General features: G+C 35.4%; 2 protein-coding genes across 2 annotated transcripts; both read right to left on the reverse strand.

Moving 5' to 3' along the window:
• Window positions 1-35337: 35337 nt before the first annotated feature.
• On the reverse strand, window positions 35338-70263 carry TMPRSS11A (transmembrane serine protease 11A; the record flags this gene model as incomplete). The annotated part of the gene is made up of 10 exons (XM_081052289.1): window positions 35338-35499; window positions 37218-37360; window positions 40694-40953; window positions 44336-44507; window positions 47188-47226; window positions 50825-50985; window positions 52947-53014; window positions 65378-65496; window positions 67659-67780; window positions 70202-70263. The coding sequence occupies 10 exons, from the start codon at window positions 70261-70263 to the stop codon at window positions 35338-35340; spliced, it is 1308 nt and encodes a 435-aa protein (XP_080908415.1).
• Window positions 70264-96498: 26235 nt separating this feature from the next.
• On the reverse strand, window positions 96499-118787 carry LOC308499237 (transmembrane protease serine 11G-like; the record flags this gene model as incomplete). Its single annotated transcript, XM_081052290.1, has 9 exons — window positions 96499-96660; window positions 100137-100279; window positions 103390-103649; window positions 104641-104812; window positions 105559-105597; window positions 114144-114304; window positions 114891-114958; window positions 117984-118102; window positions 118673-118787. The coding sequence occupies 9 exons, from the start codon at window positions 118785-118787 to the stop codon at window positions 96499-96501; spliced, it is 1239 nt and encodes a 412-aa protein (XP_080908416.1).
• Window positions 118788-125236: the final 6449 nt, after the last annotated feature.

Consider the following 125236-nt stretch of genomic DNA (forward strand, 5'->3'; position numbering starts at 1 on the left):
ACTAATCAGGTAACTCAAGAGACTTTTGTTGGGCACCTCCAATGTTGTAGGCACTGGGAATACAATGAAAATAAATAGATGAAGATGGCAGTACTAATGGTGGGAGAAGACAGAAATGAATTAGATAAGTAAATTGAGGGGAAAAAGGAGGAAGGTGGGAAAGGGAGTGTGTATGGGTGTTGAAAGTTTAGATAGAGTGGCCAGGAAAGGCTGTGCTGAGAGGGGGACATCTGAGTAAAGACAAGAAGCAGGTGAGTGAACAAGTCATGACCATACAAGGGGCAGAATGATCCAGGCAGAGGGAACAGCAGGCCCTGTGCCAGGAGCTCACCTGGTACATTTGCTGGACTGAAGTGGAGTGAGCAAGTTAGGGGTGGGGGCGCATTAGAGCTGATAAGGTTAGAAAGATAGCAGTCGGGAGTCAGCGGGTGGGGGCAGATCATTTTGGGCTGTGTATGTAAGGGTTTTCATCTTTACTCTAAATAAGATAGAAAGTCTTTGAGGGTTTTGAGCCAAAGAGTGACATCAGATCTACTTTAATGGGATCACTCTGGGCCCTATGTGGGGAGTAGTGGGCTGGGGATAGAGTAGGAGATAACTCAGGAGATCAATCAATAATTGAGGTGAGAGACGATGGGAGTTTAGACAGGCTGGCTGCAGTGGAGGTGGTGAGAAGTGGTCAGAGTCTGGGTATATTTTAAATTTAGATCCTAGAGGATAAGCTGATGAATCAGGGTGGCATCCAAACCTTCCACATGGCATTTACGGCCCATCACAATCACCACTGCTGCTTTATTTTCTGTCACATCCTCACCTGTTGACTTATCCTCAGCCACAGGTCCAGCGAATTCCCATTTGATTCTTAAGATAATTCAGGCATCTTTCTTTTTCCTTCTTGTGCCCTAGCTGCCCCTTATCTGATCTTTTAATGCTCAATGGATTTTTCTATTCTAGTCCTTATCCCTTCACGTGATAAACAATGATTTTCTTGCTTGCACCCACTTCCAGACTATAACTCATGAAAGGCAAAAATGCATCTTGTCTGTCAGGATATGCCCCATCCCTAGCACAATACCCATTACAAAGTCCACGTCAGACCTTGTGGAAAAATTTATGGAAAAATTAAGGAATGAGACTGCAGAGAAGGATTTAAAAATTGTACTGTAGTTTCAATTTTTATATAGGATTATATAGGATTGTGTGCTGCTGTGCATTCTTGTTTTAATGCTGACAAAATATAGATCGGAGAATAATCTATTGAGTGTTTACCGTGTATTTGGTACTGTGTTGAGTTTTTGTACATCATTTAGTTTAATCCTTGTAAATAACTTGTTTACAGATGATGAAATAGAGACTTAGTTACTCAGTAAGTGACAGAGCTGGAATGTGAATCCAGGTCTGTCAAGCTCAAACTCAAATGTCCATATCAGATGGGAGGAGATTTTCTGTTAATCGTCACATTATTAATAATTTCTATCACATTTACTACCTTATTGTTGATGCTCAGAGATGGAAATTCAAAAATAATTCTACAGACCTTATACTACTGCATAGGGAATATAAGCACATCCTTTTGAATATGTTTCTGTGTCTACATTGTATATTGAAGTTAAGAGTATGAGAAATGGTTCCAAAGTAAACAGTTTACTCTATTTTAGTCAGTTTCCTTAATTCTTAATGGTTACCACTATGCAGGCAGTAGAGACTAATTCAATGGTTTAATCTTAATTTTTTTTTAAGCTGAGGAAGTCTTTGTTCAAACAAGATCTTGTTTGGAAGCTCAATAATGGAAAACATGAAAATTTGAATTTGGGGTGCGAGAAAATGATCTGTTTCCTGCAGATCAGTGATCTAGTGCAACACTTTTATTTCTCTTTTTTGTTGTTGATAAACTTGATATCAAGTTTATTGATACCAACTTTATCAACTTGATAAGTTTAGGTACACTGTACAAAGAAAGAGAGATACAGAGTCGGTGCCACAGTTTTTCGACTTCTTGAATATATTTGTTTTACTAAATCATACTTTCCGGACACTAGATTTATATGACAGAATTCTATCCTTTGTAAAGTATTACATAGGGAATATAGTTTATAATATGGTAATAACTATGTATGGTGCCAGAGGGGTACTAGACTTAGTGGGGTGACCACTTTGTAAGTTATATAAATGTCTAATCACTATGTTGTACACCTGAAACTAATATAATGTATGTCAACTGTAATTGTTCAAAAAGAGAATCCTGTCCTTGAATCACAAATACGCAACACTCTATGTGTGTGTACCTTTAGAATGCACTACATGACTTTCTTTTAATTCAATAATTTACTTTCCAGGTTATTTTTTTATCTTGGGTAGCATTTAAATAAGTTTATATTCCTTGAGACTATAAATCATTTTATACTTCCTGAGAATACAGAGGCTGGGCAAGTGGTGAAGGACCTGAGCTAGCCTATATAATACTTTTGTGAGATTTAGGAAAAGACAACTTCTTTGAGAGGCAGAAAATTATAAAAAGCTGCTCCTTGAGACACAAGCTGCTCCACCCTGGGACAGATAGGTTGGCAGGGAGCATAGGCGCTGTATCTGCCCCCAATCTTTCCCTGAGCCATGCATTTCTGTGTATTGCACAAACTGCACAGTTGTATATAGTAGACTTGAAATGATGTGTGAAAATTCTGGAATCTGCTACTTGTAGAGAAAGCCAATCTAGGATTGAAGTTCCTCTTACAAAGTTTGTAAGTTGATAGAGACAAATGACTAACAGGTATTACGTGTGTGTGTGTATAATGTATGTATATTGTATGTAGTAGTTAAGAAATTGAGAATTGATGATGGTTCATGAGAACCTGCTGCCAATGAAGCTAAGAGTGTGGACTCAATTGTTTCACAGGATAGTTAAGGTTTTCCTTTCCTAGGACTTAGGCTGTATTCTGGAACTCAGGGTTTTTTAAAGAGGTAGAAGTCGTAGAGTGAGCGCCAAGAGAAGATGTGGCCACAATAGGGAAAATCCACATTTACTGCTGGGAGAAAAATAAATGCCTTCCCTAATGATGCTCTGTTCATTTTTTTGTCTAATTGGTTTTAAACTTGAAGGAATCATTTTCATATTGGGAAGTCCATGAACATTCCTTCTCCAGTTTATTTTTATAGCATTGAAATGTATTTCAAGTTGATTCACAGCAATTATTAGCTGATTTTTAAAAAATTTCACTAAGTTCTAAGACTTAAGGCTTTATTAACAATTATTAGAGAAAGAAAATATTGTAGGTTAGGCTTTATCACAGTGTATCAAATCATAATTTATTTGGACCATGCTAAATTGAAAAATGGTTTCAGTTTTGTTCTTTGTTAATAATGTTCACTTTATGTTTCTACAATAAGTAAGGAGGGTGCTGAATTTTTTTCAATTAAAAAAGATGATTTCTTTCTGAGTATAGGGTTTAATTTTTGCATTGTAAAAGACATCTAAGGGGATGTGAAAAGAGAACTGGAGTTAGAAGATTTACATTGTAGAGACAGACCTGAGTAATTATTCATAGAAGATGTCTGAAAACTGCTGACTGACAGAGTCAGTTAAAGACTTACATGCATATTCTGATTATTGCTCTGCTACACTTAAGGTATACTTGCTTTTAGAAGGAAGGCAAACTTTGCTGGAACTGTATAGCTTCCCAAAGAGTGGGTTCTTGCTTACATAATTGAGATTACATAGGCTTTTTAGTGTACAAATGGGCACAGTGAGTGACGGTAGACGGTGTTATTGTCTATACAGATGAGCCTATCTAGGTGATTTGAAAACAACAGAACAGATGGAAATATTTCTTCTGGAACTTCATGATTTTGATATTTTAAGTATATTTCTCTAGGAGCCACCAAATCCGTAAAGTGATATGTGCAATACTTTGTTGACTCTACCATTGTAAAGAACATGTTCCTAGTGTTTCAATACCAACACCTGTAACAGAGGAAGTCCTGGCACAGGTTACTGACCTCCTGGCTGTTTAACATGGGAGAGGCTAGCATGTACTCTAGAGGCCACTGCTGTTCAATGTTAGTTTCCTTCTGAGTTCTAAAAAGTGTAGCTATTGACAAAGCCATTGAAACCAGAATAGTTTCAAAGAAGAAACAAGTCGATTTGCTTCCTTGTCTATTTTCTTCCAAATAGCAGTTCCCCACCTTGATTTAGTTACCAAAAACTATGTCTTCTTTCTCCTTTGCTTTCTCTTCTTCCCATTCATTTCTTTTCCTTTTTTCCCCTTTATTTTTAACTAAAGATGATCTTCAACTTTTATTAGCACCAACATTATTTTTCCAGCTTTCTAAAAATTACAAAAAAATTAGTCATGACAGTAATATGTGATATTTTATTGTCAAATGCTCTTTGGGAAATAATTGAAATTAATTGAAATTAATTTTAAAAATTAAATGTATCTATTGGGATGATGAAAATGTTCTGAAATTGTATTTTGGTCATAGTTGCACTCTTAAATCGGTGAACTTTATGGTGTGTAATTACATTTCAATAATGCTGCTAAAAATTTATCTTTTAATGATTGTTAACCTACTGCAACAACAAAATTACCAAGCTTTCAGCAAAAATTGACAATGAGGGTGGGTTTGAATTCACAGAAATAAAAAAGGACTCAATAACCCATTCAGTCAAAGTTTCAACACCACTTCCTAGAAAGCAATTCTCAGTCAGGTCATTGGAATGTGGAGTGTTATTGTTGATGGCAAGCAATTTGTTACAAATAATAGTCAAAGCATCAGAGTTTTGAAATGATTTACTTGTTACACAATTTCGAGTAGATAATTTTAACATAACATTCCTCTTGCTCATTTTCATTTTCTTAATTTTTTTTTAGGGGGTATGCTGGAGTTACAAGTAGGGCACTGAGAATTACTTATAAGTCTGGTTAGATTCATGGGGGTGTGTCACACATATTACTGTCACCTGTCATATGTCAGGATGGGGGGAAAAAAGGTTGAAAAATCCTAGAGAAAAACCTTTATTTAAATTCAAACTGCCAAATGACAAAAAGCCATTTACTTGTTCTTCGCACATTCCCCAATTCTGTTTCTTCCTTCTCTTAGGCAGCCTGAACTGACTAGGTAGCAGTGTTTCGCAAATTTATTTAAGTACAGAAATATTTATTTCTGATATCCCTAACATTTTGAGGAGCACTGTTCCCAGAACTCAGTTAAAAAAATGTTGCTCTGTGAGTTCTAACTTATCCAAGACATTAAGTGTTTCTGCTGGAGAGAAATGAGAAGTCTATTGCATGCCCAGCTTAGGGAGTGGGTTTATTCATATTTAAATACATGGGAATACTTCTTGCTGTATCCCTCTCTCCATTTTGGAGACTACCTTATAGCTCTTTTGTAGTTGTAATTGTTGTTTAGTACTTCTTAAAATTTAATGTATATATAAAAAGCCTGTTAAAATGCAATTTTTTTAACTTCAAAGTCCATTTAATGAAATGCATTGGTACTTTCTTGTCATTTTTTTAAAATTAAAGTTTATTGGGGTGACAATTGTTAGTACAGTTACATAGATTTCAGGTGTACAATTCTGTATTACATCATCTATATCTCATATTGTGTGTTTGCCACCCAGAGTCAATTCTCCTTCCATGACCATATATTATAAAATGTAAATTTTAATTTAATGTATCTGAGGCTGGACCCAAGGTTCTCATTTCCAACAAGCTCCCTAGAGATGCCAATGTTATTGTTCCAAGAACCACACTTTGTGTCACAAGAGTTTTGGATACAATTCAGTCAGAGTGGCTCTAAGACAAAAGAGTGATTTTTATAGAAACCATACTAGTTTCTTCTCCGTTTCCTAAAGTCCAATTAATCCTCTTCTGCTATAAGATCATTACAAAGTGTTCAAAACCTTATCACTTTGTCAAAATATATTGACCAAATACAGAGCTAGATACATGTTTGCTTTATACTGGAAATAAATGAGTAAAGGATTTAGGAACCCTTACTTGATTTGTAATACTAATGTGCAAGTGTCAGGATATTTCTCTGTTTCTACAAAGTGTGTCCCAATCAGGTGAGTTATATGGTACATCACACTCCAGAGAAGCATAAGGCAGCTTTTTTTTCCCCAAATGTGTTCATCCTCCAATGTTGATTTGATTGTGATATACAAGTCCAAATATAAAATGATTCTGACAATTACCAAGGGAGCAATCCTGCTTAATTTATATGGAAGGCTATATGCCAGATTTTTAACGTTGTTTATGTAGGTAGGGAAGCAGAGAGGTGGGAGAAGAGGTATTGTGCATGGTGGGGTAGAAGAAAGAAAAAATATAATTAAATGTATAAGTTTAAAAAGTAGAAATCTATTAGTAAATGGTCTAAAGAAAGGAAGACATTTTAGTACAAACTAAAAGTTAGCAGGCATGATAGAGAATCCAGAAATTTCTTGGAACTTATAAGTGCAACTAGTTGAGGGTTTTTACTAGTAAGTTAGAGGGTAGGAGTGGAGACTGGAATCAGAATCCCGTATGAATTCATTATGGTTAGTTCTATTTAAATATATCCAGTAAATGATAATTGTTGTCATGGGAAAAAAGGGATTTTAATGAATCATGGACCAAACCCAAGGTTACTTGTTTTAAATGCTCTTGAGTAATATTTAGTTGCATTAATATATTTTTAAAAACAAAATCTTGCACTCAACCACTTCTGAATTTAATCCTAGTGGCTTCTTGCCCAGATTGTCTACGAAGCAGAGGAAAGATATGAGATTCTCAGTATCATTATTTTCCAGCATGATTTTGCGTCCCAATGAAATGAGCAGAGTTCCAAGGTCTCTGATACTAATATTTTTGAGATCTATAACAATAGAATGTATTCCTCAGAGCTCAGGAAAAATGCTGCAGACATATCTCTTATCTTGGGAAGCGGTATGCATAGTGGGGGTAAAACTGTTGAAGTAATCAGAAAAGCTGTTTGACACAGGAGAAATCACTTCTCTGAACCTTAGTTTTCTCCTTTGTCATTAAATAAAGAACCAGTGAATTTGCTTATAACCATCACACTGTTCTTTTCTCCTGTCTCTGTCACAAGGATGATGGCTCCTTCTCACTTCCAGGACTACCCTGTTAGGAAGATTCTCTCACCTCTACTCCATACTCTCAATTTGCGCAAACCCATTGCTCCTTAAGAGGGTCTGTCTGCTTCCACGTTCCTTATTTGTCTCCCCATCCCCGCATCCCTCCTCTCTGCAGTAGACTATAAACTCCATGAGAGAGGCAGCAGTTGAGAGCACAGACTCTGAAGCTGGACTAAACTGGGTTGGAATTCCACTTTTGCCATTTACCTCGGAAATCACCTAACCTATCAATTTTCTTATCAGCAAAATGGTGGTAACAATAGGACCTACCTCCAAGTTATTATGAGGATAAATGAGTTCAAAATTTAATAAAACAACTAGAATAATGTCTGGCACGGGGCCCTATGTCATTGCTTGATCAGTCAGAGAAATGAAGGCAGGGACTGACTGTAATTAGCTCTCTACTGCACCGAAAATTTTCAATGGTCTGTTCTTTAAGTGAATCTGTATGTGAGAGATTGGATTAAGTGATGGAAGTAAGGTCCTGTCTACTCTGAACATTACAATGGCTTCTACCATGGGCACAAATACCCATGCACAAAACGGATCCCATTTTGTCTCCTGAATAAATGTATCTGTTTACTCAATTTCTTCCATTTTTATAAAAATATTCCCATGACATACTTGTCCTATATTTCATGCCTGACTTCAAATCTTCAAATAACTTTCTTACTAGGGGCTAACGCAGCTGGTGACTTTAAGTTGAAGCTCGTTTACATTTTGAAAATCCCAGGGCCCTTAAGACTTATGTGAAATCTACTCTCCCTGTGCTCTATGAATGGAAAAACAAAGGATTGATGACAATACATCTGTTTAAAAATGATTTACTGAAAATTTTAAGCCCACTGTTGATAACTGCTCAGAAAAAAAAATTCCTTTCAAAATATTACTGTTCATTGACAATGTATGGTAGTGATATCTCTAATTGATCGGGGCAAAGTAAATTGAAAACTTCTGGAAAGAATTCACCATTCTAGATGCTATTAAGAATGCTCATAAGTCATGGAAAGAGGTTAAAATATCAACATTAACAGGAGTTTGGAAGAAGTTGATTCCACCCCTCATGGATGACTTTGAGGGGTTCAAGACTTCAGTGGAGGAACTAACTGCAGATGTGATGGAAATAGCAAGATCTGTAGAATTAGAAGTAGAGCCTGGATATGTGACTGAATTGCTACAATCTCATAAAAAAACTTTAATGGGTGAGGAGTTGCTTCTTATAGATGAGCAGAGAAAGTGGTTTCTTGAGATGGAAACTACTCCTAGTGACGATCCTATGAAGATCGTCATGTTGAAATGACAATGAAGGATTTAGAATATGACATATGAGTTCTGATGATTGAGTTCACGACCTCATTCTAGAAAAAGTGCTACATACCTCATTGATGAATATCACTACAGTCAACTTTGAAGTACTCCCCTGGGGAAGCTGTGCAATGACACCAGTGCCTAGTCTGCCCTTCAAAGCAATTTTGAAACTCTTTTTTTGAAATGGCCATCAGAACTGTCATCGTATTACCCCTGATGTCTTGAATGTCATCAGAATATCTCCTTTAAATATTTCCTTTATCTTTGGGTAAAGAAAGAAGTCATTGGGGGCCAGATCAGGTGAGTAGGGAGAGTGTTCCAATAGTTATTTGTTTGCTGGCTAAAAACTCCCTCGTAGACAGTGCCATGTGAGCTGGTGCATTGTTGTGATGCAAGACCTATGAATTGTTGGTGAAATGTTCAGGTCGTTTTCATCTTTTTCATGCAGCCTTTTCAGTACTTCCAAATAGTAAACTTGGTTAACTGTTTGTCCAGTTGGTACAAATTCATAACAAATAATCCCTCTACTTTTAAAAATGGTTAGCAACATTGTTTTGACTCTTGATTTGTACTGATGGAAATTTTTTGGTCTTGGAGAATTGGCAGACTTCCATTGTGCAGTTTGTTTCAGGGTTGTATTGGTATACCCATGGTTCATCACCAGTGATAACATGGCCCAAAACACCATGTTGCCTCTCAAAAAGGTCTTGCCAAATTTCAACTCTCCTTTGCTTTTATTCATCGGTGAGCTCCTTCGGGACCATTTTTGCACACACCTTTTTCATGCCAAGATTTTCATTTCAGATTTTCCTGTTTCTCTATTGATGTTTAATTGGTCTGCTATGCTTCTCACAGTCAGTCAATGATTTTGACTCACAATTTGAGGATTTTTTTGCAATGTTTTCATCAGTTCTGCTCATTATTAGCCACCCTGACCTCTCTACATAAGTGATACATTCTCTCGCCTCAGAAAAATGTTTAATCCATTTGTACATTGCCATTTTCTTCATGGTATTATTCCCATAAACTTGGACTAACATGTCCCTGATAGCACTTCCACTCTTGCCAAGTTTAACAAGAAATTTAATGTTTGATCGTTGCTCTAATTCAAGCTCACATTCTTGCAGTGGCACACAAAACACGCAACAACAATAATTAACGCCACTCAGCAAGACACAACCACACATCAACAGGAACACAGCTGTGAAACACTGATATACCAAGGTTATGAAACGTTACTGAACTGTTTGTACAGTGCTACCAATTTAAGCGCACAGTGGCAAGTTCACAGACTTAATTTTCAGACCTTGTATATTACATTGTTATAAAAAGTTTATGAATAATGAGAAAAATATAATCATAAGCTCACCACTTAAATTAAATACAACAAAAATAATGCATGTGTTTTAGTCCTCATTACACTTTTACACATGTACAGCTTTTCAAAGTGATAGTTGATGAGTAAATACATTTTTGTGATTTGTTTTTTACATAAAATGAGAACAGACACAGTATATAAATTACTTCACAGATTTTAACTTATTTAAATGAATTTGTCATATCCATTGCATGAATATGAAATAATATTATTTTCTTTATGTTACTGTTAATTGCTTATTATTATTACTGTTAATTGCTTATTAAGTTTATTATTGGAAACTTAGACAGCTATTCATTTTTTACTCATATATATATTCAAATGCACATTATTGTACATTTATCTTTAAAATTATCTTTAGATTATATATGACAACAATATTATATTAGCTTCATGTGTACAACATGGTGACTAGACATTTGTATACGTTAGGAAGTGATCATCATGATAAGTCTGATACCCATTTGGCACCATGCCTAGTTATTACAATCTTATTGACTATATTCCCTTTGCTCTACTTTACATCGCTGTGACTATTTCTATGACTGGCAGTTTGTAGTTCTTAATCCCCTCTACATATATTTTATTATTAAAGTGATTTGAGTTTTGATGTGATTTTAAATGTTCCAAACTTTAGAAAACTCATATACTTAACATAGTCAACACAATGTCTATGCTTTTATTTATTCCCCTTTTAAAATGACTTATCAGACTCATATTTTTCTGTGTCATGGAAAAACAAAATGAGCAATACGTGTACTTACGATGCACACACAAACTCATCAAATTATGTAATGATTTTGAGATTGTACTATCAGAATCCAGATTACGCTACAACTTGGTATTTTTATGTGAAAGTACAAGAAAATAAATATTTGTTAACTTAGAACAAAACTAGACAAATACTATTTTTTCTTAAGTATCAATAAAATTTACTTGAAAATAATGATATAATAAGTATATAAAAAGTAGACAAATAATGTCTTTTTACTTTCTTAAAGAGAACTTCAGGATTCATTGCATATTTAATAGCTAGCAATGATAACCTGATGGGAGTTAAAATACAGAATTCTAAAAAACAATTTAAAACAACAGAATAATTTTTTTACTGATTTCATTTTTAAAGTCCACATATCACTTTTTGAAAAGTTAAACATGAGGAAACAAAAACACTTCCTTATTTAAAGATACATTGTCATAACGCTAAGCCATCTCTGTAGGTTTTTTCATTTTGTAAAAAATTCAGTCAAGCAGCCAGGCACCTTAGTTAAACAATATCAAGCATATTATCTAAAAATATCTAAGAGTTTTAATGATGTTTTCAGAAAAGCAGCTTGACACAGCCAAAATTTCTTAAGCTTCTGTATGTATTTCACAAGTTCTAAGATATAGTAAAACTTCCAAAACTACAGAAGCAAAAATAACACTTACCTATACATTTTGGTCCTGAATAATGAAAAGATTCTTTTTCTCTCCTGCTCTGAGATTTCCACTCAAATGAATGACGCTCGTGTATTATGTGTGACCCATGAAAGAGCTAAAGACAGAGGAGGAAATCCCATGTGATTATTATCTAACTTGTTAAACAAGTCTGAAGGAATCGGCTTGAACCCACAGTATGATTTGTGGAACATAATCCAAAATAGACAAGGTGATTTCACTTTATTTTGGTAAACTGTGGTTAAACACAATAACAGGTGACAGGTATTCTGTGAAAGCTTGCAACTACTCCACATGATGTGGACTCATTATTTTTCATTTAAAGAAGATGTGACACTTGCCCGTATTATTATGTTTTCACACACCTCATTCTTTGCTACAGCAAGCCAAGGACTATCAGAAAATACTTATCATACATTAATGAGTAGTCCTACCTTTGAGTTGTTCCTTCTCTGTGGTAAAATATTGTTATTCTTTATAGCATATGAAACACAGATTCAGAGAAGTAATTGAGTAGGTGTACAAAGTTGTAGGATAAGCAAGCAGAATAGTTGGAACTAAAATTCACTTTGTATTTTTCTAAGTATGTTTTTAAAAAAATATTCTAACTCACTATTAGTAGATGAGTGGACAGTAGAGCATAGTAGAGTATGAAAAGTGTGAGGATAAGGATGGAGTGTCTGGTGGTGTTTTCAAGAAAGGAGCAGAGTCTAAGAAATTATAAAGGCTACAGTAGTGTGGAAGTGAGAAAAAACATTCTTGTCTAATGTGTTGGAAGGAAGTAGGAGATAAATTTGGAAGGTTATGCTGGGGTTACTATGTGAGAAATAATGAAGACTGAAAATTGCAATGTGTAATGGAATTAGACTGTGTGTTAAAATTTGAGTTCTAATCTCAGCTTTTTCAGCAACTAATTGGGCAACCTAAGGAAAAAAATCACTTTTCCCTCTATGAGTCTCATTTATCAACTGAGAAAACAAGAAGCTGAATCAGGTAGCCTTAGAGAACATTTTCAACTCTAAAATTCTATGACTTTATTTTGTAAATCATTGAAAGCTGATGGCTAATAAATTCACTCCAGACTGAAACTTGAGAAGTGTTTACTTCTACATTTTTAAAATGTAAAATGCAAACCAGGCAATAGGGGCATGAATGAATGGGCTCCTCTCTGCCTTTCCATTATACTATTTTCATCAGATCCTATATCTCATGCCTGATATTATGGTGCTTTTCTGTGTTGTTTTGTTTTGTTTTGTTTGTATTTTTTTGTAAAAAGAATAAAATATTATTTTTAAAACTTTTGAACACAGTTAACTAAATCATTTTCATTTCATGTGTAACATTTGAGTACTTCTCACATGTATAGATCTTCTTCACAGTTATACCATAATGTATAACTTTGTACTATGCTTTTTATACTTAATGTTATATTATAAACATGTTCATGTGTTACTAATTTTAATTTCTAGTAGATGTATGTATTATTTCTAATAGCTACATGTGTATCCAGTAGCTGCATAAAAAGTATCTTATAACTTTTATTTTGATATAATGTCAAATTTACAGAAAATTTGCAAATATAGTACCTACATTCATAAATTAGTAACAATTTTAATGGTTGCATTTTAAAGAGTGAATCATGTTACTCTGGATAGATTCGTCATAAAATACTGAAATCATCTCCTAATATGAAAGTGTTTTTTTTTTTTTTATTGTTGATGATTCTTTCAATGACGACCTTCAGAAATATAGTTTCTCAGCCCAATGCTCAATTTTTCCTTGAAATGAATGAAAATAAAAAAATAATTTCTTGGACCAAATTACTTAAATATTTTAATGACTTTTTAAAAATGTACTTTTGGTAGTCATCAAAATGGCAGCTTGAGGTGAGCCTCTGTAAAGCTCCCCTGGAATTTACAACTAATTGAACAAAAATAACTCCACAAAGGACTCTCTGCACAGCAGACAGGCAAGACGAAGAGGCCCACTACTGAATTCACCTAAAGGTGGAAGAATCTCGCGAGCAGGGGAGGAGGGAAAGGAGAAGTGTGAGACGGAGCCGTGCGGGTGCAGGACACAGACCTAGCTCAGTGCTCCGAGCTCACTGCATCCCGGAACTACAGCAGCTGCTGGAGAGGGAAGAACTCGGACTGCTATGGCTCCGCTTATGGCCCACAGGGCTGAGGGGGCAGCATATAACACGGCTGAACCCACCGCTCACAGCAGAGACCTCAGAGAAAAGACTGAGGGAAGAAGGCTGAAAACGTTGGTTTAAGCCCTCACTGCCAAGCAGAGAATGGAAGTCTTAGCCACTGAGACTAGCAGCCCCCTCCCTACCCTCCCAGAATTCGCCCCGCCCCCACCTGCCCGGCGCTAGAAACGGAGCAGTACCAGTGTCAGATCAAAAGAAAAGAATACTTGCTGTTCTGAGAACTGTGGACCACAGACACAGATTCGCAGCCCAACTAGTTATGGCAAAGGGGAGGGAGATGTGGAAGCAGGATTGGCTGTGGTGATCGCTGCCATTTTTCTGGGCCACCTCTCACAACTCACCCCGCCTCTGGCCCCACCTATCTGGGTGGATCCCTGCAGGAGTAAACAGAACTGCTGAAACATACGGACTCTGAATCTGGTACATGAAGAGCTTTGGAACTTCAAAAGCTATCCGCATACCCACACGGGCACTGCGCCCTGTGACACAGGCCAACTATTAACAGAGGAGAAGCCCGTCTCCCAGGGAATCCCCCCAATGTGTGAGAAGCTGGAATAGTGCAGAGAAAACATAGCACGACCATGTGAGAGAGAAAAAAAAGGACTGTAGTCGGAGAGAAAATAAAACATTCTACCAACAAGTACTAGAAAACAAAAGAAAGACCTCTTCCTATCAACCTGTTGCAGAAGCCACTCCTGTAGATGTCTAGGAAGAGAAATAATAAATCAGTAATTGCCATGAATAACCAGGCAACAAGACACCTCAGAAAGAAAGTGAAAAGTCTCCAGAAAAGGAACTTAAAGATATGGAAATATGTGACTTAAATGGCAGAGAATTCAAGATTGCTGTTCTGAAAAAACTCAACGAGCTACAAGAAAACACAGAAAGGCAGTTTAATGAACTCAGAAACAGAATCAAAGAAAAACATGAGCATTTTACAAAAGAGATTGAAATTTTAAAAAAGAACCAAATAGAATTTCTGGAGATTAAGAACTCAGAAGAAATTAAGAATGAAATAACCAGCTTAGGTAATAGAGTTGAAAAGATAGAGGAAAAAATCAGTGACATCGAAGATAGAAACCTGCAAATGACATACATGGAAGAAGAAAGAGACTTGAGACTTAAAAGAAATGAAAGAACTCTACAAGAACATTTTGACTCTATCAGAAAGAGCAATATAAGAATAATGGGCATACCAGAAGGAGAAGAAAGAGAGAAGAGCACAGAGAATATGTTCAAACAAATTGTTGATGAGAACTTCCCAAACTTGTGGACAGAACTCGATCCTCGAATCCAAAAAGCAAAGAGAACACCTAATTACCTCAATCCCAACAGGCCTTCTACAAGGCACATTGTATTCAATCTGTCTAAAATCAACGACAAAGAAAGAATCCTCAAGGCAGCCAGGGAAAAGAAGACGGTAACCTACAAAGGAGAGCCCATTAGATTCTCATCAGATTTTTCAGCAGAAACTCTACAAGCCAGGAGGGAGTGGAACCAAATATTCAAACTATTGAAAGAGAGAAATCATGAGCCAAGTATAATATATCCAGCAAAGATCTCCTTTAGATATGAAGGAGGAATAAAGACCTTTCCAGACATACAGAAGCTGAGGGAATTTTCTAATATACCACCTGCAAGACAAGAAATACTAAAGGACGCTATTCGACCACCATCAACAGGGACAATTTGTGGCAACCGAAACATAAAAAGGGGGAGAGTAAAGGCCTGAACCAGAATATGGGAATGGAGAAAGTAAGCGTGCTGAAGAAAATAGAATACTCTAAATATCAAACTTTCTTTTACATGAACTTAAGGGTAACCACTCAAAAAAATCCAGAACTGAAATATATACTATAATAAAAGAAGAAACAGAGGGAAACATCATAGAATACCACCACACAGAAATAATAGACAACAACAAAAAGGCAAAGAAACAATGGAGACACAGCTTTACCAGAAAACTAAAGATAGAATGAGACAAAATCCTCACATATCAATTCAATAATCACTCTAAATGTAAATGGACTGAACTCAACAATAAAAAAAGTTACAGAGTAGCAGATTGGATCAAAACACTAAACCCAACCATATGCTGTCTCCAAGAGACACATCTCAGCTACAAGGACAAGCATAGACTCAAAGTGAAAGGGTAAAAATTGACACTCCAAGCAAATGGTACCCAGAGAAAATCAGGTGTAGTCATAATGATTTCCGATGAAACAGACTTCAGGGTGAAAAAGATAACAAGAGACAAAGATGGACATTTCATAATGTTAAAGGGGACTATACAACAAGAAGACCTAATAGTCATCTATATTTATGCCCCCAAGTCAGGGAGCACCGAAATATACCAAGCAACTACTAACAGAACTAAAGGGAGAAATTGACCAAAACCCAATTATACTAGGGGACTTAAATACATTATTGACAGCTTTGGATACATCATCCAAACAGAAAATAAATAACGAAATAGCCCTAAATGATACATTAGATGAAATGGACCTAATTGACATATATAGAGCACTTCATCCTAAAACCAGACTATACATTCTTTTCTAGTGTGCATGGAACATTTCAAGGATAGACCATATATTGGGACATGACATTAGCCTCAGCAAATTTAAGAAGATTGAAATCATACTAAGCATATTCTCTGATCACAAGGCTTTGAAATCAGGTATCAATTGCAAAAAGAAAGCAGAAAAACACACAAATACATGGAGATTAAACAACATACTTTTAAAGAACGACTGGGTCAAAGAAGAAATTAGAGGAGAGATCAAAAGATACATAGAAATAAATGACAATGAAAGTACATCCTACCAAAATTATTGGGATGCAGCGAAAACAGTTTTAAGAGGGAAATTTATATCATTACAGGCCTATCTCAAGAAACAAGAAAAATCCCAAATACATAACCTCATGTTACACCTTAAAGAACTAGAATAAGAAGAACAAGTGAAACCGAAGGTCAGCAGAAGAAAGGAAATAACAGAAATCAGAGCAGAACTAAATGAAATAGAGAACAAAAAGACAGCAGAAAAAAATTAATGTGACAAAGAGCTGGTTCTTTGAAAAGATTAACAAAATTGACAAACCCTTGACTAGACTCACTAAGATAAAAAGAGAGAAGACACTAATTAACAAAATCAGAAATGAAAAAGGGGAAGTTATCATGGACACCACAGAAATACAAAGGATCATTCAAGAAACCTATGAAGGACTATATGCCACCAAATTCAATATCCCAGAAGAAATGGACAAGTTCTTAGAAACATATAGCATTCCAAGGCTGAACCATGAAGAACTGAAAAATCTAAACAGACCAAACACCAGTAACGAAATTAAATCAGTCATCCAAAACCTTCCGAAAAGCAAAACTCTGGAACCAGATGGCTTCACTAGTGAATTCTACCAAACCTTCAAACAGGATCTACTACCAATCCTCCTCAAACTCTTCCAAAAAATTGAAGAAGAGACAGTACTCCCTAACTCATTTTATGAGGCCAACATTACCCTGATACCAAAACCTGGTAAGGACAACACAAAAAAAGAAAACTACAGACCAATATCTCTGGTGAATACAGATGCAAAAATCCTTAAAAAAAATTCTAGCAAATCGAATAAAACAATGCATTAAAAAGATTATTCATCACAACCAAATGCGGTTCATCCCAGGGGCACAAGGATGGTTCAACATACGCAAATCCATCAATGTGATACATCACATAAACAAAATAAAGGACAAAAATCATATGATTATATCAATTGATGCAGAAAAAGCATTTGACAAGATACAACATCCATTTATGATTAAAACACTTAATAAAATAGGTATAGAAAGAAAATACATTAACATAATAAAGGTCATATATGACAAGCCCTCAGCTAATCTCATAATTAATGGTGAAAAACTGAAGCCCTTTGCTCTACGTTCAGGAACACGACAGGACTGTCCCCTATCACCTCTGCTTTTCAACATTGTGTTGGAAGTCCTCGCCAGAGCTATCAGGCAAGAGAAAGAAATAAAAGGCATCCAAATTGGGGATGAAGAAATTAAATTATCACTCTTTGCAGATGACATGATGCTATATATAGAAAACCCTAAAGACTTTACCAAAAGCTATTAGAAACAATCAAAGAATACAGTAAAGTTGCTGGTTACAAAATCAGCGTACAAAAGTCCATTGCATTCCTATATACTAACAATGAAATCTCAGAAAAAGAAATACAAAAAACAATTCCCTTTGCAATTGCAGCAAAAATAATAAAATACCTAGGAATAAACTTAACCAAGAATGTGAAGGAATTATATGCTGAAAACTATAAGACATTTTTGAAAGAAATTGAAGAAGACACAAAGAAATGGAAAGACATTCTGTGCTCATGGATTGGAAGAATCAACATAGTTAAAATGGCCATATTACCCAAAGCAATATACAGACATAATGCAATCCCCATCAAAATCCCAATGGCATTTTTTAAAGAAATAGAACAAAAAATCATCAGATTTGTTTGGAACGACAAAAGACCCTGAATAGCCAAAGCAATCTTAAGAAAAAGAACAATACTGGAGGTATCACACTCCCTGATTTTTCCTTGTACTACAGGGCTACAATAATCAAAACAGCTTGGTATTGGCGGAAAAACAGACACATAGACCAATGTAATAGAATTGAGAACCCAGAAATAAAACCACATAAATATGGACAGATAATTTTTGACAAAGAAGCTAAAAACATACAATGGAGGAAAGACAGCCTCTTCAATAAATGGTGCTGGCAGAATTGGGTAGCCACGTGAAAAGAATGAAACTGGACTGCTATCTGTCACCATGTACCAAAATTAATTAAAAATAGATCAAAAACTTAAGCATAAGACCTGAAGCAATAAACTGCATAGAAGAAAACATAGGTACTAAACTTATGGACCTTGGGTTCAAAAAGCATTCTATGAATTTGACTCCAAAGGCAATGGAAGTAAAAGCTAAAATAAACAAATGGGACTATATGAAACTTAAAAGCTTCTGCACAGCAAAAGAAACCATCGACAAAATAAGGAGGCAGTCAACTGAATGGGAGAAGGTGTTTGCAAACTGTGCCTCCGATAAAGGGCTAACATCCAAAATATACAAGGAACTCCTGAAACTCACCAGCAAAAAAACAAACAACCCAATTGTAAAATGGGTAGAGGATCTGAAGAGACATTTCTCCAAAGAGGATATATAAATGGCAGATATACATACGAAAAAATGCTCAGCATCACTAATCATCAGAGAAATGCAAATAAAAACCACAATGAGATATCACCTTACCCCTGTCTGAATGGCTATCATCAACAAGACAAATAGTAACAAGTGTTAGAGAGTCTGTGGAGAAAAAGGAACCCTCATGCACTGTTGGTAAAAATGCAGATCGGTGCAGCCGTTATGGAAGGCAGTTTGGAGGTTCCTCAAAAAATTATGAATAGAATTACCACATGACACAGCAATCCCTCTCCTGGGTTTCTACCCAAAAAATCTGAAATCATTTATCCATAAAGACACATGTGCTCCAATGTTCATTGCAGCTTTGTTTACTGTGGTCAAGACATGGAAACAACCAAAATGTCCTTCGATAGATGAATGGATAAAGAATTTGTGGTATATATACACAATGGAATACTATTCGGCAGTAAGAAAAGATGATATAGAAACATTTGTGACAACATTGATGGATCTTGAGAGTATAATGCTAAGAGAAATAAATCAGACAGAAAAAGCAGAGAACCAAATGATTTCACTGATATGTGGTATATAAACCAAAAACAACAAAGGAACAAGACAAACAAATGAGAAACAAAAACCCATAGACACAGACAATAGTTTAGTGATTACCAGAGGGTAAGGGGGTTGGGAATGAGGGTAAGGGGGATCAAATATATGGTGATGGAAGGAGAACTGACTCTGGGTGGTGAATACACAATGGGATTTATAGATGATGTATTACAGAATTATACATCTGAAATCTATGTAATTTTACTAACAATTGTCACCACAATAAATTATTAAAAATGTACTTTTGTTTTAGTAATTTTTTAAAGGATATGCAGTATTGTCTTCTGGTTTTTGTTGACAGCACTTTCCCCCAACTACAGATTCTCCTATACACAACTACTCTTTGTCCTCCATCTTTGTGTTTCCTGGAGTACTCAACAAAGGCCTTTTTCATGACTCGGTACTTAGTCAACACATATTGTTTGTATGTCTAATAAGTGAATGTATTAATGTAAATCCCAGTACGCCATCATTATTCACAACAGAACTTGGGAATTAGTCAGGGGAGTGGCATGGGGAAAACTGCATTCAGTCTGAGAGTGACTTCCTGCTCATCTGTGATGAGCTCCACACAGAGAGAGAGGTGGGGCATGAAATTATGGTTTTTGAGGCAAAGGACTTGCTTGAAGCAGGGACTAGTTCAAAAGATGTTGATTCTTTAAAAAAAATCTTAAAGTTTATCGGGGTTACAATTGTTAGTAAAGTTACATAGGTGTACAATTGTTCAGGTGTACAATTCTGCAATACAAGATGTATTTTTGAATTACAATTGACATTCAATATTATATTAGTTTCAGGTGTACAACATAGTGATTAGACATTTATATAACTTAGAAAGTGATCGCCATGGTTAGTCTAGTACCAATTTAACACCATACATAGCTATTACAATCTTCTTGACTACATTCCTTGTGCTGTACTTTACATCCCCATGACCATCTTTATAACTGAGAATGTATACTTCTTAACCTCACCTTCTTTACTCATCCTTCAGCACCCCTCCTATCTGACAAATATCAATTTGTTCTCTGTATCTATGAGTTTGTTTCTGTGTTGTTTATTCATTTATTTATTTTTTTTAGTTCCACATATAAATGAAATCACATTGTATTTATATTTTTCTGTCTGACTTATTTCACTTAGCATAATACCCTCTAGGTCATCCATGTTGTCACAAATGACAAGGTTTCATATTTTTATGACTGAGTAATATTCCGTTGTATATATGTACCACAACTTCTTTATCCATTAGTCTATCAATGGACAGTTAAGTTGTTTCCATATCTTGACATTGTAAATAATGCTGTAATGAACATAGGAGTGCATATATGTTTTCAAATTAGTGTTTTGTATTTCTTTGGACAAATACCCAGAAGTGGAATTGCTGGGTCACATGATAGTTCTATTTTTAATTTCTTGAGGAAACTCTATACTGTTTTGCATAGTGGCTGCACTAATTACAATCCCACCCACAGTTTATGAGAGTTCCCTTTTCTCTGCATCCTAGCCAACACCAAAGATGTTGACTGAATCTTCAGATCCTGAGAGAGTGGCAGGATAGGCCTTGACCTTTTCTATTCTTAAGGGACAGCCATTGCGAGAATAAGGAACATAGAATAACATACAAAAAGTATCAGACTCCTCTTCCTCCCTGTCATAGGCTTGATTTTATTCCTCCTGTTGTACATTCACAAAACTAAGGCAACCTGACCTCGAAGGAACAGGCTTCAAGAAAATAAAAGGGAAAATTTATTTTGATAAAGTATAAACCATGCAGTGTCTAGCTATTGAGACTGTTTTTTTGCCTGCCTAGGCTGAGGGGGAGAGAGCATGGTAATGAGAATATCTCCAATTACACAAATGTCTATTAATAGATGTAGCTTTGAAAGGAATATGAATCATTCAGTGGAGTCTGTCATAATAATATGAGCAGGAAAAAAACAACCAAAACGCAGATGATCTAAAAGGGTGTTGGCCAGTAGTGTTTTCTTTGAATTTAGAGTTTGTTTAGTCATCAGTTTCAGGGCAGTATAGTCATATGGCTATGGTTGATGATGAATTTCTTGTGACCTCTATCAGAGTTACTATAATAATTTAAAAGCAAAGATATGCCTGACATTTGATATAAAATATTATTTAAATACAAGTTTTATATTTATTGTAAATGTACATTTTAAAATTGAGTAATAATTGGATTTTGTAAGTGTGGCCAAATTTAATTTTGTGGACCATTATGTGTAGGTAATTGGGGTTAAGGAAATAAGTATATTCCACTGTTTCAAAGGATATTGTCTATTCAGAAGGAATTGTTGTAATGCAAACAGTATGCTCTTTGGAGTTGGAGTATACCTAGAATCAAATCTTGGCTCTTCTATTTACTACCCATCAAGTTTCTTAAATGTTATTCATTTTTAAAATTATTATTCATTTCTAAAAGCCTCAGTTTTGTTGCATGTACAAATTGAGTTAAAATACCATTCTCATAATGCTATGAAGATTAAATTCAATCAAATAAAATGAAATGAACTTAAGAATACAGCAGCTGGCATGTTCAACAATATGTAATGTAGTCATTCCTTCAGCAGTAATTCCCAAGGCACTTTGTATGTGTATCAGGTAGTGGTTACAATGGCGAGAGGGGGAAAGCAGGCACAGTTTGAAAATGGCGCCAGATATTTCTGAACTACCCTCCTCCCTAGATTCACACATGCGATTTGGCTTCTCCAAACCAAACGTTCATTCAAACATGGTTTAATAAATCCAAAGCTCATCAAAACCTGTGATGGCTTTAATGTTGACAACCAGTTATTTTCTTATGATTTTTACATGTCATTTTAAAAAACCAGTTTCAATAGTAAGAAGAATCTTGGCCATAGGTACCTTTATAACTTGTTAAAGGAAGAAGTATGTGTTCTTTACGCCTCCCCTAAGCCCTCCACATCAGTCTTCCTTGGGCTGCATAGAGCCATTTTCTTCTATGGAGGGTAATTCCCACCTTCTTGCATACATACACACATCTGACTTCTGCACTTTTCCTCCACATTCAGAGAAGCAATCACAGCAAATAGAATATATATTAGTATACAACTCCCTAAATCATTTTACTAACTGAAATGTCTGGCTGATAAACTCAATTAAAAGTTTCCTATATATCTACAAAAGGCTTTTAAGTGATTTTTTATTTGGTTGATAACAACAGTAGTATGAATATATATAACTGCTATAAGTTGTATCTATTTTAATTTTGATCTTATAAATGTATGACTGTTGGTCTTCGCTGGCTCTTCAGTACTGCCCAGCAATGCAGATAGATTTCCCTGGTCAGTGTTCCCTAGTTAGTGTTTACAAAACTATTTCAGATCTTCTCTACCCCTCCCCAACTATTTGTCTTTTATGACTTACTACCTGCCCTTGCTTTCAACAGATAACTTACAGTTCTACAATTGTAGAAAAAATAGAACATCCTTAGATGAACACTTTACTTCCTGTCCATCTTAGATGGCCTTTGCTTCCTGTTATCATGTCTATAAATCTTACACGAAGTCTGACAATTAAGTTCACGAACTCATCCTAGAAAAAGTGCTACATACCTCCCTGTTGAATGTCACTATGGTCACTTTTGAAGTACTGATGCCAGCAAGGATGGATGCCTAGTCCATCCTTTAAAGCAATTTTGGAACTCTCTTTCTGGAATGGCCATAAGAGCTGTCATCCTATTACCCTTGATGTCCTGAATGTCATCAAAATGTCTTCCTTTCAATATTTCCCTTATCTTTGGGTAAAGGAAGAAGTCATTGGGGGCTAGATCAGGTGAGTAGGGAGGGTGTTCCAATACAGTTTTTTGTTTATTGGCTAAAAACTCCGTCACAGACAGTTCCTTGTGAGTTGGTCCATTGTCATGATGCAAGATACATAAATTGTTGGCAAAAAGTTCAGGTCGTCTAACTTTTTCACACAGCCTTTTCAACACTTCCAAATAGTAAACTTGGTTAACTGTACAGTTGGTAAAAACTCATAATGAATAATCCCTCTGATATCAAAAAAGGTTAGCAACATCATTGCCACAAGTTAGCAACCTTAAATGTCAGGCCGTGAACAGTGGGAGAGATGGAGGCCATGTATGGCTTTGACAGCTTGGCCTCTCACTTCTCAATGCCAATTGAACCATCCTCTCCTCTCAATGTCCAACCTATCATCATCAGGGGCGAACACTGAACACACAGAACGGCACTATTCCTCAAGTGGCCACTTGGTGGCAAGTCGACTACATTGAATCTCCCATCCTGGAAGAGCCAGCCAGTTTTTCTCAGAAATAGATATTTATGTCAGATATGGGTTTATCTTGCCTACCCAGAGGACCTCAGCCAGCAGCACTTTTCAGATTGTTGGGAACATTGTAAATGAGTAGATTCTTTATAATCAAGAGTAGGATTTTTTTTTCTCTGGAGATACTTCTTTAGTAATTGATTTCATTGTGATTATTACAAGTCTTTAAAAGTATCTTATATTGTCTTGTTCATTTGGAAGTGGAATGAGAATGTTTGGCACTACTAACTGCCAGTTATCTTCACTTTTTTTAAATTTGTAGAGAAAAAAATGCAGTGAAGTCACAGGTTTTTATTTTTCTTTTTTTATTCCTATACACTGTGTTCTTTTTAGATTATGATTAAGGGTAATTTAGGTGTGACATGGGTTTTTTTCTCAGTCTCATATCTTTTATATCTCTGTTTTCATTTTAAAAGTATTCTTGAGCAATAATAGACCATACATTAGTATTTAAAAATGATAGTAAAGTTGTATCAAAGACAGTATAAAAACCTCACAAGCATTTGGACATGGTTCTTGCTGAGTAGTAAGGAAGTAATATTTAGAAAATTATTTGTAACATCATTAATATCATGAAAGATAGCAGATGGTACAATAAAAGTAATTTAATTATAACATTAAAGTTACAGATAATGCCTTATATGTTGACTTGAACATATGGTAATATTTTTAAAGTAATTTCTGAAAAATGTATCTATAGCTATGCAATGTTATATTTCAGATGCCTTAGAACCCATTAAATTATGGGTATTAAATTATGGGTATGGATTCCCATGTAGAGTGTTCTTTTTAATACCCTATTTGGAACCACCATGGTGTCCTGCCACAGCACAAGCCAGGTCTCCAGAAAAGAGGGATTCACTGGAAAGGAGGGACAAGTGGACTCGTTGTGGGAGATAAAATTACATTAAATATTAGCATAAAAACTCTTCTTCACTTTTGTTTTTAGATGCTTTAAAAGAAACAACCTTTGTATGTTTAAAAGACAGTGATTAGACCATTGTGTAGAATACCTCTCCCTAGGAGAGGAAGGATCTAGGAATATTTACTGAGGTCTCTGTTGATCTGGGAATCAGTGTGTGTTTGGGGAATAAAATATCAATAATTAATAAAATAGCAAAAAAACATAAACAAATGGTAGAAAGGTGACACAAGTTATACCAAATATAAAAATGATGCCAATATACATGAATGTATAACAGATATAGTTAAAAAACACAGACTCTTCTGATGGTATTTTTGTTGTTTGTTTAAATTTTATTGGGGAACAGTGTGTTTCTCCAGGGCCCACCAGCTCCAACTCATTGTCAATCTAGTTGTGGAGGGTACAGCTCAACTCCAAGTCCAGTCATCATTTTCAATCTTTAGTTGCAGGGGCACAGACCACCATCCCATGCGGGAATTGAACTGGCAACCTTGTTGTTGAGAGCTTGCACTCTGACCAACTGAGCCATCCAGCCGCCCCTCTGCTGATGGTTTTAAAAAAAACATCCAGTTATCAGGAACCTAAACATTACCATACACATAACTAAAAGAGAAAGAAAGTCAAAGAGAAGAAGAACAAAGATAATAGGCAATTAGGCAGAGATGGTTTGTTGCTTTGCTTAGAGGTCCAAAGCAACAGACAGGAAAAAGAAAGCAATTTGTAATGATAAAAAGTACACAAATACACAATTTTAGAAATGAGAACAATAATGTAATAACAAATGTAGAAGAGATAAGAAATGATAATATGTAAAACTATACTAAAAATACTTCGTCTCAAAATAAATTTGTAAAAAAGAAGCAAATTATTAAAATTGATTCAAGAACTAGGAAACTTGAATAGAAAAAGAACCATGGAAGAAATGGAAAATATATTTTAAATTTTTCCTAAAAGCATCTGGACTCATAGTATTTCCAGAAACAGTTATTTTCTATGCCATCTTAACTGTTCCCAAGTATATAACATGCTGAAATCTTTTCAGTGAATTGTGTAATGCTGACTTTAACTTGGTTAATAACAATTTTGATAAAGCACTAAGAAATATACCAATCTAGCCCTGAGGAATTATTAACTATATTTGAATAAATAAATCCCTGTCTCTATCTTTTCCAGAATAAGCTACATAGTAGGGTTGCCTATTTGGACTTCAAATCAAACCCTTGTAATTTAGAGTATTTGCCCTTATGATCTGCACTTTCAGGTTGGTATCTGAAAATGCTGTTTTTCTTTTACTTATAACATGCATAAAATGTCCTACTAGATCTGTAGTCATATAGACCTTTCATTGAACTTGGGTTTTTCCTACTTTGGCTGTGAGGATTGTAAAAGTAAATTTCTTAATTTTGTTTTCTTGCATTTGTTGTTGTTGTTTTGAATAGGTTCATTTTTCAATTTCTTTTTCTAGGTGTTTATTGCTAAATTCAAAACAATCCACTTATTTATTTATTTATTTATTTATTTATTTATTTATTTATTTATTTTTTAAGGATTTTATTGGGGAAAGAGAACAGGATTTTATTGGGGAACAGTGTGTACTTCCAGGACTTTTTTTTTTCCAAGTCAAGTTATTGTCCTTTCAATCTTAGTTCAGCTTCAAGTTGTTGTCCTTTCAGTCTTAGTTGTGGAGGGCGCAGCTCAGCTCCAGGTCCAGTTCCGTTGCTAGTTGCAGGGGGCACAGCCCACCATCCCTTGCGGGAGTCGAACTGGCAACCTTGCAGTTGAGCGCCCACTGGCCCATGTGGGAATTGAACCGGCAGCCTTCGGAGTTAGGAGCACGGAGCTCTAACCGCCTGAGTCACTGGGGCGGCCCAATCTACTTATTTTTTACCCATCTTTATTGAGATATAATTGACATGTAATATTGTGTAAGTTTAACATGTATGATGTGGTGATTTGATACACATATACGAGTATATTACACAATGTTCCACAATAAGGTTAGTTAACACATCCTTCACTGTACATAATTACAATTTTATTGTTATGAGAAATTAAAGCTCTGCTCTGGTAGCAACCTTCAAGTACATAATACAGTATTATTAACTATAGTCATCATGTTGTATATTAGGTCTTGGAACTTACTTATCTTATAACTGAAAGTTTGTACCCTTTAATCACCATCTCCCCATTTCTCCCTCCCCCCCCCCGTCCCTGGCAAACTAATGTACAGTATAGTGGCTATAGTTAATAATAATGAATTGTAAAGGTAACTATGTAAGGTAATGGATGTGTTAATTAACTTAATGTGGTAACCGTTTCACAACGTATAGGTATTATCAAATCATCTACTGTACACTTTAAATACGTACAATTTAATTTGTCAAATTATATATCAATAAAGCTGGGAAAATGTTAATAGCATTTAAAACATCTTCACAGAAACATCCAGGATAATGTTTGACCATTTATCATTTGTCTCTATGTTATACTGCCCACCATCTAGCAAATGTGTGATTCCATAGTGTAATCGCTTACAGATATTTTAAAAGATTATTTGAACCTATAATCAATAATCCAATTGGTTCAAATGGGCATTAATGGCTAGTTTCATATTAGTGTTTTACTCTTTTACCAAACTATGAAATATGTGACTGTAGCTAGACACTTGAACAGGGTTTGAGGTCATTTGGAACCATGAAAATGTATCATAACACCTTCTGACACAAGATAACAATTTTCAAGGTTAGAAGAGCATTTGCTTGCATGCTTTTCTTTTTGTCCTTGTTTTTTAGTAATACTGGTGCATTTCCACCAATTCATCCTTATTTGTTTTCCAAGGTGTTTGAACAGGAACATTTAATACTGTGATAGTTGTCTGGGATTAGGAATAGTCTGCAGTCACAGAACAGGGAGAAGTTATTCAGCTCACCTTGGAATCCAGTCTGTGTTGTTTGTCCTGTGTTATAATCTGTTGATCTGATTTTTTTTTCCAGAGGTATTGAAATGGAAAGGAAATAAGGAATTTGGATCAAATAGGAGATTGTGTAACCAGAGTATGTTGACAGATTCTCAAAATGGCCTAGTGAAAAGCAATGTGAGGGCTTGGATGTTTTCAGAGTGGTTTTCATGAAAAGCCAGGAGTAATGTTTGTGCTTTGTACCGGGAATAGGGTGCCTTGCCTCAGACATAGTGGGGGAGAGGAAACAGAGCTCTGGTCAGTTGTGAGCATGACTCCTGACCTAAAAGGGGTTCGTCAATGCTCCATCCTATTTCCTAGTTGTCCATTTAGATTCCTAGGAAAGCTGGAGGAGCTTTCAGTGTTGGAGGAACAGGGAAAGCCTTGTGCTGGACTACCATTATGTGGCATATGATAGAGTCAGATTCCATTACCACTTTTAGTACAGTTTCAGGAAGAACACTGACAGGTAACCTAATGCTCCATCTAGGCCATGATTCCAGCAAGATCACTGACAACAGTTTTTTAAGAAGGAATCTTCAAGGTTGATTAAAAACTTTTAAGTTTCACCAGTGACTCATTTCATACTTTTCTAAAACACACACACTCACTCACACACACCTCCAAACCTTTATGTGGGAGGTAGTTTTTCTGGAACCTCAGAGATAACTGTAGCTCCTGTATATAATGTCATGGATTACTCTAATTTCCTCACCTACACTAACCCTGTTCCATCACTGACACTATCTTCTCTCAGGGACCTCCACTCATACCAAATTCTCCAGAAAAGCATTCCCACAAATATTTTTTAAAAAGAAAAAAAACCTTATTTCTTCAATATCAAGCATACTTTTAAGATTTAGAACTATTTCTTTCAGGGGAACCAGCATCATGGAATCAGGTGCCACGACAACCATGGTACTACCACAATTACGGCCACCATTTCTTCTGGTGTGTTGCTTTCCCTGGAGTAGACAGTCAAAACTGCCAGACAGCTCCTAAATCCTGGAAGCCAGGTTACCAGGTTTTGTCTTACATCTGTCAAGCTGCTTGTTCCCTTGTGCTTTCCCAGCATTTCACAAGGGAGTGCCTCAGCAAACTGAGGCCCAATGGAGAGATATCGGAAAAGCTCCTTTGAGGGGAATTCTCAGCAAACTGAGACCCAATGGAATTATATTGGTCCGTCCCCTTCAATGGATTCCTTGGAGATGTGTGTGTGTGTGTGAGAAGGCAAAGTTCAGGCTGGAACACATTGGGAACTTTCGGAAAGACAGCCAACAGGCTACGTAACACACAGATCTTGAGATTAACAATCATTACCTTTTTAGAAGTTGACCAATAAAAACTACACCTTGGCTCAATTCGGGGTTCAGTCCATTGAGACTGTTCCCCTTGGCCTGTGCTTATACTCTGTTTGTGACTAATGTCTTTTCTTAACCCTGCACCGTCATTCTCCTTCCCCCCAACCCACGTCATGCTATGCAACAACCGGGCATAGGGAAAGGAAACTTTTCCTAGGGAAATCTAATGAACTTGACAATTTGGAAATCATCTAGCCCCCAGCTTCCAACTAAAGCAGATGGTTCCTCAAAAAGTAGCAGGAGAATTCCTGTGGGTAATAGTGCCTAGCTAAATGCCAGAGTCTGCTGGCAGGCCCAGAGTGCAGTTTACTCTATGAAGGCAGTGACCATATGACTCATTCAGGGACATGCTCAGCCCAATGCTTTTCTGGACCACGGTGCTTCCCTAGCTGATCCTTATAGCCCATGTGAAATATTCAGCAGGTTTGTGTGTGCGTGTGTGTGTGTGTGTGTGTGTGTGTGTTTATTTCAAAATATTTATAGGGATTTACAGTGACCCAGAATACTACATAACACCATCTAGTATGTCTAAACCCAGGACATCTATTTCAAGACTAAGGACAGGTTAGGGGAACCTGAGGAACGGCTGTTTGTTAGTTTTTTGGTGTTATTGTTTGTTTTCTTTTTTCTGACTCCTGGAGCCTCCCCATTAACATGGATGTAACACTACCCTGGAGGGCTCCAATACCTTCCTGGAGTTGTTAGTCCCTGCCCTGGCCCTTTATCCACACCATCACCATCACTTTCCACAGAATGTTAAGCTACATGACATTCAGCTATTTATTTCGGGAAAATACTTTTAGTTCTGTTTTCTGCCTATACCCATTGATAAAAAGAGTTTCAGCCTGGTAATTAGAAAACTCTCCTATTTTATATTTTCTGCCAACAACGTAATTCAGTCACAGAAGGACTCTTCTGCTACAGAAGAATTCCCTATACTAACTGCTTGTACTTCTTCATCCAGAGCTCAGTGTTCCTCTATATTACACTGCTTCTCTGAAGCTCTGGCAGCTCTTTTGTTTGTTTAAATAGACTTTATGTTTAGGTCAATTTTATGTTCACAGCAAAACTAAGTACAAAGTACAGAGCGCTCCCGTACATTCCCTGCCAACACACACGTGCTGCTTCCCCAACTCTCAGCGTCGCTCAACGGAGGGGTGCATGTGTTACAGTTGATGGATTTATGAGTGCACTGACACATTATTATCACCCATAGGCCACAGTTTACATCAGGATTCACTCTTGGTTTTGACATTCTGTGGGTTTTGACAACCAAATAGTATCATACAGAATAGTTTTACTATCTAAACATCCTCAGTACTCTACCTAGTCATCCCTCTCTCCCCTAAATCCCTGATAACCACTGATCTTAGTGTCTCCTTAGTTTTGCCTTTTCCAGAATGTCATGTAGTTGGAATGATACAGTATGGAGCCCTTTTAGATTGACTTCTTTTACTTAGTAATATATATTTAAGTCACTCTATGCCAGGGTCTAGAGGTCGGTTAGACCCCTTTGAGGGGATGGGAATTATTAATATTAATCTGTTAACTCTCAACTTCAATTGCCCCATTCATCAACAAACCTCTTTTCTTCCTCAGCTCTTCCTGTGCTAGTTAACCAAAACCCCGCTTTAGCTTATATCTACACATCCCAACAACGTTAACCTAAGGAAAAAAACCCAAGTCTGTGAAGAGTTTCCCAGCTAACTCCTATTTTTGTCTACTGAGAAGTGTACAAGCTAGAGGAAGATGTTGTTAGAACCCACCTCCCACCTTAGAAATATAGCAAGCACATTTGGGTCTTTCAATGGAGAAACCTGAGAGAATAACTTTATCTCCTTCATCCTTATTTTTGCAAATAATATTTTTATATATTACTCTATTAAAATCTGACTCATTTTACCACTAGTTTGTCTAAGAATTAGGTTCTAAATTTCCAAACTTTCCTTTGAACTTATTATTCTCTTTCAGACTTTCCTTGTTTCTATATAAGTTGATTTGTATTTAGATTCCTCTTCCTACTGGCTAAAATCTGCAGATTAACAATTTGTAAAATGGCTTTTGGTTTAGCTTTTCTCCAAAACGTGATTTTAGTAATTCCAACTTTAGCTGAAATACCACAGTCTACGAACAGGTGAGTTTTTAGTCACTGAGCCTAAAACATAGCATCTTTATCCAAGCTTGGATGTTGCAGGCCCATCCTTACATGTGGAGAACCTTAACGTTCTCACTGCTTCTCCATCCTTTATTAGCCTAGCCCATGGGCCCCAGATCATTTCCAGTAGTATGTTTTTGGATTTCAGTGCGACATTTAGGATTTTTCCCTCTTTATTTAATTTAGTGACTTCTGGTGTGGGAGGAGTCCCCTGAACTTGGAATACAGCAAAACAGTTTTAAAAAGTTAGTTTACCAGTTAAATCTTGGTTACTAATAGAAAATAAAAGACATCTTATATGGATAATTAAAACTGATGAACCAAATATCATGTTTTCCCCTGAAATCCAAATTCTTTTATTTCTGTGAGCTTTTAAAAAGTAGATAATGTATATGATTTTTAGATTTATCTCTGTTGTCTCCCATTTGGCAAATTCAACAAGGAAGGGCTTCAATCGGAAGAATATATTAATAATTATGTATAGCTAACATGGCCATTGGAAGTACTCAGAGTTTTGAAGTCCATGGGAAAAAGAGGGGAAAAAAGACAGTCTTGGTAGATTATATAAAAACAAAACAATAAAGGGAATGGGAGGTTTGCTTTTTGGCTTTATTTTCAGCTTTCCCTATGTATTTTGGATGTGCTCATTTAAAGGAATATGGGGAAGAGTTTCTGAGTTAGAGGGGCTCTGAAAGTTCACTGTCATGCATGAAGGGCCTGTATTTTGGTTACTTCTGGTGTAGGCAGAGAGCAGGAGGTTTTTAAGAACATTCAAAGATATGCAAAGTAGGAGCAGTACAGGTCAGAAAGCAGTGGAAAGGAGAGTGACATAGAGGAAGCAGTTAACAACTAAGAACTGAGGTTTCTTTCCTTCATAGGAATTATAATTTGCCTCTGTTAATTTATTCCCTCACTAAACATAGCATATACAGAATATTGTCTTACATACTGTGGGAGATACAAAAATGAATAAAGCAGTCTTTAGCCTTATGAAACTTAAAATATTTTTAGAGGTAATACATGAACATAAACACGATAATACAGGGTAAAGTATGTGAAATGCTTTAGAGGAGGAACAAAAAAATCAGAAAGGTTTTGGATAGACAGTAATTTTGTCCAGGATAATGGATAGCTGTAGGGTGAAGAGAACATTGTGAGAGCAGAGGGGAGAATGTGTTCAGGAAATAGATAGTATTATAAATAGATAGTATAAATAGATAGTATTATACTCAGGAGCCCTGAGTATAAGCAAAACAAAACTCTATTGGTTGTTGGAAGATTGTAAAGGTCCTTAAAAGCTATGGTGACATGGATTTAGACTCTATTTGTCAGGCAAAGCAGTGAAGATTTGAGAACACGGAAAGAGCATTATTGAATAGTATCACATTTAGTTGCAATTTGCTAAATGGGTGAAGTAGGAAGGTGGAAGAATGGCGGGAGTAGGTGAGATAATAACAATATGGCTTTAATAAGAATGGATGTGTATTCCAGAATGTATTATAGATATTGCAGGTCATGACCTGTAGATTGTGACATCAGTTTTGTTGACCAGGCAAGCATTTTTAAAACATGAAATAGTAAAGAATAGAAAATATTGGATTTTATTGCATTTAGTAAGGTATTGTTTTATGAAACTTCTGTTTCCGTTTTTAACATACATATATTTTGTTATGTATTTGTGGAAAGGTAAAGTAAAAAAATAAAATACGTTTTTGTGATGTGGTCAAGATAGAGAAACTCTACTAAAGGGTATATTTATAAAAACTCATCTTCATGGTATTGGTTAATGGTGCTTTCTGAGTATACTCCAGTCTTGGCAGAGGTATGAGAGAAATCTTCCAAGCACACTGTGTGGGGAGATCAGTTTGTATTATAATTAGCCACTGGCTGAAATATCAGTCATTTATTCTGCTGTTTCTTTTAGAAACATGATAGTGAATGTTCGGTTTGATCATGAGACTATAGTTTTTGAATACTCAATGCATTCAAAATTTTTGAATACTCCAAACTCAAAATTTGAGGTATCTCTCACATTTCTGAAAAATGTTTTCAGAATAGTAGTTCACAACAGGGGACAAGTTTACCCCTTAGGGGACACTTGCTAATATCTGGAGATATTTTCGCTTATCACAGTGTGGGGGGAAGGAGTATATTATAGACATCCAGTAGGCAGAGGTGAGGGTGCTGCTAAATATTCTACAATGCACAGGACAGCCTTTAACAACAACTATCTGGGCCAAAAAGTCAAAACCACCAAGGTTGAGAAATTCTGCTTCAGAGTGATCCAAACAAGTTATTTAAAAGAAATGAACAGCAGTTGAAAGAAAGATTCATGCTTTGGCCTAACACAAATTCAGTAATATTATTTATAGAATGCTCTGACCACCAACTTTATTATTAAAATGATAGATCAATGTGCTTACATGTGACCTAGAATGAAATGCTGCACCAAACAGTTAGAAATACAAAGTTTATAACTCTAAGATAATTTCTTAAGTATTAACATTAAAAGTCAGAATTATATATACCAAAAAATGGAATAATTTATATGCCTACATATATTTTTATATATGAAGAAGCAACTCTGTCTTGAAGTGAGTTCAGAGAATTGGCAGCCAGCTGCCTAAGTGAATCTCATCATTTAAAATTCTTCTCTTAAGACTATCCTAATTTAAAACAGATTCCATAGCACTTGCTGAAATTTTTATAGATCCGATGATCCAATAAATATAGGCCCCCAGAAAGATACTTGGCAAGGAAAAGGGCATGTGAAATTGGTACCTGGGTTCTTGACCCAGTGGAGACACAAACTACCCAGTTCTGCCAAGTCATTGATGCTTTCTGGCTTCAGTTCTCCAGACTATAAGTGTCTTGGCCTGCATGACTCGGACAGTCTTTCCTAAATTTTAAAATCCTATAAGTTATGGATCAATTTCTTTTGGTGAGTAAATTGTAAATCTCCTTTCCATTATTTTGGGATTATTTTCATGCCTTCTTAATAACACATGGGGGGAGATTATTATAAAGTAATTGAGTTTTCCAATAATTTGGCTTATATTTCTACTACATAAGTAAATGACATCCCACCTGCAAACCTGAAGTTTAGCGGGTGTTGTCATGCAGAGTAACAATTTCCAGAAAGCCTTCATATAATTGTACCATAGAATACGTGAGTTCGGCTTTCCTAATATCTTCACTTTGCTTAGAGGGTACGTTTGCGCTTTCAGATTCCTTTGTTCATGCATTCTGTGTGATAGGTCCTCAAAATTTATATTTATTTTAAAAAGCATTGTTTTTTAAAATTAGAGTTTCATGGTTGTAATAGACTACTGCCACAAGCCTTAGTGGGTATTCAGCTGCAGCAATACAAAGGAATAAACTTTCTATATAGAAATACAATACTCTGATTATTCAGTGTAGTAGAAACCTCAATTTTTTTCTAGGCATTTAACCTTACAATAATAAAGTACAAAGCCACCTCCTAGTGGTCCAAATATGCAAACGCATCTATAAAATGTCAAATTTTTGTGCCATTGTTTAGGACTGCTTGAGAAGTTACCATCACCTTCCCAAAAATGTATAACAAAAATGTACTTTTGATTAGCAAATTACTATATACACTCATTCATTAATTAGGCTTTCTCTGGGTATATCTGTAAGATAGGGATGTGTGTGTGTGTGTGTGTGTGTGTGTGTGTGTGTGTGTGTTAAAAATCACCAAAAAATAAGGGATGGTTCACCACAGAAAAAAGTTAGAAGATCTCTGGCTTAATTTATCGCCGTACGTTGTTTTCTAGATAAAACTTTCTTTTACAACAAAATTAATAGAACATTCATTCCTCATGGTGGAAAATCCTTTTGGAAAACCTGGAATAGGGAAATAGGAAAAAAAGTATTTGTGAGCTCTGAAGAAATCATAGGAACTTCTATGATGGTTTCCTGAACTCGTTGAGAGTTTAAAATTTTCCTCACTTAAGGAACACCCCTGACAAAGACATTCTAATAATCTCATGGATTATCCTCAAAAAATTGCATCGTTCCTCTTTTATACTCTAGTTTGCATGATTTAAACAGTTGAGTATTTCTGCTGTATTTTTCAAGCCAGGCTACACTGACCCACTGCTTTACAAATTTAAATCCCTTATAAATTGGCTATGAGATATTGATTGATTAAAGTGATTCTAAAATAAATCATGTCATGTGTCTTGTGTTGTTAGGTCCAGTCATTTAATCTTGCTTCATTAAACTACATCCACTGAATATTTTGATTCTCATACATGTATGGCCTGCATACAGCTCTCTATGTTTAAATTTCATAGTGAATTAGAGGCCCGTTTTTGAAGTAATCCAGTTTCGGTAAAGAGCCACCTTTGTGTAGACTCCAGGTTTGTTCTTTTGACCACAGTTATCTCCCCAGCTCACAATTCCAATGAGATACCAGGTATCTTTAAGATCCTTTATGACTAAAGGTCCCCCAGAATCACCCTGAAAAAAAAATTTTAAAAGAAATAAAATTAGCTAATTATAAAGCTTATTATTTAAGATTCTCTGATGAACCACATATTTTATTATTAGAAATCTACATGAATTACCAATTATAGGATAATTAATTGAAACATGGATTTCAAAAGTTATAAAAGCCTTACAGTTCAATTCCACATTTTAATTTTTTTTATTTTCAGCTTTATTGATGTATAATTGAGTAATACAATTGTATTTATTTAAATTGTACATGATGATTTGACATACTGTACTTTGTGAAATGATTACCACCATCAGGTTAATTAACATATCTATCCCTCACATAGTTACCGTGTGTGTGTGTGTGTGTGTGTGTGTGTGTGTGTGTGTGTGTGTGTTGAGAATCCTAAGGTCTACTATTAGCACATTTCAAGTATACAATACAGAAAGTCAAGCTCATGTTGGTTTTCTTCTGACTCTAAGTAGGGTGCTTGGACTTCTGTTTTCTCAGACAAAGCCCCACACCATGTATACCTGTTACAGTTGCTTTATTCCTGTCTTGTTCCCCTGTGCCTGAGTCCCTCGATAACTTCCCCACTTTTTCTGTGACTCCAGCTTTGTCTTATTACTCGCTTGCACACTTGTGGGGTAAGAATCTTGCCTTTGCGACCAATCCAGTGAAGTCTCTTCATGACCACCAGTCCTTCTTGAGGCTTGTCACTAATCTCACCATTTGCCTAGATTCACGTATCATGTCTTCTCCTAGACTCCTGTTGCCATCTTCCACGTGTCTGTCGTGGCGTGGACCTCTCCTTGGATTCCCTGAATTCTAGCTGTCTTCCTCCACGTTCATGACAACTGAGGCTAAATGTGTGTCAGATCCTGCTCTTGCCCAGCCTGCATGCTATGTGTCTTTTGTAACAGGTTGCCCATGTTGTGTAATTTATGGGACTCTGGGCAGGGCTTGCTGCCACCATTCCTATCACTTCACCATGTAGAATCACCTCAAAGTTTTCAGGATCTCACATTATAAGGTAAGTGCCACCAGAGAGAAGCACGCTTTTATACCTTTGTCAGAAAATATGCATGCAGGGCAGATATTGGACAACAGAGGAGGGATGTGGAAAGGGTACTAGATATTCACAGCATGGACTTTTCCACCTTCTCAGCGCTAACTCCTTCTAACCTCTCATGCTGAGCCCGAGCAGATTACCTGGGGTTCCCTCAAATACAAACTGTAATTTCACACTTTCATAGTTGTGTCTATGCTCTTTCTCTTTTCTGTTATTTCCTGATTCTATAACTGGGTAAGTGCTGTTTATCATTCACGCCTCATTTACATATGATTTCTCTGATATTTGCTCTAAACAGTTCCCTTCAAGCTAAACATAAACATATTTATTCCTCATTGTATCATCACATCATAGATCATTGTTCATGATTGTTTTCTTTTGAGATGTGAGCCCATGAAGGAAAGGGAGTTTTATGAACCTTTGAACTTCTGTTATTAAGCAAATTTAATTCTATTGGTTGGTTTGTTTGATAGTATCAAAGAAACTCTTTGCTTCTTTCATTTTGCTTTAAAAATCATTATAAATATGTTTATGTTGTGAAATTTGCGCTTAGAAATTTTTGAACTGACAAGCTATTTGTATTTTGTACTAGTATAAAGAACATAGAATATTTCTTAAGCCAGATAAAAATGTTTTGAGTTAATATCAAAATAACCTCTTTCCACCTACCCTGCAGGCGTCATAAATGCCTTCTAGATATCCAGCGCAAAACATTCCATATTTTATATCACTGCCGTACACATGTGGCTGCTTGCACACATCGTCACTTATGATCTTGAGTCTGGCTTCTCGAAGATCGTTTTGAGATTCCCCTTAAGGAAAAACAAAGGAATTTTAGTGTTTACAATCAGCATTCTTAGCTAGAATGAAGTGAGCAGACTTTTTTCCAAACTTTATCACTATAGAATGAGGTTAATGTAAGCAGTTTCCAGAGAAAAAAGTTTCTGTGTAAAATCAGAAACATTTAAATAATTTTTATGCTTATCGCATTTTTATAACTACTTATATTAACAAGCAAAACATTTTGTTTCTTTTTCTGGAAAATTTTTGTATGTTTATTTTTAAAAACAATCAGTTTATGTATTTAGGAAGGCATTCTTTTTCTTTTAATACAGTTTGTATTTGTAGACTCTAAATTGTTTCCAGAAACTTTGGAGGTCTAGTTTTTCTCCCTTGGCTTGATAAAATAACTGTAATACTATGTACATTTATTTTATCCTTTACATTTTATGAAGCATTGTCACCCATAAAATGACATTTAAAGTCAACAATTTCATTTCTTATGTATTGTGATTTTGGGACTCCAGATTATAAACTAGATCCTGAGTTGCAGAAACCAATATTATGACAGGAAGACAACTGCCTACAGTGGAAACTAAGAATATCACAAGCATTCACGTATTTTTGCTATCAAACCGTACACTCATTGGGAAACTGACACTGTAGTAGAGAGAATTCTGTGATAATCCCTAGGATTTCTTAGTGATCTCCTCTTCCCCAAGTATGGGTGGGCTCTATGAATATGATGGATGTAATTCTTATGATTAAAGTATATTATTAGGTGTAGGTGATGGAATTTTGCAGATGTAATTAAGATGCAGTTGGTTTGACACTGAGTTCATCAAAAAGGAGATTATCCAAAGTGGGCCTGACCTAATCAGGTGACTCCTTTTAAAAAGGGCTTAGGCCTTCCCTGAGTTCAGAGACTTTTTCCTTGTATCATTGAAGAAGCAAGTTGTCTTGAGTTCTATAGCGGCAAGAAACAGAATTCCACCAACAACCAATGAGCTTGGGAGAGAACCCAGAGTTGAAGATGAGACCACAGCCTCAGTTGATGACTTGATTGCTGTTTTCAATAAATCTTGGATATCCCTGAACTATTTCTCAACTATTGGTAGAATACTTAATGACATTTCTCACAAAATACTGATTTTTTCCAAGTAGCTTTTTATTTCATTAATTTTCTCTATTATTTTCTTGCTTTCCATTTTATTAATTTCTACTCTTTATTAATTTCTTATTTTATCAATTCTAATTAATTCTAATTATAATTTTATTAATTCTAATTAATTCTAATTCTAATTAATGGAATTATTTAATTAATTCCATTTTATTAATTCTATTCTCTTTATTAATTTCTTCCTTCTGCTTGATTTAGGTTTATTTTACTCTTTTCTAGTTTCTTAAAGTGGAAACTTGGATTATTGATTTGAGACCTTTTCTAACGTACACATTTTCTATACATTTCCCGTTCTGCACTGTTTTATTTGCTATCCATATTGATAGGTTTTTGTTTTGTTTTGTTTTTCATTTTCATTCATATGTACTCAAAATTTTCTTTAAGGCTTCCTCTTTGACCTATGGATTATTTAGAAGTGTGTTGTTTAACTTCTAAGTATTTGGAGACTTTCCTCTTTCTGTTAATGGTTTTTAGTTTGAGTCTATTATGACTGGAGAGAATACTATCTTTGATTTCAATTCTTTTAAATTTGTTCAGGATTGTTTTATAAACCTAGGTACGGTCAATGTTGGTGAATGTTCCATGGGTGCTTGGAAAAAGTGAGTATTCTGTTGTTTAGGATACTGTTCTATCCATGTCAGTTATATTCTGTTACTACTCAAAAAGTATCATGGCAGGCACGTTTCTGTACCAACCTCAAAGTCCAGGTCAGAAACATTTCTTCCCACCAAGCCAAAGGGAATCTGAGATGTCCCTCTCATCATCATGAAGCAGAGAATGCAAACTTTATCTGAGGAGAAAACCCATCAGAGAGAGTGCTGGCATAGAAACCATATGTGACATTTGGAGAAAATCTACAAACCATCAAGCCTATTCCTGGTCACATTAGTGCAAGGTGTTCTTGAGTTCCTTAGTGGAGACTGAAAATTAAGAGTTTATTCCTTAAAGTTTATTGTACATAAACAAGTTGTATAGAGCTCTGTGAATGGATCAGAAACCACTTTTTTATCTTCTCAAGCCAGAGTTAAAGAAACCCCCTTTCTGTTGTATATGGATGTACCTGGACCAGATTTTAGAATCCAGAGTGTGTCTGGCTAAGTATACCCCAAAAAACATTAAAAAATAAAATATTTTTTACTTTTAGGAGATTAAGTTATTATATCAATTAAATCATCTTAGAGAAGGCAATGGAAGCTCTGTTATCAGAGATGATTTATCTCTATACAATATTCTTATTTCTGATCACTCTTAAATTAGCCTCTTTAGTTCTGAAGTAGATTTTGCTGCAAATGGAGATTGTAGCTGAGCAAAGGAAATATTTGTGAGGTGATTGAGGAAAGTGATAATGAGTGACAGAGCAAATTACAGGGAAGAGGAGATGAAAAGGATAGAGGAGGCTCACAGAGATGGAGCTCAAAGTGAGGGAGTCTTGGAGTGAAGGTGGGCACGAAGATTACAACATATCTAATGTACACCTGGCATTGCGTGGAGAACAGCACATAGAAATAGATTTTAGTGTTGCTGAAGGACCATTCTTTTATGTCTTCCTTGTAGCCCACCGTTTTAGAACTGCTTCTCTCTCATTCTGTGTGATTCTGACCAAGCTGTCAATCACACACCTGCTTTTCTTGGTCTAAGCATACATGGGAGTATTTGAGTTAGCCAGTCAATTCAAGGACCCCTGGACCCAAGCTGGGACAAAACAGACCTTTTCAGGGATTAATGTAGATTCCAGCAAAGAGAGGGATGTGTTCTTCCCTTGGCATCTACTAGGTAAAAATGATTTCAATCCTGAGCTGCCACTATGTGAAGCTAGAATCCTTCCATTTAAAGCGGATCTAGCGGGAAACAGAGCCAGCAAGTGGAAAGATTCAGAGATTTAGAGCTTGATGACATCATAAGAATCCCTGAATTCAGCTGTGTCTGAAGCCAGACTCATCTCACTCTTGATTTCCAAATTACAAGGGCAAAATTTTCCATTTTATCATTATTCTTTGCTTTAGCTAATCTGAGTTGAATTTCTGTCACTTGTAAAACTAGAATCCTAACTAATCCAACCAAGTTGTGTGGAAATGGCTGGCAGGAAAATAAGTATGGAGATCAAATCACACTACCCTAAATAAGGCTTAGGACTCTCTGATCCTAAGCCCTATAAACACCTTAGGTGGGTTTTGGAGATACTCACCGCCGTAGAAAAGTGCTCCAAATCCTGTGATATAGACAGTTGAATTCGGTCGGAAGGATGTAGAGGCTTCTGGCAAACAAATCCGGCGGATATCATCAGAAAAGGTGACTCTGGGATAGAATTGCACAACAGCAATGTCATACTCTCTTGCTGGCGAGTGATACCTCTCATGGACAATAATTCTTTTGATGTTTCTTTTCATTAACGGAGGGTTGATTGTTGTCCCAAAGCTAACAGTCCAGTGATATGGATTTATATCCCTGGAAAAGGTTAGAAATGAACAAGGTATATGAAATGCACTACAATAATTGTATTTAGGTAATATAAGGGAAAATACCGTCCTGAAAATACTTGGTTGCAATGATAGCTTTTTTGGACTATTTAAATATAGTGCACTGCTACTATTTTGAAAGATAAAACATATGCAAATAGCATCTTACAACTGAATCCAATTATTAAATTTTAGAACTCTAAAGCACATAAAATATCATTTATCTCTTCAGCAAATATTTGTTGAAGATCTGTGTGCTGATCTACATTCCAATTGCTAGGGATAAAATGGTGAACAAGACAGAAAAGGTTTCTGTTGGCAAGAGTATTAGATTCCAGTGAAGGAAAAAGAATGAAGCACATTAACAAATAGATAAATAACTTCAAACAGTGATAAAGACTGAATAAAATAAAATAGGTCAATGAAAAAGAGTGCTAAGGGGTAGTTAGGGAAGGCTCTTTGGACGACAAGTCATTTGAGCTAATATACCTAGTTGACAAGGAGTCGGCTGTGAGAAGATGGGAAGACAAGTTTCTAGACAAACTTCTCAAGGCCTGAGACCAGATGGGTTGCAGTTTAGGACACAGGGAAGAATGGTGTGGGGGATGAGGTTACAAAGATAGGCTACAAAGATAGGGACCAGATTTTAGAGTGTCATGACTAAAGGTTTTATTCAAGTGATGTGGGAATTCACTGGATCATTTTAAGATGAGAGTAATGTAGAGTCATTTATATTTTAAAAAGTCATGTTGGTTCTTTCTGGAGAATAGATTATTGGAGGAAAGAGTGGATGAGGTAAAAGCGGTCTAAGTACTGTGAGAGATGGTCAATTGCATGCGACTTTTAGCTTGTGGGCTTGAGCGTCTGGTGGATGATGTACATACAGGGATTGGAAAGATTATCTAGTAATGAAAGATCATCTAGTAAAGCATATTTTTTATACTTAAGGGAAATAAGGCCTAGGGGAGTTAACTATTTGCCTCGTATCACATGTCTATTTGTTTCTCTCTGCCCTTCTCTTTATAGGACATGGTTCCCCATCAAAATCTTTATTAATAGGAAGATAAATGTTCCTTAACTAATTAATTGCACATCATCCATAAGGGATAAGCCAAGAGACAGATACTGTCCATATAGATACTCGTTTCTCAACTAATTTATTTTATAATAGGTAACTAGTCATAGAAAGAAGCACATAAATGTATTAATGGGTTATAAATCCAATCTGACAGCTGTTAATTATGTTGGGATTATTACTTTTAAGGCAATTTAAAATTTTGGTTTTATATACAATTTTAATGTGTAAAAATACTCTAATTAGAAAAGCTAAATAAAGATTGGTTTTATAAACACATTTATTTATATAGCATACATATATTGACATTTTTGTTTATAAATCAATCTTTTGTGAGTTTCATTGGTGCAAATCTCCCTCAACTTAATCAGGACTAGATGAACTTAACCTAAATCAAGTATTTTGAACTTGGAAATGCAAAGGACAGAACTTGAACTGTTGTTACTCAAATGGGAGTGATCATTCTAACCCTTTCTAACAATGTCCTGACACTATTTAATACAGTGTCATTTGTAGATGACAAACAGGAAAGAAATACCTTACATGAGAGATCTTAAGTGAGAATTATGAATAAACTTTCTAAATTTTTAATCTGGGCCAAAATCAACACGATGTAATTTAATGATAGTCAATATAAATCAGTAATTTAGACACTCAGATGAATTGTAAAAATTCAAAGTCATAACCGCTGATCTGGAAACCATCCCTATAAAAATAATCTGGGAATTTTGTTGATTATTTGCTTTAAAAAAACCAATCATGTAATGACGTTTCTTAAAGTGTTAACTCAATATTAGACTGCAATAATATCAAATAATCTCAGAGTAGGAAAGGCCATAAAAAGTAATTTAGTCCTCTCACTGATCCAATACTTGAAAGATAGGACGTGTCACAAGGAAGATGTATTCTTGTGTTTAACGCCACTATCTCCTAGCATTGTGACCTTGGGCAAGTTACTTAACTGCTTACCAAGCACGTGGGTGTAATAATCACATAAAACAATTTTTAAGCACCTAAGAAAATGTTTGTGGCATACTGGAGCTTAATATATAGCAATAGTTGAATACTCTCAAGTGGCAATTGTCTATGCTTGAACCCTTCTGCAGCTGGGAACATCTTCTTTGCCTTAGAGTCCCTTTCTTCACCTTGGAATCTCTTACATGTTTGAGCAGTTCTGACTGTTCACAAGTTCTTCTTTGATTTCCTAATTCTTATCCATAGAAAAGTACCTCAGATACTGTATATGAATATTACTGTGTATCTTCTCTCCCAGAGTTTTCTCAGTATAAAATTTTTGTCTTCTAAGATAATCTTTCTTAAGTTCTAATGTGCATGCAAAGAACCTGGGGAGCCTGTTCAAATGCAGCTCCTGATTCTGTAGGCTATTTTTGCCTTTTGCAGCACCATTGTCAAGAGGCACTTGACATCCGGGGGTGCCCAAAAAATGTATACAAGTGGACACTTTGGTCAACGTTGCTCAAGCGGTAGTTCGCCGTAATCAGAAGTGTCTGGACGCTGATGGTAACCACTTGGAGCACCTCTTATAATTGCAAAAGTCAAATGCGACTTGTAGTCATCTTTTGTCATAGGTATATATTGAGTATTGCCATTTTAATACAGTTTTCCTTCCTTAAAATGTGTATACATTTTTTTGGCACCGTCTGTACATTGTATGAAGTTCCGATTGGGTGGCCCAAGGGTGCATCTTAATCCTTTGTTATTTAAAGGAATCTCTTTTGAAGTACCTGTCCTTATCATCTTTGTAATTTTATCACTTTGGTTGTGAAATGCTCTAATTCTACCAGATCTTCAGACGTCAATGCTGTATAATTTGATTTGAGCAGTTCTCCATTATCATAGTTACCAACTTCCTACATCCATTGAAGGTTTCAGTTTCACTTTGTAGTTAATTTGATTATTTATGATCAGGATGATACTAGCCTGATGTTTGTCAGAAACAGACACTAGTGTTAAGTGGAGAGGATTGTTTGAGAAATGATTCATTATGTTGTTATTAGTAAATATTTTGTGTTAGGACGACTTCTGCTTTCTTACATAATTTCTTTATTTAAAACTCTGAGGACTTGATCGGTGAATAATAGGATAATGACTACTGCCCCCACTAACTTTCCAAATAAGTATGCAAGTGTTACATTATTTTAGGAAAAAAACCTGAAAGAAGTTTTTTTCATTTTACTTCAGTAATATTTGGGGGCATTGATTATTACTCAGCACATAAGAAAACTCAGAGTTTTTCTTAGCACTACCAGAATCCAACTTAAAGTCAATAACTTACTTTTTAAAGCAGTGTGCTGCAGTGACAAGCCACGTGTTACTAATCAAAGTGGCTCCACACTGATGTATGTTATTTCGCTGAAGGGAAGCTTGCCAAGGCCAAGCAGCTTTGACTGCAATGTCTTCAGACATTATTCTGTTGACTATCAATGGAGCTACTCGTTTACCACAACCTGAAAGAGAAGAGATTGTTAAGTTACAAGAAATGTCTCTATAATCTTTGATACAAAGAACCTAATAGAGTACTGCAGTGCAATATTTGCATCTATTGTTACATAAACATGTAAAATCTATCCTCTATATTTGCTGATATGTTGATATTTTGCCCACTCCTTACATTTATAGATGTAGAACATATTGCCTATTGAAGTTATGTTAAACTGCAAAGGGTTGACCTACTACATACAGGTAAGCCACGTATAGCATGGTTGTTAGGTTCTAAAAACTGGCATGTTATGCAAATCCGTGTTATGTGAAACAAAGAACTAGTACAAAAAAGGGGCTTAGGTCCCAAAAATTAAAAAAAAACACATACTATTATATTTTATAATTAAGAGAAATATTTTTATCAAAGCAATTTTCACCTCATGTATAACATATTAATATGTATTAAATAATGTTTTCTTCGTCATCACTACTAAGCACCATTAACCAAGGGTGTTTTCTTTTTGACAAGATATCTTCGTCCTCTGAACTTACTCCACGAACAAAATGGATTTAAAATTATAATAAATTTTAAAATTCTGCAGTCAAATCTGATATGACATCCACGCTCGAATGAAAAATTTCAATGAGATGTCTTTTGCTCTTAAAAGCTTTTATTGCATGCCGTGTTGTTCGGGGATTTCCCTAATTTCAAATGAGATATTTTTTGTTCTTAAAAGCTCTTATTACGCTTCATGTTGTTCGGGGATTTCTCTAATTCTTAAACCGTGTTAGAGTGAAACCGTGTTCTAGGATGCCGTGTTGTATGAGGGTTTTCCCCAATTCTCGAACCATGTTAGAGCAAAACTGTTATATGGAGGTTACCTGTCCAATGTGTGTGTTGTGAAGACTTGCAGTATCAATTATATAGATGTCCTAAGAGCGCCTACTAAGATTATTGTTTCCCAGTTGTAGGAGATCCAGCAGTGTTACCTTAACATGTAGTCCTCACCAGAAGAACGGACCAGACAAGTATTGCCTATTTGCTGGAACTTCTTTATCTGTATATTTTGAGTGACTAGTTCCTAAGGTGTACATGGGTTAAGGTATCATGGCCAGTTTCTCACTATTCAGGATGGAGGGTTCCATGTTTCCACAGAAACATCATATTCACTATTGGTGGGAATATATACTTTGTTATGTACATCAGATCAGAGATTAGTTTGCTGCTTAGGGTTCCTGCTAAGAATTAAGCCAGCTTAGCATATAGTGGTAATAAAGAAAATATGGTAGGCTCAATTCTTATTCCAACTAATGAGATATCAAAAAAGAAAATGTACTGGTATTGATTACATTCCAACTGCGGCTAGTCATTTTAGAACTCTCCAGCACTCTGCCATTACTATAGTCTCCTACCATTTTTTCTTTTTTATCTGGAGGACTACAACAGCTTCCCAGTTTATCTCCCTGCCTCTAGTCTTGCTCCTCCAACTCATTCTCTGCACTGAAAACAGTGATCTTTCTGATGTGTGTAAAACCTTTCAGGGATTTCTCACTGCCTTCCAAATATAGTCAAAATGTTTCAGCATGATTCTGGTCCTTGATCACTACTAATCATTCCCCTTTTTCATACCCCTATCCCCCATTCGATGTTCCAGCCACACTTTGCAATTACAAGAAATGACCATGTTCTTTTTTTTCACAAGACATTTTTACATACTACTCCCTCTACCCAGGACACATACCGAGTTTCCCCGAAAATAAGACCTAACAGGAAAATAAGCCCTAGCATGATGTCAATGCATCTTTTGGAGCAAAAATTAATAGAAGACCCGGTCTTATTGCAAAAATTAATATAAAATCTGGTCTACTTTTGGGGGAAACATGGTATCCACCTGTTACTTGATTTATGGGCCCTCCTGTTTGCTGTCTCAGGCATCACTTCCTGACATGACAAGGTTAGCTGGCTCTGTGGTTGACTCTCACAGTGGTGTGTACTTACTCTGTCATGGCATTTATCACACTGTCTTAACATGTCCTGATTTATTTATATCTTCCCCTATCTTTGAACTCTTAATTTTAGAAGCAGTATCACGTTTTATTCACAGTGATACTTTCTGGCACTTGGTACATGTTAAAAAGATATTTGCTGAATGAATAAATAAAAATGTATAATGTGGTGTATTTGTAAGATACAGAGGCAAATGCACGAATACTTTTTCTCAAATTCATCACCACTTGTATGAAACTTTCAAAATTTAGGCAGCAATGATATGAAGTAAGCAAGTGGAGATGCTGTTGATCGTGAAGAGGAGATATATGAAGCAAATTGTATAGGTCAGTCATAGATAACGGGGTCTGTCTCCTCCCCATTTATCACTTTCTCATTATTTTATTTCTCAGCAGAAAGCACATTTCATAGCATTTAGAAAATTATGAAAGCAAGTTCATTTATTCCAAACCAGAAACATAATTTCTTCAAATTGTCCCAAAATTTGAACCACCTTAAATGTTTTTCTTGAGAAAAGAAAAACATGAGAAAAGATTGGTCTCAGAGTTAGAAGAAAACTATTTCCATCTATTGCCCAGTTGTTGTTCTCTCCCAGAGAAAATGTAGGACAGGGATGGGAAATTATGAGCTAATATTTGAAGATATTGTCCTTTCTGATATGGAAATTGAACTTGTTTGTATAAGCTAACTGGACTTACATGCTTGGACAGTTAGTTTCCCTGTTGATGAGCTCATTGCTGAAAAACAAAATAGAACATAGAATAATAATTTGATATTCTCCTGGTTGGCCTCAACGACCTGAAATTATCAGAGTACCGACCATATGTAGATTCTAGACAGTTGAGCATACACATCAGGAGAATGGCTACCTGATATAATAGTATATGTGCAAAATTTTAGTAGAGACTTATAGGTGATTTCTAATTAGGTGGGTAGTACCTCAAGCAGTGGATGATTAAAACACAAATAGTGGGTGATTAAAAATCACAAATAATTTGTATTAATACAGAACATTGGTTTTTCAATGGTACAGAATAAAGCCTCTTTGGATTTCACCTCAGGAGATAGAGAAAGTGGGGAAAGAAGGAGCAAGTAGATGAGTTCTCAAGGCTCAAACCCAGCCTCAACCAGAACAGTTCTCTTTTCATCTCTTTTATTTAAGATTTCATATAAACCTTTCCTTGGTCAAAGGGTTTACGAATGGAAAAAACTTTGAAAACGCCCATGTAAACTGTATTTAAAATTCTTCTAAAACACAGTTCCTAAATTATCAAAATGAATTTTTCTGAAGAAAAAACTATTGTGTATTCTTATCCAACACGAGCTGAGTATGGTAAAGAGGAATTATTAGACAGAAACTAAGATTAAATTCTGTTAATTCCCAACAAAGTTAAAAATCTCATAAAGGAAACACAAACATTTAAACTTAAATTGGTAGAAAGTTATATGAAGACTGATGATTTTCAAGATAAAATGGCTTACTGAGCAGAATAAGGATAAACTTTTACTAATTTGTACCATTGCCATGTTTTTCAGACTTACATTCTCTGCAGCTAACTTCCCATTGTGCAAAATAAGAATGTTTCTTTCTATTCACCTTCTATAAATCCCACTTGCGAAACTAGTACTGATGAACTCTGCAAAGTGGGGGGTCCGAAAATACTGAATTCAAGGATACCCTTAAAGTCATCCCCAAATCATCAGATGGTGAAGAATCAATTTCTCAGGACACACTCTCAATGCTTACTCTGTAAAAAGAAGTCAAATTTCCATCAAACGTATTTTTAAGGTAGTAAATTTCTTGTTTCATTTTTTTAAAAAAAAACTTTTAATATGCCCCATATTAGCAATGCACTAAAATGGAAAATAGAATTTGTCAGTTACAACTTCTGATTTAGTTTTAACTTCTGAGCAAGATGCAAATCATCCCTTTCCAGGAATGATACCAGGTTAAGTTTAGTGCTTGTGAGTGTAATTGGATTTTTAAGGGTTGAATTTTTAGGGAGAATGGTTACACCGGGAAGTATACTATACATACACAAGTAACTAGCTGTTGAAGTTTTCTAATTTTGACAAAATATTTTTTCTTTCTGCATCTAGGAGTGATAAGAAACAAACCCTAGTCTTGAAAGTAACCCTCTACCACACTTCTGAGTTGGGAGTAATGTAATTAGTATTCAGGGCTCTACATGCTGGGCTCCAACATAATGGGAACTGGAACACACACTCACCGAATATAGGCAGTGAGCTGCTTTTCCATAGCCATGGTGTTTGCAATGCAAAGATGTTGGTTTCAGCTTTGCTTTGACACATTGCATCACATGAAGGACCCACACCACATAGTTACTTGTCACAACAAAAACACAGATTTTGACAAATGATGGCTAACTCTTGGGCTGCAGGATTATTTGTAGACTTAGTCTAGAATTTCATCAGTTTTCCATTCGTTGGGGGGGTCTCCAAAATTAAGTGCTCCTGGAGAGCAATGTTTTTGCCTAGAAGAACTGCCTTGAGGTTTCTACTGTGCTTTCCACTAAATGGGCATTTCCTAAGTGCTAGTAAACACTGTTCGTTTTACGTTTTGAAATTTGGAAACCCTCAAGGTTCTAGCTTGTCTTACTACCTGTCGGTCACTCGCATTAATGCTTTCAGGTTTCTAAAGTATATGCGTGATTTACTTGATTTCTAAGTGGTAACAGCCTATTTATTCCATATTCTATTTTCTATTTCCTTGTAGATCGTCAGGGTATTTCTATAATTTCAGGGGGAGCAAACATTATCATTGAAATTTTGCAGATGAGAAAACGGGAGCAAAGGCATGGGCCAATACTTGTGTGGTCCTGCAGTCACTCATCAGTTAGAATTAATCGGGTAATTCTCACATCAGGTTCTCCAATAGCACATCATGCATTTTAATCTACTACATCATTAAAATAATCTGCAGCTCTCAAACTGAACCTGCAAGAAACAAAAAGACCAGGCAGCTTATGACCATTTCATGTTTCATTTCTGGTTTCAGATAGCTCTCAGGCTTTTTAATTACTGGCAAGTTAACAGGTTATTGGAAATTACATGGAATACATCATGTAACTTATCAGAATTGCTGCTATTTCACAACATCGATTCATTTGTTTTTCCATCTAACAAAGAAAGTGGATTAAGCCCTTGACAGGTTTTTCGCTCTTGGCTTGGGAGAGGTCCTCAGCTTTATTCCTTGAGTAGCTGACTCTTTGTCACATCAGCCCATCCCATTCCCTCAGATTTTCACTTCCTGGTCAGGTTTCCTCTTGAAGAGCCAGCCAGACCCTTACAAGGGCAGGGCACCCTGTTTCACATCTGATATGAATCACTCCGATTATTTTCTGTGACTCTACATGTGGTGTCCAATAGAATTTGTAGGGGAAATCTTTACTAGTCTGCCGGAAGTAAATGCTTGTGGAAGCAGCTTAGTGTACAAGGGTAATCAGGTTTCTATCTGGTTAGATTCCTCAGAGCCTTTAATATGCTAATATAAGGGATGAATTTCCAAGAGATGAATATCATATACAGAGTTTCTAAAATGTGTTTGACCACAGAACCCTTTTTGAATGGAGCCTCTCAAGAAATTAGAACTCTAGATTTGAATCTTATCTCCATTTAATTATCAGAGTCCTTATCTTTTTTCCCCACTTTCACATCTATTAAAGTGAATTTGTCTACTTCACAGGAATCTAGAAATCAGATGCTGCATGTAAAGGGCATAGAGAAGGACCTTGATAAAGGTTGATTCTCTTTTTAGAGGAATGACAATGGTATAATACTTTTAATAATTTTTTTCTAGGTTAGTGATTTTTAAAGTGTTACTTATAAGATGGCTGTAGTGGCTCCAAAGTTGGTTTACTGTTTTCCCAAATGCCCATAGGAAAGAAGTTAACAAAAACTTCATGATTTCACTATATACAGAAACTATCCATATTTTTAAAAGGCAAAACATGAGTTTCTGTTATAGGAAGGTCCCACCCAGAAAAGAGGTTGTTGCTAAATGCTTGGTATTTTCACTTAGTCACGGAGGCAGTGGCTAGATCAGATTAACTCTCTGTTAGTGGTAAGAGTTTGCCTTTATTCTGGGATGAGCACCAGTCAATTACTACAGGAAAATCTACTTGATAACTAACTTCAGACATGCTTTCTTCAGAGAACAATAAAACCTTAAAATGTCACTTTTTTAACTTAAAATTTTCTTTCATCTAAATTCTGGCTAATATCTGGAATGGAAATATGGCATCTAAATGTAAGATTAGACAAAAAATGAACCTAATAGAGAACATCACATCATATAGAAAGGTAATTACTTACCATTAACTTGAACTGATGAGGCATTTATTGACAAGGCTCTTGTGTTCCTTATCTTCTGCTTTAAAATACTATGGATTTTCTTCTTTCTTATTGCCCTTTGCTCAGCAGAGGGGAACTGGAAAACCATAACAATATCTGCTTTCACACCGTCTTCTTCTGGACTGTGATACAAAACAAAAAGGTGCTTATTCAAAGAATACATCCGGTATCATCTTACAATCTTCCCTGTGTTTTCTTCCCCTGAATTACACCTGAATCGCTGAAAGTGTCAAGGGCGAATCTCACCCTGACACTCTTTTATATGTCACTCTCTGACCCAAGATCATTTTCATATGTTCCATCTTCAAGTTTCATTATGTTTTGAGTGCATTTTCCCTATTAATTTGAAGGCTTGTTATAGCAGTTGGGTAAGATTCAGACATCAAAAAATTATCATTGAAATCACAAACTCTGATGATTGGAAGAAACTTTAATGATCTCTGACCAATCACTGTGTATCTGATACCTGAATCACCTCTAGAGCGTCCATGACCAGTAGTCCTCTAATTCTAGCACAGCACTTAAAATAATGGAAGATATACTTCCTTAAAGAAGCATATTTCTCTTTGGTCAGCTCTGATTTTGAGAGTTCGTCATTTTGAGTTAAAATATGTCTCTCTATATCTTCCATCTATTAAGCTTAGGTCTACAAGTTGGGACATAACCTAAACTATCAGTTCCTTCATCTACATAAAATATTTGAAGACAGTGATATTATAGTCCATGAAGTCTTCTCCAGATTAAACATATCTAACTTCTTGAACTTTTTTCATATACACAGAGTTGAGTCCTTTTACTTGTGGCACTGAATTTTTGCATACTCTTAACGTTAAAAAGAACAAAGCAATTAAAGATCTTTAAAAAAAATGAAACCTGTGTGTTGTTCTGCCATGTCTCTTATTTTTATACTTCAAAAGATTCAATCTCTAAAAATGCACTAAAGGCCTATTTTCCTGAATCCTTTGACTACAAAAAGAGAAAATCATATCAATTCTGGGGCATTTTTACATATTGTGGTCCATTTAGGCTCTGGAATATGAAGATATAAATGATCAGAACTTTATGTCAAATAGACAAACATATGACCAAGTAATTTTCCCTCTTAAATCAAAGGGAAAACATTGTTTACCAGGTGGAATTTCTCTGGACTTGTGCAAAAACTTATGTAGGGATAATGGCTACAAATACAAAGAAGTTCATAAAAGTATGATGTTACTAGAATGTTATGCTTCAAATCAGAATTTGAAAATAGAGGGCATAAAATCTAAAAAGTTTCAGCAAGTATGTGCTTTTTATCTCCTCAATGTTATAAAATTTATCCAATTTATATTATAAAATCCTTCATTGGTTACTCAGTAAAAATATAAAGAAATTGGAGTACATCCATCAATAAGGCATTAGTCTATTAGTGAAAAAAAAAGTGATTATTGTTTCCTTCAAATAAATCTGTCTTAATATATTCATTTTCTTTAAGATGAGTCATATAGGCCCATAGGTTTGTATATATTACCTATATCTTCTGCTGCTATGTGCTTTCCAAATAACACAATTGAAACCTATGAGCAATTTCTGCAACTGATATGAGTCTTTTCTATACACCACAACAAACAGAAAAGTTATTAAAACAGAAACACCTTTTTCTTTGGGTATGCCTCCTGCCACTAAGGCTTCATTACAGCTAAAACTTAAGACCCCATATTGTAGTCAACTTTGCCTTCTTCATATTTTTGAAATGACGTGTCTGTCAAAAGAATACAACTTGGTTTCTGCAGTGACATGCTCCTGGGTTTTCCCAAGACCACAGATTCTGGTATTTCCGGACCTTGGAATCAATAGGTGGGGTTGGAATCCTGGTTCTGTCATTTTGGGAACTTTGAACATATCACCCAACCTCCCTGAGTTTTAGTTTTCTCCTTTACAAAATGGTGGTCAACCCTATATCAAGACTGTTGTAGAGAGAACGTTTATGACAATCCCTAGCCAAGAGCCTAGCTCATCGAGGCACACAATATATGAGGGTTTCTGTCTCCTCTGTCCTTTGTTCCTGAAGGCTGTGACTACCCCTTTGCCCAAATATACATACGTCAGTCTGATTACTCGGTTCTTGATATAATGTTTGTTCAAGGCCGAATCTATAAATATATCATCCACCTGTTATTACAAGAGAGAAACTCTGTGTTAATAAGATATTTTATAATAAGAATATACCCTGATTAAATATTAAAGCAATAGAAAACATTTTTAACATGAGGAATATCATTATTTAAACCAATCGTTCTCAATCCTCACAGTAAAACAAAATCATTTGCAGGACTTTTATCTTTTAACAGTTACAGATGCTGGGGTTCCTTTCCCAGCATTTTGGTTATAATTGGTCTTGGGGGAACCTAAGCATTCATATGGGCATTGCATTCATCTGGGCATTGCAGTTCTCAGATTTCTTTGCCGGTCTTTGGCTGTAAGTAAGCATTAGGGATTTATGTAGGTGACAGCCAATGGTTTTTTAATTGTTGTTGATTGTAGGCTCTAGGATAAATCAGGAAGGAATAAAAAGTAAGGTGGTGTTGCATGTTACATCTAGGTTGTGTTACTGAATTTATGTCACCAAGGAAGAAGAAAAATTACTGGTTTTGGTCTATACGCACATTTCTAATTGCCTGCCACAGCATCAAGATGCTGTGGCTTATCACACCTAGATTTGGCTTGCAGTACCCCCTAGTGACCACTTGGTGGCACCTGTGTTACCTGAATGCGGGCACATTTGATAGAAGTGGAACCACAAGTGCAAAAAACATGTCCTACATCCTTTAGGAAGGGGCAAGAGACCAATTTTCATTTTGAAAAATACAAAAGTTAAAAATAAATGGAAGGCTTTTTCTGGGATCAAGGAATTCCTTAGTATTAGCAAGCATTCATAAATGCTTAACTGAGAACCAAAATATTCATGATGTACTTTAACCTTTACAATAACTCTATGAAATAAGAATTATTTTGATTTTTATTTTGTTTGAAGAGGAAACTGAGACTCAGAGACATTATGTGAATTTCTTTGGCATCATTTGGATAGTAAACTGGGACTTAAAACTTAGGTCTTCTCTCTGTAGGTCCATCTATTCCCATCAATTGCACAACTTCCCTGTTAAATGTGATGTACATTTTACTTCAATTTCTTTCACAGAACACATAACCGTATGTTATAACTAGTTGGTTGACTTTAAAAAATGAAGTATAAAAGTTGTAAAGATATGTATTTGGTAATAGCTGTACACTTAAGATCAAAGACATACTTTAGAAAAAGAGAACTTGCTGGTCTCCAAAATATACCTTTACTTGTATTTAAATAAGGAAGGCTCAAGTGGGCTGAGGAGGTGTGGATTTTATATTCTAGAAATGAAACTGTTTTGGAAGATATGCTTTCACAAGTGTGAAATTGTTATAAGCATTTCTGTTCTTGTCACCCACAACGGGTACTATTACTCAGTATTCTGGGGAAATCCAAAAAAAAAGCAAAGGCAAACAAAAAACAACAGGGAGAAAAGTGGCAAATACTAAAAAGAAGAAAAGAAACTAGGAATTGGGTATTTAAAGAAGTTTGATGTGTAATTATCCTCTGAAATTCCAACCACAATTAATCCCTTGGCCATTCCTAACTTGTTGGTGAAGGTATTGGATTAAGTTTTTGACTCTGGGTGACATCATTCATTTGGCAACATGCCTGCTGGGAAGACTATCTAAACCCAGTCTCAGTTCCATCTTTGAATGGTTCACTTGTCTGGGAAGATAGGAGATGAAATGATAACATAAGGAGAGTCTAAGTAGAAGTAACTTCAGTAATTATAGAAATAAGGAAGTTTCTTATTTATAATTTAAATTCCAGGACCCTGTTTCATTGATTTGGTCTGGGGAGACACCCAGGATCTTTAGGTGACCGGGTAGCCTGAGGAAAACACTTTGAGAAATGCTAGGGCACAGACTGGCTGGAACGGTTCCTTCACTAAAGGAATTTACAACTGGTGGCAAATCAGAGCAAACATGAAAATAAACTTTATTCCAGAATGGAGTTCATGTATGAACTTGCTTTCTAGAGACCCCAAAATCATGTTTCCCTGGTAGATGAAGGCCTACCTCATCAGAAACGCTCTGCCAACACTTTTTGGCATTCTGAATTTCCAGAAGTTTCAGAGGACACTTTTTCAAGCTGTGTGCCAGCTTGTTATAAGTATTTTACTTACACTACCTAATAGAGTTAGTGATTTATACATCAATCCTACTTCCCATCTGGGGCATTTGTAGTTTTGTAGATGGGGTTAGTCTCCTAACATTGAACAAAAGACCCCCTTTTAGGGTAGTACCTCTTTATGATTGATGGTTAGAAATGCTGGAAATTGCATTGAGATTAAGTTCTAAGAGGGCAATTTGAGGTTAGTTGGGTGTTTAATGAAAGAGTTCGGGAGAGGCTGTCAACTCAAACAAACAGACCTCGCCCAACCATTCAGTAATCATTCCCAAACTAACTCTGTTTACACAGCTCTCCTGCCTTTTCACTGTCAGGTGCTCCCAACTGTCTCCTGTCACAGCAGTGCTCACATAGGGGCAGTTTCAGGGATGAGAATACAAACTTCAGATAGGCATGCTACTGAAGATTGGCCAGTGGGATATAAAGACACTTTCTTCCACCATCACAACAGATGAGGCCCTGAGAACTAAAGGAACCAAAATATTCTGTGAAGAAAACTTCAGCTCCTGTTTTTTTTCTTCTAATTATAATAAGAGTACCGCACTAAGGATGTACAAAAGATGCTTTTTAAAAAACACACCTTTAGCCCTAAATAGGGCTTAATGGACATTTCCTTGCTACAAGGGCTGAACTCAAAGTAGAAACAGAGAATAGAGCACAATTGCATTTGAGCCTCCAGTCACAGTCAGACGTCCAAGGGTGTCACCAGCTGCCACTGACCCCCCAGCCATCTTCACCACCACTACCTTTCAGGCTTGGCCGCACTACTTTCAGGCATGGCCCTTCCTGTGTACTTGCCTTTCTTGAATTATTCCTTTGGTCTGTAGCACCCGCCTCCATTCTGCTAACTCTGCTTTTCTGAATCACGACTCTCCTTCAAGGTCTATTTCAGATAATACCTTTTTGGGGGTTATTCCTTGAACCTCAGAGTAATCTTTCTACTTCTTGTCTTAATTTTTCTTATCCCTCTTATACCATCTACTTCTTAATATAGTTACTTATGCAAATATGTTACCTCCTCTACTAAATAGCAAAGGCTTTATGGATGGAGACAGTGATTCATCTCTTCAGACTCTACAATGTGTAGAAATGCAGCATGCTTTTGAATGAATTAACATAAGAAAGGGAGAATTTATTTATCAGAAAGCCTTGCATTTACCAAAATACTTTTGTAAAAGTCTTTAATGAGTTTACATTAAATTGAGATCAATGCTCCTGAAGAAAAAAGAAAATTGACTGTGATTATATGCAGGTAATTTTTCTCTCCTTGTTGACGTTTTCAGGTAATTTGATTCCTTGTGGAAAGCTCTTCCATGATGAGACTACATTAGTTATAACAGAGGAATAGTTATCACTATTGTCTTTCACCTGTGCACCAGGCACAAGCTCCATTGTATTTGAGCTCATTTGCCTTTCACATCAACCCTCCAATGTGAATACGATTATTATCTACATTATATAGATAAGTAAGTAAATTGTCCAAGGTAACACAGCAGTGAGCCAGCTGACCTTAGGGCAAGCACACAGGTAGGTTCTCACAAGGAACTCCTATCCACTTACCTGTAGAAAGCAGCATGTAAGGGGACCTGCAGCTATTATACCCCCTCTCCAAAGGCAGCCTGTTTCTTTTGCCACCAAAAGTAAGTACCATAATCTCAATAGTTCTATTGTCATCCTTTAAAATAGTTGTATCTATTTAAAACTCTAGATTTTGGCAAAACTCAGCATTCAGTAGGTCAGCTGTGAATCATTATCCTAAGCCTGTATAGAGCAGCACCAACCTGAGTGCTGATGGGGCTTACAGGATTTTGAGGCTTGTTGGTCTTCTGGGAATCAAGTCACTTCATTTTCACAAGTCTTCTTTATAAGTCTCGCAGCTTTGAACCCAGTGCTGTGTCTATCGGAAAAGGCAGTTGGATCCAGTGTCATATGGGTCTGTGACTGTATAGGTAAAGTGCCATGAAAGTGTGACTTTTGCAAACAGTATTATTTCATCTTTTCTTAGGGCCGAATAGTATTCCATTGTGTATATGTACCACAACTTCTTTGTCCATTCATCTATCAAAGGACACTTTGGTTGTTTTCATGTCTTGGCCACTGTAAATAAAGCTGCAATGAACATTGGAGCACATGTATCTTTATGGATAAATGTTCTCAGATTTTTGGGGTAGATACCCAGGAGAGGGATTGCTGGGTCATATGGTAATTCTAGTCTTAATTTTTTGAGGAACCTCCACACTACCTTCCATAGTGGTTGCACCAATCTGCATTCCCACCAACAGTATATGAGGGTTTCTTTTTCTCCACAGCCTCTCCGGGACTTGTTATTATTTGTCTCATTGATGATAGTCATTCTAACTGGTGTGAAGTGATATCTCATTGTGTTTTTATTTACATTTCTCTGATGATTAATGATGTTAGCATCTTTTCATAAGTCTATTGACCATCTGTATGTCCTCTTTGGAGAACTGTCTATTCAGGTTTTCTGCCCATTGTTTGCAAATATCTTCTCCCATTCAGTTGGTTGCCTCTTTATTTTGTTGATGGTTTCTTTTGCTGTGCAGAAGACTTTTGGTTTGATATAGTTCCATGCATTTATTTTAGCTTTTACTTCCCTTGCTTTTGAGGTCATATTCATAAAATCCTCTTTGAATCCATGGTCCATAAGTTTATTACCTATGTTTTCTCCTATGCAGTTTATTGTTTCAGGTCTTATGTTTAGGTCTTTGATCCATTTTGAGTTAATTTTTGTACAAGAGACAAATAGCAGTCTAGTTCCATTCTTTTGCACGTGGCTATCCAATTCTCCCAGCACCATTTATTAAAGAGGATTTCTTTCTCCATTGTATGTTTTTGGCTCCTTTGTCAAAAATTGTCTGTCCATATTTATGTGGGTTTATTTCTGGGTTTTCAATTCTATTCCTTTGGTCTGTGTTTCTGTTTTTCTGCCAATACCATGTGACAAAAATGGATGGATCTTGAGATTATAATGCTAAGCGAAATAAGTCACACAGAAAACGTCAAGAACCATATGATTTCACTGATATGTGCTATATAAAACTGAAAGCAACAAAGGAATAAGACAAACAAAGAAACAAAAACTCATAGACACAGACAGTGGTTTAGTGGTTACCAGAAGATAAGGGAGGTGGTAGATGAGGATAAACAGGGTCAAACATATGGTGGTGGAAGAAGAACTGACTCTGGGTGGTGAACACACAGTGTGATATATAGATGATGTATTACAGAATTACACACTTGAAACCTATGTAATTTTACTAACCATTGTCACCCAAATAAATTTTAATTAAAAAAAAAAGAACATGTGACTCTCTGATTACTCTAAATCGGGAGATAATGGTATCATCCAGTGGGTTGTGACATTATGTGATGTTATGAAAATTATTTGATTGCATTAGTTCTTCCTCAATGTTTCTTAGTGGAATGTCGGAAGGAAACAGACACTTGTAACTAATCATATATAACAAGTAGTAATACATTTGATAACCTTATCCCAAATTGGTTTATATTCCTGAGATTGACAGGTAAAATCAATTCATAGAATTAAAATGTTTGCAATTTAGGGTGATAAATTATGGGTGATATGTTATTAAATTTAAGTATACTACAAAAGCCCAGATCTATAAATTATCTTTTTCAAAAGAGGAAAATAGATACTTTTATCTGTTTAAAGCTGTATTGAAGATATTTAAACCAGAATGCCCAAAGCAAAGGAAGATTATTATTTAGAAGATTCCTGTCCTTTCCAAGTATGTTGTCCTCATAATATCTAAATCTGATTATTCTGTCAGAGAGAGAGAGTAATTTTTCTGAGACTCTGTAGTGCCTAAATGATGAATAATAATGTAAACAGATTATCTAGTAGAGGGAAGATTGTGCTATATTTACAACTTTATCAGGAAACTTAAAGATGGCTAATATTCATTTCTTTCTCAAAAAAACTTCCCTCAGCAAACATCCATCCACATCATTCTTCCAATCATAGATATTTATGCTAGACATACATATGCAAATACATTTGTATGTGTATATATGTTTATATGTATATATGTATATATATGTATATATATTTGTATATATGTGTGTGTGTATTTATATATATATATATATATATATATATATATATATATTTATATATCCATCAACCTCCTTCCTTTCTCTATTACAGTTGCTTTGACTGTTGTCTTTCTCTTCAAAAACTGATACAGACAAGAGGTTGTAAGTCAAAAACAGTAACAAGAGACAAAAAATGATAATGATGAAGGGGTCAATTCATTAAGAAGATATTACCATCATAAATATATATGCATAAGCACCTAAATTAAGTAAATAGTAACAGATCTGAATGGCTAAATAGACAACAATAAAGTAACAATAGAGGATTTCAAAAGTCCACTTTCAACAATAGATAGATCATTTAAAGAAAATCAACAAAGAAACATTGGACTTGACCAGACATAACAGACATATATAGAACATTCTATCCAGCAGCAGCAGAATATACATTCTTCTTGAGTGCACATAGAACATTCCCCAGGATAGATCACACGGTAAGTCACAAAACAAAACTTAGTAAATATTTTAAAAGATTGAAATGATACCAAGTATCTTTTCTGGCTACCACAGTATGAAACTAAAAATCAATAGAAAGGAAAAAATGAATTTGTCTTAATTTGCGGGTGTATGATCTTATATATAGAAAATCCTATAGAATCCACCAAAAAACTTTTAGGACTAATCAATGAATTCAGTAAAGTTGCATCTTCAATTACAAAATAAATGTAGATCTGAGCTCTCAAATAAGGTCTCAGCCACACTCTACATCCAATTTTTCTAATCTCTGAATATGAAGTTTCTTGACAACATCTGCTTGTTTTTTTTTTTCTCAAATCTTCCCAATTCAATCTGTTCTCTCTAGGCATAAGGCCATAGCCATACACCAAGCATTAGCCATCTTTTACTTATCTTACCTTATGCACTTCCTAGCTTTAAATATCTGATACCTTAGTTAAGTTTAAGTTTACCTTGTCCCAGTTGCTTTTTCTCAACAGAACTTCCTGCTTCAGTGTTGATCAGAGCCAAATCTCATTTTGTCTTCTAATTCATTTAGAGAGTGATCCTAACTACTCTTTGCATCACTTTCTCTTTCCAAGTTTTTTGTTTAAACAACTCAAGACATAATCTCAAGGATATTTTGCAGATAATTTCTGGCCCTGTTTTTGGTGTTCCTGGGTTCAAAGAAGATACAATTTAGAACTGCCTTGGATACACGAGCAACAATGACAAAAACCACAGGAGTGTTTTTTGGGGGAAGACAACCCTAAGGAAATTTCCACTTGTTGCCATTGTTAATGCAAATGATAGTCACTGGCCTATGTTAATAGTATAGTTGACAGAGACTGATTTACCAGACTTAATTACTTGATTACTGGTATTTTGTGGGATAGTAGTTGGGAAGTAAAACCACATTGTTGACCTTAAGGATGATAGAAGTTAATTAAGGACATGTAATTTCAAAGCCTAATTATATACTGAGGGTGCCAAAAATATGTGTACAAGTGGGCACTTTCGTCAACGTTGCTCAAGCAGTAGTTTACTATAATCATAAGTGTCTGGATGGTAACTACTAATGGTAACTACTTTGAGCACCTCTTGTAACTGCAGAAGTCAAACGTGAGTTGCACTCATCTTTTATTATTGATATATATTGAGCATTAAAATTTTAATACAGTTTTTCTTTCTTAAAATGTGTATACATTTTTTTGGCACCCTCTGTATTTACTAGCTATATGATCTCAAGTAAATTAACTTTTATGAACCTTGAATTTTTCATTTGTAAGTCGTGATAATAATTGTACTTACCTAATAAGGCTGTTTTTGAGGATTAACTGAAATAATCCGTACAAGGTGCTTGGTGTGGTGCTTGGCATTCAATACATGTTAGCTATAATTAATGTTATGGTGTTACAGATTTATAACTTTCACACTTTTAGTGACCTTATAATTTAAAGCATTTTTTGATATTTCTGAAATATGTTTCTCCAAATGAAATATTCCCTCAGTCAGTGATTCTATTCAAACTCATAACAACAATGAAATGCATCTATTTGGGAGTATCATGAATTGCTGGTGTCTGGTTACTGAAACCTTCTCTGAAGAATGATGTAAAAGATGAGATATGTGTGTGATATTATCTCAGGGCACTGGGATGGGTTTTAGCAGTATCTGAGCATGAATTCATTTTACTTTTGCATCTCCGTTTGTATTCAAATCAGTAAATCCCAAATTATGAGGAAGAACAGGACTTGCAACCTGTTTTTCTTGGCTATCTAGTTAGCACACATATAGGACAGAGAGAAGAATCTGGTTTGATTCATTGGCACTTAGCAACAACAAATAGGAGTGGCTTGGAATAAGGCATGAGCCCTTCCTGTAATTCTCCTAAAGGTAACTTAGTGGGGAGTGGAGGGAAAGGGACACCTGTCTTATTTAAATAGAACTAAAATAATACAAAGCCTTTCTTGACCATGGGAACCCTAGTTGATCTTACTTTTCTTTGAAGTTCTTTTGTACTTATTGTCCTAAACGTACAATTTAATCCTTAATTACATTGTGTCATGATGTTCAATTTCATGTGTGTTACTCTCATCAGTCTAAAGAGATTGGGAGAAGTTTGAGTGGACAGATCACGTTTCATTTTCTGCAAAACTCTGATGCCAAGAAGTGTAAAGAGCTGAATAATCACACCATATATTGGAAGGACAGATTGTTAAGTTAAATTGGGAAGACTAGCTCATCATATGGAAAATAACACTTGGGTCTCTACCTAACGTCATACTCAAGGATGAACTCCAAATACATTAAGGACCTAATTTAAAAGGTAAAACTATAAAGTTAATAGAAGACAATATAGAGGAGTATTTTACTGTAGACTTAGAAAGAAGGAATGACTCTTTTTTAAAAACCTTTAAAAGCATAACCATAAGGCAAAGAAATTTGATGAATGTAATTATTTCAAAATTATGAATTTTATTTCTCATGAAGAACACCCTGGTCCAAATTAATAGTAGAAGACGAAATGAATAAGTATAAAATCTACAACAAAACAAGCTATTCATATCTAGAAAATATAAGGAACACATGCAAAGCAACACTAATAAAACAAAAGAACCCTAATAGAAAACTAAGGATATGTATAGGCAATTTATAGAAATGAAAGCCCGAAAGACTAACAAGTATATATAATGATACACAAACCCATCAGTAATTAGAAAAATGCAAATTAAATCATGAATAAGATACAACTTAATGGCTGGCAGAAATTAGATAGCCAAATAATACTAGGTATTAGCAAAGATTTGGGGACATAGAGATCCTCACTTACTGGCGATGGAAGTGTGCATTGATTCAGCCATTCTGAAGAGCAATTTAGCACCAATTAATCAAATTAAGTGCATGCACACTCAATGACCCCATAATGGTGCTTCCAGAAGAAATTGCATAGGTTCATAAGGGGATAAGTAGGAGGCTGTTTAGTGCAGCATTTCTTGGGATGATGGGCATGAGGTACAACATGGTAGATATACACGGTGAGTCATCATGTATTAATAGCAATTAAGAGCAATTAATTAGATACACATTTAGCAATATAGATAGATTTTAACAGATCTGAGTAAAAATGTATGAAACAAAAAGTGATGGAATGGACCGTATATTTGCTTTCCCAAAAATCATATGTTGAAATCCTAACCCTTAATGTCATGATATTAGGAGGTGGGAACTCTAGGAGGTGATTCAGTCATGAATGGGATTGGTGTCCTTATAAAAGAGACTCCCTGCTCTACACTGTGAGGCTACACCACGAAGTCTGTCGTCTGCAACCTGGAAGAGGGCCCTCACCAGAACCTGACCATGCTAGTACTCTTATCTCAGTCTTCCAGCCTCCAGAACTGTGAGAAACACATTTCTGTTGTTTATAAGTCACTCGGTCTACAGCACTTAGCCAGAACTGATTAAGACAAGTGATTTATAGCACAAAGACTAATTAGAAGCATGTGCACACAAAACAACAAAATGTATTTTTGCAAAAATGGATATAAACAAGAGAACACATATGAAATACAGAACGGTCACCTGCAGTGGGAGACAAATTGGAGGGTGTTATGAGAATTAAAGGAGAATAAACAATGACAACTAGAGAAGGGCCTTGTATGTATTTTTTTTTAATTTTTTCAGTTAGCAATTTTTTCAAATGTTACTCCCAGTGGAGAGGAGGGTCTGGGGAAGTTTGCATATATTTATAAAACTGGCTAAAATATAAGTCATTTCAGCCCTTTTGCAAAGCATAATTCATGCAATCATAAAAATATGAATGTCTTCTTTTAAAATTAAAGTTTATTGGGGTGACAATTGTTAGTAAAGTTACATAGATTTCAGGTATACAATTCCGTAATACATCATCTGTATATCACATTGTGTGCTCATCACCCAGAGGCAGTTCTCCTTCCATCACCATATATTTGATCCCCTTACCCTCTTCCATCACCCCCTAACCCCTTACCCTCTGGTAACCACTAAACTGTTGTCTGTGTCTATGCAATTCTTTTTCTTCATTTGTTTGTTTTGTTCCTTTGTTGTTTTGAGTTTTGTATGCCACATATCAGTGAAATCATATGGTTCTCGACTTTTGCTGTATGACTTATTTTGCTTAGCATAATAATCTCAAGATTCATTGTTGTTGTTGTAAATGACACTATTTCATCTTATGGCAGAGTAGTATTCCATTGTGTATATATACCACATCCTCTTTATCCAACCACCTATTGAATGTATTCATGATGATAATGTATTATTACCTAGCTTTGCCTTTGCTTCTGAGGTTTCTTCATTCCTAGAAATGCTTTTATTGAAACCTAAAAGTCTACTTTCAAAGAATTTTTGTTATAGATGTACTTTAGCATTTCTTTTACTTCCTTTTAAAAGATCTATTGCATTCCTGTTCATTCACTTCAGTAAAGGCAATGTCTTAGCCTAAAATGACAAATCAGGCAGAAGACAAAACATTTTAAACTTTCCCAATAAATTACATTTTCCATTATTCAAAGAATTTGTATACCTTTTTAACTAAGGCATACTTTTTTTTTTTTCATTGAGGAGGTTATGTGGAGTCACTTAGGAGGAGAAGAACAAAGGAAGTATTGGCGTATGTATCTAGTTTTTATCTGATGTTCCTCAAAAAATGGTTGCAAGTTCTATTTTCTAAGGTGGTCTGAATATAAAAGAGTGCAAGATGTGAATCAATCTATAAATGTTAATTGATTCTGAGTGATGAAACCTCAAGATAGAAAAATTGTGCATGATTTAATGATAATTGGAAAAATATAAACTCCATCTCCATCTCCATATTGATTATTATAAGAATATTTTAACTGAGCGTGCCTAGGGCAAAGATCAGATGGTGATACGGAAAAATTAACATTGATTTGAGATAGAAAGGAAATGTTTGGGTGGGGAAAAAAAGCTTTTAACTAAAAGAAACAAATACACCTGTCATTTTCACTCCTTTAAAATAACTGTGCTTCTGTGTTTCCTTGTCAGGGAAGTTAACCTGAACTTAGTGTTTGACTGAGGGTCACAGGTATCCTGAACAGAGCAGTTATACCGCTGAGTTTACTTTTTGACTTCGGGGATTAATCCTTTATTTCAGTTTTAACAAAACTGTTAACATTTCATTTAAAAGTTACACAACAGTTCTGAGTTCTGAGTATTTTAACTATATTACTAAATTGGTAAGATAAAATGAGCATTTATGATTGTTTTTCCTTTTCTCATATATTTAAAAATACTTTAAATTTTAAAATGTGGTCTTACAAAAAAAGTATGTGGTCTTACAAATAACCATTTCTGGTATGGTTAAGTTTTCTTGTTTGGGTAATAGTGTGGCAGAATGGGGGGAGTAACGGGCTATGATACCTTGACCTCAGTTCTCTCATCTTTAAATAAAGTGGTTGAGTTAGAAAGAGCATTTTATCAGAATCACCCATTTGTTAGGCGTGGTGATTACCTCACTCCCCGATCCTCACCTCCTCATCCCATCAGACACTGATTCAGTGGGTGTGGAGTGGGATCTGGGAATCTGCACGATGATTCTGATGCAGGTGGCCAGAAAATCATGTTTGAAAATATTATGGGAAATGATCCACAAAATCCCTTCCATCTGTATTATTCTATGATAGAAAGAATTTTGTCTGACTTACCAAATTTTCGCTCATCTCTCGTAAGTCCTTAAGTTGGTATGTGCTATTTTGTCCAGAATTAATATTGATTTGTACATCTGAAATTTTAAAGATTCCATGATAATACTCCATTTTCTGGCCTGTGATAAAAAGGAAAAGCAGGAAGTTAAGAAGTTTTGACATAGATTTCAGGATTCAACTATAATAAGGCTAATATAAAGCCTTGAATATATCACTGCAATTCTTTCTAATTTCATTTCATAAAAAGCATAATAAAAATAATGATTGATGTTTTATGTTAATGACAGTAGCTGGTATTTATTGAGTGCCTACTAAGTGCCAAGTGCTGTTCTGGGCACTTTTGTGTATTGATTCCTCACGCCAGCTCTCTAAGATTAATGTCATCCCCACTTCACAGATGAGGAAAGTGGAGAAGAGAGGCATTAAGTAATTTGCTCTATGTATACAAGTACTAAGTGACCCTTCTAAATTTTAAACCCAGACAGTCTGACTCTAGCACTGGAAGATTTAATTACCATATTGCTCCCTTGCTGGGGAGAAATGTATACCATCTTATACTCTACTGGAAGCAGAGGTAACTGAACATCCTTGTAAATTTTGATTTGTAATGTGAGAGCCAGGAAATAAAGTCAGTGGAATTGTAACAGCTATATACGATGTCAGAAGGGTAGTAGATCAGGGGAATGAGGGTTATCACTTTGTGAGGGTGTAAATGTCTAACTATTACATTGTTTTGTACACCTGAAACTTAAAAAAAGGAAGAAAATAAGGAAGGAAGGAAGGAAGGGAGAGAAAGGAAAGGAATGGGAAAGGAAGGAAAGGAAGGGAAGGGAAGGGAAGGGAAGGGAAGGGAAGGGAAGGGAAGGGAAGGGAAGGGACGGGACGGGAAAGGAAAGGAAAGGAAAGGAAAGGAAAGGAAAGGAAAGGAAAGGAAAGGAAAAGAAAGGAAAGGAAAGGAAAGGAAAGGAAAGAAGGGAAAAAGCTGTCTGAGGTTGGAGGTGAGAATAATGTGTAACAGGATGAATCAATCAGATCTCTGCTCCGCTGTCAGGAAAGGCAAGAAAACGAAGAGCAGTGGAGACTCCTGAGGAATGTGGTAATCTTTGTGTAAAGCCTGGGGGCAGGCCGCTGGGACAGGAAAGCTACTAGAGATAAAGATAGAGAATAGAGCAACCACAAAACAACCTCTCTCCTAGCTTAGGGAGGACACAATGAGGGTTTTCTAGCTATGGACCTAGAAAAGAATGAGGGATCTCAGGATGGTATATCTCCTAAGTGGAACAACTCTGGACTATGTAAAGCCTTTTTGGTCGTCCTCATACTTATCTATATAATCTATACTGTTATCAATCCTTGTAGTCCCAGTAAAGGGGCTTTTGTGCAATCAAATTAACTAACCTGAGAATTAAAGTACAGATGGGATTGTCATATGGGGCCCAGAACTATGTACTTAAGCCCTTTAAAGCTCCTAGTAGAGTCTGCATTCCCCCATCAAGTATGAGGAAGGTGGAAACAGATAAGATTATTCAAAGTAAGCAATCTTTACTAGTTTTATCACATATATCTGTGTCAGAATGACATTGTGGAGATTTGTCAAAAAATGTAAATGGTTGTACTGTGTGCAGCGAAAGATACAATATAAAAAGAGAGAATTCTGAAATATATATGTGTGTGATTGTAAATGCATCAGGCAATAAAAGAAAAACAAATTCCTGAGTATTGTTTTGGAAAGAGTCAAATTGTTTCTCTAAAAAGAAGTAACAACATTGTGCCATATTTATTGTTTAACAATCATTTTAAAATTCATTATTTCATTGGACATGTGCTTTTCTTTTGTCCTTGAAATGTTGGTGGACCAAAAAAAATGATGAATAAAAGAGCCAATTTTAGTAACTAATTTAATGACTCATTTATCAGTTTTTCATTTGAATATACAATGAATGATTAGTTTATTATGATTACTAGTAAATTTCAATTACTTTTTTGTTTAACCTTTTGTGTAGATTCTCAAAAGAATAATAAATTGTGAGCTCCAGATAGATAGGAAATTGGTCTGCTTTGCTTAACACTGTATCTTGAGTACCCAGAAAAGTATTTGCATATAATAGGCATTCAGTAACTATTTGTGGATGGAATGATTGAATAAATAAGAAAATATTTTGAATGTAGACGTTTAAAGGTAAAAGTATAAATGCTTTTTAGACAAAATTACATTTACATATATGAATATGAGCTTTATAGAAAAATGAAATCAGACTAAGTGAAATCCCATTTTACCTACCAGAGACTAAGAAGTGAGCCAGAAGACCAATGGTCACTGCCACTACCGTCAGTAATAACGCAACTAGAAGGGTGATCATCCATGGTTTCAAATCTCTGCTTCGGGAGCCGAATCCTATTTCTCTGCAAAAGGAAAAACTTACCAGTTACTCTCATGTTGTAACAGTTCAGGCTTTCTGGTCCTCTTTGGATAAGAGCAAGTTGCTTTAGCCTACCTTTCCCAGCAAGAAGACATTTGTCTTCACTTTTGCTCAAGGTCATCTTGGTGTAAGGGGAGGTGTTAAAAAAATCAGGACCTGAGAATCCGTGATATTGCTCTTGGCTTATATGTATAGAGGCATTTTGTGGCTCCATGTAGTGGCCAGTCCTGACTCCTCTTAGCAGTGTGGTCTAAAGTAAAACATGCGCTTGAAAAAGGACCATTCATTCCTTCTTTCTCCAATACTTTATATATATATTTTTAAATCTCTTTTATCTGTCTATTCTTTTAGAATTTACAAAGTGATTTCAAATCTGTTATCTCATTTACTTTGATTTTTTCAATTTATTATAAAAATTTTCAGACACAAAAATTCAGAAAGAATGGTATTATAAAACACACCTATATTTATCACATTACTTTATCAATTGTTAACATTTTTGCTGTTAACATTCATCATGCTGTTAACATTTTGCTTCATTCATTTTTGCTACTATATTTTAATGTGAAGTAAGATAGCATGACCTTTCACCAAATCATTATTATAAACAATTATGGTATTTCCAACATAGCCACAACACTATAACACTCCTAAAACTTTAACAATATTCCTCTATCTTCTAGCAACCATTCCATTGTGAAATTTCTTCTATTGTCCCTGTTATATTTACAGATGGTTTCTACAAACCAGGACATAATTAAGGACCACATAGCACCTTAGTTGTTATGTCTTTTAAGTCTCTTTGAATTTAAAAGAGCTCTTCTTCCTTTTTATTTTTTAATAAATTTGACTTGTTGAAGATATCAAGTCAGTTTTCTTTTAGAATGTCCTATCTTCTGCACTGGTTTGAATGCTTTCTTGTGCTATGTTTTAACTTGTTCTTCTTTCCCCCTCATTTCCTGTAAGCTTAAATTTAGATCTAAAGACTTGATTAGATTTTGGGTAAATTCATTTGGCAAGAATACTTCAGAAGTAATGTTTCATATTTTATACTGCATCACATCAGGATTAGAGAAAAATTCCACAATTTAGGAGTATAAAATAAATCCCCTTTTACCGCGGCACCTTATGCTCACTGTAGTGTTAATCACATTGTACCAAGTATTTTTTTTCCATATATATTAACCTATACTTAACTGTGAACTCCTCAATGGGCTGGACCAGTCTTGTTCATCTTGTTATCATTAAAACCTAATGGCTGGTACAGAGCAAGAATTTTATAAATCCATGAGAGACAGGCAGGTATTATACCAACCTTACATGAAATAACAGAGGCTGAGAGAGAGAATACCTGATTTGTTAGAGTCAAGCAGCTTAAAATGGCCTGGGTCGTCTAATTCATTTTCTCATGCTCCTTCTCTACAATTTGCCATTATGGTCCACTTTATTTATTCATTTCATTAGAATTTATCTTCTCATGTGTATATTGCTAAGCCAAATTCTCTGGGAGCAAAAGGCATTTTTCATATTTTCTTCAAGATTTAGTGCAATGCTTTCACTAAGTAGACTTTTAATAAATAATGATTGATTTACAGAAAAATTTTCCTTTGAATAATATATATGTTATATATAAATATGTATATATATATTATGTGTGTGTGTATATATATGTATATAAAAGTATACATACATATATATATGTGTATATATATATATATATATATATATATATATATATATATATATGTTCTAGAATGAAAAACACAAACTGTTTGGACCAAATAATTAAGAAGGCAGTAGTTTTGCTATAAACAATAAATTCTGTTTGGTATGGAAAATATTGACAACATGTGCATCAACTGATTATAAAGAATGTAGACAACTGGCTGTAGAAAGGCATGTGTCCTCTGATGGATAAGAGCTAAAGTGCTAGAAGCTTAAAGCAGAAAGTCCATGGGGAGTGACATTACTCTTAAATGGCTTAAAACTTAAACTCAGAAGGTGAACTTAGAAGCTATTTAGTATAACTTAACACACTTTCCAGATGAGAAAACTGAGGCCCTGAGGTGATTAAGTGACTTCTCCAATATAATAGAACCAGCAGTCATCTCACACTTGTGTCTTCTGCTATTTTTTTCTCAATGCTAGACTCCCTCTCCATTGATTATGTTTTAATTCTTAAATAGATTTATTATTTATTCATTTAGTCCCTCATTCATTTGTTCTTAATTTTTTTGACCATTCGTTTCTTCAGAGAATCTTATCAGTTTGTCTCCAAGTTATTCAAACACACACACACACACACACACACACACACACACACACACACACACACAGAGGAGAAAGGCTAGAACTCAAAGTGATTTATGAAATTTGAAATCTGTCTTCTTGCCATGTGGCTCACTCTATCCTCAAAGCCAGCAATGGTCCATGGTGAATCTCCCTCCCATCAAATCTCTCACACATCCCGAATCTCTCTCCAGGTAGAACTTTATCCTATTTTAAGGTGTCACTTGATTGTGTTAGGCACATCAAGATAATCTCCCCTTTTTAAAGCCAACTGATTTGAGACCTTCATTGTATCTGCAAAATCCCTTCACAGCAGCACCTAGATTAGTGTTTGAATAACTGGGAGAAGGAATGTGTACACCAAGGGGTGGGAATATTGGGCACCATCTTAGAATTTTATCGCAATGTAAAATATGACTTTCATGAAAATGGACAGAAATCAATAGCCTTCAGAAAAAGCATGTGAGATTTAAAATCATCTCTAATTATAGTGGGGGTGGTGGAGAACTATTTCATTAAAACATAATTCTATGTTAAGCATACAATTAGAAGACTAAGGAATATTTTATTCAAGTAATAATTTTGGGGAATACAAGGTGAACTCTTGGAATTTAAAATGGGAAGAAAGCTCAAAGTAATCCCTCATCATGACTAATTCTCACTCTGCATTCTTTTAGGGAAAGGGCAAGTACAGAGGATACTTATTCAGAGTAACACAACCTGTAGTCTGCATGAAATCCAATTTATCATATACATTACATCTTCATTAAGTTTGATTATTCAGGGTATTTATAACATGATTTTTCCAAAAATGTTGTCAATGAAAACATGGTAATAATTTGAATATTTTTGTGACTTTGCTTTCTGCAGTCTTGCAGACTGAGAGGAGAATATTTAGAGCAGTATGAATTGTTAATGTTCAGAGTTGGGATATTTATTTCTTCAGTAACCAGTCCTAAGCTGAGGACTTCTATATATGTTATATATAGAACACATGTTCTATATATATGTTAGTTCAAAGATGACTTCAGTTAGAAAAGACATTATGGACCCCGTACTCCACATGGATCTCCTTTTTCTAGAAAGGCCTTCCCTAAAGGCACAATTTTGGCTCACTCCACAGTCAACCACATGTCCTTTATAATTTTAGCTATGAGCTCCAAGTCTTTCCTTTGTCAATATTATTTTTCTGCTTTCTTGTAGGTACATGTTATCATTATACAAACAAATGCCCATTTGCAGATAGATTATGTTTCCATAAATCTTCATGGATAGCCTTTGAAGACTAAAATACACTATTTGATTTAAAAAGAAATTGTTGGTTAGCTTCCCAGGCATACCCAGAACTGTACTTAACTCTTATTGTAACTGAACAAAGGTACTAAATGCATTGAATTCCTGGGAGCCATTTGGTTCAAAAAACTTTACTTCTCTTTTCCCAGCCTGGTGCCCATCCTTTGAGGAAAGTTTTTATAGAACCGGAGTGCCAAACTCTCCTTCCACTAATAAAAATCATCATTCTTTGAGCCACTGAAATCAGTAATTTGTTATAGAACAGAAACCTTCTGTGTTGACCTAATATACTCTGATATGTGAATATCTGAATACTCACATATGTGAATATCTGAATACTCTGAATATCTGAATACTGTCTGGATACTCTGTGACTATTTTAGAATAGCTCTTTAATACCAAAAGTAGTAAGAACTGCTATATAGTAAATACTGACTTTGTAGGAATTGTTGACATATTGTTGCATTTCATCCTCTAAATACTCTTGTTAGTAGAATTATTTATCTTCATTTTACTGGCAAATAGCTTACTCAATTAATGCAGCCAGTATGCAGAGTTGTAACCTAACTTGGCCACTAGGACTCAGAAGCCCATTTTTCTCTATGATATCAAACTTCCTTTTGAGAGTGATTTTTTTTCCATTTTCAGAACAGGCTTCCTGTTAACCCAAATAAATAATGTGTGAAATTTCAAACAGCATAAAAAGCAAGTGAAGGCTTTAGCTCTGACACAGAACAGGGCTGGTTCCGCACCCATGTGCGGCAACTAAAAATCAGGAGGGATATTTCACCTGCAGAGTACCCCTAGAGGAGTGAAGGGGCCCCAGCCAGGATTCCAGTACTGGGAAGAGAAGTCCCCATACCTTCTGGCTGTGAAAACTAGTGGAGATTGTAGCTGAGTGAGACAGGTGGCTGATGGAGTCTCAGGTGTTCCTCTTGAAGGGCCCATGCATGGACTTACTCTCTGACAGACTCACTTGCTCTGAGCTCCAACATTGGAGCAACAGCCCTGAATGTGCCAGGGACATACAAAGAGGAACTGAATTGTCTGGCTCAGGGTGAAGGATGAAGGGTCAGCTTTCTGCTAGACAGAAATGCTGTTAGAAGCCATTGTTCCCTTGTTAAGCCTTCCCATCACACAGCCTATACACATAAGCAGGTGCCATATCTGAGTCTCCACCAACCTGGCTAATACAATTTGCCTTGCCCTGGTGATTTCTCAGGGTCTTGCCCTGAGACCCTGCCCCACCTAACTACCCAGCCTGCTTGCTGTTGTTTTCCAAACAAATGGCTTATCTTAGCTCATGTTGTGGAATTTCCTAAAATTTCTCAAAGGTTCACAAATACCAAACAGCCAGCATCTGGCCTTGGTGTGCCCAGTATCTCTTGCTGAGCAGCCCCAAGCCCAGCCCTAGCATCAGCTGGCTTCTGGTCACAGCTTAGCCTCTCCCAGGCACCTCCAAGCCCAGTGCAAGTGTCAACCATCTGCAGATCACTTTATAGCTTATGCCAAATGCCCTGGGTAGGATACAGACAGTGGCTGACTTGGTCTGCGCCACAACCCCTCCCAAAAGGCCCCAGAACCAGTGTACCTGTCTGGCTTCAGACCAGACTGGAGTGCCACCCAAATACCTCCACAAATGATACACTCAAAGGGAAGACTAGGCAGGCAGGCACCAGAATCTGCTAAAGTGAATCCTGCTCCACAAGGCCAGCCCCTGCACAACAACAACTCCACTGTAGTCACAACCAATCTGCCCAAGGGTCAGTCCCTTCCACAGATGTGCAAACAGCAACCAAGGCTCAACTACAACAGGAGGGCACACATAACACACACACGGACATACCTGGAGCACCCGACTCAGGTGACCTGGGAGACTGTATCACTGGGGCCCACAGGGCATCTACTACATATGGCCTCTCTACCAAGACCAGGAGACATAGCAGGTTTACCTAATATATAAAAACAAACAGAAGGATGCAGTCAAAATTGGGAGACAAAGAAACATGTCCCAAATGAAAGAACAGAACAAAACTCCAGAGAAAAAACTAAACAAAATAGATACAAGCAATCTACCAAATGCAGAGTTCAAAGCACTGGTTATATGGATGCTCAGTGATAAATTTAACAAAGGATAGGAAAGATAAAAATGGAGATAGAAAATATAAAAAGAAGCAAGACAGAAATGAAGAATACAATAACTAAAATGAAGAATACATTAGAGGGAATCAACAGTAAATTAGATGAAGCAGAGGACTGAATCAGCAATTTGGAAGATAAGGTTACATAAAATACCCAATCACAAAAAAAGAGAGAGAAAAAAACACAAAACAAAACAAAACAGAAAAAGAAGAAAAAATAAATAAAATAAAGAAAACATCCAATCAGAGCAGCAAAAAAAAAAAAAAAATCTAAAAAGTAAGGATAGTTTAAGGGGACTCTGGGACAACATCAAATGTACCAATATTTGCATCATAGGAGTACCAGAAGGAGAAGAGAAAAAGCAAGGAATTGATAACGTTTTTGAAGCAATAATGACAGAAAACTTACCTAACCTGGTGAAGGAAATAGACATACAAGCCCAGAAAGCATGGAGAGTTCCAAACAAGATGAACCCAAAGAGGCTCACACCAAGATATATCATAATTAAAATGCCAAAGGTTAAAGACAGAGAACCTTAAAAGCAGCAAGAGAAAAGCAGTTAGTTACTTACAAGGGAGCTCCCAAAATACCCGTCAGCTAATTTCTCAATAGAAACTGTGCAGACCAGAAGAGATTGGCAGGAAATATTTAAAGTGATGAAAAGTAAGGATCTACAACCAAGATTATTCTACCCAGCAAAACTATCATTTAGAATTGAAGGATAGATAGAATCAAAAGTGAGATAAAGAACAAGACAATGAACAAGCTTTTTCCCAGACAAGAAAAAGCTAAAGGAGTTAATCACTACTAAATCAGTATTATAAGAAATGTTAAAGGGACTTTTAGGAGAAGGAAGAGGAGAAGGAGAAGGAGAAGCAGAAAGAGGAGGAAGAGGAGGACGAGGAGGAGAATCAAAAATTTGAATAATGAAATGGCAATAACTACATGTTTATCAACAGTTATTGTAAATGTAAATGGATTAAATAAAATGATATAGGATGGCTGAATGGATAAGAAAACAAGACCCTTACACAAGCTATCTACAAGAGACTCAGTTCAGATAGAAAGACACACGCAAAATGAAAGTAAAGGGATGGAAAAAGGTATTTTATGAAAATGGAAGGGAAAAAACTCTGGGGTAGTTGGAGTAGCAATACTTACACCAGACAAAACAGACTTTAAAACAAAGGCTATAACAGGATACAATAGGACCCAGTAATTCCACTTCTAAGTTTTTATCTGAAGAAACCCAAAACACTAATTCAATAAGACATCTATATGTTTGTTGCAGCATTATTTACAACAGCCAAGATATGGGAGCAATCTAAGTTTGCATCATTCGATAAGTGGATAAAGAAGAAATGGTACATATATACAATGGAATATTACTCAGCCATAAAAAAGAATGAAATCTTGCCATCTATAAAAACATACATTGACTTAGAGGGCATTATACTGAGTGAAATAAATGAGACAGCAAAAGACAAATACCATATTGTTTTACTTATATGTGGAATCTAATAAAACAAAGCAAACAAAACAGAAACAGACTTATGATACAGAGAACATTTTGGTGGTTGCCACATGGGAGAGGTGTTGGGGGAATGGGTAGAGAGGGGGAAAGGGATTAAGAGCTACAAACTGAAATTCACAAAATAGTCATAGGGATAAAGTATATCATTGGGGGAATATAGTCAATAATATTGTAATAACTGTATGGTGTCAGATGGGTACTAAATTTATCAGGGTGATCACTTCGTAAGTTATATAAATGCCTAGTCACTGTGTTGTACACCTGAAACCCATATAATATTGTATGTCAACTGTAATTGAAAAATAAAACATTGTTTAAAAAATAAATATGTAAAGCCTGAAGGAAGATGTGAAAATTAGTAATTGAGATTAAAACATAAAGAAAATAAAAATAAAAGCAAGTGAAGAGTTTTATGAACTGAAGATAGAGGCGGTTTTGCTGATTAGAGAGGCCACCCATCTTTGTTGTGGTTAAGTCTTGAATGTTTTTGCTTTCACATCTTCTTCCTTTCCACTGGCTTTGATTTCTCATGAATTCTCAAAACGTTAGGATTCCCTTCTCCTGTTCCCCACAGAGGCTCACATAACAATGGCAGAGGTCATCTGACAAGAAGGAGGAGGGAAGGAGGTATGTGAAGCAGGCCAGTACTGGGAAAATTAATGACCATATTTGGGGTTGTCTGTAAATTTTGAAGGCTTTTATTTGACACCTTTTCCCCATACTTCCACATGTTCTCTATATGTTTTATTTCTTGAGATGTTATGTGTACACATACTCCTAAGTGGGCAAGATCTTGAAGAGAGTGAAGAAGTCATAGACAGCACTGAGGCATTTCTCAATAAGTATTCCCAGGTAGCAGGGGAAAGAGAGGTTTCCCATATTCAAATAGGTTTGAAAAAATGGGTTAAATAAAGTTAAATAGGATCCTCACTTCTAGAAATCTTAGAGCCTTTACTAGTTTCAAATAGGGATAAAGGTGAGCAGCATTTCCATCTTGGTTTTATAAATACTCTGTTCACTGATACAACCCCAGTGCTTATACATCATCTGCATCTTAGTAGATACTTGAGTACTATTTATTAAATTGGATTGAAATAAAAGTTTTTCAAATGTACTTTTCTTAAAAATCACCATTGTCATGCAGGGTGTCATGCGGGGTCTCTTGTCCTGCTCCCCACATAAGAATGCAGGATATGGTGAGGCCAAAAAGGAACACCCACGGAGCCATAGATAGGGGAGTCATACCACTATATTCTTGCTGGCGGCTGGGTTGGAGACACAGGAAGCAGTAGCCACACTATACACAACCTGCCATCCTCTTCTCTCTGCCAACCAACCAACCCCACTTGCTAACTGCAATCCGCCGTGCTAACTGCAATCTGCTCTTGCTAGCTCAGCCACCGTCTTCTTGCTAGCCCCCTTTTTCTGCTAGCATAGCCACAGCAGTTATGTTAGTGGCCAATGGCTCACTGGTTACAGCTGACGGCCAACTAGCCACAGCTGATGGCCATCCAATCTCAGTTGATGGCCATTTACTACCTGAGTGAGCACCTTCCCACGTGAGGCCAAGAGCTTGGAAACTGCACTCCTGGCTCTGTCCCCACAACCATATTTATCAATATCTTGTGGGATTCTGATGTTCCACTGAACAGTTTTGAAAACATGGCTCTTGGTGTATTTACACCACTGTGGTGCTCCATGGAGTGCCTCGTTGTTAGGAGGTTTCAAAAAAAGAAGAAACAAAACTTCTGATACTGTTTCTGTACCTAACTCCCAGATATGGGTGGGAATGAGTGGTGGGGCAAAGAAGCTAGTGCAAAATTCAATAAATTCCACTGTAAGTCCAAACCAAAGAAAATTTTTTGTGGAAAATGATGAAGAGATTCAGGCTGAGCTGAATTTAGCAGACTCAGAGAAGGAAAATGAGGACTTTAGAAAAGACAAGACTCCACTTCTTCACCTATGTAGGGAAATGTCGTCACCTTGGTCCAAGTGTTGGAAATTGGACATACAGGTCAAAAAGGAGCATAACTGGGGATTTTGAGGCTAGAAGAGGAAAACATTAACTAAAGGGGATTGAGAACATCTTCCCTGGATTTGCCATGAATGTGTTTTATCCCCATGGAGGTGTACTTTTACCCCCAAATATGTTTTTGACACAAGGTACAGTCCTTGTGTCACCTATTAAAGTTTGTAAAATGTGTTTCAGATTGGACGTTAAGGCCCAGGCTGGGATAATATACCTATATGAAAAAGTAATTGTATTCAAATGCGTGGGTCAGAGACTTACACACCACAAATATGTCCTAACAAAGTACCTCTAAGAATTGACCAGCTATTATAATATTTCTTATTCCTCATTTGCCCTTTCATTTGTCTATCTATCCATTCAGCTATCTACCCATTGTCCATTTATCCATTTATTTTCCTTTCCACAGCCTAATATCGAGTCTTTGTTAAGTCTAGGCATCACGCTGGGCTTAGGGATACAAGGGTGAATAAGACATGGCCTCTTCCCTCATGCAACTCGGGGTTCAACCTATAATAATTTTTTCTCAATTTGTACCATGTGATTAAAAATAATGAAGTATTATAAACTACTTTTCTGTAAATATTTAAAATAACACAAACAACAATTTTCCATTAAGGTAACAAAAATGAGATAATGATTGTGAAATAATAGAAAATTCATATATTGGTCTCTGCCCCTGGTTTCTGGCACAGAACTCCTAAAACCATCGTAATTGTCTAAGTGATAAGAGTGCTACGGCATCTTTTGTTTTGATATTTGGTCTTTGGCCAACCCCTACCCCATTCCTGACATAGAGCTCCTAAGTCCCTTGGAATTTCCTGGGTGACAGGGTATCTTTTGTTTTGATGAGGTAACTCTTGGGGAGGGATGCTGAATAGATTCAGGATGGGTGCTAGTCATCAGAAAGACCAAGCCATGATTAGAAGCTTGGGATTTTCAGCTACCCGCATCCTTTGGGAAGGGGAGGGGGCTGAAGGTTGTTTAATAATCGTTCGTGCCTATGTGATGAAACCTCCATAAAAATCCCAATAGTATGGGGTTCAGGGAGCTTATGTATTGGTGTACCCCAACTCCACAGAAACAGAAGCTCCTGCATTTGGGATCCTTCTGGACTCTGTATATTATCTCTTCATCTAGCTGTTCACTCATGTCTTTTAATATCCTTTGTAGTAAACTGCTAATCTAGTAGGTAAACTTTTTTCCTGAGTCTACTATGTTTCCCTGAAAATAAGACTGGGTCTTCTATTAATTTTTGCTCCAAAAGATGCATTAGGGCTTATGTTCAGGGGATGTCATCCTGAAAAATCATGCTAGGGCTTATTTTCCAGTTAGGTCTTATTTTCGGGGCAACGTGGTATGAGCTGCTCTAGCAAATTAATCAAATCAGAGAAGGGGATTGTGACATGCTATGATTTACAGCTAGTTGTTCAGAAATACAGATAATAGCCTGGACTTGTGACTGGCATCTGAAGTGGGGCGAGGGCAGTCTTAGGGCACTAAACCTTAACCTATGGGATCTGTGCTAACTCTAGTGTCAGAATTGATGTGAATTGGAGGACAGCTGGTGTTAGAGAATTACGTGGGGGAAAAAATCCCCACACAGCTGATGTCAGAAGTGTTGAGAGTGTGGTACTAGTGTGAAAGTAAAGGAAAACAGAGTTTTTCTGAGACAAAGACTTAAAAAAATTCCTTTAAGTCTTCACCTTTATGAACAAATCTTCTCTAGGCATGATATGTTGCAGATATGACCCTGTCTTTAGGGTCAGAAGAGTTTGGCTTCAGTCCCTGCTTGTAATTCCTTACCATATATCTTGAAAAATTTATGGGACCTCTCTGAATTTCAGTTTTCCCACCTTAAAAATAGTGATAATAAAAACTACCCAGATATGTGAGGCAATGAAATGACTAATAAAGGACTGTACCACATATCAAATTCCCTCTCTGGGTCAGGAGTTCTCATATGGGTCATCTCATGTAACTGTTGCCACAGCTTTGTGGGAACTATGAATCTTTTACTTGAATTTTAAATAAAAGTTATTCTCTCTTGAAAATTATTTAAAAAAAAGGAAAAGCAGAATATCATAATAGTTAAGCTCTGATCCCACACTACCTCAAATCCCAACTCTTCCACTCATTAGCCTGTGATGATACAGGGCTAGTTACCTTTTCATCTGTAAAAGGGAGATAATAAAAGTACCTAATCACAGGATAATTGGGCAAATTAAATGCATTATTATAATGTAGCGTGTATATGGCACATAGAAAGCTCTATGAGTTTGCTGAAAACTAACAAAAAGTAAAATTTAATTGATAAGTTATACAAAGCTTTGTAATCAGTAAGAAACATGGATATATTAGAGAATGGACTTGGCAAATTGACAAGTTGGTTATAATGAGTATTGAGAATAAAATTAAAATACAAAACGTGAATGTTAACAAAGACTTTCCAGGACTGTCTTTTTCTCTAAAGGATGATAATGAAGAGGAGGAACCTAATTTTTGCTTTATTGAACAATGCCAAAAATAATGAGCTATAGGAAGAGAAAGACGCAAACTTCTGGGAAAAGGACAACAGTCTTTTGGTATTTTATCTTTTATAAGAGAAATAATTGAGATTTTAAATGAGAGATTCACCCAATTAACAAATTTATTGGGAAAAAGTAGGGGTATGGATATTACTCAAGGCAAATGAAGATGGATATTCAGAGCAAAGTCCACACACTAAAGACTGTCTCTGAAATGTAAAGAAGAGGGTCATTAAACCCATTGAGAAGAGATTCAATGTTCAGTATAAGAGAAACAGCAAAGATATGAACCAGATATATTTTGACAAGGCTTCTACATTGTATTTCTTGTTAATGGAGAAGAATGGTCAGTATGACTATAGAGCACACTGTAAAATTAGTGTGAGACATTGGGTTGTCATAGTACAGGTCTCTCCCATTCTCCAGAAGTAGAGCATTCCTGTGAAACCTTTCGCACGCTGAAATGATTTCGAAGACGAAATGGTTGCGAAAGCGAAGACGCAATTACAATGAATTGATATGTAAAAAAATTTGAGCATTCCCATATACAAAAAATAACCTACCAAATAACACCAAATAATACATAAAACCACAAATATATAGTAAGAACAGGAATGATATGATAAGTAGAGGGAGGCTGACAGTGCTATTCTTCCTGCCTGGGGTGCAGACTGCCTCTGTAATGGCTCACTGCAAAACAGACACTAAACGCCCTTTTTGCTTTTTGCCTGTTTTTGTAAAAGCAAAAATCCTCTTTGGATTTCCTTTGGTTAACAAAAACAAGTACTAATGTAGATCTTTTGTAAAAGCGATTGGTGCAACATGAACTTTTGAAAAGTAGGGGGTACCTGGAATTAAGCAGTTGCTTTGCCTTAATCCTTAAATTTGCCTGTTAGTGTGACCTGCCATCTCCCATAAATGCTCTAAATCCTGGATTAGTGTTTCATGCATTTACCTTAAAGGAACCATAAACATTCAGTGTTTCCCACTGTCCCTTTCTTTATCAAGAAACCTCATAGATGTTCTGAACAAGAGCATTGCTCTCTAATATTGTTCCTGTAATTTACTTCCCTTAAACTGAAAACATTTTCTATAAACACCTAAACATTAGAAAATATGGTATTTAATGTCTATAATCATATCTGAGTTCATATTTTTAAAAGAATAATTTTGGGGAATGTGAAACATGAAAGTTTGGAATGACTGCTTTACAATATGATTTCCATAAACATGGAATATGCATTTTCAAATTCAATGAATTTTAATAAATAAGCAAAACATTAATGCTAGACATTTACATTTGTTTACTCATTCATTTGTTCAACAAATATTTGTGGAGTGCCAATTATGTGTGAAACATTATAGACCCTTTCTAAAGGTCTCAGAGACCCTTTGGCAATTACTATGTGCTCACTAAAGGGCAGATACAAACATGTATTTTTTTACTGGTGAAGGAAACCCAGTGAAATTCACTAACTTAGTGGCTCATTTACTGTCAAATTCTCATCTCTGAAATCCACCCGGTAGAATCCTTGCCATTTGGAGAGTCTGAAAGAGTCCAGGAAGACTGGACTTAAGGCATTGTGGACTTTAGCTCTCAGATTCTGTCATCATACAGCTCTGTAGATCTGACGAGGCCCATTAATTTGTTTCCTCAGATTTCTCACTTTAAAATGGGAGCTAATGAATACCTCTTCTACTGATCTTATAAGAATGTTTCATTATTCAATCAAATAACATATGTAAAAATGTTTTCAAAATGGCATAAATAAAAGCAATGGTAAAATATTACTGTCATCATGCATGTTTAAACTCACTATTTTAGTTATATATAAAGTTATGTCAAAGAATCTTACACTCCCTCTCCCTTTTGCATGTAGCAAACCCCATTTGAAAAAACAAACCTTGAAATAATTCAGTTTTCTTTAATATTTAATAGAAAAATTTTTTAGAGAGTAGACATGTTTTCCCTAGTCTGAATCTCCTATTTCTTTTCTCCCTGCAAGTAGTCCTGAGATTTCTATGATGAAGTCAAGTAGGTACCTCTGCAGCTATTGACCTCCCAATTTGCACTAGTTCCTAGAACTGACTGTAAGGTACAAGGAAAGCAGCTAAATGGAAAGTACTATAGAAGCTAAATTTAGTCAGACTGCTGAAAGGAGACTTTTTAAAAAAACAGATGAACACCTTTCTCCTCCCACCCCAAATCAGAATCAGTCAGAACACAATATAATATACTTTTTCATTAACTTCTAAAATCCCAACTGTTGAACTTGGCAACATGAAATAATAGTTACAATGATCTTTTTTAACACAAAAATACTGATTACAAATACAGGGATTAATTAATCCAGCTGCTATAATAATTCTAGAAATGTCACAAAATCCAATGCAGACTGAATCCACTGAGGATACCACACAAGCCAGGAATCTAGCCACTGACAGACAGTACAGTAAACAAGCCATTTACAAAATAAAACTGAACTTACCGACACATGATCTACAGGAGAAAGGATATGATCTTGGAAGTGTGCACCCACTGAACTTGACTTTCTAATCAACTGTATGACATCTCTAAACATATTAAAGATCTACAGCTGGAAGAAATAAGGAAATAAATTACAAGTAGTTGAAATGAAACTAGTTCGACAAGTCTGAACAGAGAAGCTTCAACCAGGTCAAAGACACAGCATAGTCCCAACAAGAAAGCAATATATAATTTTTTTTTTTTTTTTTGGTATTGACTAAGTTTGTTGAAGAAGAAACTGGTTGCAAGGATTTAAATGAGAAATACCTGAGGAATGTATTAGGATTAAGAGTTTAAAGAAGATTTTTAGTAGGTATACAGCTATTTTATAGAAACCTTCACATAAACATTTTCAATAAAAACAATCAGATATTCTTAAAAATCTATATTCATAATATAACTCAAGAAATACTCTTTCAATGTTTTGTTGAAAAACAGCTATCTCCATGTATCACAGGTATAATGAATTTATTAATACATAATTACTTTTCTTTTAAAAATACCTACTTCTGGGGTGGGGGGTGGGTGATGAGGGTAAAGGGGATCAAATATATGGTGATGGAAGGAGAACTGACTCTGGATGGTGATCACACAATGGGATTTATAGACGATGTAATACAGAATTGTACACCTGAAATCTATGTAAATTTACTAACAATTGTCACCCCAATAAAATTAATTAAAAAAAATACCTACTTCTAAGAGTACATAAAAACAGATTTATATCAAATCAGATTTTTCCCAAAATGACTTAATGTAATAAATATATATTACAACTTGTATTTGTTATATATATTACATATATATTATGTTGTTTCTCTCTCTCTCTCTCTCTCTCTCTCTATATATATATATATATATATATATATATATATATAGAGAGAGAGAGAGAGAGAGAGAGAGAGAAAGATAGACATAGATTTATCAGAATGAAAAAAACAAGAAGAGAATATCAGAAAAACAAACATATTTTCAATAATTTTTCAATTACACAAAAATAACATAAATACCTGCTCTTTGTGCATACTGAAACATTAGAAATGAGATTGAAGCTAGCTTTGTTTGATCATGTCCTAATTTTGGTTCCTTTCCTTCTCTGAAGCAACTAGTGTTGTTAAGGTCCATCTTTTTATAGAACATACTAAGTATTTACACATACACACATATGTTTTTCTATAGAAAAACATACATGAATATTAATTAAACAGTATCATACGCATCCTTGTATAGTTGGAGTTTTTTTCACTTAATATTTTGAAGATCTATGTTGGAAAACACATATCTACCTTATTCTTTTTGATAGCTAGATGAAGTATGAATATACTTAGTATTTAGCCCTGATTATAATCTTACAACTAAATGGTATCCATTTAAAGGGAAACACTACTTTAGATAAAGGTTTTCAGCAGTCATTGCTTCTACTACTTAGGGAAAGTACATTTGAAATAGTGTTGGTATCACGTAGTGCTTCGAGAGGATAGACTCTCTAGAAGCATAATGCCAGGGTTAAATCTTAGCAGTTTCCATGTCTGTAATATAGGAATAATACTAGTGACTAGCTTGTAGGGGTTTTTTGAAATGTAGATGTGTTAACATATGTAAAATGCTTTGATCAGTGCCTCATGCAATGGAAGCACTACAGAAATATTAGTTAATACTAGTAGGACCTCTTACTTTATTTGTATATATTTTCTTAGCTACGATAACAGCAACAACAAAAAAACGCTTAGTGAAACTCATTCAATTGAACTATACAAGGAAGGAACACAAATAGTCACTTTCCTTTCCTTTCCTTTCCTTTCCTTTCCTTTCCTTTCCTTTCCTTTCCTTTCCTTTCCTTTCCTTTCCTTTCCTTTCCTTTCCTTTCCTTTCCTTTCCTTTCCTTTGTTTTTCCTTTCCCTTTCCTTCCCTTTCTTTTTCCTTTCCCTTTCCTTCCCTTCCATATTTTCCCTCCTTTTTTTTCCCAGATACAGTGCTTCATGGAATAGTAAAAGGAGACATGGACTTAAAATGGAATTCTGACTTCTTGGTAGTTATGTGAACTTGGACAGGATACTTTTTCGAACCTCAGTTTCCTCCTATATGAAATGAGCTGATACCATTTATGTGCAGGACTTTTGTGAGAATTAAATGGTTTAATGTATGTAAAACTGCCTAGCACACTCTCTGGTACTAATGGCAACTTCCAATGTAGGTGGCAGAAGGACTGGCAGACTGAGCCGAGGCTTTGGAGGGAAATGCACCTGTCTGTAAATCCTGGCTCCCCCTTACCTGCTTGGCCCTACTGTACCTTATCTTTCTCCTCTGTACATGGAATTAATATAGCTTTCCAGACTTGTAGAAATTAAGTGAAAGAGAACATGTAAAATGCTCTCTACAAGAACTGAATCGTGAACTCGATTAAGAAAATAGTTATTGCACTGAATGTTAGTATGACAAAACATGACAGAAAGTTTGCTTAGAACTCTTCTAGTCACTCTGATTTCGTATGTCTTTTTAGCTTTCTGGTCTTTATTTAAAGGAGGATAGAGGACTAAATGGCTGAATATGAAGGTAAATTCCAGAATTGGTAGTGGACGTTTAATAAGCTAACAGAAGGCGATCTGGCATAGCGAACAAGAAACATATAACTTGGAGACAAATAAAAGTGGAACCAAATTTCTATCTTTCACTAACTACAACTTTGAGTAAGTTACTAACTATCTAAATGTAATTTTCCTCCTCTGAGAATAGTAATGTTTGTGCAAATTAAATGAGATTATCTCAAAGGCATTATGCCGAGTAAAAGAAGCCAGACTTAAAAGGCTACAAATTGCATGATTCCATTAATATAACATTCTAGAAAAGGCAAAGCTTATAAGGACAAAAACAGACCAGAGTTGCCAAAATCTGGTGTTGGCAAGGAGGCATTCACTACAAGGGAGTTTTGGGGATAATGAAAGTGTTCTACATTTTGTGATAGTTATAAGACTGTATGTGTGTGTCAAAATTCATAGAACTAGTCACTAAAAAGGGTGAATTTTGATGAATGTAAATCATGCCTTGATACAAATATATAACTGAAATAGAAAAATAATTAAATGAGATTATAATAATTACAAATAAACAGTACTTATCAAAGTTCAGACATTGCTTTACATCTTAACATTTCACAGCAACCTTTTGTGGTAGGAATTAACCCCATTTTATAGAAATAGAAACTGAGGCTCACAGATATTAAATAATTTGCTTAATCTTTCATCTGAAAGTGGCAGAGATGGCATTCCTCCACCACCCAGATATCTCTGACTCCAAAAGCCCTGATCTTTATCAATTAGGTCTACTATATGAATGGTGCTTGATACAAAGCTGGCCCTCAAAAAATAGTTTAATTCTTTCCCTGTTACTAGCAGATACTGAAGTTGGAAGTAGGGAGTTCCAGTCCTTGGCCACTGTTCTTGTCTATATTTTATGTTGTACCACCTCAAATAGCTACGATGTCCCAACCTAATTTCCCTGATGGAAACAAAGATGTGAACTATTATGATTTTCAACAATCACATTTTTAATATAGGTTGAATTATTTTTGTTTCACTTCAGGCATCTACTTGAATAGATCTCAATAATTCACCATACAAAGAACTGCATACAGTTGTTCATACCCAAACCTGTACTTTTAAAGTTGGAATTTCTCACAGAAAATACTTAAGTACTAAAAAGTTTGTCAATATAACTTAAATTGGCATACTACTGCTTTGCTATTGCCTCCTATTAAGGTCCTATTATGATGAAAGCTATTATAGTGCATAAGGATTATATCATGAGACAATAGCAATATACTTTCCTTGAGGGAGATATGAGATATTTCTATGAATATTTTTCTTCAACTGATATTTTTGCCCTCTCTCTGCTAAAGGGAAATTACAAAACCGATACCAGGTGACAAACAGGTGATGTCATGTTGGAAAGGAACAGGTGGAAATTATCACATACCTTAGGAGTCATGGCACATAGTAGCTCAGACTCTATTGTGTATGTTTATTTCAGAGAAACCTAATATGTTAAATATCCTGCCGTTCAATAACTCATTAAACAGATATTTGCTCAGTTCTTATGATGTGCGAGGGTATGTTTTAGGCACTTGGAGATTAGAGCAGTTAAACAAAAAGACAATCATTAAAATCACATCTTTACATATATCGTCAATTCCTTTGCTTCTCTTTCACTTTGTACTCTCTCTTTTCTTTAAAAAGATTTTATTGGGGAAGGGGAACAGGACTTTATTGGGAAACAGTGCGTACTTCCAGGACTTTTTCCAAGTCAAGTGGTTGTCCTTTCAATCTTAGTTGTGGAGGGCACATCTCAGCTCTAGGTCCAGTTGCCATTGTTAGTTGCAGGGGTGACAGCCCACCATCCCTTGTGGAAGTCGAACCGGCAACCTTGTGGTTGAGAGGATGTGCTCCAACCAACTGAGCCATCCAGGAGCTCAGCAGCAGCTCAGCTCAAGATGTCATGTTCAATCTTAGTTGCAGGGGGCGGAGCCCACCATTCCTTGCAGGAGTCAAGGAATCAAACCGGCAACCTTGGGCGAGCTCACTGGCCCAAGTGGGAATCCAACCGGTAGCCTTAGGAGTTAGGAGCATGGAGCTCCAACCGTCTGAGCCACCGGGCCGGCCCCACTTTGTACTCGCTTGATGAAAGAAAACCTTGGATATATCCAAGTTTCCATGATCCATCACCTGTACCTGTGTGTAGATTAAAAATGACTGTAGAAAGCCACCCAAACTTACTGATATAATTTTAAATTTGTGTTCATGATCCTAAAGTAGCTCCTAATGCTATAGGCAATCATTTCATGTTACCATACTCTGCTCGCTATTTTCAGACTATTCAGAGATTCAACTTCTTCTCTTTGCAGAAAGACGTAAGATTCTTGCCCTGGGGGTCCTCCATGATTCCTTTCTTGTACTCAAGGGACTACCTCTTTCTTTTTGCACTCATCTTGTCTGGGGGGTCAAAATATTATTCCCTTTAAATCTACCATTAAATCAAGTGTTAATTGAAGACTTATGAGACAAAAGTGACAACAAAAATGATGACAGTTAAGAATGAAGGTCCACACAAAAGTGACGAAAAATTGCACCAAAATTCAGAAAATGTTTCTTTATTTCACACAAATACATTAAGTAAGTCTGTTACAACGCATGACATATTGAATTATGAAGATTCATATTAGACACAACCACGTCCATTCATTATCAAGTGCACACGTTATTCGTGCATTGTGTCTGTACTCCAATTGGTCATTTAGCAATAAGTCTCGAGTTCATCTGTTCGCATAGGCATTTATCTCTCGTCCAAAGGCGCCCGCTTGGGTATTTACAAAAACTTAATTATAATTTATATTATCATTTATTTTAAGAATTAATGTCAATAATATTATTTATTTATATTTAATTATATCTCAATATTACTATTTTATAATTCAATAGTCCGTACTAAATGCATCTGTCTGGCTGACAATCTTATTTTTGGGGTAGGGCTTATGTTACAAGCATCCTGAAAAATCATGCTAGGGCTTATTTTCTGGTTAGGTCTTATTTTCGGGGAAATACGGTAGGAGGTGGGGCCATTGGGAGGTGATTAGGTCATGAGCATGGCGCCCTCATGAATGGAATTAGTGACCTTTTAAAGGAGACCTGGAACAACTCTCTTGTCTCTTCTGCCAGGTGTGATCACAGCAAGATGATGGCCCTCTATGAACCACAAAGCAGTCTCTCACCTGACACTGAATCCGTTGGTGCCCTGATGTCATACTTCCCAGACTCCATAACTGTGAGTAATAAATGTTTTATTGTTTAAGCCACGCACTCCATGGTATTTCTGTTATGGTAACCAGAATGAACTAAGACACTGCCATTCCATTTCCATAGCAGTTACACCATTTTACATTCCCATCTGGAAATGTACAAGGGTTCCAATTTCTCCACATCTCTGCCAAGATTTATTTTCTATCCTAATGTGTGTGAAGTGGTATTTTATTGTGATTTTAATTTACATTTCACTAAGACTAGTGATGTTGAGAATTGTATCACGGGCTTGTTGCTATTTGTATATTTTCTTTGGAGAACTGTCTGTTCAAGTACTTTGCCCATTTTTGTTTTTAATTTGAGTGTTTGTTTTTTAGTGGTTGAGTTGTAGAAATTCTTTATATATTCTGGCTATTAATTCCTTATCAGATATATAATCTGGAAATGTTTTCTTCCATTGCATGAATTACCTTTTCATCCTCTTGATAGTGTTCTCCAAAGCAGGAAAATTTTAAATTTTGATGCAGTTAAATTTATCTATCTTTTTTTCTTTTGTTGCCTTTTCTTTTGCTATCATATCCAAGAAATCATTGCCAAATGAAATATCATGAAGGTTCTCGCCTATGTTTTCTAATCCACTACCACAGATTTCAAATATCACCTATGCATTTGACCCACTGATCTCTTTATAGATTTGTTATAATTCTTCTGCATGAAAGGTCTAGCTCCTGGAGTAGTTCTAAGTGAATTTCTTTCTGACACCTCAAATTCAATATATTCAAATAAAATGCTGTTGTCTAATTCCCCCCCACCCCCATCCATTCCTGGGTCTCCCACATCCACTGAACTGTCATGACCTGCATTGATTCCTTTCAAAATTTAATCATTTAATCCCATTTAATCAAGAATCTATACCCTACCTCACTTCCTGTTTCTATTGAACTGGGTCACAAAATATAACAAATGTCTCCCTGAAATAGTGAATTACAGTAGTTATTTGGGGTGGGGGTGGATGAAGCAGTGGAGCCATTTGTTCTAGCTAAATTTTATGTTGAAACTAAATACATGAAACACATCACATTGAAGCAGTTCTGGTTGAAGTAAGCAGAGCATACCTGGAATCCCACTTACTCAGCATCTCTCATTCTCTTGAGAAATGTTCCTTTGAACACTGTTGTTCTAGATGCTGTTGGAGGAGACTGTTTATCCTGTTCCATGCAAAAGAAAGGGCACGGCTTGGATACCAATCTAGAAATATCTAGGCAGAGTTATCAGATTGTCCATATTTTTAATTAAATAGAACAAAAGGAAGGGGATGTGTGAATGTACTTATTTCAATCAAAGTTTCTAGTTAGTGCAATTAGTTATAAGTATTTGTTATAAATATGATAATGCATTTAAATTGAAAAATTAAGGTACAAAATCTTTCTTTTTACTGCCTTTACCTCTGAGAGATGAAATCTGTGTTGGTTATTTTGCATAGAATGTGAGGTTAATTGTTTACTGCTTACTCTAACAACCTTGGGAAGTTTATTCAAACTGAGATAAACTCCTTCCTTTAACAATTAAGTAGAGATAGGTCACTGTTTTGAAGACTGTGAATGAAGACTGGCAGCATTACTTAAGAATGTGTGTTTTTCCTTCTGCCATAAGTATCATATTCTCAAGCTAAACTATCAAATGAAAAATTCCTGTGTTCTTGAGTTTTGTTTTGCACTTAAAATTTTACGGGAAAATTAAAACTTTCCAGCTAATCTAATCTGAAGAAAGTGTACTGGGGTACCATTTAAGAGTTTGTGTATGATATGGGAAATTTTAGAATTTTGAGGTCATATGACATTACATACATTTTTACATTCTGTGGGTATTATTTACCTAACAGAAGCAGTGAATAGACAAATGTATTTTTTATTGTTTTGCCTTACAGTTGATATTCTCTGCGTTTTGCTTTAACAATCTATTCTTTATCCTGAATAATTTAACTAAAATTGGCTGCTGACACCAGCAGTCTGAGTCTACGTGCTGCCTACACTTGACATTATCCCATTTGATTATTTGGTATAAAGTGATGACTTACTTTTATGTTAATTGTATTTCTCTTAATGCTAGTTATTTGAACATTTCTTCTATATGCTTGCTAGCTTTGGGGTTTCTTTTCTGCAGACTGCTTTTTCATATCTTTTGCCCATGTTTTTACTGAGATTGTTCTTTTCTTTTGATTTGCAGGAATATTTTATATATTTTAGTATCACTACCTTTTCAGTTTTAGACATTTTAAATACCTCTTACATTCTATGGATATTGTTCACCTAACAGAAACAGTGAATAGTGAAATGTATATTTAATTTTTTTACCTCACAGTTAATACTCTCTATGCTTTGTTTTAACAATCTATTCCTTATCCTGAGTTGCAAAAACAAACTTCCATTAAGTTTTTTTCCTTCTCACTCATGTCTCTACTCCATTTCTGGAGTCTATTATTATGCATAGTTTAGGCAGGGATCCATGGTTGTGATGATGACGGAAATATGCCTCTCAGATCTCCAGCTTTGAAGAATATAAGTGACAGGTGGCCCCAGCTGCTGTGCTCTGACCCCACCGCTGCACTCACAGCCTATGACCAGGAGAAGCTCAGCAGGGTTGTTAAGGCGGTCCTATTCCTGGGAGATATGGGACTCCTCTGATGGGTGATTTTGACTTGAGGAGTACTCATAGGCCTGGCCAAATTTTCTTGGAATTGTACTGACGTGTGAGACTGTTCCTATCTAACTCTTCTTCTTTCCCTCCTTACTGCACAAGAATCAGGCCTGAAGTGTGTTCTGAAGGTTCTTTTTGACTCTTCCACCATGTGTTCCATTTTCTTCACATAAATTCTTCTAATAAATCTCTTTCAACTCAAATACCCCTGTGAGATCGGATGGTGTGATATGAGAAAATTTAGGACTAACTCACTTTACTGCCTATTAGGTAAAGAGGACACCATCCTTAGTGGTATGCAGGGCACAGATAATCCTTGGCATAAGTTGATAGCCTAATTGCTAAAGATTTTACCAGCAGTGACCTGGAAAAACTTTCTGGTATATGGGACACCAGTACAGGTATGATGGTCCAAGCAGTTGAAAAATGACAAGTTCCTACAAAGATAGTGAAGTTGGTGGTTACTGCTAAGTTACAGTGTTGCCCTGCCCAGGGATAAGGAGAAACTGAGGGTCATTTACAATCAGTTAAAGGCTAAGTATGAGAGCTTGTTACAAAGAGGCCCTAGTCTCTTACAAAGGAAGAGTAGGCACAGCTAAGCTGCAGGCTGAGAACCTAGTAGAATCCCAGAGTGTGACGCTCAGTCAAAGCAGATCTGCTGTGCTTAGGTCAGAGCCCTAGTTGGGGAAACCTAGCATCTTGAAATGTAAGATGGAGACAAATGGATGGATATCCTTGAGGATATTGGTTCTGAAGATCCTCTGAACCGTCAGAGTTTGAAGAAGCATTCTTTACTCCTTAGTTAGAGCCAGCCCTTCTCTCATCCCGAAAGATGCTGTAGAGCCCTTCACCCTACAAGGCAGTAGGTGCCTCCTCAAGAGATGTTCCCATCTCCTCAATTGACAACCCAGTTACTCAGCTAGGAATGTGCTGGGGCTGATAAGGGAGGAAGAAGACTATTGCACTGAAAATGCTATAAGAATTAGTGAATCTGTACCGATTGTTCCCGGCATTGGGTTTTTAGGGTGTCTGATGAGGGAGGGATGAGTGGAAGACTGGATAAGTAAAATTCATTGACTTTCTTGAGATATGAAATTTAACACCCTGACAAGGACCAAAGGAGATTGGAAAATTTTGCTGCTAGACCTGAAGAAAGCAATAGCCAAGGCTGAGTGAAGTAGAAATACCCCAGTTGCCCCAGCAGACAGTGGAGGAAAAAATATAGAAGGTGAGGGAAATGGGCGTGCTGGAACAGATTCGTAGTGTGAAGCCAGAAGACCCACCAGGGGCCATGTTCCATGGGAAGGCCTAGAGGACATGCCATTTACCAAAGCCACTCGCAGTGAGCTGGTGAAAGGGGCTGGAGCTTAACCAAGTAGTTCAGTGGTGGCTCTCTGTGGTGAAAGGATGATAGGAGGAGCAGATACAGAGCAGGCTCTTAGAGTGAAGTAGCACCGGGAGGAAACAGTCTCCTTACATTTTAATGCACTAGCCTGCAGCTCTGGAGGAGTCAAGCTGAGGAAGAGAATACCTCAAAGTTGCTGATTAGTTGCCACCTTTTCTAGAAACTCTTCTCCCATGTCAACTTTAACTGAAAATAATAATTAAAATAAATTTAAAAACTCTTCTTATTAGTAGGCATCTGCCTTCAGACTTCCAAAATTGGTGGTCGGATTTCTGCAACGAGCTTCTGGTATGAAAAGCAGGCAGATATTGTCTCAAGGCAATATAGGGCAAGGCAGGGTGTTGGGGGACGCAAGAGTAAAACTGATAAAGTGTTACTTTCAAGTATTCTCTCATTCCACTCTAGGTTTTAGCCATCTACCCTCTCTACATACTCCAGTTCAGGGTAACCTCTCCTAGCCTCTCACTTCTATTATAATTTCCTGAGTTAGAATCCATGTTTGCCTCTTTCTTCTATAGTTTACCTGATCTGATTAACTTGGAAGGAGTGAGTTCTTTATGCTAGTTGATGATTTTGGCAAAAATGAAAGTCCAGCTATACATAAAATGCATTATACTTATGTTTGTGTGTGCATATAAAATTATACAATTTTTGAAAATAAAGTGGATATACCCTTTATAAGTGAATAGATTGTTTACGTTTATATAAACAGAGAGAGCAATATAAAAGAATATACAAAACTTTAAACTTTGATCACCTTAGGAGAAAACTGGGGAGAGAATGACAGAGTTTTATTTGTATCATTCTATGTTGGAAAACAGCTGGTGTAACATTATAACTTGAAATGAGAATACAATAAAATATGTTTTAAAAATAATATGGGCCAGTAGATGGCAGCATAGTAACACATTTGTTTTAAATATCTTAGTCCCTTTCTTGAGGTGTTTTTTTTTTCTCTTTAAAGTACAGTTGTCATATAATAAATATTATTTTAGTTTCAGGTGTACAACATATTTATTCAACATTTATATACCTTATGAAGTGATCTCTATGGCAATAAGTCTAGTAACATCTGTCACTGTACAAAGTTATTACGATATTGACTATATTCCCCGTGTTGTATGTTATGTCTCTGTGACTTATTTTATTTTATATCTGTAAGTTTGTGTCTCTTACTCTCTTTCACCTTTTTTGCTCTCACCTTAACCCTCTCCCCTCTGGCAACCAGACGACATTAGCAGATTGCACAATCCAATCCTCATTTCATTTGGGTTGGCTTCTTACTTAAAACATCATTTGATATCTTTAACTTTGTGACTAAATCACTCTGATGCTTCTCCATCACTTGCCATTAATGCATCTTTCTGGGTTATCAGAAATCCCCTGCTGATTTAAAAAGCAACAAAAAAACTCTAGTTGATTCTTTAATATACCATTAATTGGGAAAGTTGTGCGATCTTTAGAAGGTTGAAAAACTGATTTCTGACCACTTCAATCTACCTGTGGGTCTCTGATAGGGTTGCTATAGCTTATACAAAGATTCCCCTCCCCATTAGTGGACCAGTGCCCCAAGATGAAGGATAGTCTAAAAGTGATTGTGCTAGGCCTGGCCAGCCACCCTCCTCTCAAGGCTCTGCTACTTTCAACAGCAGTTCATCAAAAACAACCTTTTTATTTAAAAACAGGACTTGGTTTTATACACAATTGTATACTCAGTATCTAGAAACCCAGTGTCTGACACTTAGAGGCTCAGAAATGTTTATTAGATGAATGAGTGATTATGTAGTCATTGCGTACAGTGCTCTAGGTCAGTAGTATCTAATAAAACTTTCTGTAATGATGGAAATGACATCTATCTAAGCTGCCCAATGTGGTAGCCACTAGCCACAGGTGGCTATTTTGTGTTTCAAATGTGATTAGTATGACTGAGGAAATGAGTTTTTAATTGTATTTAATTTAAATTAATTTAAATCTAAATAGTCCCATCTGGTTACTGGATACCATACTGGATAGTGCAGCTTTCAGTGCATAGTGTTACTAGCAATTTTCTGTTCTCCACTCTGTAGTATTAGTGAATGATGGACTGAGCCATTCTGTGTTAGCCAAATACATAATGCTCTTTCAAGTAGTATCTATTTATGCATTCTAAGGATACTACCATGTTGCCCCGAAAATAAGACCTAGACGGACCATCCGCTCTAAAGCGTCTTTTGGAGCAAAATTAACATAAGACCCGGTCTTACATAATATAATAGTATAATATAATATAATATAATACCAGGTCTTATATTAATTTTTGCTCCAAAAGACGCATTAGAGCTGATGTTCCGGCTAGGTCTTATTTTCGGGGAAACATAGTCAATAGAGTATATATGGTGCAATTTTTCAGGATTTAGGTATTAGAAATCTCTCTCTCTAGGTATATGTCTCTATAAATCTCTATATAGGTCTTTCTATATATAGATCTGTATATCTATCTATCGAGAGGAGAATTATTAGCAGCTTTGCCTTCAGACAATCTCCTTCCTCCAAACAGATTCAGCTTCCAAATGATCTTGATTTGGCTAGGACTGTTTAGATATGAGTGTGATTATGATAGTCTTTTAGGATCCTCAGTATAGCGGCATTACTTTTATAATGGGTGGTGGGGAAAAAGATATAATGGGAGGGGAAGAAAGATATTCCCAAACTCATGTGAGGAAATTGTGGGTGCAAGATTTTTAAGTGACTTGTTTTCCTTTGACTATTGATCTCATGGCAGTGATTCTCAATGAGGGTGATTTTGCCCATTTTTCAATGGATGTATTTTTGCTTGTTACAACTTGGTGGGGTTACTACTGGCATCCAGTATGTAGAAAAAGGGAATGCTGCTAAATATTCTAGAAAACAGAGGCTAGCTGCTACTCCTTCACACCCCTACATCCCAAAGAATTATCTGTGACAAAATGTCAGTAGTACCAAGGTTGAAAAATCCAGCAATATAGTGATTCAGAGAATGATTTTGACTTTATTATTATAAATATATTTTAATGTAAATAATATAATATAATCTGGGGTAAGAGAGACTCTTACTTGATACGAAACTTGAGAAAAATCTTAACATGGCAGTTATTTCATTAACTAAATTAATGGTAAATGGAGGGGGGCAGGCAAATAAAGAGTTATGTGCACAGAAAAAGTTTGAGTTTTCTTGAATACTAGTTATGTCATATAGTCATGTACAGTGCCACAAAAATTCGTTTAAATATATATGAAAATGACTATTTTATCACAATAATTAAACCATTCCAAAATGCATTCTTAATTATTTGCATATTCTTCATAAATACCTTTCTTCAAAGAATGCCTACCTTTTTAACAGTAAATATAAATGCCATACAATAAGGTCTTTCCCAAAATCTTCTGTCAAATTATAAATATCTGGTTTTATGTTGGCTTCTCATCTAAGTTATTTATAACTATCTAATTTATATTGGCTTCTCATTTTGTCTGTCCCTTAATTATTCTGAAGTTGATTGAAAATAAAACTCTTTAGAAAATAGAACTACATTAGGAAATAATTAAACAGAAGTGAAAAGTAAAATTACACCAGGATTGGAACTTCTCCCATTTTTAGAGATGGAAAGTAGCTCCCGCTCACTCAGTACTTGCCTCTTCTCTTTCCCATCTAGTGAAAAGGCCATGAAAATTTGCTTTTATTTTCTGAATACCAAAGGCATTTTTGCATAGTTCAGAACAAAATCCTGTGCTAGGCAATATTTCCAGTCCCCCTGCTGTTTAATCCAATCATTTAGTACCTGTTCCAAAGTAAAGAAATATTTGTGTAGTTGTTTAAAGAGTTTAAAATCTGCAGTACTGGGTGTAAATGTAAATGACAGCTTTCTTCAAGCTTCAAAGAGAGGTTGAATGTGCATCTGAGGCAAAGGGGAATGGATTCACAGTGGTGCCATGTCTTAAGGCCTGGCTTCACCCCTCCACCATTGTATTACCCACTGGCCAAAGCCAATTGCCTTGATTTGTCTAGTGCGTGGAACTATAGATTCCTAATGAGGATTAGTCAATGAGAAAGATCAACACAATGGAGTCAGGGAAAGGCAGCGTTCTATCAGGGAAAAACACAGAGAATGCTTTCCAAGTTGGTCCTTATCTGTTTAAACTGCTGGATTATTCTAAAATGAGACGTGTGTAGGAGGGACAGAAAGGTGAGTAAAGAGGTCATTAGAAACATTTAGTAGCAATGGCAGATCTTGTGGAGCGGACAGTATCTTGTATATTCATGGTCTGCAAAAAACACTTCAGATAACCTTGAATAAAAGTCTATTTTGCTCTTGGTTAAGGGTAGAATTGTCAGATCACACTTATTTGCATCTTGAACTTGATGACAATATACATGGCAACATATACAAGACACAGTTTGCTACAGACCACACATGACATTTACATTTTGGAGGTAGAGATGGTTGTTGCATTAAATGTTACTTTTAGATTTAATCCAGTCCCGATAACGAGTCACTTTTGTATAAATTCCAGGATTGTTTGCTTTGCCACAGTCCATTCCCCAGCTTACTATTCCAATAAGATACCAGATGTTTCTATCTTGTGCTATAACCAGAGGTCCCCCAGAATCACCCTGCAAAAGAAGAAAAAATATTGTCAGTGTAATAAAGTGGTATAACAATGAGAGTTAATCAGCATCTGAGTGTCTAATAAATTAATAGTTCAATTGAAGTATGTAAAACTAAGTCTATATTTATTTACTATTAGGATATAATAGTAAATATAATTGTGCTTATTACTTATTATCTCTGTTATTATTTTGTTATCTCTGTCAATGTCTTCACCTGAAAGATGGTGTGAATAAAGCTAAGGTTTCAGTTTTATCCTGGTATGGTTTTTAATTTTGCTCCATATAAATAGAAAGTGCAAACTGAACCTAAGTTTAGGCATCCAGTTCTTACATAAATGATGACTCAAGGCTCAGCTAACTGTCACCTCCTCCATGAAGGCTCTCGGGGCTCTGTTAGGTAAAAATAATCTCTTGCTTCGAGTTTGAATCTTACCTTGTCCCACTCATACCAGTTGATGGAAAGGTGTCCTGTTAGGAAGGATGTTGTATCACTTTGCAAGAGCTGGTTTGAGAGGAGGACAACATTCAAAGGGCACTCCAAGTCAATGTGTATGTTTTATCACACAAAGGATTTTGCTCCCAAATTAAAGTGGAGTTCCTAGCCCTAGTGAGCTGGTTTGAAATGCGTGAGTCATGAGGACTTCCTTGGTATCTTTAACCCAAGTTTTGGGCAACTGGTTTGTAATTTTATCTTTTAGCAATAAGCCTATTGGTTCAAAAGAAGTACTATGTAACTAGACTGTTATCTGTCACTATACAACAAAATTAATTCATAATGGATCAAAGACCTAAACGTAAGACCTGAAATAATAAATTGCATAGAAGAAAGTCTAGGTACTAAACTTATGGACCTCTGGTTTAGAGAGGATTTTATAAATTTGACCTCAATGACAAGAAAAGTAAAAGCAAAAAGAAATGAATGGGACTATATCAAACTAAAAAGCTTCTGCACAGCCAAAGTATCAACAAAATAAACAGGCAACCAACAGAATAAAAGATATTTGCAAACTACACCTCTGATAAGGGGCTAATATCCACAAGACATAAAGAACTCATACAACTGAACAGCAAAAAAACAATCCAATTTAAAAATGGGCAGAGAACCTGAATAGACATTTCTCCCAAGAAGACATACAAGCCACAAACAGATATATGAAGCGATGCTCAACTTCACTAGCTATTAGGGAAATGCAAATAAAAACCACAGTGAGATACCACCTCATACCTATTAGAATGGCTGTTATCTGCAAGACACATATAATAATAACAAGTGTGGAGAAGCTGTGCAGAAAAAGGAACCCTCAAATACCGCTTGTAGGCATGTAAATAGGTGCAGCCACTATGGAAAACAGAATGGAGGTTCCTCAAAAAATTAAGATTAGAGCTACCATATGACCCAGCAATCTCTCTTCTGGGTATCTACCCAAAAAACCTGCAAACATTTATTTGTAAATATATATGCATTTTTATGTTCATTGCAGCATTATTCATGGTGGGCAAGACATGGAAACAAGCAAAGTGTCCTTTGAGAGATGATTGTATAAAGAAGATGTGGTACACATACACAATGGAAAATTACTCAGCCATAAGAAAAAACAAAACACTGCCATTTGTGACAGCATGGATAGATCTTGAGATTATCATGCTAAGTGAAACAATTCAGACAGAAAAATCGAGAACCATGTGACTTCATTCATATGGGATATGAAATTGAAAATAACAAATGAACAAGACAAATGAACAAGAACTCATAAACACAGACAACAGTTTAGTAGTTACCAGAGGGTAAAAGGAGAGGGGGGATGGGAGAAAAAGGTAAAGGGGGTCAAATATATGGTGATGGAAGGAGAACTCACTTTGGTGGTGAACACACAATGCAGTATATAGATGATGTATTATAGGTTTATACACTTGAAACCTATGTAATATTCTTAACCAATGTTATCCCAAAAAGAAGTATTATGTAGAAGCCCCTTACAGACTTTTTTTTTTTAAGAGAAATGATTTTGTTCGAAGCAGACACAAGGTCTTAGAGTCTTGTGCCTTCAGCTCTCTTCCCTTCACATGCTTCTTAGTACACCTCAGTATTCAGCAAACAGAGTGTGAAAACCCTGGCCAGCCAAAAGCTATCTTTCTTAGTACTCAGTAGACAGAGTGTGAAAACCCTGGTCAACCAAAATCTATCTTTCTTAGCTCCTTTCCTGTAGATCCACGTGCTAATTTAGGTCCTCAATATGCTAGTGGTGAAGGTAGGAACGGAGCATGGACCAATGGAAAGAGAACACCTGGTCTCTTATAGAATAAACTCAAATACAACTCTCTAAAAGATTCGTTTTTGTGGATTTGAGTATTTTAAATATAGATTTATTTATGTTCCTCCTTGAAAGTCATGTGATCCGGTTTTATCTTGGTCCACCCATGTTCTTTCTGCTCCTCCAAAATAAAGTGAATGGAAGGAGACCTTGTATTCCAGAACATGCAGCCAAATCCTAGTTTTCTTGTTCATTGCTTTTAGTTACTTGTGTGCTATTGTTAAGTTGATTGTGGACTCACTGTGTTTTTTTTAATGTTTATGTTTCCTTCAGTAATTGCCTTAGTACCCTGCAATTCACAAAAAGTTTGAATGATAAGTGAATAAATGTTTATTACCATCACAAGACAGACAGCCAATGGCAGATCAGTGGTACCTTTGCATATAAGAAAAGCACTCGTGCTGCATATGTGTCAAATTCTAAAAGGCATTCTTAATCCTTCAAGAATTGCTAACCTATTGGACCCAGTTTCAAAGGCTATAGGTAAAATCTTTAGTTATTTATTTTTAGTCCTTTAAATCACCAAACTTTAAAACTGATGTTCTCTTTTAATGCTTAAGTGATTAAAATTATTTTCCCTAAATAGTGTAATTCTATCTGGATGTATACTGTTTAAGGTGAATAGTTCAATCACCTGTGGGATGAAGTTCTATTGGAATCTGCAGATCCCAACCCACAGTGCTTTACAATTAATAGAGATTAAATACCTAACTATTGGTTATGACGATGGCTTGAAGCAATGATTGTGTGGCTTCCTGACTCAGTTTCTCTTATGCACGTCCAGTCCTTTTCTCTAATCAGAGTCCTAATTTGCAGGTGGTGATCATTTTTTTACATATGGATCTGGATAATAATAGGGTGTTAAAGAAGGAATATTTTATGGTTCTTTCATTCCCTCTTTTTATACTCTCCTCTCTCCTCCATGACTTAGTTTTATGGAGTCCCACAAAATGACATTGGTCTGTGGTTAGTAAGGTCATCTTTATTTAGCAGATTCTTTTGTGTGGACTTGAATTTTATTCTTAACCTTTTTTTTTTTTTTTTTTTTTTTTGGTTGTTGAGAGCCCACTGGCCCATGTGGGAATCGAACCGGCAGCCTTCGGAGTTAGGAGCATGGAGCTCTAACCGCCTGCACCACCGGGCCGGCCCCTTGAATTTTATTCTTACCTCACAGGCATCAAATTTTCCTGACAAGAATCCAGCACATATCATTCCAGATGACACAGCACCACCATATACGTTAACTTGATTACATATATCATTACTTATGGTCTCTATTTCAACTTGCCGCAGAGTATTGGGAAAGGGACCTAAAGAAGAAAAAAAATAAATGTAGAATTTACATATTCTTGCTTATGATAGTTAATTGTGTCTTGCAAAGACTAGCTCAGTGATAAAACACATAGGACTCTGCGCTGTGGAAGTTGTAGGACTCTGGGCTGGATGACAATACTCAGATTTGAGTTACATTTTGGTGATGTTGTCTATATGCTAGGTATCATTCTTGACACATTTACTCCCATCATCTTATTTAATCCTTGCAACAACTAGCAAAGATAGATATGAATATTCTCTTTTTCACGTGAGGAAACTGATGCTCATCAAGTTATGAGTCTTGCTGTGATCACATAGCTAAATAGGAGAAAAATATTAGATTTAAACCCACGGTACTTTTCACCACCTGGGATAATCTGTGAGTTTTCCTTATCTTACCTGGAAATCTGCCTGATCATTCTACAAAGGATACAGTTATATTGGGAACTGAGAATCCTTTAGGAGGAGCAGTATAGAGCAATTTTGTATTGTCAGGAAGTAACTTCAATACTGAATAGGTGAAATACTATTGCTTCATAAGAAAGACCATGTCTGCTTTGATAATAGCTCAGATTGCTATTCAAAACTAATAACAATGTAAGTAACAAATACCAAGATAAGAAATAGATCATGTTTCATTAATGATCCAAACATTTACTGAGTTGTTATTATGAGAAAAATATTATTTAGTTGTGTATAGTACAGATTTAGCCATTATATTCTCCTCCTTCCCCTTTAATAGATTCTATTTTAAAGACTGATTAGTTCTTCATACTCTGTTTCAAAGACAGGTTCAAAGACAATTGAGAGGGTGAAGGAGGACAGTGCTGTTAATTTGATCAAGTCAGAATAATTCTGTGCTAAGGGCTCTGGTTTTGGAGGCAGCAGACATGAGTTTATAAACTTTGCACAATTTATATGCTATTTGACCTTGCACAAGTTACTGAAACTTACTAAGCACCATCACCTGTAAAAAGGAGAAAATGATAGTATCTCATATATTTATTGTGGGGGTTAAAACTTAATGAATATAATCAATTATGATAGTACCTTGTCCCATATTCAGATTTTAATCAATGGAAGCTATTGAAGAAATAGCGTTATGTATTTAAAACCCTTATGGTCTAAAAACTATCATTCAATGTTAATGATGGTTGGTGGTTGCAAGAGCTTTTATAAAAGAAAATCTAGATTTCTAGGGATTTTGTTATTCACTCTAAATAAATCTAATTCTCTGTTTTAAAACTAGTCAATACATTTACCGAGGATTGACCATCTTGTTGAAGAACTAAGCCTAAATTTTCTATGGGAATAGTATTAAAGATTTTCTAGGGTCTAGTGAATTTCTTCCCTTCACTCATCATTTTTAAGTCTGGGAGGGTCATTATATGACAACTTTCTCTTGAGTTCATTTCTGAATCTGCTTGAAGTGCTCCCAGTGAGAGAATGTTTTCACCATCTGCTCATTATACAGATTTTTAAAAAATCTATTTGTTTTTGTAGGTGCTTCAACAATATTCAATTTGCTGTCTCTTATTAGAATTTAAAACTTATAGGTATTTCCAGGCTTTAATCAACTATATTCCAACTATTTTAATTTCTGTGGGCCTATTTTTATTTTAGCTCATTAGTCTAGGATGCTTAGTTTTAAATTTTAAATGCTTTCAGTTCTTGAATCTCAACTTTTAAAAAGTCAATTTAAGTGCTCCACTATATAACAAGCAATTTTGCATTACCAACTATTCAAGGAAGAAACGATCCAGAATAAAACGTTTTTGTTTTACAAGCTGCCTAGTAAGAAGATTTCTAATTAGACATGTGACAAATCTTGGGAGGTAGGAGAAGAAAACCTGAGTAGTACTTGTTTCTGTTTCAAAATACAGAAAAAACAAAACCATAATCAAATATCTAATGCTTAACTTTAGACTGATGTCTAACAAATTCATGATGTTATTCCTGAAAAATATGCAACTTGTTAGAGTAGTTAGACCAATACACAGTAATCTGCACAGTATTGGGCATTGAATAATTCATGAAGAAGTTCCAAATCATTCCCAAACTACTGCTCTCGAAGACGATGGTATGATATTACCATCATAGATGGTATGAATTACCATCAAGTTTAATCAGATTCTAGAGGAAGTGTAATGGGGCTGCCCTAGTGGTACATGCTATTTGTTTCTACTCCAATCAGTAAGTGGCAGGTCTAATCCCAAAGGATTTAATTCCCCATCACATTCACCAATGCGTATAGAATAAGGCAGATCCCCCAGAGATGAGGAAAATAACTCTCAAGTTATAACAACAGTGTATAAACCTGGACCCAATGTCAGAATTTTGGAGTGCATATTGAAGGAAAGTAGACTTCTATAAAAATCAACTGATGAAGACTCAGTAAATAAAAGCTTTACTTTGAGGAAGTACAAGACTACAACTTCATACTAAGAGCCTGGAATAAGAATCAGAAGGGCAAGGGAAGATTAAATCATATGTAAAAAGTACAAAGAGACATAGAAACTGAAGATTCATATCAGAGTTTAAAGGTCTATCTGCAGTTTATAGTATATTATTAAGTGTAGTAAAATGTCATACTTGTCGACTCTATAAAGTCTCTGGCTCAAAACTATTCCATAAATACATGAATCAGAGGAGCCCCATTTAATATTTAGCATCAGGAATTCAATTTCAAATTGTTCGCTTAAGGCTACTTCTGTTAAATTGCATGGCACATTACAAAAGCTTATCATCACTACTGCTTGCAAATCGCATACTTTAAGAATCCTACAGCCGTAGCAGAATCTCTACATATTAAAGAGAACAACGGAAAAAAAAATAATGTGAAAAATTATGCTTTAATTAGTTTTGAAAAGCAAGTTATAGTTTCTAAACTAGCTCCCTCAAAAAAAAGACAATAAACATAGATACTGTGTACTAATAATAGCCAGTTTCCATAAATCACCATGTCTGCATTTTTTGCCATATTTTTCATGAGACATGTTGATTTCATCTCTTATTTTCTATATTTTGATTTGGTATCTTAGTTTATGTCTCCACTCAAATGGAGGTTCTCAGTTTTTCTCATGGATCTTTTTACTGAGATACTCACCATTTATTTTTAATGCTCCCCATCCAGTGACAAACACTTTACTCTCAGGCAAGACTTCAAAAGTAGCATCTGGGAGACAGACTCTGTGCACATCATCAGAAAATAGGACAGGGGTGGAGAGCTTCACCAAAGCGATGTCATCGTCATGCTTATGGGCAGCATAGTTCTCATGAATGATAATTGACTGCACCTGTCTTCTCATTATTGCAGGGTTTAGAGTTGTTCCAAAACTAGCCGTCCAGAGTTTGGGGTTTTTGTAACTGATCACAGATTAAAAGGATTATGGTTGGTTCATTTCTGATCTAAAGTTTCCCAGGACTCTGGATGAACATGGGACATAGGGTGGGAGAAGTGCAAATTGTTTGAGGTGATTTCTGATTGGGATCCTCCCACCTTTTTATTTGAGGCTTCTCCCCTAGGACTGCTTTACTTTTATTTAGCTGATGACAAATCCCTCCATTCTGATGTAGCTTAAATTACTGTCCTCCATGGGGGAGTTTGTATTTTTTAAAGAAAATATTTTATAAAATTAATACAGTTGAAGAAACTATAAATAAATAAAAATTAGATATATGTACCCACATATACAAACCCATACACACATATCCATGCACAGTTATATAAATGTATGTATGCGCGTAAAGCTATGGAGAAAGAAAGGGAGGGAGGGAAGGAGGAAGGGAATGAGAGAGACCAAGGTAGTAAAATTGGAGCCACAATTTATGTATTGTTTTCTCACCCTTTCTTTTAGATTAAAATTTTATTCAGAATATTTTCCCATTTTATATGAATTTTCCTAGAGGTTACTGTACCTCTTTATTGTCTCCAGTGTCCCATATGTTAAGTCTTTAAAAAGCATACAAATAATAAAAGCACAGCACCAAGGATGTTCATGTGGGATAATCAGATGTAAGTTTGTGGATTGGGATACTATTAGCGGATTTTTAAAAAAAATCCACAATATACCTCAGGAAAACTGGTGAGTGTGTTTAAATTTTTACCATGTTGACTCATTCTTAAAGCTGAGATTGCTGGAGAATATGGGAGTATATTCCGTTGGAGCTGAAGATACTCTCTAAATTTTTCTACTATCCTTTAGTAATTATTGCTTCTCCTGAGCTTGTCAATCATCAGTACCATTGGGAGGGGAGGGCTAAGATGACTAATGAAAAAGGGATAAAAATTATAGGAAGTGAAGGTGAAAAAAAGAGATGAAATTGGTGATCTTGTTGGTACAGTGTGAGGACTTACCTGTCAAAGCAGTGAGCGGCAGTCAGGAGCCACTCTTCACTGATCAAAGACGCTCCACAGAAATGGATGCCATCCATCTGCAGGCTGGCTTGCCATGGCCAATCAGCTTTCCTTGCAATATAACCAGCAGCAATTCTTTCCATGGATGGGGCCTCCCTCCCTAAACCACAACCTGTCATAAGGAATAAGGGAGTTATTTCCAGAGTTATAAATGTGAGTAGGTATGTCTGGCACATACTCATAGTTAAAGATAAAAACATTTATCGATTTGCCTTGCCCTAAAAAAAAAAAAAAAAAAAAAAAAGTCAAAATTATTTTATAGAATGATTAGTCACATTGAAAAAAAGGTTACCTTTAAAAAATAAAGTATTTAACAACCTTCCTGATGTATTTAAAGCAATTTTACTAGAATTATTTTTCATATTTTTCAGGGTCATGTTCTTACATGCAGCAGTTTATCCCAGTGATGTTTGACAATTTTGAGTGTGAAGTGTACACTAATTATTACAGGAAAATTCCATTTGTATTATTTTAAAATACTTGTGTAATATTACAACTATTACATTACTATAGTATAAATGTCAAAGTTCACATGTTAAAGTTAGTGGGTTTCACCTAATTCTAAGCAAAATTTTCTACTTTAACAAAGTGAGCCAAATAAACATAAATAAGATTAAATTGAAAGGGAATTGTGAAAAGAAGTCAACAGTGAAACTTTCTGTAAGAAAGGGCAAGTTATTTCCAAGGAGTCCATATGACATTCCCAATTATTTATAGTAATTTTTTTCACTTGAGGCGGGTTAAATCATGTAGCCATCCAGAGATATTATATACTTTTGGGAAATAGTAAATACTCTAGAAGTGTTTTGAGTTTCATTATTTGATTTATAAACATCTCAGTGGTATTCTTGAACTTACAGCTGTTCAGAATGTGCTCTGCTTGTGCTTCGTTTATATCTGGAAAAAAAAACGCATGATCATTCAGCAGTGAAACAATTATAATTTAAAATACTATACCTGTATGACATAAATATTTTTGGTTGGGAGCAACTGAATAAGTCAGGAAATTCTTAACTAAAGGCAACAGAATAAAATCCTATAAAAGGAGAGGCTTAGGTATAAACTCTTCATCTGACTACTGCATGTGGACCCCAGGAAAATACTGGTTCATGATTATAAACTCATTAGCATAACAAAGGATATTCTTTGCCATGAAGGAGGACTGCATCTAATTAATTAATACCATACCAATTTACCAAAACATAAGTTCAACAGAAGAGGGCCTACGACTACCTTTACATGTGTACTACTACATGTTTGGACACACTGTGTGTCACACACTGTGTGAGTGAGGACAGAAGGAAAGTGTTATAGTAAGGGTGTTAAAAGCATATTATGTACCTGGCGTCTAGGCTTGGTCCACAGATGCTCCCTGTGGACTCAAAATCCACCATTGTACTAGTAAATCCTCAAAATATGTTAGTCATTTTTTCATAAAGTAACAGAAAAAAGCATGACTAGTGGCTGTTCCCCCCAATTATATGAATTATTCCTTATGCTAGATAGTATAATGAGCAATCCAGATCCACATTTTGTTAAGATGAATGAAGTTTTGGTAAGCCTGCAAATTAGTGAGTCTTTAATGTAGGTCAGACTCCAAGAGGAACGTAGAATTCATCTGCGGGGAACTACACGTAGCAGTTTATTAGAATAAATCTCTTAGAATTAGTTTTTGCCAAAATAACAATCTTCGAATGGCTTTCCTGGCCTCTAAAATAAACTTAAACTTCCTACCTGGATCTGCACAACATGGTCCCCATGTATGTCGTGGTTCCCATTTTGAACTTTTCTTGCTCTTATCTACAACTCAGTGGCTACCTTGGCCTTTCCTTTTGTTTGTCTGTGCCAAGGTGTTCCTGCCTTTTCTAGTAGCTGCCCTTTTTTGCCAGGAATGCTATTCCTGTGGCCTTTTTTATGGTTGGTTCCCCATGAAACAAAATCTAAATTAACCTTCCACTCTCTATTCTCTGTATGGAGTTTCATACTACTAAATATTGCCTTGTTTATTGGGTCATCTTTTTTACCCCAGTTAGAATGTTAGCTCTATGAAGACAGAAAATTTAGTTCCTGGCACAAATGGATTCTCAATAAATACTTGCTAAATGAATAAATGAGCAATAATGATGACTAATAATGGACTGAGTTTTATTTACCAGGAACTGTGACAAACATTTCACATTACTTACTTATTATGTCCTCACAATGATATTATGAAGCAAATCTATTATGAATATGACTTGAATATTTCTTGAGATCAAAAGCTTGTCCTGCGACCATTTCACTGTAAGGTCAGTTATAGTTTAGTGTCACCTTCTGTAGGTTATGGATTAGTGAGAGAGGGGTAGAGCTATGGTTAGTTCACAGCTAATTGGAACTTAGGTTAATTACTGTCTGTGCAGAAACTATTAATGAACTTCTGTGATGGTGCTATATCTCACATGTGAACATTATCCAGTAGATGTATTCCACCTGCAGGATAAAAGAGATTGAATTGTTCCAGTTCTAAAACAAAATATTGTAGACTCACTTTTCCCTGCTCTTCTCCTATAAATGTAACTAAATGCTATGAAAAGTATCCATCAGATAACAATAAAAGAACTCTGAAAACTGGGAGAAAGAAGCAGAATGGCTAGAGATGCCAGGATTTGAAGAAGGACAATGTGGTGTGTTTCTTGGGTTTTCTCGTTATCTCACATATACCCTGGACTGGGGACTGAGAAAGGCTTGAAATCTAGAACAACCAATAGGCATAGAGGAAAAGAGAAGAGAAGAGAAGAGAAGAGAAGAGAAGAGAAGAGAAGAGAAGAGAAGAGAAGAGAAGAGAAGAGAAGAGAAGAGAAGAGAAGAGAAGAGGAGAGAAGAGAAGAGAAAGAGAAAAGTCTTTTTCTCTCAATCCGAATACTGGGAAAGAGGATGTACAATGGAGACCCAGTAGGGAGGCAAACCTTCTGCTTCACAGCTCAGGGCTGGCAATTCATTCTGCCAGCAGCAGTGATAGCAGTGATCAAGGAAGCCCTTTATCATCCCAATCTCCGCTTCTCAACCAGGGCACCAGCTGGCAGACCGATTCCCCCACAAGGACAATATCAATCTGCATCTGCATACAGTGATGTAAGTAGCCCAGGTCTACTGTAACCTCCCTCAGAAGGTAGCCCAGAGATAGAAGGCGGCCCAGAGAAGCATGTTGTATTCCCATAGATGGTTCCAGCAGCAGGAATTAAGGGGAAGCCCCAGAAGATTAGAACAGCACTGCAAGGACTCTGAAAACTAAATTATTATCAAAATGGCAAAAATAAGTGAGAATCTATACTCCAAACCTAAACAGGTTGACTATCTGCTAATGTAGAGGACTTAACTAAAATGTTAAGAATGCAAACAAAAATTTCTTGCCATATCAAAGCCCAGAAAAATCACAATCTGGATGAAAAAAGACAATCAGCTGATGCCAAGACTAATATGAATAAGATATTGGAGGTATCTGATGTAGATTTTAAAGCAGCTGCCATAAAAATAATTAGCAATCAATAACAAATGGAAAATAAAAAAATTGAAAATTGAACCAAAAAATGGATATTATAAAAAAAGAACCAAGTATAAAAGTATAGTACTGAACAATACAATAATAAAAAATAACTTGCTGCTGATCTGAATAGTGCAGTGGAGATGATGGGGAATAGAATCTGAAAACTTGAAGACAAGTCAATAGAATTTACACAGTTTGAAGAACAGAGGGAATATTGACTGAAAAATGAATAAAGACTCTGAGATATGTGGAATGATAACAAAAAACGTAACATTCATATCATCAGATTCCCAGAAGGAAAGAAAAATAATGTAGGACTGAAAAAGTGTTCAAAGAAATAATGGCTGAAGACTGCCTAAATCTGGCTAAAGACAAAGACCTACAGATTCAAGAAGCTGGGCAAATATTAAATATGATAAACTCAAAGAAATCCACACTAAGACCCATGATAATTAAACTACTAAAGACTAAAGACAAAGAAAATGAAAAATAATACATTACCTGTAAAGTAACACCAGTTCAAATGACAGTGGTTTTTCTCATATGAAATCAAGGAAATTGAAAGCAAGTGGCATAGTATTTTTCAAGTTCTGCGATAAAAAAGCTATCAACCCAAAATCCTATCTCCAGAGAAACTATCTTCAGAAATTAGGAGGAAACAAAGATATCCTCAGATGAGGAGAAACTAAAATAATTTGTTTCTAATAGACCTACTCTTAGATAATGGTTTCTTAGACAATGGTTAAAGGAAGCCGTCCAAACAAAGAGCGAATGATAACAGAAGAAGACCAGAACCTTCAGAAAAGAAAGAAAGATGCAGAATAGGTAAAAATAGAAATGAACATAATAGACTATCTTTCACCTCATGAGTTTTATTAAACATATTTTATGGTTAAAGCCAAAGATAAAACCCCCATCTGATTTTTTGTTAACTATATATGGAGGAAATACTTAAAATATATGTCTAAAAAGTGGGGAGGGTAAGGAGACCAAAATGGAAGTAAAGTTTCTACACTTCATTTGAAGTGGTGAAATGTTGACACCAGTAGGATATAATTAGTTACATGTGCATATGTTAATACTTAGAGCAGCCACTAAGTCTGCCACATACTGATAAAGTCAAAGACATTAAAAATAAATCAAAATGGAACTCTGAAAATATAGTCAAGTTACCAACAGGAATGGAGGAAAAAAGGAACAAGATATAGAACAAGCAGAAAACAAATCAAAGAGAAAATCAGTAAGGATATAAAACAAACAACTTCATCAACCAACAGAATCTAACTGACATTTGTAAAACATCTCATCCAACAATAACAGAGTAAACATTCTTTTCAAGTTCCCATGGAACATTCATAAAAATAGATTTTATCCTGGTCATAATTTTCTTCACCTTTAAAAGAAATGAAATTAGAGTATGCTCTCTGTTCAGATTAGAGTCAAACTAGGAATCAATAACATAAAGATAATAGAAAAACCTCCAAATACTTGGAAATTAAGCAATACACTACTAAATTATCTATGGGTCCAAAGGGAAGTCTCAAAGAAAACAAAAATTACATAGAACAGAGTAAATATTAAATACAGTGTAGCAAATATTGTGAGATGCAGATAAAGCATTGCAGAAAGAAAAAAATTATAACATTAAATGCTTACATTAGAAAAGAGAAATGATCTCAAATCAATACTTTCAATTCGTACCTGAAGAAACTATAAAAATATGAGCAACATAAACCTAAAGTAAGGAGGAGGAAGGACATAATGAAGAGAAAAAAACAATCAAGGTCAAAATTTTGATTAATAAAATTGAAAACAGAAAATCAATAAAACAAAAAAAAACCACCAGTTGTATGAAAAAATCAATGAAATTGATAACTTCTGGAAAGAATGACAAAGATAGAGATAGAGAAGACATAAATCACCAATTCTATTATGAGGGGTTATCACAAAAGAGTAGAGTTCTTAAAGGTTGATTAAAGAATGCTATGAAGAACTTCACATTCATACATTTGACAACTTAGAAAAATGGACAAATTCCTTGAAAACTGCAAACTACCAAAACTCAGCAGAGATGATGTAGATGAACAGTCCTACTACTAAAGAAATTAAATTTTTAACAAAAAGAATACCTGTCAAAAAAGGAACCCAACAGGCCCATATGACATCACTGGAGAATTTTTCAAGACATTCAAAGAATTAACACCAATTTACACAATCCCTTTCAGAAATTAAAAGAAAAGGAAACATTGTCTAATTAATTTGATGAGGCTTGTATTACCCTGATACTAAAACTAGATCAACAAGAAAATAAAACAACAGACTAATATCTCTCATGAAGTTAGAAAATAAAACAACAAACTAATATCTCTCATGAAGTTAGTCTAATTAATTTGATGAGGCTTGTATTACCCTGATACTAAAACTAGATCAACAAGAAAATAAAACAACAGACTAATATCTCTCATGAAGTTAGACACAAAATTCTCAACAAAATTTTAGCCAATTGAGTCCCATAATGTACAAAAAGAATAATACAGTGATGAAGAGGGCTTATTCCAGGTATGCAAGCATGGCTCAATTGATTTGAAAATCAATTAATGTAATCTACCATCTCAACAGACTAAAACAGGAAAATTATATGATCATGTCAATTGAAACGGAAAATTCATTCAATAAAATTTGACACATATCCCATCCACTAGGTTGGCCAAAATTTAAAATATTGGAAGATAACAAGTGTTGATGAAGATTGAGAGAAATTAATACCTTCATACATTGCTGGTGGAAATGAAAAGTGGTGTAGCTGCCATGGAAAACAGTTTGACCGTTTTTCAACAAGTTAAACATGGAATTACCATATTTCCCAGCATTTTCACTCTTAGGTATATATCTAACAATACTGAAAACAAGTATTCAAATACTGTACACCAATATTTATAGTAGTACTATTCACAATATTCCTATAATGGAAGTAGCACAAATGTATGTCAACTGATGAATAGATAAACAAAATGTGGTATATCCATATAGTGAAATATTATTCAGCCATAAAATAGAGTGAAGTAATAATACATCCTACAACATGGATGAGCTTTGAAAATATTATGGTAAGTGAAAGAAGCCAAATACAAAAAGTTAGATATTATGTGATCCCATTTATATGAAACCTCCAGAATAGGTATTTCCATAGAGACAGAAAGTCATTTAGTCGTAGTCAAGGGCTGGGGAGAGGTGGAATGAAGATTGACTACTTAATGGGTGTAGGATTTCCCTTTGAGGTAATGAAAATGTTTTGAAACTAGGTAGAAGTGATGGTTGCACAACATTGTGTATTAACTACTACTGAATGATACCCTTTACAATCATTAATGGTTAATTTATTTTATGCAAATTTTACCTCAATTAAAAAAATGTCCAGCACCCATTTATAATAAAAACTCTTAGTCCATTAGGAATGGACTCAACTTCTTGAAGAGTATTTACAAAAAATCTATATCTAACACCATACTTAAAGGTGAAAGACTGCCTTCTCTCTATGACTGAAAATAAGACAAGAATGTCAATGTCATCCGTCTTATTTAACATAGTACTGGAAGACCTAGCCACTGAATAAGGTAATAAAAAAGTATCAGTGTTACCCCAATAAATTTAATAAAAATTTTAAAAAGTTTTCTATGTTAAGAGATTTCCAGATTGTGATACTGTTTGCTGATTTTTTATTGTTAAAAGGAGCACTATATACTAAATCATACATTAAAAAATGAAAAAAAAAACACAAAAGACATTTATATTTCAGAAAAAGAAATAAAACTGCCTCTATTGTAGACATCATAATTGTCACCATGGAAAACGCCAAGGAATCTATAAAAAGAAACTCCTAGAATAAGTGAGTTCAGTAATGTTGCAGGATACAAGATCAATCACTTTCATTGCTACACACTGAAGACAAACAAATAAAAATGAAAATTAAAAAACAACAACATTTATAATTTCTCCAAAGAAAACAAAATATTCAGTTAAATCTAAAAAAAAGTGTACAGGATTTGTACGCTAAAATTTAGAAAATACTGCTACTCAACAAAGTAAATATGTCAATTCTTCTTAAATTGATCTCTAGTTTTAGCAAATTTTCTATCAAAATCTCAGCTAGTTTCTTTGTAGACACAGGCAAGATTATTCTAAAATTTATATAGAAAGGAGCTAGAGTAATCAATACAATTTTGATAAAGAAGAATAAAGTGGGAGAAACCATTCTTCCCAATGCTAAGACTTGCTATGCAGCTGCAGTAATCAGGAAAGTGATCCTGATGGAAGGACAAAAAAATCAATGGAACAGAATGGAGAACCCAAAGATAGATTTACACAAAAATACCCAATAAAATTTTGACAAAGGAGCAAAAGGAGTTCAATTGAGGATGGACAGCTTTTCAATAAACAGTGCAACTGGTCATCCATTAGCTTAAAAAAAAAAAAGAAAGAAAGAAAAATTAGCCTCTCCCTGCACGTCATAACTTATACAAAAATTAGCTCAAAATGGATTATAGATCATAACGTAATAGAAAACTATACATTTTAGTTCTATAAAATGTATAGAAATAAGTATAACATATATGAAAAGAATAAGTAAGATATGTATAGAACTTACATAAAAACATAGGAGAAAATTGTTGGGGGCCCAAAACTAGTAGAAAAGTTAGATTTATTACCAAGAACACAACCTATAAGAAGAAAGTTGGATTAATTTTATCTCATCAAAATTAAAAACTTTTACACTCTGAAAGACTGTTTACAGGATGAAAAGACAAATTACATCCTAGAAGGAAATATTTGCAAATTATACATCTGACAAAGGCCTTATATCTAGAATAAAGGACTATCAAAATTTCAACATTTTTAAAATAAAAAACAACTAAATTAGGAAAAAACTTGTACAAACATTTCATCAAAGAGGATATACAGATGACAAATACATAAAAAAATTCAATATTATTAGCTATTCAAGAATTGCAAATTAAAGCCACAACGAGATATCACTCACTACACGTCTGTCAGAAAATCTAACATGAAAAATAATAACACTAAATTCTGGCAAGCATGCAGAGAAAGAAGGTGATTCATAACTGCTGATGAGGAGGCAGTTATTCTGGAAAGGAGTTTGGTAGTTCCTTTCAAAAAAAAAATGGATTTACCACACAACATAACAATTGTACTCTTGGGCATTCATCCCAGAGGAATGGAGACTTATTTTCATGAATGTTCCTAGCAGTTTCATTGTAATAGACAAAATCTTGAAATTATCCAAATTATCTTCAATGGATGGGTGGTTAAAACACTGTGGAATACTAGGACATACAACTCATTAATAAAAAGGATCAAACTATTGATACACACAACAGGAATGAACCTCAAGAAAATATGCTGAGTGAAAAAAAAGCTAATTTTAAAAGAGTATAGAATATATGATTTCGTTTATGTAATATTCATGAAATAATATAATTACATAAGTGGAGAATGGATTAGTGGTTGCCAGGGGCTAGGGATGGGCAGAGGTGATGTGCCTGGCTATAAAGAGGTAAGACAAGGGAGCCTTGATATGGTATAGAAGCAGAATGTGGGTTTTAATCATGGGATTGCTGAATTAATTCAAACAATTCTACTAAGACCTTTTTTTTAAAAAAGGAGGAAATACTATTATATTTAGGTTATCATACAATTCTTCTTTCATGGTTATTTTCATATTAACCAAAGGAAGATAATCTCTGGTGTTGATTGTATGGGGATATGTTTATTGTCAAGTAAATGAGTGACTTAAAAGTGAAAAGTGGTTTCATTTTATGGTGCAATAAAGATGCTTTCTCTGTAGACGAAAAGATTGTTAAAATGATGCAGTGTAACAAGGGGAAAAAACGATATTTCTTGCCTCTAAGATAAGGTAATGAAGCATCTATCTTCACGAAGCTTTCATTTAATTTCAACTTCTGATGCAAAATGTTATCAGCTTGCCTTTTTATTGTGTCTGCTTTCTTAGAAACAAAGTGAAATTTAAGCAATACATCTGTTTTCAAACCATCATTACTTGACCTGAAAAACAAAAACACCAGAATAAATGTGTGAGGTCATAGCTATAGTAATTTTGTAACTTATTATGTAAATATTAGTTATATCTTCAAGAAAATACAACATAAATTATTTTATACATTTTATTGTCATGGATCCTGTATCATATAGATGTTAATACCTGAATTATTCCCTCTCTGTAAAAATCATATTCAGGGAGGGGAGAGTAACTGAGAGTTCTAGAATTTTTTTCTGGAAAAATAAATCAAAAGCATTTGTTAAATCTATCAACTCTGTATGTATATTTTTTCTTGATTTTTTAAAAAAAATCATCTGTTTGTATAAAATTTAAGTAAAATTGAGAGAAGCATTTAATGATTGTGAGAATTATTAACTGCATAGCAAGTCTTTAAAAGACAACCAGTAGAATATATTTCATCTCTACCCAAGTTAAGAAATTCTCCCCTTAAAGATACTCCGTACAGGAGAAGAACAATTAAATGTAATAATATTAAATTATTTTTGCTCTTATCCACAAAGCAAATAACTGAAGAGTAACTAAATAATACTAAGTTGCCGTTCATTATACAAATTAATTAGTTGTGATTACCTAAGGTTGACAACATGAGACTTGATGTAATGCTGATTTAAACTGGACATTTGAAATATCTCATCTATCTGAGAAAAGAAAAAAACAACAATATAGAACTTTGTTAAATATGAATTTCACACATTTCAATATATCACAAAAATGCTTGTATAAAACCTGCATATTCAGCATTCACTTCTAAGTTTGTTTACAGCTATCCCCAGAAAGCTCATTTGGGCGTAATCCTGTTGTCATAAAGGTCATCCTTGTAATTGGATGTTTATGCTTGAACAACTTGTCACAATGGTCGACATAAAGATGGCCAATATAAAGAATTGAATTAAGCTAGATATTTCAATAGCCAGTATAAAATGGAGTTAGAGATGCAGAGACTGAGTTTCTTTGAAAACTTGATATACATCGACTTATCACCCACTGTCATTCAAGTTCAGTTATTATCCTCATGGATGTGACTGAAGGATCAGTTTTTAGTTATTAGGGAAAGTTTTTAGGCCATACTTTGATCCTATGATAAATGGGTGAGAGGAGAAGAATGTATATTCATTGGGTACTTCTTTAAAATGAATACACTCCTTAAGAAAAATGCATGAAAGCATTACTTAGAATAAGATTAGACTATATATTTCATTCATGTGTCATTTTAGACTTCTTTTTTTTTAAAAAAATAAAGTTTATTGGGGTGACAATGGTTAGTAAAGTTACATAGGTTTCAAGTGTACAATTCTGTAATACATCATCTATATGTCATGTTGTGTGTTCACCACCCAGAGTCATTTTAGACTTCTTACATGGAACAGTTACTCTGTAGTATAAATTCTTAGAAGAAATTGTTTCTTACTAAAATCGCAGCTTGTTACAGAATCTGTGGTTTTATAAACCTATTTATAACCATTGACTCATCAACCTGGCTTCTCACAGAAAAAGACCAATCATATGCCAAACCTTAAATGAACCCAAGTCTTGATAATTATTTACACAAATTGGAAGAGAAGAGCTGCCAAATTGTGAAAATGGGTGCATGTTGAATAAATGCTCTTCATTCATCTGATTTGATTTATAAAATTTTCTCTGGTGAAGTGCCATATTATATCCTATTGGATAGGTTGGTGAGCATAAGTTTATTGAGAAATCAATAGTTATTCAAAATGAATGACCATGTGTTTTTCTGCTACCTGACTGTGAAGAAAAAAATTGTTGTTTAAGGAAATAGTTTTATATACATACATGTACATTTATATGACAAAACTAATACATATTAATTGTAAAAAGTTATAAAAAACAAACTTTGTGAACCACATATTGTCCATGGCAACTGAGCATATGAACAGTCTAGATTATTGAACTCCACAAGAAGTCTCTAAAATTCATGTCAGGTACTTGTTTTAATTATTTCTTCTAGGAAAATGTTTGCTACAACTGAAACTCACATGTAAATAAGGGATTATCAAATTATTGCTTGTAGGACAAATCTAGCCAGCCACTTAGGTCATCTAAGAATGACCTTCACATTATTTTAATAGTTGAAAATAATCAAAAGAAGAACAACGTTTTGTGGCATCTAAAAATTTTACAAAACTTAAATGTCAGTGTCCATAATAAAGTTTTATTGGACCACAGCCAAACTCATTTGTTGATGTATTGTCTATGGCTGCATTTGCACTACATGAAAGATTTGAGTAATTGCAGAGTGACTCCAGGAACTGCAAAGCTAAAGATATTTACTATCTGGCATTTTACAGAAAAATTGCCAACTTCTGGCTTAAATTACTGTACTGTTCTTTTTTTATGTTGTCTCCATTTATATTCTAGAGGGCAGGGCCAACCCTAGTGTTTTGGCCCTTTATTTCCTGGTCATCTCTTTGATGAATGTTTTTATGGTCTTATCATGTGGAAGACTCCATGAGAGGCACCAGAAATATAAGAATAAGTAGACTTAGAGCCTCACAAATCCAGAGGGGCATAAACGTATAAAATAATAATGATGTCATAAGGTGGTAAGTGCTCTAGCAGAGGTGTATGAAGCGTTCTGTGAGAGCACAGGAAAGAGATGCTACCATTTTTTGAGACATTACTTTTCATACTTTTTATTCACAACATAAACTAATTCTCAGAATAACTCAGAGAGGTGGGTGAGAATGTCTCTATTTTGTGGTTGAAATCTTAAGGGGTCAAGTAGATTTTCCAAAGTTGATAAACTGACAAAGGGTAAAACTGGATATGAATCTAGATGTGCTGATTTCAAAGTTTAGACTGCCTCTAATTCAATATAATAATTCCTGGAATAAAACAGTCTATACCCTGCCCTGATTTTTTTCCCTAATCAAAACTTCTTTATGATGTATTTTTGAAAAGACACGCCAACCCCACTTTGTTGCATCTTTCAACTCATTTCATCAGCGTCCGCTTTTGGTGGCTAAATGGCTAAAGAAATATTTCTGAACCTGGTAAGAATAATCTGTCATATTTGGTCAATGCTAGGCTCAGTAGAAGCTGTGTATACAACTGAAGTCTTCAGTGGAAGTCTGTGTGTTTTTGTGGTACATGTTCAGGAGTAAGTTCAGTGTATATGTTCAGTGTAAGTTGCCGAATGGGAAATATATCAGGGTCAGACACACAGTAGGTGCTTGATAAATGATTTCTGGTAAGGTTGTTTGTGCCTGAATTATTGAATTATGTTTCTAGATTAGATACTCTATTTTTTTTTTTTAAGTATTTGAGCTATTTATTTTTCCATGTTACTTATGTTGTTCAGTCTCTGGTTCAGTTATCCTCTGTCCAATGTATTTTTCCATTTTTCCTCAGATAACGTTGGTTAGACTTTTCAGGATTAGAAAATAAAAATACTGTTAATCTTTAATTTCAGATAGTCAATGAATAATATTTTTAGTATAAGCATGTTTAAAATGTTGAATTAAGTATAATTTTAGGAAGATCTGAAATTAAAATTTAAGTGGAAAAATTGTATTTTATCTGGTAAACCTAACAGAAGTGCAATTTGGTGTATTCTCAACTCATTTCCTACTTTATTTTAACCTCCTTCTTTCTAATAGTATTGCCAGGTTAGGAATGATGCCAGCAAAGCTTAGAACTCACCTCATTATTGATTTTTTGTATCAGGTCAGTCCTAATTTTTGAGTGTTCTACTGAAAAATCAGGATTATATTCAATACTGGGGATCTGGAAGGAGGTTTGGTAATAGTGAAATTTCTGATCTGGAAGAGAGAACAAAAATACATGGTTTCTCTTTAATTCATATTAGTTGCATAAATATCAGAAATAGAGGGGATGACATGCCAAAAAGTCCTAAAATTTGAAGACCTCCTGAGAATTAAAATTCAGTAGCTGTAGCCAATACCTCCCTCTTCCTTTTTTAAGATCACACATTATCGTAGTCATGTGGTTGTCAGTTGTGTCTTGACACAATAAATTGACCTCAAAATTAGAATTGCAACTAAAATAACTTCTTATTCTCAGTATATTAAATATTATTAAACTATACATGACATAGGATATAAATCTATTGCATTAGTCCAGAGATAATATTATGTGAACCAAGTCAACTTATAAATGGCAGAAGCAATTTTACACATCAAGGATTATCATTTCCTAAATGGAGATAAATTTTATGCATATTAACATTACATTATGCAAAGTAGTGGTATATTTATGCAAATTATGTTGCAGTGAAAATTGCATTCTAAAATATTAAAAAACATTAATGCTTCGAAATAAATTTGATATTCAAATTTTCCAAAATAACACAATGTGAGATAGATTCTTACCAAATGCCAAAAAATAAACAAGGACGCCGATGATTATTGCTAGAACCAACACAACAGCTGCGATAATAAGGGCAATCATCCATGGTTTCAATGAATTTGTTCTTCTACCTAGCATTGGTGGCCTTTTGAGAGAGAGTTGTTTATTAAAAACAAACATAACTTAAACAATAGAATCTCAGTTTCACATAGTTTTGGTGTAGAATTTTTTTCTGGAATTCATGGTTAGCTCACATTGCATTTGGTAGCATTTGAATATATTTTTCTATAAAAATTAGAAAAAATACTGTCAATAAAAATCTCATTGATTATTTGACTTTATATTTTTATTTTCAAAAGTCAGAATTACGCTACAATTGACTACTGTTTCATATATTTCCTGGTCCATTATACTAGATGTTCTGAAATATTTTTTCTTTGTAAATGTACTAATACCATACATTTGGTTCATGTCCTTCAAATCACAACGAGCCTCAAAGAATGATGGCATCTGGGTCACTCCTCTCATTCTAGCATGAGCAGACAGACAAAGGTTTAGACTGATTACTAAAACCTCAAAGTTGGATAATGGGGGAGCTGGAACTAGAATTTGGGCTATTAGGGCTCTTTTCACACATCTGTACTTAAACCTATAATTCCCATTTATAAGACAAGTAATCTGTAATGCACACAAAGGGCATCTAAAATAGGACAGGTTGGAGAAAGAAAATAGTCAAGAATGATGAAGAAGTAATAATAAGAAAACTAAGAAAAAATCATAATATAATGAACAAACAATTAAATAGTGATAGTTCAAGACTTTGGACAGAGGAACTCCATGCTGTGAGAACCACAGGTGGTATATGATGAATATCTTTTCATAGGGTTATAAGATTTCAAACCTGTGATTTTTATAGATGATATTGCATAGGATAATGCCATATTTACTTGAGTAAATAATGAATCAATTTAAAGAAAAATATTAAAACAATAATAGTACCATTAGCATGTAAATATGGCAAAAAGCATGTGGTATACAAATGGCTGACATTTGGGAAACCTTTGTAAAAGCAGGGAAATGTGACAAAGCCCTGTCCCCATCCAAGTGTCAGGGTGATAGTCTAAAGACCAAATCTGAACAATTACAGAGTTGAGGCAGGCTAGAATGAGACCAACATATGTTGTCTACGAAAATCTAATCCATGAGAAAACTGGACAGGAATATGGTTCTGAAAGTTAAAGGTACTAGTTCTCGTTTTGTTAAAATTACACATATAAAAGAAGGGGAAGGAATTATGCTCCCTAGGATTGCTAGCTGGTAGTGGTAAAGTGGTAAAGTAGGCCCTAGATAAATAACTGAAGGCATAACTGAGGTGTGCCTTTTGGCGTTAATGAGCTGAAAGGAGGAGGAAGGCTTCTATATCCTTGTATCTGGGCAAAGAAGCTAGAGACAGTTTCCCTACACCAGAACCTATAACCTGAGCTCTGATAAGTACCTCAGGTAGTTCTAATTCTGAGTTCTGGAGTTACTCTGTCCTGCTACTTTTTTGTTGGTGTCAAGTATCTACTACAATCTGTAAACATCTAAAGTATCTTTAAAAGAGCCAGGATCCCACTGGAGCAGAGGAAAGAGCTAATGAACATATTCATCACCTTTATTAATGAAAATCATGGGCAATCATGAACTCATTCAGTTGACATTTACTGAGTTTTTTCTGTGTGCCAAATACTTTCTGCTCAAGATTTAAAAATGAATAAAACATAATCTCCCATCTTCAAGAATATGTAATCTAGAGGCACTTTGAGTAACTACTCTAATGCAAGTGACAAATGTCAATATGGAATTATGCACAGTATGTTATGAGAGATGAGTGGGTACAAATGATTTTGCCTTAAAGAAGTTGTCCTTTGAATTGGGGCTTGAAGGCTAAGGAAAAAGAATTCTCAAGGATGACATGTACCACAGACACAGGGAACAACGTAAACAAAGACAAGGAAACATGAGACAAGGATGAGGATTTCTCAAGGACATACTTGAAAAAGTAGAATTTATGAATGAAAATACAGGTAAACTTAATTCATGTATTTATTTGTTAGTTCAGTAGACATTTATTGAGCAATACCATGTGCAAACCACAGGGGAATATAAAAAAAGAATCTTCACTAGCTCTTCCTTTCAAGGAACTTACTGTTTTATAGAAGAGAAGGGGCACAGTGTATACAAATTGCTACCAGAGTTGCAGAGAATTTCCAAGAGAGTTTTGGAGAAAGACTAATGATTTCTCTTTGAAGGAAGTAATTGCTGAAAAATGAGGATAATTTTTTAAAGCTTGAAAATGCTGGACCCATCTTATTATCTTGTCTCTGAGTCAGATATGGAAAACCTTTCCTAAGGAGAGAGCTTGTTTTGCAAAAAAATTTCTTCTTCAAAAAGATGTGGTTTCCCATTGAACTCTTCTACCTCTAACACAAGAAACATCATTGTGACTGAATTGCAGTCTTATGCATGTGTAAACCAAAATTAATTTTAGACTGTAAAAAAGAATAAGCAGCATTTATTTGAGCAGAAGGAGCTACAGACCAGGAGACACAGATTCCGGTACTGTAGCAACCTAAATTGTCTTCTCCTGAGACAAAGGGGCGGCTGACTTTTATAGTGAAAGTTACCATTAAGGTTCCCAACTAGGTCTGTTTTATGTAAATGAAGTACCCAAATTGTGTAGTTCTGATTGGACAGGGCAGATTTTAGTCTGATGTTAGAAATGCAAAACCAGGTTTTCCCTGTGGGGGTTGACTCAGACAGTGTAAACAAGCAGGGCATAATACAAGATGCCAAGAGTTCAGTCTGAGGTTCTTCCTGGTGTACAGAGTACGTGAGGAGTCCCTGTCAGCAAATGGCCACTAGGCTCTATGATTCATAAAATTTGGGCCTTTGGTTGATCTGTGGAGTCCATCTCAGCAGATAATTCCTTCTCAGGGTTCATATCAAAGGAATCTTCTCAGGGTCCACATATGCGTCACAAGTGAAAATTGGTTTGAGTTTATTTCCTTAACAAGGCAGTCATGCCTTATAATATTTATTCTTAGATTTTTAAAAAATAAAATAATCAATTTTTCCCTCATTGTTTTTAGCATTAATATAATCTTCACTTATACATTGAATAATTTCAATGACTAATTTCAGTGGTTATTCCGGATTGGTGGAGATTGTACGTCATACACACTTGGTAAATATTTGTCTACTAAATAAAGAATATGTCATATGGCAGTACACAGCCCTAAATTATTTGCAACACAAAAACTATTTTTAGCAGAGTTTTGCTAGAGGTGAATTGCTTCAAATATGGCAAGAGGAGGAATGAGATTAAGTTACCTGGAATCAAGATACAATCACAAATTGTGTACTTGAAAACCACTAAAGGACTATTCTCTCCTTCTCTTTCTTTCTTGGTTTCTCCCTCTCTCGGATATTTCCAAATAAAAGCATCTAATTTTGGTCAGACTATCCCAGCAAGATGACTAAACAGGTTCATTGTAGTGCAGGAAAATCCAGCCTTAGAGAAATCTTTGACATTTAAACAAACAAAAAAATATATAAGTGACCTCACCTTTGAGGTATTCATACCAAAGCAAAGATGAAGAGTGACGAAAGCTACCAATTCAGCAGGTCAGTCCAGAAAACCTTTCACAAAGTCAAAGCATTTTGAAAAATGTCCTACTTTTAATCCCTCCCCTACCTTTGTTTAAATTTGAGTAGCTCATTATCCACACTATTTCAATGGGAGGTACTTCTTGAACCAAACCTTAACCTAAATGGAATGAACTCTGCTTGCTCTTTTCAAAGTCAGCCATTTTATTTCAATGTTGCAATCTTTTACCAAGGTACATTTTCAGGTCCTTTTCACTTAGATAGCTCTCTTGACATCTATTACTGTTCCTGGAGTTTTGTTAATTTCTTTATATAACCAAATGTTGCCTGCCACTCAATGTCTCAAAGATGAGGAGTAAATGGATTTCTTTCTGCCATAGCAGTGGTCACATGATTTGAAGAGCTCATAGTCTCTGAAAGAGGTGTTTAGCATAGTGGTTAAGAGTATGGGTTCCAGAGCCAGCTAACCTGAGTTCCTATCCCAGCTCCCGACCATGGTACTTTGGCAGTTACTCAACTTCTTTGTGCCTTAGCTTTCTCATCTATAAAATGGGGTAATAACCACCTTGTAGATATTGCACATTCTTGTAAAGACTAAATGAATTAATATATGTAAGAGCACTTAAAACAGTAACTAAACATGGTAAGGACTTAGGAGTTTTGGTTATTTTATTATTTTTATTATGAAAAGCGGTAGCGAAAAGCGTACCAAGGAGTGAATAGATGGAGTGGAATGAGCTGATGAAAAGTGTGTGCTGGATGGTAGATGTGCTGCTCTTGAAAGAAAGAGGCAGGACCTTGGAATCTGAGTGGCAAACTGGGTACAAACTACATACAGGTTGGGAAGCACCTTGGAAGTTTAACTAAGCCCTGATAAACTCCAAGAAGCGTGCCAGCAGATAAGAGACTCCAAGCTTAGGGGAAAGGGCACCACCAGAGCTTTCAAGAATAATCACAGGATTCAGAAGTAGGCATCATGTGTTGAACACAATTTGGAGCACCCATGGGGAAAGAATTACTATACAATAATAATGGGTATGGGAGCATTTAAGACAAAACAAAATTGGTGAATCACATAGCTGGGGTTTTAATCCATTGTCTAGGGAAGACGATGAACAACTCTGGAAGAAAATTGTTGTTATGAAAATACTAGGAGGTGTTGGTGTCATTATTCATAGTAACAGTGGCTAGCAATGGGGATGATGGCTTTAATTGTACTACCAGATACTGTGAGACTTTCATAAAATTTGTGATGTGAGTAGGAATACTAAAAGTTGTGCAAAAGATTCAGTGAACATTTGTATTTCCTTTTATGTTTCATGTTCTGACAAGCTGTGTGTCTTGTTTCTATAACCTCACATTTTGCCAATAAGAAAGACATAATGTTTCATAAATGAAAAGTTGATTGATGTGATAAATAAAATAACTGCTGTTTTTATTGTTAAGAGTTCAAAAGGAAATAATCAAGGTCAGGGAGTGCTCCTCTTCAAATTTCTGTTCATTAATGCAAATTTACATGAAGTTGCATGAGAAGCTGTTCCTTGAAGGAAATTTTAGAGTATTGAGGTAATTAAAATCCATGAGGACCGAAAAGAATGTGCAAGCCATTGACTTGGGCTATAGAAGATAAGGTGGTTGGCCAGAGCAGTACTTCCCACCCACTTTGGCCAGTATTGCTTCAGTTTTGTTGGTACATTTTTCTGCTTCCTTACGTTTTCAATTAAGCATCATTTACCCTTAATCATCTCTCTTCCTAGTGCTATTTAACAATAAAGTTTGACCTCCACAAGAAAGTAGGGCTTGTTTTGAACATTAAAACAAAAATAAAATTTGAAATTTAAAAAGAAAATTAAAGGCTTTCTTGAGCCAGAAAGAACTATTGAAAGAACTACTTGGTACTGCTGTAGAAGTCGCATGCGTGCCAAAAGGTAAAGATGATAGGTAGGTGACTTTGACAGGTTTAGCGTACAATGATTGTCAGGAGATTTTACATTTAATGAAAACACACTTTGGAGCCCCAGTACCTTTTGGTGTCTTCCTTCCTGCTTTCCTTCTTTTTCTCTTTCCTTTCTTTATTTCTTTAATAACCATATTGAGATATAATTCACATAACATACATTTCACTGATTTAAAGTGTACAATTCAATGGTTCAGTTTATTAGCAAAGTATATAGAAATGCACAGCATCTGTGAACTCGTTATATTCACAAAGTTGTAGAACCATCACAAAATCAATTTTTCAAACATTTCACCATCCCAAACTGAAACCCTATACCTGTTAATAATCACTCTTTGTCCCCCGAACCTCCTAAACCTAGGCAGCTACTAATCTATTTTCTGTCTTTATGGATTTGTTTATTTTGGACATTTCATATGAATAGACTCATATAGTGTGTGGTCTTTTGTACCTATCTTTTTTCATTAGCATAATATTTTCAAAATTCATCAATGTGGTAGCATGTATCACCTCCAAACTATTTTCCACAGTAGGACGTAAGACTTCATTTCATACAGTTTCTGCCAATTTTCCATTTTATAAGCATGTTACATTTTATTTACATATTCATCAGCCAATGAACATTTGCATTGTTTCTACTTATTGGCTATTACAAATAATACTGCTATAAACATTCATGTTCAAGTTTTTGAATGAACGTTTCTCATTTTTTTGCATGTATATCTAGCAATGGAATTTCTGAGTTATGTGATAACTCTATGTCTAACATTTAGAGGAATTGCTAAACTTTTCCAAAGTGTCTACACCATTTTACATTCATATAAACAATGTAAAAGTGTTATAATTTCTCAACATCTTCACTAATCTTTTTTTTTCTTTGCTGTCCTATAGTGGGTTCTTAAATTTTTTCTTCCTTCTACTTTTTTTTTCTGCGTTATTCTCATTACAACACTGTCTTTCCAACTTAGTCTGTTCACATCTT

This window comes from Rhinolophus hipposideros, assembly GCF_964194185.1.
Source record: "Rhinolophus hipposideros genome assembly, chromosome: 1".
NCBI classification, from domain to species: domain Eukaryota; kingdom Metazoa; phylum Chordata; class Mammalia; order Chiroptera; family Rhinolophidae; genus Rhinolophus; species Rhinolophus hipposideros.